The sequence below is a fragment of the Zootoca vivipara genome, chromosome 1 (assembly GCF_965207765.1).
Source record: "Zootoca vivipara chromosome 1, rZooViv2.hap1.1, whole genome shotgun sequence".
NCBI lineage: Eukaryota > Metazoa > Chordata > Lepidosauria > Squamata > Lacertidae > Zootoca > Zootoca vivipara.
In genome coordinates, this window is record NC_142582.1 from 103875692 (window position 1) to 104018299 (window position 142608).

Below are 142608 nucleotides of genomic sequence, written 5' to 3' on the forward strand. Positions count from 1 at the left end.
AAGGATGGGCATTAAAGGCAATTTTTTACAAGGGATAAAAGCCATTCATAAAAACCAGACAGCAAACTTAATAGTAAATGGAAATATATTAGAAAAGTTTGACATCGGCAAGGGGACAAGACAAGGCTGCCCACTCTCGCCACTATTGTTTATATTATCAATCGAATACTTGTTAAGCGAGATTAAAGGGGACGAGGGTGTAAAAGGTATCAAAATTAAACGGCACATAATAAAAACAAAGGCTTATGCGGATGATGTTATAATTATGTTGGAGGACCCAAAAGAGTCAATACTTAAATTAAAGCAGAATTTGGAAAATTATGGGAGGGCATCTGGATTCAAAGTTAATGCAAAAAAAAACAAAAATCATGATTAAAAATTTAAAAGGAAAAGAGATAAAGGATTTGGAAGAATTGGCAGAATGGCAAATAGTAAACAAAATAAAGTATTTAGGTATAGAAGTAACACCAAATAATATTAATCTTTTTGAAAATAATTACATCAAATTATGGAAAGAAATAAAGGAGGACTTAGATAGATGGGACAAATTATATCTGTCCCTTTCTGGAAAGATTGCAGCCATCAAAATGGTGATCCTCCCCAAAATTATCTTCCTTTTCCAGATGCTACCCATAATAGGAAAGAAGGAAATATTTGATGAGTGGAAAAGAATTTTGAGTAAATTCATTTGGGCAAATAAAAAACCCAGGATACAATTCAAATTATTGACAGAAGTAAGAGAAAGAGGAGGCTGGGGGGTCCCCGATTTAAAATTATACTACGCTGCAGCCGGATGGTGCTGGATAAAAGAATGGCTGACTCTAGAAAATCAAGAGCTGCTAGAACTAGAGGGATTCAGGCATACAAAAGGATGGCATGCCTACCTCTTGCTGGACAAAAGAGGTAATCAGAGAGAATTTAAAGATCATGTAATTAAGAAATCTCTGTATCAGATTTGGCTTGAATCTAAACAGTTATTGGAACCATATAGCCCCTGGTGGGCATCACCCACCGAAATGACAGCGATGAGTAGATATCCAATATATGATAAATGGCCTACATACCGAGACTTATTGGTAAGAGATAAGGACCAACTCAGCCTAAAATCATACGAAGAAATTAAAATACATTGTTCGAGTTGGCTACACTATGGCCAAGTACAGAGCATTTTTAAGATACATAAGGAAATCGGGTTCCCTAAAGAAAAGTCCAAATTACAAGAAATTATATTAGACAATGGGAAAAAAACACTTGGGAAAATTTACAGATTTTTATTGGATTGGGAGCTAAAAGATGAACTTACAAAAAATACTATGATGAAATGGGCATCAGATATTGGTAGACCAATTATGATAAATCAATGGGATAAATTATGGAAATTTGACGCCAAATTTACAGCTTGCACAACAATTAAAGAGAATATCTTTAAAATGTTCTATAGATGGCACATGACCCCAGATAAGATTGCGAAATATTACAAAACAGGGGAGGGGAAATGTTGGAAATGCCAGGACAAAATTGGGAGTTACTACCATTGTTGGTGGACATGCCCTAAAGTGGCAGAATTTTGGAATCAGATATACGAAAAGCTAAAAAAACTCTTAAAATGCACATTTAAAAAGACTCCCGAAACTTTTCTCTTAAGTATGATCCCACCGGACATACCAAAAGACAGAGAGAACATCCTGCTGTACGCTTGTGCAGCGGCAAGGATTTTGGTTGCATCAAAATGGAAAGGGGCCAGCTTACCGACGATTCAAGAATGGCAGGAGAAGTTAATGGAATATTTAAAAATGGCAAAATTAACGGCAGTAATTAGACACGTTCCGAGGCAAAGAATAATAGATGAATGGAAATATGTTCAAGATTATTTGGAGAAAGAGAGTATAGAGATTAATGTAGCGAAATGCTTAGATTAGAACTTAAAAGGAGAAAAGAAAATAAATTTAAAGAGAAAATGTGATATGGATTAGATTAGGAGGAACAGCAAGAAGAAGAGAAGAAACAAAGGAACGTGTGCTGTAAATAACAGGAAGTGTTTTTTATTTGTATTTCTTTTTTCTACTTTATTTGGGACAATTTTGCTTGTGTTTTTCTCTTTTTTCTGTTTTGTTTTACAAATTCATTCTGTATATATATAATTTGAATTTTCTTATTACCTTTTTTCCCCTCTGTTTTTCTTTGTTATGTATGTGTCTTCCTGTGTCATCGTGCCAGCATAGCTAACCAGTTGCATATCGGATCTCAATATATAGATTGACAAGTTGGCATGTGTTGGTTTTCTCCACCAGATAAATGAAAACCCAAACCTTATGCCACCAGCCCTGCAGAACTGATATTGCCTGCTATATCACCTTAGATTTAATCTTATCCGGCTCCATTAGTGAGGGAAAGATAGATTTTCGTCGTCGTCGTCAAGCAATATATGTAAATATATCCGTTTACAAGTGTGCTGCTTCATCCATCAGGGTTGCATGGGACAATCTGTTTTCAGTAGGTAAGCATAGCATGGCGGAAAGAGATAAAAATGACAAATGCTTCCAACTCGAGATATGCTAATTCTGAGCTATGTACTGCAAGTGCTTATGCCTACTATTATGTTAATGCTTCTCTCGAGAAAGTTCTGGCCACATTGTTAACATTTAACAAAACAGCACAAAGAAAGCACAAAATAAAACTACAGGAGTTTTGTGGCCTAAAAGACTTCCGTGAGACTCCAAAGCAATGAGGAAGGAACAAGCGCGTAGTTTGGGGTGCCCCTGTTTCCAGCTCTGTCACTGGAGGTGAAGGTGCCCTCTGTGGCTAGGAGTGCATACCCTCCAACATTTCTCCAATGAAAATAGGGACATCCTAAGGAAAAGTGGGACATTCCAAGCTCAAATCAGAAACCAGAACAGCTGTTCTAAATCTGGGACGTCCCTGGAAAATAGGGACACTTTGGGGGTCTAGGAGTGCCTTTCACCAACTTTGGTTGGTAAGATAACTACAACCGTTCCTAGTTCAGAATGATTTGACCACAGTTCTAACCTCACAATTGGATTATTACAATGTGCTGCATATGGGATGACCCTTGGGGTTGGTCTGGACGCTGGAGGCTACAGCTGTTGCAGCACACGACAGTTGTGTTGTTTGTGTGGAGAAACTACCTCCAGCATATAACACTCTGTTTTCAGGATTTGCACCAAGCTCAAGATGTTGGTATTAACTTATAATACCCTATACGGGTTACTTGAGAGAGCACTCAACCCCTTATACACCCTGTAGATTGCTGCAGTCTGCAGAAGAGTTTCTCCAGCAAATTCCAAGGATCTCAGAAGTCTACACCACAATAACTCAGAGCAGGGCTTTTAGTGTAGCTGCCCCTGTTTTGTGGAGCAGCTATCCTGTCAAGATATAGCAGGCATCTGCAATCTGCACTCTCCAGAAACAATTGAATAAATGTTAAAGCGTATACGTACTAATGAGGCAGAAATGGACAATGCCCATTGTGCTTGCATATTGTGACTTTTAAGAGGTAATTTATCAGACCACTTCTTACCCTTGCTTCCTTACCCAATCAGCCATATTGTATGGTTTTGAGGCACAAAATAATGTTAATTAGTCTTGTCTGCCTGTCCAATTCCTAACCACAATAATGACCTTTGAGGAAGTCAGATCATGAGTCCGTAAACCTCCTAAAATCACAAATAAGTAAATTAAGAACACTTCTGGAAAATCTTTATTATTCCGTGATTTGGAAATGCAATGATATTCAATCCCAGTCACACTTGAGTTAATGGGTCTACTCTCTGATTATGACTTATTTGGTTAGCACCCAGTGAAGGCCTGTTCAATGGCTTTCCTCATCTTTTTTAACAGTTGTTCAATGTGCTAACATGACAGGGTTCTGGTTCATAATGAAGGCCACATAATGAATTCCTACAACTTTTTCAGTTGGATGACTACTATAAAAGTGTGAGTCCCTCTCGACCAAGGAATAGAAATAATAATAATAATAATAATAATAATTTATTATTTATACCCCGCCCATCTGGCTGGGTTTCCCCAGCCACTCTGGGCGGCTTCCAACAGAAACATTAAAATACACTAATTTCTTAAACATTAAAAGCCTCCCTAAACAGGGCTGCCTTCAGGTACAGTGGTGCATCGCTTAATGAATGCCCTGCTTAACGAAATTTCCGCTTAACGAAAGGATTTTTCGAGCGGAGCTTGCCTCGCTAGACGAATGCGATTTTCGAAAAATTCATCTAGCGAATCGCGGTTTCCCATAGGAATGCATTGAAATTCAATTAATGTGTTCCGATGGGCAAAAAAAAAAAAATCCAAAAAAAATTCAATGCATTGCTATGAGATTCGCTAGACGAATTTTTCGCTATAAGAAAAGACCCGTGGAACGAATTAATTTCGTCTAGCGAGGCACCACTGTATCTTCTAAAAATCTGGTAGCTGTTTTCCTTTTTGACATCTGATGGGAGGGCGTTCCACAGGGCAGGCGCCACCACCGAGAAGGCCCTCTGCCTGGTTCCCTGCAACTTGGCTTCTCGCAATGAGGGAACCGCCAGAAGGCCCTCGGAGCTGGACCTCAGTGTCCGGGCAGAACGATGGGGGTGGAGACGCTCCTTTAGGTATACTGGACCGAGGCCGTTTAGGGCTTTAAAGGTCAGCACCAACACTTTGAACTGTGCTCAGAAACTTACTGGGAGCCAATGTAGGTCTTTCAAGACCGGTGGTATGTGGTCTCGGCGTCCGCTCCCAGTCACCACTCTAGCTGCCGCATTCTGGATTAGTTGTTGTTTCCGGGTCACCTTCAAAGGTAGCCCCACGTAGAGCGCATTGCAGTAGTCCAAGCAAGAGATGCTTGGACTACTGCAATGCACCACTCTGGCGAGACAATCCGCAGGCAGGTAGGGTCTCAGCCTGCGTACCAGATGGAGCTGATAAACAGCTGCCCTGGACACAGAATTGACCTGTGCCTCCATGGACAGCTGTGAGTCCAGAATGACTCCCAGGCTGCGCACCTGGTCCTTTAGGGGCACAGTTACCCCATTCAGGACCAGGGAGTCCTTCACACCTGCCCGCCTCCTGTCCCCCACAAACAGTACTTCTGTCTTGTCAGGATTCAACCTCAATCTGTTAGCCACCATCCATCCTCCAACCTCCTCCAGGCACTCACACAAGACCTTCACCGCCTTCACTGGTTCTGATTTGAAAGAGAGGTAGAGGTAGAGGTAGAAATGTTCCCTACATAAAGAATATGTAGCTGAAACAAATATTTTTCTTCAGTAGTGTATTTTTTCTAATCAGCAGATTTAGTTTCTGTAGGATAAAAACAAAACTGAATGTGTGTGATGCGTCTTCGCAGTAAGACAGTAGCAGCTGCTATTTTGGCACCAAAAGACTGATGGAATTTACTGGCTTACTTCAAACATGCTGGTGGTTGCTATGGTATCCAAGCATGTCTGACACAGTTGTTCAAAAGGTTTGTGCAATTTGTCTCACAGGACAGCAAATGATTTCTATGTGGTTGTGAGCCTTCGTGGTCCTTTTCCTTGGCGGGTGTTGTGAAAAGCCAAACCCCCAGAAGGATGAACCGCAGAAATCCAGTTTTGTTTTGTTTAAAAAAAAAAAAGAGCTTCTTGTTTCAACAATGAGCTCGCTCCCTCTCGGCTGTTTTCACAAATGTTTATTAGTTTCCTCACTTGTTCAGTGACATCCAGTCATTCAACCAGTGCTATCTTGCCGCTTCAGGAGATGCAAAAAGTGGCAGCCTCTCTCTTGACAGCAGGATCACAAGATGACATTACGCCAGCCCTTTAGAGTCTGCATTCGCTTCCCGTTTTCCCTCTAGGTACATTTCCATGCGCTACTTTTGACCTACAAAGGCTTGGAAGCAGCACTCCTAAGGGACCCCTTCATTCCTTTCGACACATTGACTTATCTTAGGTTGACCCAGAGCTGCCTTTTAATAATACATTTGCCTGTGCTGAGATAGGATGTCAAGAATATGTAAAGTGGTGCCCTCGAGAGCTCTCTGATGGCTCCCCTTCCCCTGGCCAGGCATCAGCATCTTTCAGATGTGTTCGAAACCCTGCAGATTTGGGCTAGTCTGCAAGTGGCAGGCGTATGGTAATAGAACGGAACTAACAATTGTTAACATGTCTCTATTTCTCTATTCAGATTCAGCTGGCTTTTCCTGTATATCTGACTATGTTTTAGGCACAGGAATTCATTCAGAGCACTTTTTCAAAATGCACATTCCTTGTTTTATTCATTGTTTTATGGTCGTGGCTTTTGCAATGTTACCCAGCCAATGTCTTTAATACTGGTTGGACAAAAAAAATAAGAAATAAATAATCAAATCCTGCTAGTTTGCATGTATCTGAATCATTGGAGAAGCATGTTCTTCCTTACTATTTTTTCATACCACCCCGATTTTTGAGCAATGCAAGATTCCAGGGGTTACAGACACAGAAATCAAGCACGTCTTTCCCTCACAGGCTTCAGCCTGCAGCCTCCTTCTAGCTTCTAGCTCACAAACACCTCCACTCTGGCTTTTGCCCTTCTAACTACCAGCTGATGGAGGGAGGGAGGCCCAACCAATTGATCTCTGGCACAGAGCCACCTCCTTTGTTACCTTAACAATCCATACATAGGATATTACCAAGAAGTTGGCTGGCTATTCCAACAATTGGATCCTTGCTGGATCCAGGAAATAGAAGGGACTCATGCCTAACCGTAGCAACATCATGCTTTATTTATATTTCTGGTACTGTCTTAACATATTTCTTGGAGTAAAACAATACAGCTATTGCCTTTTACATATGACTTCTGGCTCCACACCCAACTTCATTCATTTTCAGTCTCGGGAGTAGCTGAAGAGATGCCTTCCTCCTTCCCACTCGCATTTCCAAGCCATCCCTTTTGGAAGCTCCATAGCACAGCTGAGCCGAGCAGAAAGCTGAGCAGAACAGAGTTTGAAGTCAGTGCCTAGCAGCTGATTGGTGCTGATTAAAAACTCCCTGGGATCAACAAACTACTGAGTTTGCCATGAGGAACTCCACACAGCTGCCGCTGCAGAAAGAGAAGCTAGAAGTCAGGGTTGCTGGTTGCCATTAATTTAAAGTCACTTGGCTGGATTACAAAGGGAAAAAATGGGTCATCTGGAGTCATAGTGGTATTAGGTGATTGACAGGTGAGCAAGACCCACCCACCTCCCAAAATGACCAACCTAAGGTGGGGGAACCTAGGATTTTGCCTGCCGGCCAGATCCAATTCATCGCCCTGAAATAGATCGTTGTGTGCAAATAAATCCTAAAAAAAAATTGCATTTGTGTAGCACTTCTGAGTATTCAAAACACTATCTGCAACATCTCAATGCCACACTGATCCAAGAAGGGAGATGCATACAAACCATCTGATGCAGAACTCAGCACTCATGGTACCCACAGAGGAATATGCTGGAAACCACCAGCTACATGCAATAAAGGTAGAATATTCTGAGACAGCTGAAGAAAATTTGAAACAGGAGTAGCTGCCTGTGGTATATATATACTCCGGGAAACACATTTTCCACAACACAATGTGCAAAATCTCTCTGATCAGAATCGATAGTGGGAGGAAAAAAGTACACTACAGAAAGTGAACCCTTTCTCAAACTACTTGCATCAAATTGCGACCTTCCACTCTCACAGGGACTTTTGACATGACACCTAACAGAAGGGGGAGATGAAGAAAACTGGTTGCCCCTTCGACCTGCAACCCATGAAAATCTGCTCCAGGTGGTTGGCCAAAGGACTCCAGAACTATACAGTGGTACCTCTACTTACGAATTTAATGCGTTCCGAACGCACATTCGTAAGTCTAAAAAAAATGTAAGTCGAATCCCATAGGAATGCACACTAGGAACGAATAAATACTAGGATTTTGATTAATTGGGATGTGGATTAAAGTACAGAACTGTGCCAGACAGGGAATTAAGGAAATTCCTGGGCTGGCTTATGTAAACCAGCCTGGCTGGCTGGAGGAAGAGCAGACCCGTTAGCATTATAAAAATGTGTTGGTGGGCCATAGAAGGATCCTTTGGCCTGGGGAGTAAGATATCACAAAGGTTGTCCACTGTGTGTTTAAGGGGGCAGGAAAGGGGAGTTTCAAAGTATGGATTCCTGGGAAGAAGGAGGAAGTAAAACAGAGATCCATCTTGGAGAGGGACACGAAAGGGTCTCCTGCACTGCTGTAGACCATGCTGGTAAGATCTGGACTCCCTCCAGGCAAACTGAAGGTGTAAATAGGTGCATGAGCCCTATTTCATAAAGCATGACAGTCTCCGCCATGTCTTCTGTTCTCCAAAGCAAACAGCCACTGCTTTGCAGAGAGAGGGGCAGGCACTGGGCTATATATATATATATATAGCAATTTATTAAAATTTCCAAATAAACACATTAATCAAAACAAAACATTAAAAAACAAACACACACAAATTTTCTCTTTTTAACATCTATTCCCCTATCTCGAATTCCCAATGCTCTGCCAAGCTTTGACTTCCCTCCCTCCCTCCCCTCATTTGGTTTTCTTTTCAACTCTTATCTCGCAGTTCCTCTACTCCTTATTTAAAGTCATTTCGTATGATTTATTTCAGTCCTGCAAGTGTCTTTAAACTTCTACAATTCCTCTCCATATAGTCCACAAATTTACTCCAGTCTTTTTGGAACTTTGCCTCTCCCTGGTTTCGGATCCTGCTCGTCAGTCTTGCTAATTCCGCATAGTCCATCATTTTTGTCTGCCACTCTTCGGTCGTCGGTAACTCCTGCGTTTTCCATTTTTGGGCTAACAAAGTCCTAGCCGCAGTTGTCGCATACAAGAATAATACTTGATCTCCCTTTACAATCTCCTGTCCTATAAGTCCCAATAAAAAGGCCTCCGGTTTTTTGGGAAAGGTATATTTAAAGGCACTGGGCTTTTGTAACAATATGGAACTTGGTGTGGGTAACCACAATAAGAATCAGAATTGGATTCAATCCACTGCCACACTCCAGCCTTAGGGCAAGGTTATATATGCAATGGAATCAAGTAGTAAAGCTTTTCAGGGACTACCATTTCAAGCTGCAGGTGGAGCGTTTGAATGCATTCGCATTAAACATGTTCCCTTAATGTAGAAATCTAGCCGTTCAGGAAGAAAGGACCATACAACAAACTATTCTTCCCAGCATGCTATTTTTCTATGGTCAGAGGATGTCTTCTCACCCCCCATGGATGAACATTCATATTCCGCCAGCAACATAAAGTGGTATAGTCCAGAACAGTTTTATCTTCTGATTCTGATTATGAGCCTCATCATCCCTTTGGCAACAAAGCCAGGTTTTTTTGCATTCATCTCATTGAACTGAGTTCTTAATTTGTGCTTGGGAGGCAAGCTATTTAAACATACAAACAAGCCAAGCACTTGTGGAAATTGCAAGCGGCAGGGGGTTTGGAGAGATATCTTTCTGCAGTGAAAACTGCTTGTGTCATAGAATTACTCTGAACAACTGGATGCGAGGCACAGAGGGAATGTTTTGCTCAAATGCTTTTGCAAAGTGATAGTCATCCAAGAAGGCAGGGAGAACGCCACTTTCTCCATCGACATGAATGAGAAAGCACTGGGACACTTTCGCTCTCGTCACTGTATCCTGTCAAGACCCTAAGTGAAAGAGATTGCTTCTGTATAGGTAAATCTGGGTTATTAGACAGGAGCCTTGGAATCTGTGCTTTTTACACTTCAGACGTGCATGGGGATGTCTCCCCAGTAGCCTCTAGCAGCAAGTACTAGCACAATCCAATGACATTACTGTATTATATTTGCAGACAGCTCAATGTTTCCCTGTAGGCAACACGCAGCTGCAGCTGCACTTCACAGAGTGGGCCATTCCTGCACGTTATCAGATAGTAAGGCCTGGCCATGCACATCTTGATTCTTCTTTACTGCACTCTCAAAACCATTGCATCTCGCCGAGACAATAGCTGACCATGGAGCGGAGGAGGGGGACAGCTGTGATGATGTGCCGGCTTTGCCGGTTTGCCAGTGCCTTTGGGTGTCTTGCCTTCATATCAACTGCTGGCTGCAGGTCTTGAGATCCCTGAGTGAGGAGGCTTCCGTGGGGTCCCTTCTCTGAGGCACCACTGCGCATGTGTTCAACCTCTCGCTCTGGGCCCAGGTCACAGAACTCTCCAGAAGGAAGAAGAATAAGAATAAGAATAATTTATTATTGACCAAGGACATTTTCCAACATACCTGGAATTTGTTTCGGCTACATTGCAATGTAGACATACACACACTGTTCCACTCGCAATACAAATACAGTGGTACCTTGACTTACGAAGATGATCCGTTCCGTGGCCGTCTTCGTAAGTCGAGGTTTTCAGATGTCGAAGCGCTGCTACGGTGCATGCGCAAAGCGCGATTTCGTGCTTCTGCGCAGGCGCAGAACGTACACGCCATGAAAGGACTTCCGGGGGTTGTCGTCTTCGGAAGTCGAAACCTTCAGAAGTCGAAGTGTTCGGATGTCGAGGTATGACTGTAAGCAAAGAAACCCACCTATAATTGACCTCCCCTTCAGCTACACATCTACAAATTTAACAATTTAATGGCACAAGAGGGAAAACTGTTCCTGTGCCTGGCCGATTTTGTATATGCAGACCTGTAGCGACATCCAGATGGGAGTAAATCTAGCAGATGATGACCGGGATGTCAAGGATCTGCTGCAATTCTCTCTGCTCTCTTCTTAACTCTGGTAGCATAGAAGTAGAGGAGGGGTCTCCATTTCTCCTCCCTCTTATCATTCCTGGATGCTCAGAATGAACAGGCAGCAAGAGGAGTAGCTCCGAGATCAGGAGACCTCAGAGATGGGCAATGGGGCCCCTGCAGATGTGTGGCTTTCAACAAGTGCCCTGCAATGCCTGCTCCTGGCACCAACCCTGTTCATGCCAGGTGGTGTGGCACACTCTGCTCCAGCTGTCCCTTGCATACATTACATAAGTATGGGGAAACTGATGTATATTTGACTCCAACAAGTATTTGAATTTTAAATGTATACTTTTACGAGGGCAGCAAGATCAAAGAGAGATAATACTTCACTGTCTAGAACAGGCATCCCCCAAACTGCGGCCCTCCAGATGTTTCGGCCTACAACTCCCATGATCCCTAGCTAACAGGACCAGTGGTCAGGGAAGATGGGAATTGTAGTCCAAAACATCTGGAGGGCCGAAGTTTGGGGGTGCCTGGTCTAGAAGAACAATATCTCCATTTTTCTCTGACTAGAGAAGCAGTATGACTAGAGACTACAGCTCCAACCAGAGATTGCTTGTGGGTTACCTGGGACCGTAAGATTGCGGTCCTAAAAGTTAAAACCCTTGCTCTGTGTTTTCAGATTTTGATAACGCAATGCGTACAAGCCAGAAGTTTCATTTAGGCCTGTTGACTGTATAAATAATTACCAAAGAAAGTTAGAATTATATATATATAGCTAGCCCGCCCATGAGGCAAGATGATCTGGTCGCCTCAACTGATCTGCACTTCTCTGCCACTATTCACTGCCTCCTCCTCTTGCACCCAGATGCCTCCTTTGCAATTATTGTTCTCAATGACCACTTATAGAGCAGCAGATAACTGGGTTAAATTAATGGCGGGATTATATCTGTTACGAACTAAGAAAAACTTTCTCATAGGTTCAACATACAGAGGCTTTTTTTAAAAAAGGAAATAAATCATCATGGTAAGGTCTAGAATTTGTATAACTGGGAGAAGAAGAAGAAGAAGAAGAAGAAGAAGAAGAAGAAGAAGAAGAAGAAGAAGAAGAAGAAGAAGAAGAAGAAGAAGAAGAAGAAGAAGAAGAAGAAGAAGAAGAAGACAAACTCTATAACAGATTGTCGGTTATTTCTCTTAAGTTTCATACAGTCCAAATAATATTTATTGGATTTTCTTTTCTAACTCTAACAGTGAATCTTATACACTGCTTACTCAGAAGTAAGTCCCACTTTGTTCAATTTGCGTGTTCAGACCCAGAGACCTCCCCCCCCCACACATAAATTCACACATGACTCAAATTTTGGTTTGGTTTTTGGCAGAATTTAGGTCACAACCTTATCGATTACAGAAAGTGAGTGGTTGCATAGGTTCTGGTTCGACTACCTCCCTGCACCCTTGCAAGTAGCGCTGACCCAGGGCACAACCATAGGTCAGCCAAGGGTGAACACCTGGATAGGTGGAAAGCCGGGAACAAGCTATGTCCGCCATCCAGATATCCCCCTGGACTCAGGCACAGGCACAACCCCCTCACAGGGGTTGACCAAACCATTTGAGTCCCTGGATTCCTTTAACGGAATACCCTTCACATAGGGATGGTGAGACCGTTCTCCCAGCCCTATCACCTGAACCAGTGCCTATCTGCCACCTTACAAGTTGTGATGATTTGCTACGCGGCAGGTGAAACCCAAATGGCACCAGCCAATCAGCCAAGTGGGGAAAATTCCTGCCGTGCCCCTGTCCCAACGACAGATGACACATGACGGCATAGCAAGGTCAAGCGCAAGCCCTAAATATAGGGAGAGGTAGGCGAGTGTTCCGAATGCACACACCGAAAGAGGAAGCTGTGGGTCACGTGCATGGGTGTATATATAGGTCCCTCAATCCATTTGGACTGTGCCCCATTGGCCAGATTGAACCCAAAATCAAGGCACCTTCCAATCGGGTGTTGTGGCTGACCAATCTTACCCACCCACAACACAGGGTGTCGGTCTCCAGGTCTCACCGCAACAAGTGTCCTCTTTGAGGGAGGACCCGATATGTCTCTTTAGGATTTCAGCCTGAAAAATCTTAGTAACATCACTGGGAAATAATTGAAATAGTTTAAAAATATTTATACTGTCAAGTCTTTTCCTAGCTGGAGTCAAAGTCAGCCATTATTCCAAATGCATTTGCTCTGTCTGATTAAAATAGACACAGAAGCCACAGAACCAATCTCCTTCATTTCCGTGCCTTTGTAGCAGGCCGAGAAATATTTCATAGCGCTGAAATAGCTTCAAATTAAGAACGAATTCTCTAGTCGGTGCAGAATACTCAAATCCGAAATGAGTACAATAGAATGAATATTAACCTCAGTCTTTCAAAGGAATAACAAGCCTATTCAGATCCGAGCAAACTATTTAAGCCTTTTATTGAAGGATATTGAAAGAAACAAAAATGGGATGTTTCGCGCCCCACAGGAGTAGGGCATAATTACAAGGAAGTGTCAATTATTTCCCAGTAGTGCTACATATCATGACAAGAAAGTGAGCATTATTCAAGGCTGTCCCTGCCTTCCAGTGCTTTTCGTTAGCTATACTGTATCTGGTTCTCGGACTCCTCCTGGTAGCCATGAGATGAGGAGGAAATGCCCTTTTCACACATCTAAAAGTCACTCATCCTTGCTTGGTCTTGTTCATTCAGCTGCCCTTGAGCAGCAAAAGAAGGGGGTGGGAGTAGAGAGCCAATCAATCAGAATCTGTCGCACTTGATAAAATGTCTAATCTCTGACACCTTAAGCTCAGGGGGAATAAAACTGCATTGTCTGTCTGGTGTTATTAATCCATTCTTGAGAGTACTGTTGACTTCTAAGAAAAATATAAACAACCTGAATAGGTGAAAGGAAAGGTGCACATTCTATGATACAGTTTTCGAAAATATTCATAAAAACACAGTCGCCCTTAATATGCACAACGACCCTATTCATGTGTGCAGCCTGGTCACATGGAGCTTAAATGTGCGCAAATAACTGGACGCATCCTCGCCCTATCCCTACACACCAGATATGCCACCTACCATAAATGTTGGTAAAGGTAAAGGGACCCCTGACCATTAGGTCTAGTCGTGACAGACTCTGGGGTTGCGGCGCTCATCTCACGTTATTGGCCAAGGGAGCCGGCGTATAGCTTCCAGGTCATGTGGCCAGCATGACAAAGCCGCTTCTGGCGAACCAGAGCAGCACACGGAAACGCTGTTTACCTTCCCCCTATTTATCTACTTGCACTTTGAGGTGCTTTCGCACTGCTAGGTTGGCAGGAGCTGGGACCGAGCAACGGGAGCTCACCCCATCGCAGGGATTCGAACCGCCGACCTTCTGATCGGCAAGCCCTAGGCTCTGTGGTTTAACCCACAGCACCACCCACGTCCCTTATAAATGTCTGTAGGGAGCTTCTAATCATGTTCAGCTGACAATGCAGAGTTGCCAACCACAAGGAAGCATCTAACTGCAATTAACTGAACATGATCAGAAGCCCTCTTCAGATTATAGTGCCTGCATGTGGACAGTGAGGGGATGGGGGACTTACCCAGCATGCAGGGGAAATTGGGGGTATGCATTCCTAGCCCTCCATCCACACTTACCCCTTGCATGATCAGCTGAATTCCTGAGAGCTAATGTCAGACTGAGGACACTTCAAGGGCACCAGCTTCTCCAGAGGATTGAGGGAGCCTGATGCTTGAACATCACACAAGGCCACATGATATTGCAAGGAGCCCGGAGGAGGAGCCAAAAGCCCTCTTAAAAGTGAGGGGTCCCAACACCCTCAAAAAATGCAGGGAGGGGGACTGCCTCAGCCCCTAGCCTATGGTACGCTTACAGACTATCGTTTTTTGTGGTGATATATATTCAATCACATCCCAGCAAATCCAGGTTTCTCAATTAAAGCTGCTTGGGAAGTCTTAAGCAGCAAACCCACTTCCCCAAAAGATGGGACTTCTTGCTATAAGGAGAGTGATGGAGAAACATACTGGAAAATGTAAGATAACGCTCACTTTGACACAAGGCCATCTCAACAACCTGCTAATAAATCGGAATGAATGTTCATTAAATGTCATCTAATGCTTAACAAGGAGCACTAAGAAAAGGCTAGTGAAAGCCACTTGAACCATGATGTGTTTCACAACGTATCTTCTCTTAAAGTATGCCTTTTGAAACAAATTTTATCTTGAGATATACAGTTTTTAAAATGCATTCTGATACAGCTTTGTGCCAAAAACTGCACTGCAGCCTTCAGAGACTAAAACCATATATGTTTAAAAAGCGTGGCGATGGTTCATTCCCAGCAAAAGTTGCTTTTGTCACAAGTAAATTTTTGCTGGATCAGAGGCATATAACTCTTCAGAGCTGTCTGTTTAAAATAGCAATATTGACCTTCCTCGCAGTTCTTTATCAGTCAGAAAGCACCGTAAATTTCAGTTTGGGCTTTCCATCACCCCAGGCAGTGCTTATTTGGCAGGTTTAGGTCACTCCGGACTGTGAGAATTTCACTGAGAATGCTGCAGCCATGTAAAAGGACAAATATGCAATAAAGAGCAGGATTCAGAATTGAGAAAGAATGTTTTTGTAGGGCCAGGTAACTCTATTCTTAAAGTTTCCCTGGACTTTCCAAAATCTGGAATGAAAGAGTAAAATTGTACAACAGTCACAGTGCCAAACGTTTTAGCATTCCCATTAATTAACTGTTTCTTAGGTCCAGATTTCACATGATACAGGCATTCCACAATGGGTTCTCCTGGCTAAAAACGAAATAAAGGCAGTCATGTGGCATGAATTACCGGTAGATCGGAACAATGGCACTGGGGTGAGATATTGTGTAACCCTCCTCCCCACACTCCCCTCCTGAATCACTCATCCTTACTCAGAGAATACCCACTGAAATACCGGTAAATGGCCAGTGATTGGTGATGGCTGGTCTGCCAGCAGGTGGCTTATTTGCTTATTTATAATATATTTAATCCATCCTTTATTCCAAGGCGGTGTACAGAGGTGTGGATAAAATTAGCAGAGCAGAGCAATGCAGTCTTAAACCAACATATAAACAAAGCAAAATACAGCTAGTCAAAATAATTAAAAAGCTAGAAACAATATAACACACAATTCCACCCCCACTCCCCAAAAAATAATTCTACACTCTAAATTGAGTGGGCAAAGAAATGCCTCAGAAATGCATGTATTATTATTATTATTATTATTATTATTATTATTATTTATTATTTATACCCCGCCCATCTGGCTGGGTCTCCCCAGCCACTCTGGGCGGCTTCCAACAGAAAAATGAAATAAAATAATCTATTAAACATTAAAAGCCTCCCTAAACAGGGCTGCCTTCAGATGTCTTCTAAAAATCTGGTAGCTGTTTTTCTCTTTGACATCTGATGGGAGGGCATTCCAGAGGGTGGGCGCCACTACCGAGAAGGCCCTCTGCCTGGTTCCCTGCAACTTGGCTTCTCACAATGAGGGAACCGCCAGAAGGCCCTCAGAGCTGGACCTCAGTGTCCGGGGAGAACAATGGGGGTGGAGACGCTCCTTCAGGTATACTGGACCAAGGCCATTTAGGGCTTTAAAGGTCAGCACCAACACTTTGAACTGTGCTCGGAAACGTACTGGGAGCCAATGTAGGTCTTTCAGGACCGGTGTTATGTGGTCTCGGCGTCCGCTCCCAGTCACCACTCTAGCTGCCGCATTCTGGATTAGTTGTAGTTTCCGGGTCACCTTCAAAGGTAGCCCCACGTAGAGATCATTGCAGTAGTCCAAGCGGGAGCTAACTAGAGCATGCACCACTCTGGCTAGACAGTCTGCAGGCAGGCAGGGTCTCAGCCTGCGTACCAGATGGAGCTGATAAACAGCTGCCCTGGACACAGAATTGACCTGCGCCTCCATGGACAGCTGTGAGTCCAAAATGACTCCCAGGCTGCGCACCTGGTCCTTCAGGGGCACAGTTACCCCATTCAGGACCAGGGAGTCCTCCACACCTGCCCGCCTCCTGTCCCCCCACAAACAGTACTTCTGTCTTGTCAGGATTCAATCTCAATCTGTTATATAGACATGAGAGGTCGGACTCCCCAGGAAAGGCCTTCTAAATTTGGGGTGCCACCACAGAAAAGAAGGAGGCTCAGAATAAACACCGTCTCTCCCCCCTCCCCCTCCTCAAATCTGTTGCCATCTTATAATTGTTGACTTAATATTCAAACCCTTCCCTGTTCATATATACTGTGGCATTTTGAAGACACATCCAAGCAATTCAGATGTCATGTCTTGCCATTCATTATTCACCTAAAAACCAGCTCAGCATCAAACACTTAATTAGTTTTCAACCGGGACAAAAATTATTCTAGCAATTTTCCTTTTCTTCAGAAATGAGCACTAAGAATAAAACAGTTGCCTCACTTTGCCCTTGCTTAACATACTGTGACATTTCAATTACAGAGAATTTTTTTCACCACATTCTTGCTCCCTTCATTCTGTAATCAGTTCTTATCCTACAGCATTCAGGCACCCTGTAAAGCAGAGTAGATTATTGGAACAGAAGTGTCTGCAGCAAGTATAACTATTCCAATAAATAGCTTCCCGCTGTGGGTGTGATAACTGTCCTCCAGAGTCTCACGAAAGGAAAATGACAGCTGGTAAGCAGTTCATTAATCCTGAACATTGAACATTTCAGATGTTCCATCGAGGCATGGGCAGCACAGAAGCCTCAGACAGAATTCCGTTTTCATGTCAGCTTCCCTGCCTCAAGTAGCAAATTTCCACAGAAAATCCATTATGGATTTGCATGGCAGTTCATTCAATATTACGAATTGCTGAACTCAGCCAGAGGCTCTGGGGTGTTTACACACCTATTCACAGGTGAACTGGGCCATAGTCCTTATGATCTTAAGGCTGCAAAAGCAGTTCTAGCTCATGTGCCATTTGACCACGAGCACAATGAAGATGGGTTTTTTGTGTTAAAGTGTTAAAATGCTACAAGAATGTGGGTGGTTTGGTAGTCAAGTATGCACATTCTGTTCACAAGAGGTTTAAAAGGTTTAAAATGTACAGAAAATGCAGAAGCAAAAAATAATAATATTGAACTATCCTTATTACATAATATGGGTTAGTGCAAATGCGATTCATAAATTGGGTCTTGTTGAAAGTGCTGTGGACTTTGAATCTCTAGAATTAGGATTCAGAAGGGACAAAATTAGGGCAGAAAGAAGTAAGCTTGATTCGGACATAACAATAAGCTTGTGTTGTCTCAAGAGGCAAGTGTTTGAGCCTCACGTGCACCCACCTTTATTGGCTAAACACCAGGTAGCAGATGGCTATTCGGGCACAACACATATTTCCCATCCCCGCATTCTCCAATGTAGCCAATCAGTGAAAGATCTGATAGGTGCATGTGTACAAGCAGGGCCGGCTCTACGGCTAGGCTGGGTGGCGCAGGGCGCCACGGCAGCGGCCCGCCGGGGGGGGGGCGCCACGCAGCTGCTCCTGCCCGCCGCCCGCGCAGCCCGTGCAGCCCTAAGCGCTGCGCGCTAAGCCCCCCCCCCCGTCGCGCTGGAAAACGGGGCGGCGGGGGGCAGCGGAGGGATCCGTCGCACCACGGCGCCAGGGCGCCAAAGGTGCCTAAGACGGCCCTGTGTACAAGGTGTGATGCAATCTGGAGTGCTTCTCTCATTTCCTTCTGCACCATCCCACAAACCCCTCCTCATAGTTTGCTACAACCTCCCTTCCAGGATACCACTACACCACCTGAACCTTATCCTAACTCTTGTGTAAAAATATGACTGGGGCACAAACTGCAGAGAAAAGAATGGGAGGTTGAGGGGGATCAATATCTAGAATTAGGTACAGGTAGGTAGCCGTGTTGGTCTGCTGTAGTCGAAACAAAATTTAAAAATTCCTTCCAGTAGCACCTTAGAGACCAACTAAGTTTGTCGTTGGTATGAGCTTTTGTGTGCATGCACACTTCTTCAGATACACTGAAACAGAAGTCACCAGACCCTTATATACAGTGAAAGGGTGGGGAGGGGTATTACTCAGAAGGGTGGTGGGAATGGGTGATTGGCTGATAGGAGTGGTAAACCTGTGGAAACTGTTAACGACTGCAATTGGTCTTACAGGGTCTGGTGACTTCTGTTTCAGTGCATTGGCTCAGACCAATGACAAACTTAGTTGGTCTCTAAGGTGCTACTGGAAGGAATTTTTTATTTTGTTAGAATTAGGTAGCTGATGTCGATCATACTCAATATTTACTTGAGTCATGTCATTTTAAAATGAAACATTCTGTTTAAAATATTTCCCTATACAGACAGCAATACAGCATTAGTGGGAGTTTAGTCAGTTCAGAGCTTAAAAATATTTCAAAATCCTGTTACTATATATATAGATGACTTTTAAAGCTCCCGTGAAGTTAAAATATATGTTCTAGTACTTGTGATTTGTACTGGAAACTGGAAAGATAGTGCCCTCTGGTGAAATACTGACTTGAAATCCTTCATTTTTAAAAACAAGTTTTTAGTTGATCTGCGTATTTTAAGAATAAGTTTGATTTAGCATGGGCCAGTGAAAGCCTCTTTATTAACCTTCCTCTAACTCGTATATGGTCTCTCCAGTTTTAGAGGGAGGAGGTGTCATGAGCATTGTATTCTGCAACATATCATTGAAACAATAACAGTGGATTAGTAGTGGATTTATATTGGACTGTCCACAGAACATTCAATTTTATTAGTTGCTCTGCAATGCTTCCCCAGTGTTCTTGCATTATGTTGTCTGAAAGGGCACTCCTGCACTCTAGTGCAACAAAAGCAGGACAAAAAAAATGAAGTGGAACATTCATGATTTAGAAAGCTACAGGTTGCAGGACAAGCACTAACTGGAAATAAACAGTATGTCCATCTCAAAACTTCTGCTGGTCCAAACAGTATTGGAAGCGGAATTGCATATAACTGCCCCGGTGCTATCATGAGCACAAATCATGATGAGCACACAGTAAATAAAAAAGAAGAAGGGGGGGGAGGATTTCTGGAAAACCAATTTAAAAGGCCCAATTTATTACCAAAACCCAACATCAAATTACAATAACTTCAAAATTGCTTAATCAAACACTGATCTGTTTCCCCCATGCAATTGTAAAAATGCAAGAACTGTGCAAGTAAAACTCTGTGGTTTCAGGCTCGTTAGGTACCTGTTCTCAAGTAGAATGCAAAAATTAATTAACAGGAAAAGCGATTAAGTAAGGATGGGGAAGATAGAATATGACCTAGCAGAACCGCCAAACCCTGAGCTCCGCTATACTTGCGTCAACCATGACAGAAGTGGAAAGTGCAGGCGGTTGTTGGCTGTCTGACTGGGAAAGAAGCTTCAGGGTTGGCTTATTTTCCTCTCTCCCAGCCCCAGAGGGATGTGAGGAAATTTGTATTTTTATTTATTTAAAAGGTTCAAAACAAAAAGCACACAAAAAGCAGGGGATACTGCTAAGGAACCCAAACCCAGTGGCGGAGGAAGCCCCTTGGGCACCCATAGTGGCACCCGGGGCGGGGCATCGCCACGCAGCGCACCTGCATGCTAGCGGTGGCAAACCGCTCCAGCGCCACACAGGGATGGTGCCAGGAGCCTCCTCTCACAGCTGCAGCCACATGCAGAGGGTCCCGGCACCGCTCGGCTTGGGAGTCGCAGGGGGACACGCCGAGTGTCACCCCCCCTCCAGGGGGGTGCCCGGGGCTGCCCACCCCCATCATCCCCTCTTGCTACGCCAGTGCCCAAACCTCACATGATCTGCCTCCAATGTATCTCTTCTCCCCTCCTCTGAATGTGGAGAAGGGATAACTTCCATTGATGCAACCAGGAGGTCTCTGTGGGCAGACCACCTGATCTGCCTGCAAATCTCCTTCTCTGCCTTCTCTGGCAGGTGAGGGGAACCTTTGGCCTTCCTGTTGTTCTTTGACTACAACTCCCACCATCTCTTGCCATTGGCCATGCTTGCTGGGGCTGATGGGAGTTGTAGTTCAGTCATAGAGGGGAAGGTCCCATTGACCTATAGATCCTATGGTCCTTGGGATGCCCTCTGGATGATTTCATGTGATCAATAACTGCTTCCACATTTTAAATTCTTAGTAAAAAATTGCTATTTTCAAAGTTGCCCCCTCTCAGAATTGGAAGTTGTAATCATTAGAAGAGAAGAACAGTTTGGATTTGATATCCCGCTTTATCACTACCCGAAGGGGTCTCCAAGCGGCTAACATTCTCCTTTCCCTTCCTCCCCCACAACAAACACCCTGTGAGGTGAGTGGGGCTGAGAGACTTCAGAGAAGTGTGCCCTGCCCAAGGTCACCCAGCAGCTGCATGTGGAGGAGCGGAGACGCGAACCCGGTTCCCCAGATTACGTGTCTACCGCTCTTAACCACTACACCACACTGGCTCTTAGAGGAAAGAATAATTAAATTAGCCAAACTAAAAAATTATATCTAATAATACTTATTTTCTTGTGCTATGTGGAGTATGATTTTATTATTTTGGTGGGCGAACATTTCCTTTCATGCAATGCTGAAACTAAAGCCTCATCATACGTTTACAAGCTTCTATGAGCTTTGTATTTTGCCTGCAGCCATCTTTGTGGAAAGTGTGTTTTATATAAGATGTAAAACAGGGTGTAAATTTTTTATAATGTAGCTACATGGTTCAATCCACATCCAAGAAATATGATGTTCAGTTTATGGTTGGCTGTCTTTTTTTAATTTTGTAGCCAAGAATGCACAGAAAATATTAAACTACAGAGGACACCCAAAACCTGCCTTGACAGATCACCATTGTTTATTACAAGAAATTAGCACAGGCAACAGTCAAAATGTTTATTGTTGAAAAAATCAACTAGCACTCTGAAAGCTTTTTTTTTTATTGATATTAAAATAATTGCTAAACAGTACTCAATTTTTTAAAAAATTGGAAGGCATAGTCATCCACTGATGGAACTAGCATAGCTGCCAAGTTCTCCCTTTTTTAAAGGGAAATTCCCTTATTTCCCTTATGCTGAATAGGCTTCCTCGCGAGAAAAGGGAAAACTTGGTAGCTATGGGAACTAGACTTGGGGGATTTGCGAATCACCTGCACACTGTCAGTATTTTGAATATACTGGAAATTTAGACGTGCAAAGTTGGCATAAATTAAAGTGCAGTGTCGACCAGGTGAAACAAATTAACTTAAAAACAACAACTTCCTGGAGTTAGGAAAGTGACAAGGAAATGCACAGAAAAGTGTGGAATGAACAAATTATCATTGGGATGACAAGCAACCACTACATAAGCAAATTAGGATGAGTTCCGGACGAATATTCATTGTTTATAATTTCTCCCCAACAAATCAAAATTAAAGATCAATAAAGTCTTATTGCATATTATTATATATATATTCATACATACAAGAAAAGCAAAAGGCAAATAATCATTTCCAGGGACAAGGACAGAGACTGGAACTGCATTTTATTTCTTGCTATAGGCCACACAGTGAACTCTTGCTATTGGGTGGCCTTTATATATTCTAAACAAATAAATTTGTTGAGCAGCTTCAAGACTGTGCACATGTTAATGATTGCCATGTGAAGGCCACTTTATCTTTTTTTTCTAGAGATGTCTTCTGTGTGTTGACATTTTTACTACACACAATAAATGTTGGAATCCTGGAAGCCAAGACCCAAGTTTAGGACAGGTACTCTTTGGTGAGAGAACCCCAGCAGAGATTTAATATTACAAAACTTGCAGTAAAGAAACACATGGAAATATTGGCTGGAAAACCCTTAAAATGTGCCCTTCCAGTGAGTCCCAAAATGTCCCCTTTTAAAAGTTTTTTCCAAAGCTTTCCCACACAGCTAGCACAGATAGACCACACGTTTGCTAAGTCGTAAAGTGGTTTACTTACAAAACTCTTCCAAAGTCAATGTCATGTGCTTTTCCATACAGCAATCTGAAAAAAATGCACAGGTAGTCAAAAGTTTATAAATTATTAGTATAGAAAAACACTAGTTTTAAACTCCATTCTGGTCAGAAACAAGAGGCTGGTTAAAGCCATTTACTGGAGCAACCAGCTCAGAGATCCTTACATACTGAATTCCACATGTAGAATCATAGAATCATAGAATCGTAGAGTTGGAAGAGACCACAAGGGCCATCCAGTCCGAGCAGGAAACACTATCAAAGCATTCTTGACATATGCCTGTCAAGCCTCTGCTTAAAGACCTCCAAAGAAGGAGACTCCACCACACTCCTTGGTAGCAAATTCCACTGCCGAACAGCTCTTACTGTCAGGAAGTTCTTCCTAATGTTTAGGTGGAATCTTCTTTCTTGTAGCTTGAATCCATTGCTCCATGTCCGCTTCTCTGGAGCATCAGAAAACAAGCTTTCTGCCTCCTCTATATGACATCCTTTTATATATTTGAACATGGCTATCATATCACCCCTTAACCTTCTCTTCTCCAGGCTAAACATACCCAGCTAAACATACCCAGCTCCCTAAGCCGTTCCTCATAAGGCATCGTTTCCAGGCCTTTGACCTTTTTCACCTACAGGTCACCAGCCGGAAACAAACACACACACAAAGAGAGAGGAATAACAAAGGTTTAGGGATCCCATTCCTCTCAAGGTGAGGGGACGATACATACCGGTAGGTTAGGCCTGGGAGGACAGCTTACTCTATGGGTTTAACTCTTTCATACACCAATTAGACTCAAGCCTGCTGGTTATATGAGGTCGGTTACCCTACAATAAGCTGTAATGTCCAGCCCCCTGCTATATGCAGCAATGTACAGCGGTTTCTACCTGACAGATTGAATTTCAACACTTGGCAGCCTGGGTGCCTCTATGCCAGGCATGTCAAACCTGCGGCCCTCCAGATGTTTTGGCCTACAAATCCCATGATCCCTAGCTAGCAGGACCAGTGGTTGGAGAAGATGGGAATTGTAGTCCAAAACATCTGGAGGGCCGCAGGTTTGACATGCCTGCTCTATGCCAATCTTTGCCTGTTCATAGGAATCTAGTGGCAAAGCTGCTGTTGATTTCTAGGCAAACAAACACAATTTTTTTAAAAAAAGACTCTCCTGGCTTACAGCTCAGACATAAAGCAGAAGAGCAGGATGCATTTATGGTAGAGAAATTTTCAAATGTTGATCATTTAAATGCATTGTTATTAAGGCAAGAGGGAGGAGGGACAAGTCTGCCAAAAAAAGTTCTGTTCCTTCATTGATGGGAGTGATTAAACATGCAGAGTTGACCTTAAATAATTCATAACCATAATACTGAGCAGACTTGGCTCCAGGCAGTCTTCAACCTTTTCTGCAGGGTGTGGGGAGAAAAGATTTTGCTACTTCATGGTGAACTTTGTGCTTGGCAAATCATAACGGTGTAACAATGAATATTCATTGCAGCCCGGGTGCCCCCCCCCATTAAGAACACCACATTTGCCATCTAAAATTAAATTGTCCTTTTATGAGTTCACATCCCACTTAAAGTGATTTGCGACACACATACGGATATATTCTGCACATATCCGCCACAACAACTCTAATTAAACTGCTTAGCATAACAATGCAATCACCATTTTAAGGCCTGCTTAGACTCTTGGGTAAACAACTGCTGTAGAGATCAGGCAACAATCAGAGTATTTTACATGACTGCTTCGTAAGTCAGGTGAGATAGGAGGGCCTCGCTTCTGCAAATTACACTCTTTGAACTCATAGTACCTGGATTGCCTATGGCTGCCAATTCCCACCCCCACCCCATTTTTTCAAGCAGTCTTCATTAAAAAACACAGACTCTCACTTTGGCTGTGTCCATCCCACATTGGACAAGAAAAGGAGAGGCTGCTAGGATGTCACCGAAAAGGTGCCATTTGCAGGAGGTTTTGAAACAAAGGTCGCCAGGGTGATGGAGGGGATGCTAGAAGCAGAAGCAGGGGTGTAGCAAGGGGGAAGCAGAGGGGGCGGCCCACTCCTAGCTCCGTCTTTTGGGGGCAGCGCAAGTGGCGACGGCACCCCGCTACATAGCGCGCATGCGCAATGCGGCTACGTAGCGATGCATGGGCCGTATGTAGCGATGCATGCATCCTACATAGCAACACATACGTCATACATAGCGAGGCATGTGTTGTACGTAGCGACGCATACATCGTACGTAGCGACGCTGCGCATGCGCGCTACCTAGCAACGACCCTGCCCCTGGGTGCGCTATGCCAGTGAGAAGAAGGGGAGATGTTTTCTTCAAAGGCTGCTGGGAAGGAAGAGGAGGATGTAGGGAGAACTCCATCCAGCGCTGATTGGAGGAGGCTGCACTGAGAGACCAGGGGTCACGACCGGCTGCTACTTTGGACCTGAGCTTGCTGAAGCCATGAGGGGAACAACGAGAGAACCTCTTGGGGGTGTAATGTTCTGCACCCACTCCACTGAAGGCTTCCAGGTGTAAATATGTGTGAATAAGCCATGTTTATATGACACTGCAGACCGCTGTGCCTTGATTTTCTAATGGAAACAGCCCTGGGACCCCCTAGAATGCTACCGCTCAGCAGAGGTTGGGGTGGATTATAACAATATATTTAGAATTGCTCAGGAAGTGCATGTCTCACATGTTGCAAAATTTAGAGTTGAATGATGAGGAGGAAGAGGAGGATTTTACCCTCCACCACCTTCTTAATTGAATATAACCCACTGATTAAAAATCATCCAAACACCAGGATTTGTGTTGCTCAGGAAGGGGTGAGACTATAGCTAAAGAAGGTCGCCTGCAGCTAAAGACTGGGGGCTACATTTTTGTTGCGATTATTTGGCAGGTCAGGTGGTTGAAGACCTATAACTCCTACACATGTTAGAGCTCCAGATCTGGGGGAGCAGAAGGTGGCCTTCCATTTATTATTTGCCATATCCTCATATATGTTGTTGTTGTTTAGTCGTTTAGTTGTGTCCAACTCTTCGTGACCCCATGGACCATAGCATGCCAGGCACTCCTGTCTTGCACTGCCTCCCGCAGTTTGGTCAGACTCATGTTGGTAGCTTCGAGAACACCGTCCAACCATCTCGTCCTCTGTCGTCTGTAACGGATTGACACAGTTTTGAAATATTTATTCCTACCTGGCTGGAAAAGAGTTAATCCACCTCCAGCCTGACTGACATAACATTCTGATGGGGGCGGGACTGTTCCCAGTTTAAAAGGAGAGAGGAGCGGTTTGGTCAGTTAGGTGGTTGGCAGTGGACAGTTGGGAGTTAGGGAGTTGGTAGAGGGTAGAGTGTTAAAGAGGGATGCAGGAGCTGTATGAAGAAAACTGTGTTAAATAAAAAAGAAGATATGTGCTTTTAAGAACCAAAGAAACTCATGTTTATAAGTTAAATAATAAAGTTAAATGTGCTTAAACGTTCACTGACTCGGCAGTGTCTCAGTACCTTCAGAGGTGTGACAAAGAGGGGAGAACAAAGCTTTCCTGGGGAAGAGGAAACTGTTTGCTGTTTCTCCTGTCATACAAAGGGCTGGTTAGCGAAGCCGAAGGAGCCACATAGTTGCCTAAGGGAGAGGCACACTGTAGCAGTAGGGATCCCAGGGAGGGAGGCCCCACTGGCGGCAATAGGTTTCGAACGCAGAGCCTGAGGTACTCTGGAGACAAGTCCAATTTGGACTCTGGAGGTTTTTTTCTCCTGTTTGTGGAGAAGCACAGGGAGAGCCTCTGAGGTTAAAGCAGTGAGGTGGGGGATCCATCACATCGTCCCCTTCTCCTAGTGCCCTCAATCTTTCCCAGCATCAGGGTCTTTTCCAGGGAGTCTTCTCTTCTCATATATATAAGCCCTTTATTCAGGGATGGAGAACCTGTGCCCCCACCCCCATGTTGATAGATCCCAGCTCCCATCAGCCACAGATGGACAGACTGCATGGCCAATGGTCAGGGATAATGGCAATTGTAGTCCAGCAACCTCTGGCAGGCCACACGTGCCCCATCCCACACCTCATTATTCCTTTGTGCCAATATATTCAGTGGTGGGGGCTGTCTTCACACCAATTACTCAATGAAAAGGGCTGAGTCCTATTAGCAAAGTATGGGAAAGGTCACAAAGCAAAAAACTAAGATAAGATTCATTATTCTCTAAAACGGGCTGTTTTCAAAGAAATGCCAAACTAATGTTAATATTTGCTTTCGCTTAAGAGCAATGTACATTCTAGTTATCTAAAAAAAAATGAGATTCCTGATGAATGGGAGAATCACACAGATCTTCAAAGAAATTATTGATCTCAGAAGAGTGATATGGACATAACATTTGAAATCGAACGCTCCTGTCTATTTGCTTTCCTTTAAACAGGCTGTTGAGTGACACATCAACTTTCCACTTCACGGGAAGTTAATGGCACTTATTATATCTTTCACCCAGAGAAACCTATTATATTACAATAAGACTGGAGTTAAAAGGAAAGGTTACTGCAATTACTACAGTCAAATGCAAAGGTGTTATTAATAAATTAAGACATTCATTATTTTAAGATGCCTACTGGGTCGAATAGTCCAAAGAGCATTGTAACCTGATGGCTTAATTAAAAGCCTTACTTGCCTTTATAAACAGTTTTAGTTACACAAACGAATGGTTACTGGGCTGGTAACAAATTGGTGACATTAATTTTTGGAGGTACATTTGTCTCAGGGTTCATACAATCATTTTTCTTATTTGGAGATTTAATCTCTGTGTAAACTCTGACACATTTGTTTAGGCCCTCACAATGGGCCTAATGAAAAAGAGGTTCATTCTCGCTGTCATTGAATCTGTGACTGGAAAGTGTAATTGTAATGGAAGTTTATACACTGGGTCACTTTTTATTTACTTTTGCACATTTTTAGTCCAGTGTAATTAATTCCCGTTTGCACCTGCTTTGCTGAGCCTACACTTCTTGGTCAGAATCTCTGTTCCAACACAGTATTGCTGCAAATATCCCCAAGGTGCTTTGCCAGTTCTTCTTTCAATCATAGTCTGGGTTGGCATCAGAGGTCAGCATCAAGAAGCACTTATCAAGGCCCGCATCACAAACCATATAATAAGAAACGCATTATACAGAGTTTGGGATAAATACAGAAGATACCTAGAACCCAAAACGCCAAGGTAGGTATCCCCAATGGAAGCAAATTTACCAAAAAAATTAAATATGTGTGAAAAATGGATAACATACAATACAATATTAACAGAGGAAGAAGGCCAGCAAAAAATCAAAAGATATGATGAAATAAAAGAACATCTTAATACTTGGCTAGATTACCATCAACTGCATGAAACATTCAAAAGGGATAAACAGATAGGATTTGAAAGTGAGCCCTCTGAATTTGAAAATGAATTGTTAAATAGTAAGACTAAGATTATCTCAAAAATGTATAGACTCTTATTGGATTATGAAGTGATGGAAGAAAAAGTAACAGTCTCGATGACAAAGTGGGCACAGGATGTTGGACATCCCATTATGGTGGTAGATTGGGAAAACCTCTGGGAAATTAATATGAAATTGACAGCAAATTACAATATTATAGAAAATATGTTAAAAATGAACCACAGATGGTATCTCACACCTTCAAGGTTGTCCAAGATGTATAAGAACATTGCAAACGTGTGCTGGAGGTGTGGGAGAAATAATGGGGATTTATTCCACATGTGGTGGTCATGTGAAAAGAATCAGATGGTTCTGAGACAAGATATATGACGAGATAAAAAAAAATCCTGGGAATTACTTTCCAAAAAAGACCAGAAGCTTTCTTGTTGAGCATCACAGGTAGAGATATCCCAACGCAACAAAGAGAAGTCTTTCTGTATGCTCCAACTGCAGCCCAAATACTTGTGGCCAAAGGGTGGAAAGAAAAGGAGGCTTCGGAAATCATGGAATGGCAGAGTAAATTGCAGGATTTTGCTGAAATGTCACAATTAATGAATAGTCTTAGAGGCAATTCAAAAGAAATCTTTTTTTAAAAAAATGGAAAAGATATAAGAAATATGTTCAAAAATATAGCAAAAATGACAGCTTTTGAGTGATACTAAAAGGAAACAGAGTTGAAGTATAACTGTTAGGATCTAAAAGGAAATAAGAATGTATTAGAATAATAGTTTTAGAAGTTTGTACTAATGGAATTGACATTCAAGTATAAAGAATAAGTCTATACACGTGGAATTAACAGGAAGTATAAACTTTTTTTCTCCTTCCCCCCCTTCTTTTTCTTTTTTTCTCTCTCTTTTTTTCTTTTTCTTTTCTGTACCTCAATCTTTTTTATTTATTTAAGGGTAGTAAATAGCAGAAAAAAGAAAAGCAATGACGGTTTTCCGTATTGTGTTTGCCCTGCTGTGTATAATGTATGTAAGTTTATTATATATTTTGTATGGTACGGTTCGGGCTGTTTTGTATGATATATATATATATATATATATATTGCATATATGAAGAATAAGCAATAAAAAGGATATATATATATATATATAAAAACCAAGGCCCACATCGGAGTGGAGCAGGGGGTACAGCTGACCCCCAAAACCTTCTGCTGTCCCTGCCAATTAAGCTGCTTTCTCCATGTGTTCGGTTTAATTTGTATTACACAAAGCTCTCATTTTCTTTTTAGAGGGAATAAACTCAATGTCAAGAGAGAGAAACACAGGTTGCCATAACCCTGCTGAATATTTGACAAATGAATCATCATACTCAGGGTCCAGAATAGACCATTCAATTCACAACTAAAAGCCTGGTTTTGAGAGAGAACAGGCAGGGAGGAAGTAAAACATATCTCTTCAGCTTGTTCCCTCAAAGATGCACGACCCAACTGAGCTCAAGTATGTGGGTTAAAATTGATAGGGCTAGAATCTAGGCAAAAAAAAGCAAATGCCAGAAAAAGCATGTTTTTCCTAAGCTGATGTCAGGAGCAAAAGATGGGGGCAGGTCATCAATAAAACACCCAGTGTCCATGGTTTGGTTTCTTTGAATAAAGAGTGAACTTCATGAGCTCTTCATTCAAAGAAGCCAATACAGTGCAGGCCTAGTGATCACAGCAACTCTTCCCTGAATGAAGCAGTTGCGAGGACTGAAGGTCCCCATCTTCCCATTGCTTTCTAAGGCTTCTCCGCCGGTTCCTTTCCCAGCAATCTGAGGCTCCTTTGTCTTATTTCTCTTCGCTCTACCCTCTTCATTCATCTCTGTGTTCTGGGAGACCCGGGAGGAGGGGAGCTGATCACAGCTAGTGGGGAAGACTCCCTGGCTTCTTCAGCACCCTGCTTCATCTCTGCCTCTTGACACACACACCCCTTTGCTTCTACCACTGAGCTTGGACTCCCCTCTGCCACAGACACTTCCTGCTCACTAAACCCTGTTATTTCTTCAGCTCCTGACACCTCCTCTTCCCAGTCTGCTCTCTCTTCTCCCTCTGACCACTCATTGTTGTCCCACCACCAGTCCTCTGGCTCTGAGCATTCTTCCCCTGGGGGGTCCCCAGCTGGTGCCTCCCACCACCACTTGGCACCCAGCCAGTCCATGGCAGCTGACCTCATTCCAGGCCCATGCATTTCATTGTAAAATGCTACGTCCTGTATTGTGACAGTTTGTCTTGTATTTCAGGTCTCTTCTCTCTCTCTCTCTCTCTCTCTCTCTCTCTCTCTCTCTCTCTCTCGTGTAAACCTCTGGTATTAAACAGGGTCATGCCTGGGTTAAGGTCACCTCAAGATGCAGGTCAATCAAACTGGCCCTTCAGGCTGTCAATGGAGGTTCTATGGCCCATCTGCCTCCACATTTGGGCATCAGGACAGAATCTTCCACTCAGACCTCTTACTGGACTAGCCTGAGATATCACAGCTGCTCAAGGGGGGAGATGCACCATCTCACATAAACACCCTGGTAATAGACTAAGGATTCAACCCAATGCCTTTTCAGCTGAAAGTTGTGACAACTGCTATGAGGAAGGCAAAAATTTCAAACAGGCCCAGTTTGTTTGTAGGCAAATTCCTTCTTGGCCCCCGAATACAGCCACCAAGTGTGTTGTTTTTTTAATTATGTGTTGGCATAAGAAGCATTAGGACTAGGCTTCTGCTCTTCGAAAAGCAGCCTGGAAAACAAAATGTTCCAAACAGCAGAATATATAGGGCATGCTTTGCTTTTGTCAAAGAAAGTGGTGATAAATAATACAACAGAGTTAGATTCGCAGTCTGAGGATTCTCGTTAAATATGAAAGTGATAACTTGACGTACAGAAAGCACATAGAATGCAGCTTTCCTATCTGCTGTCCATCAAACATTTAGCTCGTTGGGAATCACCAAGAGAGTCAGAGTGCTCTCAGAGCAATGGTGTCAATTACTGTCAACAAGTCAAGAGGATGCGCCTCAGACTCACTCTCTTCCTCCCACAGGTGGAGAAGACCAGTGAAAGCTGTTTTGTGTGAACAGTAGCGACCTGTTTTTAGGAACATAAGAACATGGAAAGCTGCCATATTCAGGCTAGTCTCACAGGCAGATTTAGGACAGTGCGAGTGATATAGTTGCACTAGGTGTGCAGCCAAGAAGGGCACCTTCTCAAAGTCTGGTAAGCACTTGCCCGTCTTCAGGAAGGAGGTGTGAGGGCTCTGACAGAGTCCTAGACTCCTCCTCCCTACTTCCCAAAGCTGGGCAAGAACCTACCGGACTTTTGGAAGGAGATGGGAGGAGTCTGGGACCCTACCAGATCATTGAACCTCCTTCCTGAAGCCTGGTTTAAGCTGGCACCACAAGGGCTATCTATTATATTAGTAGAAATTGTTTTGCAGAAATGTATATATTAGGCAAAATGGCACAGGAAAATGTGTATATTTGGAGAAAAAAATTGCTCTGAAATGCTGATGAATCACAAAGTGATGTGGGAATGTGGAGAACTGAAGACTGAAAAACTGAGATAAATCTAAATCAAGCATCCCCAAACTGCAGCCCTCCAGATGTTTTGGCCTACAACTCCCATGATCCCTTGCTAAGAGGACCAGTGGTCAGGGATGATGGGAATTGTAGTCCAAAACATCTGGAGGGCTAAAGTTTGGGGATGCCTGATCTAAATTGACATCCCACCGTCAACACTTTCACTTGCCTTCTTTCATGCACAAAGGAGGAAGAAAGGGGGAAGGAACAAGCCTAAGGCTCACAGTGGCTCATCTATAACAGCCCACAATGTTAAAATATAAATTCCTTTGTGAACATAAAAAACAGCAGATGGCAAGTCTTTCATTTGCTAGATAATTTCCCATATATTCAGGTTACTTTTGCAACCCACCAGTAATACTTTCCACAAGTACTTTACAATATTTGTACACTGACTTTCGATGCAATCATGGATCTCATAGCAGCTCATAATAATATGGGCAAATGATGTTGCTTTCACAATAACAGGCCTAGAGTACCAGGCACTGTTGGTTGTACCAAACCACAGTGCTATGTGGCTCCTGGCTCTGCTACTCTGGAAGATAGCAATGGCAAAGGAGCAGCGGACTGAGGGAAGGTGTCCTTCAGAGCCCTCTTCCCAATCCACCAGGTGTTCCGGCTTCCATTATTGCTGTTCCCATAGCATTTCTCAGCCAAATCATTCTCATCCAATAAAAAGTATGTCACGACACACAGACTGCTCTTCGTTATATACTTGCTACATGAACTCTGGTCACATGACAGGTTTATTTGGGTGGAGGAAGTATTGTTTTTGTGTCATTTTTAATTTTAGAGAAATACCATTTGAAGGAGCATATCTTTAAGCTTTATAATTAGGTAGTTTTCTGACAGTGCCCTTTAAGAATGTGTGCCTTGATACAAGATTAATGAGGCATAATGCAGGAAAGGTTAATTAAAGATGTTACGTCAACTGTATCTCTCATTTTCAAGGACCAAGATGGTGATAACATTCTATATTAAGATGTAAGATTAATGGGAAGAGGTGCAGAAATCATATTTCCTTCCAATGACTTAGAACTTTTACCTTGGAGTCTTTTCAGGTGATGTGCAGGGAACACATGGTGGTAAATAATTCCAAATAACAACCATTCCCTAATGGATCGGGTAAGTTTAGCTAGCCTGTGGCAGTTCATTATTGTTCTTTTTACTTTGAAATGGACTGGTGGATTAGTTTCATCAGCAGTTCTGTTGAGAGAACATCACACAAAAAACCACATTCCCAGGTGTATGTGAAAGCAACAGAGAGAATGGGCACACATTGTTTTCCACAATAAATTGCAGGATGCAATCAGGAACAGGTTAGCTTAGACAGGGCAAATCAAATGCAGGATGCTCCAGCCTGTGATGGTACAAACAATGGCATGTTCATCAAAATGTGAATGGGAACCTGTATTTACTAGGCGAAAGCCTGCATGTTCCCTCTTACAAGTTAGTGCCAGCTTGATTTGATTTGATTTGATTGATTCATTGATTGACTGATTGAGGCATCTGTGAGGCTCTTGGTGAAAAGAGTATCTGAATTATCTGGTGTATCTGAAGAAGTGCGCATGCACACAAAAGCTTATACCCAGAACAAACTTATTTGGTCTCTAAGGTGCTACTGGACAATTTTTTAATTTTTTTTGTTTATTGGTGAAAAGGAATCAGTGCAGGTGCCATGAAACCATCCTGAAAATGGTAGCCTTGAAGATGACAGATATCCTCTCTTCAACCACCTCATAATACCAAAATGACATCTGACTGCAAATCTAGCAAAAGGTTTGGTTAAACTAATCAAAGGGATTGTTTTCAATGTATATCAAGTGTCCACAGCCACCCTTGTGGGTGTGGGATCTAAAATCAATCTAGATAGAAAGCAGCATGTTCAGGACAAACAGGAATGGTTCTGAACTGAGAAGCACTACTTCACCGTGCTGCAAACAGGTAAGTGTTTACCCAGCCTTAATCCACTGGTATTTAAATATGGTTAGTTCTGGCTGGTTCTTGCCCAATATTTCTGTGTCATGTTGCAGTTTATTTATGGTTTCATGATGTTTTCAACTTCTTCGGTACAGATTGTTCAATACGGAACTGGTTTCCCATCTTAATTTACACTGGCAATCACAAATGCAAAGGATTTGTAGTGTAGGGTCCTTAAAGAATGTCTATAGCTGAGTGCAGAAGTCTTGATTGGCTGGCTGAAATCTGCTGTTAACAAAAATAAGCCACCACAGAATCATTGACCTGTTCAAGATGTATGGCAAAACTCCTGCAGATAACAAGAGAATTAAATCTGGCCTTGAATACATTGTAAGAATCTTTCCCAAATCAGATTGGCTCTGACTGAGAAATCCCTTGGTTGTACAGCAACCTTAGAGGTGATGCTATTAATAATTGCGGGCTTAAGTGAGCAGGAAATTTCCTCCTCTGCATCCGAGTTTTGGTTTATATTTTAGCTCTTATAGTTTTTCTTATAGTTTCATTGTAAACTTTTTCAAGGCCTTTAAAAACTTCACGGTATGTAAACACATACAATACACACACACAGAACAGTTGCATAAATTATGTAGGGCCATTTTGTCACCAAGTTCTCAGTGGTTGTATACATTACAGTGGTAAAAAGGTAAAGGTAAAGGGACCCCTGACCATTAGGTCCAGTCGTGACCGACTCTGGGGTTGCGCGCTCATCTCGCATTATTGGCCGAGGGAGCCGGCGTATAGCTTCCAGGTCATGTGGCCAGCATGACAAAGCCGCTTCTGGCAAACCAGAGCAGCACATGGAAACGCCGTTTACCTTCCCGCTGTAGCGGTTCCTATTTATCTACTTGCATTTTGACATGCTTTCGAACTGCTAGGTTGGCAGGAGCTGGGACCAAGCAACGGGAGCTCACCCCGTCACAGGGATTCGAACCGCCGACCTTTTGATCAGCAAGCCCTAGGCTGAGTGGTTTAACCACAGCGCCACCTGGGTCCCCACATTACAGTGGTACCTCGGTTTAAGTACACACTTGGTTCCGGAAGTCTGTACTTAACCTGAAGCGTACTTAACCTGAAGCGAACTTTCCCATTGAAAGTAATGGTAAGTGGATTAATCCGTTCCAGACGGGTCCGCGGAGTACTTAAACTGAAGCGTACTTAACCTGAAGTGAACATTCTCATTGAAAGTAATGGAAAGTGGATTAATCCATTCCAGACAGGTCCGCGGAGTACTTAAACTGAAAGTACTCAAACCGAGGCATACTTAAACCGAAGGATGACTGTACTTCTTAGTATGAAGAGGAAGTCCAAGTGACAGTTCTGGATTTACAGAAGCTGCCAAGTTTCTGATTTGATCCCAGAATGGCCCACTTTTCCTTAGGATGTTCCTATTTTCATCAGAGAAATGTTGAAGGGTATGTTATTATTGCCCCAACTTCAAGCAGCTACCACCTCAGTCTGCATGATGCATACTTCAGTCATTAGTGACTGGCTGCATTGTTACAACTTAGAGTTAACTGCCTCAATTCTGTTTTGTCTGCTAGCAAAGACACTGACAACGCAGATGGAGTCGAGAGAGAGAGACAGACAGAAGTATTGATAAAGCACTATGTATAATTTGAGGAGAAAGGAACAGAGGGGTTTTACCTTTCTTATGTCAGGCCTTGTACATAACAGGGAGACATACAACCAAACATACAGAGGGGGAAAACTTCCTCAGAACTACACAGCCAATCGGGGCATGTGATACCTCAGCAAAGAGGTACAGTATACTGCTCAGTTGCTAAGCAGCATTTCTACCAGTTGGCTAGTTGACATTAACAGAATTAACCCTTGAGTTACAAACAATGATGCCTGCTGTTGAACTTCTAACACTATCTTGACTGAAAATAGGGGGATGTGGGGCAAGATAAGGATTCTGATTAACACACTCTGCTATAGAGGGTTAACAGATTGCTTGGCATCCATCGGCCAGGGGAGCAGGTATAGCTGGACTAAAAACCCCAGCACACCCCCTCTTCTGCCATACCACAGTTCAGGTGCCCATGTATCATTCACTGCCAATCTGTATGAGGAGGCAATGAGCTAACCCTGCAAAACCGTTCTTGAGCTCCTACACTTCGGGTTTGGCCCTCAGTTTTATTTTTTAATCACATGCCTGTATGCTGCTCGTTGAGGTATTTTCCAGAGCAGCAATTGTCATTGAACTGTGCAGTATGAAGAACAAGGTGCAACTGGATAGATGCTCAATGATTAATTTGAGATCAAATACATGCCTTCAGAAAATTGACTCAAGTTGAAAAATAAGGGGAAATGCTTCGTTCCATTTGCATTGTTGAGTGGTTCTTAGCCTGTCAGCTTGTGAAGGCAATGATACATACCGGTAGTCACATTTAAGCTACTTACACAGCAGATTCTCTCTCCAGCCCCCCAAGTTGCTAATGTAAATAAATTCATGCAACATTTTTCTTGGCATTACATTTGTAGGGGCAGAATTATGCCCTACCCACCCAGTTCCCAACATTAATCTCCTGTATTGAATAATAAGCAAATGTGCTTCTGTATTGTTTTGATAACTTTTAAAGTCTTTGACTGAGCCACTGTGAAAAGAAAATACTGCAGATAACACCATGTTTTGACTGTGACACGGGACTGGCTCCAGACATTTTGTTGCTGGTGAGGGAGGGCGAAAAGCTTGTTAACCTTTTCCCCTCTAGACTTCTCCGAAAGTTCCTCCTCTGGGAGTGAGAAAGATGTAGATACCCAGACAAAAGAAGACAAAAACACTCTCGGGAAGCAAAATTGATAAGCTCTTGTTACAGGTAGGTAGCCGTGTTGGTCTGAGTCGAAGCAAAATAAAAAAATTCCTTCAGTAGCACCTTAAAGACCAACTTAGTTGGTCTTTAAGGTGCTACTGAAGGAATTTTTTTATTTTGATAAGCTCTTGTTTAGACTGTTCTCATCAACCTCTTGTTATCTTCATGTGCAACTGATTATTGTGGAGACAGGACTAAAGTGAAGGAAGTAGGAGCACAACTGGTGCAGAGAAGATCAGAATCCAAACCAGAGCACAGGAGTAGTATAAAATACCATGAAAATCCTTGCCAGATATTCAGACATAAATTCTCACAGCGTAAGCTCAGTGTTCTAGGGCAGTGCTCCCCAACCTTTTTATCGCCGCGGACCAGTCAACGTTTGATAATTTTACCGCGGCCCGCTGAGGGGGGGACGTTGATTGTTTATATTTTATTTAGATTGTATTTAAATGTTCCTTAGGCGGCCCAGTACCAATTGATCCACGGACCGGTGCCTGGTTCAGGACCCCAATATCTTCTGGAACTCTCGTCTTGGGTCCTTAGATCTTCATTTGAGGCCCTTCCCCAGGTCCCTTATCTGAGGGAGGCTCAGAGGGTGATGACAAGGGAGAGAGCCTTGTGGATTCCCATCTGTGGAATCTCCCCAGAGAGGTCAGCCTGGCACCTTTGCTGTCAGTATTTCAGCACCTGGTAAAGACTTATCTTTTTCTCTGTACGCTTTTGATGGACTGAGCTATTTTTGTTCTGCTATTAGTGTGCTGCCAAAGCTTCATGTGGCTGTTACTGGGGAGAGGCGTTGTATGGATAAATAAATAGTAGAGTTGGAAGAGACCACAAGGGCTATCTAGTCCAACCCCAAACAATGCAGTAATATTTTGCCCAACGTGGGACTCGAACCCACGATCCTGAGATTAAGAGCTCTACCAACAGAGCTATCCCAGTGTAGCAGATAGATAGATGGATAGATGGGTGTTTTGTGTGAATTTTAATGGTATAATATTTTTATTTTTATGTTTGTGAATATGTCTCCTGAAGATCTTTTAAATAACAAGCAACTAATACGTTGAAGAGGAAGAGCATATTCTGAAGACAATATCCTCCAAAACCTGCCACTACGAACAATTTTAATTTATCAAATGAAAAAGAAAACTTATGTATGAAAGGTCATTTCCCCCTTATGACCCCCCCCCCAGCCTGGGAACCAAAGATGCATCTGAAGCCCTTTGTCCCCAGTTCATCATTTAAAGGTCCTGTGCTTCATCAGGAGCCAAAGATCTCCACTGGAGAATTAGAGTGAGAGAAGGATGACAGAGCTTCACAATACTGATTGCACAAACCTTGAACTCGGTGCTATTAATAGCTATTTTCCCATTTGTTGTAGAATGAATCAAGAGAAGTAGCAGGAAAAGCAGGTAACCATAGCCTGGATACCAATATGGAGGGCCGTCTTTACCAGGGGGTGCAAGGGGTGCAGGGCACTCGGGCGCCAAATTCTGGGGGCACCAGGCACCTGTTACTGAAGCCACCTAAGCTCTTAACTATCTACCTGTTATGAAATAATAAATAATTTTGATCAAGCTGGAAAAACAAAATGCATATATACCTAGGTATTACCAAAATGTATACCTACTGTTTCACTAAAGGACTTTCAACTTTGTGCGCTCATTTACCACAGACGGTGGCGCTTGTCAGACTCAACGACGGCGCATGTCATTCACAATGGCGCTGTGATGCAAAATTAACTCTTAGATCAAAATATTATGTTACGTATTGTATTAAGCTGCTATGTGGCAGCGGGGTCAGCGGCACCTTTGACACAACTGATGTTTCTCCTAAGCAGGTGCCTAAACAATACTTATAAGTTTAAATGTGGTGGTGTTGTATACTTAAGTATAAGTGTATTGTAAATAAATGAGCAAATAAAAAAGTTGGTTTCTTTTTCCTCCCTTCTTTCGTAATCGAGATAAGGCGTTAGTAAGCATGGTGTCTGACATAAGCATAATAAAAGTTAATTTGGGGGCTAAACTAAATTTGGGGGCACTGAACGGATCTTTGCACCCTGGCGGCGCATATGCTAAAGACAGTGCTGCCAATATGCCATGATTAACACTCCTAAAGAAAAGAGAGTGAAAAGACGAAAGCCCAGCTCTTCATTTACTAACTAGAAAAGAAGAAGAAGAAGAAGAAGAAGAAGAAGAAGAAGAAGAAGAAGAAGAAGAAGAAGAAGAAGAAGAAGAAGAAGAAGAAGAAGAGGAAGAAGAAGCTGGCAGAGGTTGGGCAGCAATTTCCTCTAATGGGCCAGCAAGATGGCATTTGTGTAAAAAGCAAGCTGCCTGACACTGATAAGCTGACATAAAGGCAGGCAGCTTCAACCCTGTAGATTTGTAGCTAGTTCAATTCTGTTATTAAGCGAGAATAAATTACTTGGTATTTATTCATACCTCAGGAAGCTGGAGGCGTTTTGTAAATATTCTACAGTTTACTCCAAAAAGGAGGAACCGACAATGTAATCCCTGGGGGTAAAAGGACTCTGGCTCTCCGTTCCATGACGAAAGAAGCAACTGCCTTAATAGACAAAGTCTAGAATAGAAAGGCATTCCATTTACAAAAACAAACCTGCTCATGTTTGTTACTAGTGCCTACTCAACATTTTGGCCTTATGGAGAAAGCCTTGCATTAGTGGATTTATAAATGTCTGTGATCATGCCATGCATCGTTAGGTATCTTACAGTCTCTTGAAGAATTGGGTCACCTAAGCAACAACGATTGGAATCCCAGCTTAGAAACACATCTAAAAACCACTGGCATTGGTGGGGTGGGGGTACAACACTAGCTTTGAAATAACTCAAAGTAATGTAGGGAATATCCTCACATAGACTAACTGTCTGGGGGAAAGAAATGTCCAAGCTGAAAAGCAGAAGACATGAGCAGCTGAAGACAACGCAGCCGCCATCTTTTCCCCATACAATTTCACATGGAAGAGGCTTCACAAAGAGGCACAGCCACTTTCTGAATGCATCTCAAAAGGGGTTCGTAAAAACAGCCATAGCCATGAAGCTCTTTTAAGCAGCTTAGCATGCTCAAAGAAAGAGGCAGCCGTCAGACCACTTTCTAAGTACTACTTCTCTTTTTTTGTAAAAGTGGGTGGATTTTTAAGGGTGTTTTTTCCACTTTAAAAACTCAGGGCAAAACACAGATTGCTTGGAGGGTAACAAAACTGATATGGGACTGAAATACATCCCTAGTAACCAAGCTTGGGTTACTGCAGATCCTCCAAGTGTCCCTATTTTCCAGGGACGTCCCTGATTTAAGGAAGTTTCTGATTTGATCCTGGAATGTCCCACTTTTCCTTAGGATGTCCCTATTTTCATTGGAGAAATGTTGGAGGGTATGGAGTGATCCGACTCCCAAGCCATCTGAAGGCAATCCTGTACAGTCATACCTCGACAACCGAACGCTTCGACTTCCGAAGGTTTCGAAGCGGCGCTTTGAGAACCGAAAACCTCGGCTTACGAAGACGGCCGCGGAACGGATCGTCTTTGTAAGTCGAGGTACCACTGTATAGGGAAGTTTTGTTGAATGTTGAATGTTTTATTATGCTTTTATATATGTTGGAAGCTGCCCAGAGTGGCTGGGGCAACCCAGTAAGATGTGTGCGGTATAAAGAGTAAAAGTATTATGGAATGAGGCGTCCCTATTTTTATCAGAGAAATGTTGGAGGGTATGTTACTATGATGTTGCAGTGAGATAGGAGTGGGATTGCCATGTGCTGCAAATGTCTTGGGCCAGCCCTGGGAGTGTGTGGGAGAAGGGGCAAAGTTACACATTTGGTGGCTTGGCCCAAGTCCCACAAAATGATAACTGGGCCCTTTTCAGGAAAGCTTCCCTGCTCTCTTGCAATATCAGCTTAGTGCTGAAGCTGTAGCATGGAAGAAATTCCCAACCCGCACTTACAGTAGTTTTAGCACCAGACCCAATTCAATCCACAGCCACTTCCTTAGTGGAAGCTTTCCAAAACTATCCAGTCTTTGAATACACTGAATTTCTACAACTGCTTACGGGCCAAAATTGAAATGAATAGAGGCACCTATGTGGCAAAGAGATGCTTTGTACCATATTACAGTGCAGTTCCGTTGCACGTACAAAATGTATCCCCAGGTGAGATATAACCTCCATGCTTTTTGCAAGGTTAAGTTGCTCCTAGGCTACTGACAAAAGAAACTTAACATAGTTTCTCATAAAGACAGCTTCAGCATATAAACTGTCCCATTTTTTAAATATACTGACTTCTTCAAGGATGTGACAGAAAAATACTAGACTGAATGCAGACTTAACTTGAATCAAGTTAACATGGTTGTGCTTATTTCTCATTGAGATCAATGGTACACCTGAGTTCATTGATTTCAGTGGACTTAATTGTACGGTACTTATCAGGCTAAGAGGGTATAAGCAGACTACTGGTTTTATCTTTTACTTTTTATATAAAAAAACAAATCTTGATTTAGGAATGTTTTGCACATGTTAACAAGGCACATTAAAAATTGAAAAAAAAATTAAAAAATTAAGCAATGAGAAAAAATACATGAAGATATTATTTGAAGGAACAGGATGCTAAGATAGTGTGACTAAGGAACCACTCCTCAGAGAAAGTAATGGGACTTTCTCCAATATGTGGTAAAATTAACAGGCTGAAAAGATCAAAGGATTTTATGATGTTGCAAAAATACGTTCAGTCACTGAACTAAAATTATGTGTCATATCATTGCGCTAGAGACTGTTTTACAGCATTACTAAACACAGAAGTCAAGTATTTTGTGACCCCTTGATTGTACTGCAACTTTTTGAATAACTGCCATCCTTAGCCTCAACACTTTTGGCTGTAATCCTATCCAAGCCCGTGGGTCTCCTCCAACCATTTCACTTATGCTTAAACAATATACCCGCTCTTGTTATATTAAAACTGAAGGTGGGGGGAAAAACCACCTTCATTTCTACTGCAATCCAAGTCCAAGATCCACTAGAATCAAAATTTGGATTCAGCAGGTCTTGGGCATTCACCTCCTAGAGCAACACCAGCATAAAAAATCCCTCGCCCCAGATGACCTGGAGGTATGCCAAAGTTAAGTCCCTATTCCAAACCATGGTCTGCTTGGTCATGGGACCTTAGGGCCCAATCCTCAGAACTTGGGCCCACTTTCACCTGCCATTTCAGTTGGCAGCAGACCCTCACAGTGGCTCCTGAAAAGTATTTGGAATAGGGTTAACTTGTGCCAGCTTCAGTTACACCAGCGTCCTGTAGTTAGGATTGCTCTGTAAAGCTTCAGTATGCAAGCACATAATTTTTTGCTGATTCGTTATATCAGATGTGCTACGTACTGAAAATATTAAGAGACCTATATGCAGCTTGACAATGATTCCCAAGAGCTCTGATGCTCACACGCTGCCCACCTGCGAGGGTTTCTTCATTCATTTCAACAGAGGAGGTTGCGCTGCACTTGCAAAAGATGAGGTTTTGCTGTCCCCTCTCTTATATGCAAATTAACTTCATTCAGAATTTTCATTTTCCACCCCAGAGCTCATTTGTGGCTCTACCTCAGTGCATGTTTCCTATTAGGTGGTTGCCAACTTACAACCACACCATGGTGGTGTATCTTCTTCCACTAAAATGGCTGGAGGTGTATTAAGTAGATGTGTCCTACTTTTTTTAATTTAAAAAAATCCCCATAAAATACAGTTTGCTCTGATGAGCCTTTGGATCTGAACAATAATCTCAGCTGCCAAAGAGATGGCCCAGCATGCCTCCCCATGACCCAGGTTGCACTAGTTTGCTTCGTATTGCTTCAATCACTTGAGATTTGAAAGAGGGCGAACAAGTGGAATTCTGAAGAAACCTCATGAATAACTTCACTGGTGTCATGTGTTCTGCATGAGTATGGCTCTGTGGGTTTCAGAATGATTGCTCTCGGTTCAACTTTTCACCAGTGTAAATAAGCTTCAAATCTGTTCCTAATTATCTTGCCTTGAGGCAGGCTCCTGCTGCAATACTTTCTCGGTGTTACTGTTCCAATGTTCCCATCTTCTCCAGCCTGTGATTTCTTATTCTAATTTGTAGCCCTGTTATCTGTACATATGATTATTAGATTATGAAACCCCAATTGCTCTGGTGCCACTGTGAATGATCTTCCTGGGAAATGAGATGCAAATTAAGGCTTAATATAATTAAGGCTGGTTTTGCCTTGATCAGATTTAACTTTTTTTTCTCCGTTGCCATAGGTTTGATTTGTTCCAGGCCATTGTTTTATTTCAACTTGCTGCTCTTCTTAAAGTACTATAATAGCGTGTTCCAATTTTAGTGCAATATGGAACTAGGAAAATGTTCGTAACTTCTTCCACCATCTCAAGTGCATACTTGTTGACCAAATAATAAGCACAGCATATCAAATAATATTTGTATCCCTCCCAAATAACCACTATGGAAACCCATATCTGCAATGAAGTTTTCACCCTTATCTGCAATGAAGTTTTCACTGCCTTCATAGTTGGGTCTCAAGGTTTCCAAATGAAGAAGAAGAGTTTGGATTTGATATCCCGCTTTATCACTACCCGAAGGAGTCTCAAAGCAGCTAACAATCTCCTTTTCCTTCCTCCCCCACAACAAACACTCTGTGAGGTGGGTGGGGCTGAGAGACTTCAGAGAATTGTGACTAGCCCAAGGTCACCCAGCAGCTGCATGTGGAGGAGCGGAGACACGAACCCGGTTACCCAGATTACGAGTCTACCACTCTTAACCACTACACCACACTGGCTCTTATAATGAACCTTATAATCCCACAAATGAATAGACAGGTAAAACTATGCCTCCCCTGCAAGAGTCTATACAATTAAGGACCATACACTCAGTTCAGGACAGCAAAGTCCAACTCATTCACAGCTTTCATGAGAATGGCATTGTTCCTACATGCAGGTAAGGCAATCTATATCCTGGGTGTGGGTCCTTTCCTGTGCCTAACACCTAGTTCCATGTAACCTTAAAATAGTGTTGGCACCCTAGGCTCTGGAAATGTTGTTTACCTAGGAAACAAGAAGGGAATTAACTTAGACTGTGCAGAAAATATAGGGTGGAATTCAGCATTTATAAGGCTGCCATACATCCAGATTTTCCCAGACGTTACAGGGATTTCAGAGGCGGAATTGATGTCCGGGGGGCATTTCCAAAAGGTGGTGCTTCGTCCTGGATTCCTTAACACCTCTGTTAAGCTCAGCAACTGGAGCTTTTAGGGTGGTCCTGGTTTTTACTCTTTGAAATATGGCAACCCTAGTGTTGCACTACGATGCATGTTGCTTCAGCTTGCCAGATGAAATAGTCCCCTCTCTCCTCCCCCTTGCACCCTGTTCTGTGGGTTCATCCAAGCCCCCAAACCCAAGCCAAATCCACCTGTACATATTCCTCAAGTAAATTTCAGGTCATTATTATTGTTATAAACTTTTTTTTATTTCCTAATAAATTAGCATTATCTGATACCACTGCTCTCAAGATTTGATTAACATTTCTGGAAATTCTGTGTCGAGTCAAATAAAGGTTATAATGCATCAGCTTCCTGTTCTAGAAAGTCCATCCACAGATGTTCGGATATGGGTTTATTTGTTATTTATTAAAATTTGATTTGTTAGGAAAATAAATATAAAGCCAGTTTTCTAAACAGCAAAAGGTTTAGGGAAGCTTTTAATGTTTAATAGATTATTGTATTTTAATCTGTTGGAAGCCGTCCAGAGTGACTGGGGAGGCCCAGCCAGATGGGCAGGGTATTATTATTATTATTATTATTATTATTATTATTATTATTAGCGAGGGTCCCCCAAAAACATTGACCATGACTTTAACTATGATAGGGGCTGCACTGTACAAACTGTATTTGTTTGTTTTTGATAGGTTTCTGTCCTCCTGACCCAATCGCAATAGATAGTATAAGGGGAACATATGAGGAAAACATTGGTTGAACTTTCCCACTCCCTATTTCTAGGCTTTTTAAAAAAAAAAGGTGGGGGGGTTATATCTAATAAATATTTAGAGCTGGTTCTTGGTTTCGTTCTCATACACTCCCTTGAGTGCATGCATGTGAGCCATTTATCCTTAATGAAATGTTATGCCCCTGAAAAATGTGTGTGAATAATCCACAAATATGCGTGTGATCCATAGGTCTTTCATTCCCTAGTCCCAATTGGCATCCTGCGGGGAGGAAAGAGTGTTGGTGTGTCTAAGCTTAAGGGATTGGCTGCCTGGTAACCGTTCTTTAAGCTCAGAAAACAAAAGCCCCATTTTGTTTTCAATTTTGTTAAACAATTGAGAATCAGAAGCCCTTGCCAATCTCACACAAATCTCCCAAAGATCTATTAGTAGATCCCACTGCCCATCCCCTAGTTTAGGGGTTCCCAAATTTGGGTCACGGAGCACTAGTGATTTGCAGGTTTTCTTCATGTGATCTGTATCAATGTCTGTAAAAATACAATTAAAATTCCTACAGCATCCAGCACAGCACATTACAACTGCTACAAGAGAAAGATTTTTTTTTTAAGCAGTCTGCCAAGACCCTGAGCAATTTTCACACGGGCAAAAGAGTTTAGGAACCATTTCAGTTTCCCAGGCAAAAATCCCGTCATGGAGATGAAAGCAGTTTGTATCCAGGGCCAGAGGCTAGGCAGATCAGAAAGCCTTTAATCTAAAGGGTGTCTTACACAAGCAAAGCACCTGTATGAAAGGCAGAAATAAAGCAGAAAATCCATATCTATGTTTGCTGATTCATTACAGCATTTGACACTCAGAACACATGCATTGATTATCTTTCGTGCAATGCAATCTTTTTAAAATGATGCTTTATGATTCCCTTCAATACCAGTGGATTGTAGAATTATTTCTGGGAAGTCTACTCAATGATGACAACTTTCTTTTTAAGAAAAAAACCAACGCCCTTTCATATGCAGCCACTCGAAGTGTCATTTTGACTTGCCAAGTACAAAAAGCAGGAAAGGACAAATACATTTTAACATTAAGATGCTAGATACAAAGCCTAGGAATAGATTACAGTATAATCAGAGCTGACTTTACCAACTCCAATAGAATTACACCGGTCATGGATACCATTTGGATCTGAAGGGAAATTGTAGCATAAGCTGCTACTGCCCTCTTGAGGTTTCCAAAAACCTGCTCAGAAAGAGAGTCACATGCTAAATGCACTTCCACGATTCCTTTCAGAGACTGTTTTGTGTTGTTTTGATAGAACACAGTCACTGATACTGCCATTTGAAGGGGAAGTGCAACACAGGAAGAGAGTTCCTAATCTGTCCCCCTTCTCCTGAAGATCAAGACTGTCATACTGTTTTTACTTCCACTAGAGAGAGATTGGGAGGCGGGTGGCTCTGTGGTCTAAACCACAGAGCCTAGGGCTTGCCGATCAGAAGGTCGGTGGTTCGAATCCCTGCGACGGGGTGAGCTCCTGTTGTTTGGTCCCAGCTCCCCACCAAGCAGTTCGAAAGCACGTCAAGTGCAAGTAGATAAATAGATACCACTCCGGCGGGAAGGTAAACGGCATTTCCGTGCGCTACTCTGGTTCACCAGAAGTGGATTAGTCGTGCTAGCCACATGACCCGGAAGCTGTCTGCAGACAAACGCCGGCTCCCTCAGCCTATAGAGCGAGATGAGCGCCACAACCCCAGAGTAGTCAGGGGTACCTTTACCTTTACCTAGAGAGAAATTAATGCCTGTATCTTTTTCCCTGGGGTTGTATAAGGGGAGAGGTAGCACCTCTGGTGGGGGACATTCGTGCTCCTTCACGGGTAGTTTAGCAGCTCTCCCCTGTGGCTCCTAGAAGCTGTCAATATGCGACAGTGGCCACATCCCAGGAACAGCTTTGACTAACCGGCTAAGCCAGGTAAAGGTCTCAAAGATCTCAAACCCTTGTTGCCTTAGCTTAGGGACTTGCCCTGCATGCCAAGACCGGCCCCAGTTGAGCCAATAGTGGGTGAAATGGCCAAGGCGGCAGTTTCTGCATGTGCTGTAGAGGTGAGGGGCAGATGGGGGCTTGTCAAGCTGGGAAGGTAGAATCATAGAATCATAGAGTTGGAAGAGACCACAAGGGCCATCCAGTCCAACCCCCTGCCAAGCAGGAAACACCATCAAAGCATTCCTGACATATGGCTGTCAAGTCTCTGCTTAAAGACCTCCAAAGGAGGAAACTCCACCATACTCCTTAGTAGCAAATTCCACTGTCGAACAGCTCTTACTGTCAGGAAGTTCTTCCTAATGTTTAGGTGGATCTTCTTTCTTTTAGCCCATCTAGGAAAAAGAAAACTCTGATCCTAAACCTCCGCTTCCTTGCAGGATTTATTCAGGAGAAGAAAAGGCAAAGGAGTAAACCCTACACAAATCTGGAGTGGGGTCCCTAAGATGGTAGGATGGCATGTTGTATGTCTCCTTCTGGCAACTCCTGCAGCCAAGCCAGTGTCAAAAGTATTGCTCTGCTTTCCTTTGGACTGCACCAGTGAGGCCAAGAGGGGGTATTGTCTAGTTAGCCAAAGACCTCCATACACAGTGCCCAGGCTTGAGCCCTGGGAAGGTCACTTTGGTGCTGCTAATGCAGCAGTTCGACTTCACGCCCCCCCCAAGAGGTGCACTCCATTGTCTCTTGGCACAGATGCCAACCAATTTCTCCCAGTTGGTTTTTATCTTCCCCAGTGAAAAGAAAAGCAGCTGCCAGATGATCGGTGAGGGACAAAGGAACCCAATGGAGCTGCGGGTCTTTCAGTAAAACAAATGCATTGTCTCTGCTTCCCATCTCTCTCTCTCTCCTGCAACCTCCCTTCAAATGAGTTTAGAATTCATCCAGCCCTAAACCTATGTCACTATGGGGCATTCATGTCAGGCAGTAAGACCAATCTGGGTGGATAGAATACACATAGGTACTGATCGGCCAACAGGAAGCAAAGTTCACATTCCCTCCTGGCTAGTATCACAGCTACCTAGAATATCTAAGTGTTACCTCCATAACAGCGATAAAGCTAAGGGGCTAGATCACATGAGGCTGAGAGATTTAAAATGGCCAGTGTTTAGATTTAGGCAGGGAATCTGTGGCTCAAAGGCAGTTCGTTAGGCAAATCCTTTGAGAAAAAGGCCAGTGTGTTGGTGACAAGAATACACATACTGTTCCCAGAGCCAATGATGCTACGGTACTAGGTAACTTTTTTTTCCTTGCACTTTAGTGCTGAGACCCATCTCAAGGGCTAGATGAAAACATTTGGGAGTATGTAGTTTGAGCTCAATTCAGGTCCTTTTGCTCAAACTTACGCTAGTCAGCAACAGCCTGCCAAGTGTGGTTGTGAGTTCTGCTAGGGGGAAGCAGTATAAGATTGTTTACATATAAGAATACATTTTTTATTTATTAAATGATTACGATCAAATTCAGCTATTGCATATAGACATAGGCTTACAAATGCAACCATCTGTTCTATACATAAAAACTTTATTATTAAAAAGCAAATATATTTGTTCTCAAGGAAACAAAGCTAAAACTGAGTATTACCAGATTTATTACAATTATGGTGTGTACTGTGTAATACTGCTTCAACAAGAATCATAACCTGCATAATTTATAACAAAACAAAAGCAGAACAAAAAAACAAGCACCACACAATGTCATAACATTATATGGCTATAATAAAATAAGCATACTTTACTTATGGAAATAGGCAGCAATATGTTTTTGTTTATGGTACTATACTATGCGTTTTTCCCTGTGTAGACACTGTGGACAGGTGCAGGACATCAATTTTTCTCCTCTGTTTTGAAAACACCCAGATTTGATAGTGTTTTAATTAAGTGTAGTAATTACAGGCTTTGCCAGAGATTATCCAAATGATTGTCAAATTGTAAACTTTGGATAACAATTGACAATTTTGTTTCAATTTTTGCTTGTTCAACTTCACTTAGAAAATATAGAAAAGATTTCCTAACAAAAAAACAAACAAAAATGAACACTTACTAATCCATCAACAAACAGCTGATTGCAGAAAATAAATAGTTTTCGATTTCAAGAAGTTGGATTTATAGCATTTTATAGTCACTTTCTTTGTTCTTTTCTAGCCAAGAAGAATAAACATGAATATGCCAGAAGGCAAATCATGAAAGCCCATTGCTGACAATAGACTTTTTTTTTACATCATTTAGTGTTTCTGCAGTGCAAGCCAGAATAATAATTTCGACCGTTCAAATATAAAAGATAGTACAAAGTTATAATCAATGGACTAAGACAAATGACAGTAGCGTGGAAACCAAAAAAGCTCCTTCCCCCTCCCGAATTATATCTGTTTGGTTTACTTTTCCAAACTGTAGTTTGTACTTAGGCCTTTGATATGCTCTTTTTCTGAAAACTACACTACTTTAAGATGTAGTTAGGCAGCTTGCAACACATCAGAGCATTTATTTTACAAGTACATCAAATGGAAAATAAAGCTGAAATGTTGATTCAGCTAATCAACATCTGTTGCACTCCACACTTAGGCAGCACTTGATACAGCAAGTTTCTTCAAATGATCCATGAAAACCTGCAAACTGACATCGTCTGTGAGAATGGGTGCTCCAGATTCCTATAAGAAAAGGGAAAGCGTTAGAAAATATGTCAAATCCATTAAGCAAAGCCAAAATGTTCCATGAGAACATGTACTATGAAAATCAGTAAGTCTATTCACTGTAATTAAGTAACTAATATACCTCCACATTTTCCTTTACTAGACAATTAACAGCTGTTCCAATAGGGGCAACAGCAGTCGCAGTCGCAAGGGGGAAAAAATGGGTTATCAATGGCTTCTCCTAACTGGCAACTGTCCCCTCAGCAAATATAGAGAAGACAGGCAGCAGAATGGAACAAAGAAATAAGAAAGAGCGCAGAAAAGCTTCCAAGCACAAGATGAGCAGAAAAAGCAAGAAGAGAGAGACAGGGTTTTATTTATTTTTTACGAATAGGGAAAAGTTGACAAGAGAAGCAAAGCGCAGTAAACACGCACACAGAGGAACCGCAGGAAAGAAATTGAAAATATTGAAAGGAAAAAAACATTTAACTGACAGGCACAGAGAATCGGGAGGAAGGAGCTGTTTCACCAAGGCAGGAGAGAAAAAACTGAGAGGATTCACTCCAATTCTGCTCTCCTGCCTTCCTCATAGCTTGTGACCATTACCCAACCCAGTTAACCCTTCCTTATCCCACTGAAAAACAACTTCTGAACCTGGCATTATTCATTTAGCTGGAACGTAGGAATCTGCCACACAGCACCTCAGATACAGTCATACCTTGGCTGACGAATGCCTTGGAACTCCTATGTTTCGGCTCCCAATCAATCAAAAACCAGAAGTGAGTGTTCCGTTTTTCGAACGATTTTCAGAAGCCGAACATCCAGTGCGGCTTCCACAGCTTTTGATTGGCTGCAGGATGCCACACCTTGGTTTTTGAATGGTTTGGAGAGTCCAACGGACTCCCAGAACACATTCTGTTCGAGAACCAAGGTACCACTGTAATTGGCCCACCTTCCTCAATATTGTCTGCACTGTATAGTCTACATTGTCTACAATGAGTAATAGTGATTCTCCAAGGTTTCAGAAGTATTTTCCTGTGACCTTTTGCATATTAAGCATGTGAACTACAGCCATAGTGCTAGATCCTCCATGAATCTGCTAACCTTTCTTTAAGGTCCAATGGTAATGAATTTCATACAATATAAGCTTTTAGCCTGTCTCCGCTATTCAGTTTCATCAACAAAACTAGCTTTAGTACATTTTTTACTGAGAACAATCTTCACCTCTACTTTCAATATTTTGTATCTTATCAGAACTCCCAGAAGGCGAGAAACACATTGTTTCTAGGTTGCGAGAAATGCTTATTTTGAAGGGCAACAAAAAAGCAACATAGCATTTCCTTAATCTGGATGGCAACTTTTAAAAATACTGTATTGTTTTTGACATTCAAGTTTTAATATTGGTAATCGCTCCCTATCTGATTAACTATCAAATTGCTTTATGAGAGTTAAAGCAGGAAACATTATTTCTATTATCTTAGCTTTTTGGTTAATCCACCTGAAACTTACCTGACCCCAGGCATACATATTATTGTGAGTCTGAGAGGGATTCACTTTAGAAAGCAGAAAACGAGCCTTTAAACAAAAAGAAAATAAAGTTATTCTAAATAATTTTTACAGTCCAACAAGAATAACCACCATGTGACCTGCCATTTGCAGGCTCCCCTGAGGTGCCTGTTATATAGTCTGCATTTAGAGAATCCTAGCTTTTATTTATTTTTAAAGCTTTTAGTTTTTGTATTAAATATTAAAAAGTGCTAAGTGAGCAGCAACAAGGTATAAATGCACACAGCCCTACCACATAAAGTTGGCCTGAGAAGACTGAATGAAGGTGAGCTATGTTCTGGGAGCCTATGCAAACAATAGTAAGGGGGTTGCTGCTTGTCTTGTCTAAATCCCACCAGAAAACGGGGGGGGGGGGAGACTGAGTCATGAACATCTAAACGCAGCTTATATCTTCAGCCCAGCACATGAGCCATCACATGCTCAGTATGCTAGAAGTTGAGTCATAATTCATACCTCTTTCAATTACATGAAACTTGAAAGTTTATTAATGCAAGTCCAATATTGATTTGGCCTGTCTTGCATTTAGCAAGATGATTCCATAAACCAGTGGTTTTCAACAAGTGTGCCATGGCACCCTGGGGTGCCCTGAATGATGGTCAGGGGTGCAGCGGGCAACACTGGCCTCTGTCCCTCTTTCCTTCCCTCTCTTCCTCTTGTGCCCTCTCATGTTTCTGCCTCCCAAAGGCTTGCACAGCTGTTTGTTGCAGCAGCTGTGGCTAAAAACTCCCCAGGCAAATGTTGCCTCTGGGGCTGGCCAGGGGGCGCTTCCCAGGCCCCTATGGGGCAGTGGGAGGAGGCACCTCTCTTTGGGGTGGGGAGGCAGCTCAGAGACCAGGGGTGGCAGCTGCAGCTTTCCAAAGGAGAGGCGAGAGGAGAGGAGGCTGAGGGAACACTCCACAAGGAAGGATGTTTGAAAAGGGGTGAGAGGCTGCCAGCTCTGCAGGCAAGGGGTGACATAACTGGGCTCCTGAGCCCCACAGGGGTGCTGCAGAAAGAATGTAGTTGGTCAAGGGAGCTGTGGACCCCAAAAGATTGAAAACCTCTGCCATAAACTGAAGCAACAATGCTTTACCTGACTGCCTCCATGCTCTGTATCTATGTATCGTGGCATTGGAAATCTGGAATGTAGAATTTCCTGTGCATCATCTGCTGGAGCCTGGAGCAAGTGACGGAAGTTTTCGTACTCTGGCATATCCTGGTAGCCTGACTTGCGCCACTGAGCGATGGTCTATAGAATATTAATTTAACACACATTGTTTTATTCATTCAAACAAGTTTTATATAATCAAAGTTTGAGTAGGAAGCAGTAAGAAATCTTGGGGAACTGGTCAGTCAATTAATGCTTTAGCAGTGATTTAATCACCAGAATTACACTATTGTAATTATATTTTTACCAAGAGCAAATAATAACTGTGATATTCCATTATGTTCTGAATAACAAATGCTCAATAGTTTCTCATTTTTCAAGCAGCAGCTCTGCCACAGCAATCATACATGATACCTAGTGCCATCATCCTCAGTGGAAGTATGCCATACAAGTTGTGTCTCGACTTATGAATTTAATCCATTCCGAAGGCACCTTCGTAGGTCGAAAAATTCGTAAGTCGAAAAGCGCCATTAGAAACGCGATTTCCCATAGGAATGCATTGGAAACGGAAAAATTCATAAGCAGAAGCAACCCCATCTAAAAATTCATAAGTCGAAAAAATGCTATCTAAAACCACTGCGGTTTCCGTTCAGATGTCGAGAAATTTATAAGCATGCGGCCATTTGCCCCATTCGTAAGTCGAAAAATTCGGTTGTCGAGTCATTTGATGTACCACTGTAGTAAGTAGTCATAGAATTGCCTACTTAGTATTATTTGTTAACTGAAATACTTCACAAGAATGTATGTATGTTTACTGGCAATAGCAACTTCCATTACTACAGCAGGTAGCGAAAGTATTAGCTTTCAAGGGCTCAACTTATAAGGATTTTTGTCCATAAGCACTTTCATAGAAAATTCAAGTACCATGATGGCCTTGAGAAGCTACCAATATGGACACATGACAGAGCTCTACCCCAAAAGGCTCTGTGATGGCCTCTGCAATGTTACAGTAAGGTTTCTGAGCCCTCCTCTTCCCAGAAGCAACTCCACATGACAAGCAGCTCCTAAAACTGGACAAAGCATAAGAAATGGCCTCCAATATAGAGCCATTGCCATGTGTGGGTTACAGCCACTAGTCTTAATAAGTACAGTGGTACCTCTACTTACGAATTTAATGCGTTCCGAACACACATTTGTAAGTCAAAAACAATTGTAAGTCGGATCCCATAGGAATGCATTGGGAGAAAAAATTCATAAGCAGAAGCAACCCTATCTAAAAATTCGTAAGTAGAAAAAATCCTATCTAAACCGCATCCAAGATGGCGGACGGAGCTCCATTCGTAAGTAGAAACATTCGTAAGTAGAGTTATTCGTAAGTAGAGGTACCACTGTATGCCCAAATAGTAGGATATGGAAGCCAAAGTGACTTGATCTTACCTCTCCATGATAAATAAGGATCTGGAAAAAGGTGTCCATGAGAAGAATGCGATCAGGCAGAATACTGCTGCTATCTAAAAGAACAGGCTAATATAAAAGGAGAAAAGTGTCTTAACTATATATACAAAACAGATAAATCCATTTCTTAAAATTCAGCTTTCTCCGTTACATTTAGCAAGCCACATAACATGAGGAAACAATTGCTCCCAAAAAATTTCCAGTACAAAACTGCTTTACATTTAATTTAAAGCTTTAATTTATTTTCCCAACAATACACTAATGAGTCTTTTTCATTTTTGAGTTTTCTTTTTACAGCTATTCATACACACTACACCAACACACCTCTGGGGGTCCATTGAAAGAATAGGCATATAGAATTGGCTGGACCATTATAAGGGACTGAGTCAGATCTTGGCGCATGAAATGATGGCGATAGTAGGAACTTTCATCAGGACTGTTGTTGAAGACTTGCAAAAAAGGAGATCTTCTTAAATGAAACATGAACTGCAAAATAAAACAAACCAGAAATTACCCCACTGTTTCTTGTCCACAAACCCAGCTGTGTCAAGAGTAGCAACGTTTCTTTCCAAAAAGATTTGATACTGGTTTATGTCGCTGTGTTTAGTGACATCATCTAGCTTGTCTGGGACATAAAGAATGACAACCTACACATTGGTAGGGTAACAATGCTGATAGCAAGGGAAAGATCAGGTGTTACCTCTGTGGCCAACAAAACGATAGAAAATCACAGGAAAAAAATGTACTTCAATTTTGTCTGTTCATTGGACTGTAGTCTAATGCCTTTGTGAAATGAGGTTTTAGGGCTGCAAGTCCTGTGAAAATTGTTGACATTGCATGTAATTTACAACTTATGATTACTGCACTCTTATACTTGTATGTATGCTAGTGGTATAATATGCCGTTTATGTTTAAAAACTGCACACACTGTTCTTGTAGGTGTTGTATACTTTTTCATTGTGGACCAAAATTCCCCTTGGTGATCTTTTTACAGTTATGATGTTCTACTGAAAAAGGAAAATTCTCAATGAAGGCATAATTTTTAAACATGAAAAATTGTGCTATACTTAACATCACGCTTAGATGTTTATATTTATAGCATGGTTTATATTTATATAAATGCTCTCAAGTGTTTAAATTAATGGCAGTCTTGTGGCCAACTAGAATGATACAGTATTTTTTTAAAGTAGTGATTTAAAAGTCTAAGAAATTCACAACAGCAAAAGGCTTAGAATGAGAAATACTATTCAGTTTTATGTTGTACTGCTTCACAAATCCCAAAATGCTTGAATGAAGCATAACTTTTTTTTAAAAAAAACTGCAAACTATCTAATCAAGGACACTTAGACATCTTACAATAAAGTGAATATAAGCATCATAGTGGATATAGAATGTTCTCTATTTCAATTCATTCATACTCACCTGTGGGTAAAGGGAAAAGGTTTCTGAAAATCTGAAGGAACTTGGATCATCCTTGTGATATTCTCCGAATTTCTGACACTGGATAAATTTTTAAAAGTCTTGTAAGTTTTCCGTGTGACACTTCAAATACTATCATGACATTTTCAGAAATAAATACTTCTACTTTCACTACATTACAAAACAACCTAACTTCACAGAAGTAGCATCGGGAGGCTTCTAAAATTCTGTTCAAGAGTGTCAAGCACATAGTTACATATAACCAAAATGCTTCATTCAATACCAAATGTTTAAGACCCACAGATTTTGTGGAAACATTCACATCAACTTTAACAGTTGGGAAAAACCTTAATGTTTGTATATTATTTTTCGGCTCTCAAAAGAGGGAGGAATACAACTGAGGCTTCCAGACAATTAAGTTTTACTTGAGCAGTATATCTATTGAGAAAAAAAACATGACTTTAAAAATTGTGGAGTGAAGCTTTGAAATGCAAGAGTTAGAGAGGTAACTACAACAAGCAAAACCTTTGGCTTATTTATGTTGGCACTACCCTGTTTCCCCTATTTTAAGACGTAGTCATAAAATAAGCCATAGCAGGATTCTTAAGCATTCAAGGACTATAAGCCATACCCCGAAAATAAGACATAGTGATAGGTGCAGCAGAAATGCCAGCTGCGGCAGGAGAGGGGAAAAATAAGGACCCCCCCCCTGAAAATAAGCCATAGTTTTTTTGTGTGTTTTTTTTAGGAAAAATAAATATAAGACGGTGTCTTATTTCCAGAGAAACACGGTATATAGTACAAAGTAGATCCACTGTGAAAAGCCTTCTTTATCATCCTTCTAATATCTTTCAACAAGTTCCTTTGCAACTTTATACATTGTATATAAGCAAGCCAAATTTACATCTAGCACTAGAAGCACATGGCTTAAAACTATTCAAAATATACATTTCTCAAAATGTAACTATGTATCAGATTGCAGTCTTAGGAACGAACTAGATGTGGCATCATTCACACAATCATCAGTTGCACAAATGTTTGTTTGTTTTTTAAAGTAAATAATAGGAGCGGTAGCCCATTCTGGATCAGGACCTCCATATCTGCTATTTGCACTGGGGGCAGAGAAGGCAGATACAAGTCCCAGGTCCAGTCCTAATCTCTCCCTAAATACAATCTCAGATGGGAGGAGGAATTTTAAATTTTAAAACATTTGTAATGCTTTACCAGTCTAATGAGCTGTCTGTCCAACCACCTAAGAACATCGGGTCCTTCCTCTGTCTCAGCCCTGTACACTGCCAGCCTGGCCATAAGAATGGCAGCCGCCTCCTGGTCAAAAGAAGCAGCGATGTTTTGAATCTGTGTCTGAGCATCAGCCCAACTGCAAAAGAATAGCATTTGTTTACCACACATGTCATCAGAGAGAAGCAAAAACATATCAGTTTAATAACGAACAGCTCCAATCCATGTTGCTCCTCCAAATCAAAACAAAGCTCCCCTACGCAATTAAGAGAAAATAAAATATGCAGGAAGCTCACTATGCAGCAAATACAACAATTCTGTTAGAGCCAATTTAGACATTATGCCAGAAGCAGGCCTTGCAGAATCATCAGCAATTCATGATCCCCTGAAGGAAAGGCATCATATAGCTCTCTGCACACCATGCTCTGAATCATAATCACACACAACCCACCTCCATGGTTGCTAATGTGGTCATGCATTTGTGGAGGTGTAGGAAACTGCAATGATTAGGTATCCAATTCAATTGGCACTGGCTGCCAATCTGCAATCAGGTTAAGTTCAAGGTGCTGGTTCTGCCATATAAAGCCCTATATAACTTGGAATCCAGCTACCTAAAATAACATCTCACCCTTCATATACTCAATCAATCACTGTGCATTCTGCAGTGAGGGCTTCCTGCAGATACTATCTCATCAGGAGATACATCTCCATATAGAAATGGGGCCTCTAGTGTTGGGGCGCCTACTCTTTGGAATTCCCTCCCATTAAATAATAGTTTGCCTTTTCAGCACCTACTGAAAAGCTTCCCTTTCCAAAAAGCATTTCAAGTGGAGAGTTCTTTCCCAGGCCTCAGCTGTACTGGATTTAAGATGTTTTCATTGTTTCTTGTTTATGTGTCTGCTGCCCTGGGCTCCTTCGGAATAAATAAATATTGGCAGATTAACAAGAATCAGGTGCTCTGCTGTGCATGAATCAAAGTGCTTTCCACTGGTGTAAAGTCAGCATTACATACAATGTCAGACCTTACATACATAAGGTCTACCTTCTAAGCAAAATACGGTTTGTTAAACAGTGTGCATGCCACACAAATTTCTAGAATATAACACATGAGAAGTTAAGGCTTACTTTCTGGCAACAGTGGTCACTCTAATTCGTCTCTGTCCACTCGAATGCTGGTACTGAGTCACAAACTGGATTGCACCTCGCCCACCCTGAGGAATTGGAGCATTGTGCTGTTTCGAAGGGTAAATGGTGAAGAGATTAAATCAGAGGACAGAATCACAGGAACATTGTGCAGCATGATCACCACATTAAGAATCTCATCACTGCCACTGTCAATTCTATAATTAGAGGTTATCTGACAGAAGCTACTTTAATAACTGCAATATGCTGTACAAATATGAAAAAATTAAGTCAGTAAGCTTACTGCTTATCTTTAGCTACAATTTAATTCAACACTGGAGCAGCTTCCAAAACAGAGTGCTTTAAGTAGAGAAAATACTATAGGAGATCTACAAATCTGAAGGCAGGACAGGAGCACAGGAGATGAGACACGATAATATGTATATGTATATAGCTACTTAGAGCAGCCAAGTGCTTCACAACCTCAGTATTTCTTACAAACAGCCCTATAAGGTAGACAAGTATTACTACCCTCATATTGCAGATGTGGGCTAAAGGCAGGCAAACTACTAATGACGCACACAGAGTTCATTACACAGGTGAGAACTAAACCAGGGAGTTCCTGGTTTGTTGCTTAATGCCTTATGATACTACAAGCTACAGTAAGTCTCATAAAATGCTCCTAATTAAAATGAGGGAAACTATAATTTGCTTTCCCCCCTCCCCGAGTGGTGAAACACACAACACATAATTCTTGAAAGAAACTACAGTGGTACCTCTGGTTAAGAACTTAATTCGTTCTGGAGGTCCATTCTTAACCTGAAACTGTTCTTAACCTGAGAGCACGATTTCTGTTCTCATCCTGAAGCAAAGTTCTTAACCCAAGGTAGGCCTACTATTTCTGGGTTAGCGGAGTCTGTAACCTGAAGTGTTTGTAACCTGAAGCGTCTGTAAACCGAGGTACCACTGTACTTTTGTAGACCACATCAGCTACTTCCTCACAAGCTCCAATTAAAATGGGGAGGAGGAAGTGGGAATTATGCTTTGTCAACCACCTGCCTCAGAAAAATTATTTAAATATGCACATGTGCTCTTAAAAAATTATCTTACCTGATTAACCACCTCAAAATACAATCCTAGGGTTGTGGTAGGATTAAGTCCACAAATCTTCCACTGACATGTACCTCCTGTTCCTATCTCCTGCAAAAATATTACAAATAATTTTCAGCAAAAGTTACATTTGCTATACACAGCAAATTGTAGGATTTGGGAAAACGTAATGCTGTTTTCAGTAATTCCTATCCCAGTTACTTAGATATAGCAAAATTATATCTTTGTTATAAATGCTTCACTTCTCCCCTCTACTAACATAACAGTTAACATTTTGTTAACATTTTACTGTAACATGAATTTCCACAGACTAGAGTATACTTTGGCTGCATTAAGTAAATAATGCCACCTTATGCTAGTGGAGTAAGCCAAACGACACAATGAGCCACTATACTGGCACTAAGCAAGATATTACTGGTACACATCCAAAGAGCAACAGGATTAGTAGGACAAATGGTGAAGTTTATAATGCTGATATATATAGTGAGCACTGTTGAACCCGGGAGGCACCACAAGAGGTACAATACATAAATAAATAAGCCTATATGTAAGGTGCTTATCGCTACCTAGAGCTTTATACTCCTCAACAATATATTCACTACTTTGGAAATTGAGTGGCTAGTGAAATAAACACACACACACACACACACACACACACACACACACACACACACACACGGTAGGATTCAGTGGAAGCCCTGCACAAGGACTTATCCTTGTACAACAGGGCTTTTCCTTCACATCGCTCTGTGCAAACATGAAATTGTCTCTAGGGGAATCGGGAGAACCCCTAGAACGGCACATAGGGGTGAGGAGGGGGATTGTTCCTTCAGGCAAGCCAAAATGCTTTCCCTGTCAGAACAATCACCTTAGTGTGACATTGAATTACTCACACACAGAGTGGTATAGTGTAATTGCAATATGATACCCACTAATGCTTAGTCACATCAGAAAAAGCTGGATCTACTGCATTTTTATGTAACAGGTGTAAGGGTTGGATTCAAACGGTATCAACTGTTCTAAACCATCTGACAGTCACACAATTCACTGCTCACCTGGCCTGAAGGGAAAAAAGTCAAAACTATTGTAAAATCGTGCCTTTGAAAATGGCAACATGCTAATAAGATTTTACACAAGATTTTACTACATAATTTCTATAGCATTTTGTGTGTGAAAAGTGAGAAAGGCACAGATTGTATAAGTGATTTACAGGTTAGTCAACTTACATTTTCTGATACGCAAGGCCCTTTAGAATTGAGAGATACACAAGGTCCAATAGCTCCAGATACCTTTATTTCTCTTGAAGTCTACACAGATTTAAGAGCAAAATAAAAGAAGAACAAATGATTATTCCTGCAGAATGTAGGATAATCTTTTATCTTGGCAGTCTGAGCTTACAAATCTCCTTTACTAGTAAACAGCAGTGCTAACAAAGGTCTGAACAGTCATTCTATTCAGAATGGAGCAGAAACTAGACAGCTTTTCTTTTAGTAAAAATGGTTTCTATGAGACTGCACTGTGGGTAAGTATGTAGAGAACTGCAGCCTTACACAACTCACTGGATCAACTAAAAGTACTCCTTGCGCTAAAAGGACTTATGAGACTTCATTCCTCTAGTTTGTAGAAGCCTATACACTTTAACTTTACATCTCCTTTACAAGTCAGATCTAGAACAAGCATTGGTGGCAGAGATGAGGAATCATATCTCAGAACAGGCACCTGACCCAGAGTACCCTCAAAGTTCCTTAGAGTCCCACAGTTCCATACAGGTGAACATATGGAGTTGTTTTATAAAAATGTCATCCAGCTCAGTATTGTCTACTCTGACTTGCTGTCTACTTGCTGTCTACCAGCAAGAAGAAATGTTATAGGAATTGCACCTTTATGCAACAGAGAAATATTTCTGTTGACGATTCAGTATGTATTGTGAGTGGAATCTAAATATCATATCAACAGATTACAAGATGTTAGAGTAAGCTGTTGTCTGCAAAGGTACAGGAAAGATACCTAGTTGCTTATCTTGTAAGTCAAGGGTAGGAATTCATAACAGTTTTGCCAAGCATTGAATGCTGGATCACAGCCACACTAAATTCCAGTGCTTATTTTCACTGTAAAATAAAATACTACGACCCCAACGCTAAAGGTTTAAACTAAAATGCTGACTGAACAATTGCTACTGTACTAGCAATAATAATACCTTAGTGCAATAGTTTAATTAGTTGTAAACAAATGCGATGGAATAACAACACAAGACGTTTAAAAATATTTATAGTAAAATTCCAAATCTTACTTTGATTTCTAAGGTACCTCCAAATCCCATCTTGAATTGCCCCTGTGCATCTTTGGTAAACACACGCTGAAAGGTTTGTTTGAACAGGGATGTATTGAAAGAGTCTCCCATTACCATGTAACCCCTACATGCGAAAAAATGAATAATCAAGTCAAACAATATATGAAAAATGTGAAAGAGCAGTTATAATGGAATCTGGAACTGCCCTAAGTCATCACACTCTAGGCTGCTACCACAAGTTCACCTGTGAAGATTTATGCTCCACTCCTGCCGTCCCATATTTCCTTGTGATATTGCAGATCTATATGCCATGTTTAGAAGTGCCCATCACAAGGCACTCATGGAAGCACTGCAGTACAGTATTAGTTTATATGCCTCGGCTTCCCCTCCCTGCCCACAGCTCATCCCTGAAGAGGCATAAAGTAGTAATAAAAAATGGAAAGCAGCACTGAGGGCCCAGTGGCCATCCCTAAACAATTTATTTCACAAACAGACCATTTTAAACATATTGATGTAGCTCCTGAGAAGCACTGGCAGAATTTGAATAGGTCTGCTCCAAGTAAGACTTAATTGGATATCACCCATTGATTTTGCGGGGTGTGCCTTTCATGCTTGCAGCACACCATAGTGTAGTAGATTATGGATGTTAGGGAAGGAGAAGAAAGAAAACATTGGTGCTTGACAAAGGACAAGAGGTTAGATTTGATTTGATGATACTTTCCAGCACTATCATCCTACAATAGTGCTTCTGTGGCAGCAGCATTTAACTTTCTCAGTAGAGAGAAAACTCTGCTCCCCAGAATAGTATTATGCACAGTATTAATAGCTGTGTGGTGCAAAATATTTAAACAGGAGAAATGAATATATTGCAATTAAGAGGACCAGTCAAAGAGTATTGCTTTCTGACGTGAAAACTCATTTTAATCTATATTTTCATGATTGAAAAAGATTAATTGTAGTGACAACTTTGCTCACACAGACACAATCATGCAAACATATGCAAGTCCACTTGACTTCCAATATATAGCTTTTCTCTTAACTACACAAGAACACTGTTTCTGCATATAGCCTCTTTTACATTGCTGTAAAACATAACACATACCCAGTGTAGTTAGGACAGCACTTCATCTCCAGAAGACCAGTCTGATCTAATGCACATGCGTAGATGTCAATAACGTGACCGGTTGTAGCAGCGTGATTTGCCAAAGCTTCAAAATGCTAGAGACACAAATGTAAACATAACTTTTACTAAACAATGCAGGTCAAACTTTCCACATTTTACATTAAAGCTTCAAATATTATTCAGAAGATGGAGTGTATTTGCCAAATTATATTCTTTTCAGATGCTATACAAGACTAGATAAGTATTTAAAACAGAAATATGTTTTAATTCATAATTGTTCTGATTTTGTATAAACCAAAATAGCTACCTTTATTTTGGCCGGGGGGGGGGGGGAATTCCGGACCACAGATGCAGCTTGAACAAGATGAAGCGTAACTGCATCAAGGAGCAGCCCCAAGCCCTGTATCTGATACTTTAGGGGGAATGTTGTGACCTCATCGAGAATGTAACACTTTTTCCTAGTTCAACTTCCTATCCATCACCAATCTTATCTGGATTAAACTTTATTCCATTGGCATGATGGCTGTCACTACACTGTGGTTTTGAAGGGAAGGAAGACATATAATCACACTGCAGTTTCAAGAGATGCTACATGAAGTATTGGAGGGGTGGAGAATTTCATGCTATTATCCCCACAATCCTATATGTTCCATTATGCTTATGTCACCCTTTGTCAAGGCAAGCCCACAAAATATCCCTCCAAGGTACCAGTTTGTTTTTGAGGGGTATAACTCAGGCTCTAAAAGTTGGGGTTTGTTTAGTTTTAGAAAATATGCAATCACTGAATAAATTATGTGCAGATCTCACATTACTTTACTTACATTCCAAATAATTTAATTACAGAATTAATTCTTACCTTAGTACCCTTTTTTACATATTTGGCATTGTCTTTTTCAATGTCATGCCAAGACCTTATAGGCACCTTAAGTTCATCTCCTACAACCATCCCAGGTCCCTGTGTAGCCGGTCCGCCAATAAACATCATTATTCGGGCACCAGTGTTAGGAAAGGTACACTGTGGGATAATAAATGTTTTTAAGTCAGAAAGCAAAAAGATGTGTTTCAAAGACATATTGTGATGATATTCGGAACTGCTGATTGAGGTTAATGTTATAAGGTCAATGTTGAGACCTATCTAACCAAGTTATTTAGTATTTGCACTATAGTACCTCACTTTTCTGCAACGGCAAAAAAAAACAGCTGAACAGGAAAAGCTTCAGGAAAGTCTGTTTGCAATTGGAGGAAACAACCTTCAGCATTTTCCCAATTTCAAATCTAATTCACATTGCTTTAACTCATTCAGGTAACCCAGATAAGGGCAGTGAACTTTCAGATGTGCATAAATGAGAACTTGTTACCTCTAGCAGTCCTACAGCTATGGAAAGTGCCACTCCAGAAGACCGCAAAGGTCTTTTCCCTTGGGGAACAGGCCAAGGATCACGTTGCAGTTCATCCAAAAGATCAGTGAGATTCATGTCAATTTTCTGGACCGGCTGTAAGAACCTGGAGACAAGAAAAACATTAAGTTAAAGAGAGGTTTCCCTTGATTGCACAAGCTTTCAAATGATTCTAGACCATTTCTATATTTGCAAAGTATTGACCTACAATCATAGTGTTATAAATACAAATTTAATTTTGTTATAAATTTAATGTTACATGAGTGGTATCCAACTAAGTAATACTTGGAGTAGACCTACCAAAATCAACTGACTTAAGTTAGTTCATGCTTGATGTCTCCCCGTGTTTTTATATTATGTTGGAAGCTACTTATTATTATTATTATTATTATTATTATTATTATTATTCATGACTAACTTACAGGTTAAGCCCGTTGATTTCAGTGCTTCTATCCAAAGTATGACTTAAGTTGGCAACTGATTTACTTTCATTGTGAGTCACCCAGAAAGCTTGTTATTGGGTGGCTAAGTAAATGAATTAATGAATAGGATTTGGCACAAACTAAGGTTTGCATCTTGAGTACACTTGTTTGCAAGAGAGAAAGTGGGGAACAGGGATTGACCTCAGTATCTTACATTTTAACATTTTTTATTCATCTATTTATTATTATGCTTATAACTCACTTTTCCTCCAAGGACTCTTATACTGCAAAATTACAAAGCAGGGCTTACTGTAAAACAATTTAGTACATTATTATTCGTAATAAAAACAAATACCTGTTTGATGGTGGTGGCTGCTGAGCTTGAGGGCCACGACCCACTTGTGCAACATTCATTTTTGTAAGTCCTAACATTTCCTGTGAGTATATTTAACATAATAAAGTTTGAATATAGTTACATATTCAGCATATAAACAGCAATAACATTTTGAAGAAAATTAAGAAATATTTCTTATTTATTTATACCGTGTCTTTTTAATTAAAAAAATCTTACTTTTTTAAAAAAGTTTAGAAACATCTTTATAATATTGATTTTCTCATTTTACACACTGAAAATGTTTACTTAATTCCTTAACTGTTCAGTAAGGCAGATTTTTTTTACTTCCATCTTCAAAGACAGAGCAGCTCCAAAACTGGAAATACCATTTTTAATATTAATTTTATATTTACCTGAAGCTGTTTTGCAGTCAGATCCTTTGTGCCTCTGAAGACATAACTTTTGTAAATCCCCTCACAGCCAAGCTCATGAACTTGCACCATTCTCCCAAAAGTAATAAGTCCAACCAAAGCAGTTGGAGGTAGAAGACTTAATGACATTTGCATGGATTCCTTCAAAGCTTGCAAGTCTTCATCTTCCATACACGTGTCAACAACATAAAGAAATATCAAAGGCATCTGAGGTCCACGCTTTAAGAAAAAGTGAACAATATTGCAGCATTAACATTACTTCAAAAAGTCAGGAACAGCCTTGTTGTAACTATCCCAAAACTATATCTGATCAAATGCTTTTTTGTGAATACTCATGCAAAACTGGCTTCAACATGGTTGTATCCATTTTACAGTCCTAAATAAAAACACATGAATCTCTCTAACACTATGCAAAGTGGCATGCACTAACTTGGGCAGACATATGTGCATCCTGTGTTATTTAAATCTGTATTGCTATATTGCACTCAGTTCAGTTCAGCACTCAGTTCAGTTGAAACAAACGTGTAAGCTGAAGAACTGGCTCAATGGTGGCTGAAACATATTTAGGATGTCTCCCTTAACTACCCATGCTCCTCCTACTTAGGTTACATAGGCTTTAGGCTACACCACCTGAGAGAAAGCCAAATATTCGGGAAAGCATGACTACAGCTGACTCTTATGTCAAATCTACACGCATATAAAAAACACTGTGAAAATGCTTTTTAAAAAAACATTTTTAAAAAATGTTTAAAAACATTTTGAAAAATACATTGAATTTTGCATAGCTCACTGTCTCCATCTAGTATCACATTTGCATATTACACTTTACAACACATTAAAAATGTTTTATTTGCCTCTGTATATCTGAGTCCTTGTCCAAACTCCACATATTGGAGACCATCACAATGGCTACTTTCCTGACCCAAGAATCCCAAATATTTTAATCATGGTATTTACCTGTACTACATATTCAATGCTAGAAAACTGAGGTAAGAGTTCTGCAGGCTGGTTCATCTCAGAGATGCCTGCATATGTAGGAGGAAACTGTAGGAGAAAAGGAATCCCATCAAATGAAAAATTCAAACACAAAACACTTTGAAGCATAAATTTATATACCAGTCAGCCTTTCCTAACCTGGTGCCCTCCAAGTGCTTTAGAGAATAACTCTCAACATCCCTGACATATGGCCACAATATGTGGGGCTGTTAAGAGTTGAAGCCCAAAATATCTGCAGAGCAACAAGCTGGAAAGGGTTTATCTATACTAGTCTTTTCCACCCCACCCCCACCCTTTCCATGTTAATATTACTACCACTCATATCTCAATCTTAAAATGCATTCACTTGAAAGTTCTCTTACCTGATTTCTCTGGTAACAAAAATTGCAAGCCCATAGTTTTGCTCGGTAATCCACTTGGCTACAAAAATAAATTTTAAAGTGTTTTAATAGACAAATTATGAATGCAAGTCAGATACTTTGCGGTTTCATGCTTAAACATGAGCACAGGTAATACAGCATAGTATCTAACACTGTCACTTAGCAAGAATGTGAAGGGAAGCAAATTTTGGCCATTCCCCTCCTCCAAGCAGCTCCCAACACACACCTTAAATCTGTTCCTGATGTAGCAGGGGCTGGAGAGGCAGAGGAAGGATAGCTGAAAACTGCATCTTTCCCCATTCTTCCGACAGAAGCTTTATTGTCAGGTGACTGAGACTGTTGGTCAATGGTCAACCCACAAACTTTAGTCTCATCATTTATTCTGATCAAAGCTAGTTATCAAAACTCTGACCCTTTGGAATATTTTTGCTTTGTCTTAACTCCTTCCTGATACCGTAAGTTGTGTTTGGTACTGCTTTTTATTTGATTACTGTTAAATTTATCATTTTAGTGTGTTACAATTATTGTAAATTACTTTACACTAGCTGGGAAAAGTATAAATATTCAGGGAAATAAAATTAGAGTTGTGTCTTGCCATACACCATAACAAAAGGCAGAACAATTACATTAAAGAATCTGGTTGGCCGTGTGACTACAAGTTAGTTAAGCAGTGAGTGGCTGATAATATTGCAGAAGCAAAGTGGCATCAGTGTTACCTTTATTTTGGTATTTATTGTTTTTGGCATGTCACCAAATGTAGAAATTTCAGGGATACCTTTTCTGTTAACGGTATGCAGCACAGCACATTAAAAAAAAATTGCAGATCTGTACATGGCAAGACCACATATGAAGCATCACATAGAAGCTCTGTGTGCACATGAGGCAGTATGATTTCAATTAATTTATCCACGAGAAAACAGCTTCAGTACAGAATCATACATTATAAGTACGGTATGTCTTTAAAGTCTTGTTAAAATCAACAGGACTTGCTTTAAAAAAGATCTTGTGGGAATAAGGTATTACGACCCTTGAAAAAAATACTACAAAATAAGAACTGGTTTTATTATACTTTTTGGCCATTTCCCCCCCTAACTGCAGTCATGGATAACTTTATGGAGCAAGAAAAATTATGTAGATAAGCCATGGTCACAGATACTGTCAACTTTAGAAATGCACTTTGGAAAGTATCCAAATCATACTCCAAACAAACTCATTGAAATCAATGAAGTTACTTAAGTCAATTGATTTCAGTAGGTCTACTCCAAGCATGACTGAAGCTGGATATCACCCATAATGAGCTGCACTTCAGATATCTTTTATGTGCTGTGCATAATTTTGTATTGATTTGTGAGGGTGTTTTTTTTAATGCCCAAAATACTATTTGTAACATTTTTTATAGTGAAGGACAGAAAATAAATTTGTCTTTCAAACTTCCGAACATATACGACAGATAAAATACTTTTTAAACAATAATAAAGTACTAATATCCATGCAAAGTTTAAATTTCTTTATCTGAAATTACCATAATGGATTTAGAACAGCTCGGCAGGTAGTTCTGCTGCACAGGACTGGCTCATACTGAATGGGAGGCAAGTCAGACCGCTCTTTCAATGGTGTAAACAGAGCGGCCACAGGAACCACCATCCTTGTAGCCTCAAGACGACTGGAAGGCCATACATTCCAGCTGAATCGAACGCCATCCCTGTCTTCATTCTGCTGAATGAACTCGAGGAAGGTTGTCATCACTGCGTTCTTATTTCTGAAACAGAAGCACACATTAATTGATACAAGCATCTGAATGGGCATTACAGAGCACCTCCAAGTTACCTGCATTACTAGCCATCTTGAAACACATAAGAGTAAAGTACATTTTTCACGGAACTACATGCAAGGGGGGGGGGACTAGGAGACTGTTGCATTTGGATAGTGGACAGTCTACAGTATTGCCAGTGCACTTATAAAAAAAAAAGAGATAACATATATACATCTCTCAAGAAGCTGTAACATTGCAGCAATATAAAGTGTCAGCTCAGAAGTACACTGACCTGCAAAGTAACTTTGATTTGAGAAATGTTATCCAAGAGACTATCACAATGATTACCACACTCCCATTCATTTCAAAACAGTGTGCACAGGGGAAGGGTTCATTCACCTCTTAAGTTCTTTAACTAGCAAGTTCAGACTGGTACTCTGCAATACACACCACCATATGTGGTTGCTACAGATTGCTGTATTATTCAAAGCTTGGTAAACACATCAGATATGGCAGCAGCTCAGCAGTGCAGTCACCATGGCACACCACTCACATTGGACAAATTGAGCTGCAAAGAAAGTATCCAGTATAATACAACAGTTCTGTATTATCACACCAACAAACCTTTTTTCGTTTTAAATATGACCAACCAGACTTGCACACTAGAAGAGCAATACAGAGCCGGGGGGGGGGGGGGAGCAAGACAAAATAGTGAACCTATTCTAGAGCTACCAAGCTCAGCAACAGCCACGTCTTCAGTAAAATGTATCCTGGGTCTGTGGCAGCCCCTAAATTGTGAAACTCCCTCCCCCACAGAGGTGTGCCTAGCATCTTCACTGTTCAGCTTGCCCTGTATGCTGGAGATACAACTCCTAACTATGGCCTTTGACAATTAAGGTGTTTTGTTTTGCGGGACCCACCTCTTTTATTGAATTTATATTTTTCTATTCCACTTTTAATTGTTTTACTTTTTGAGTGGAAAAAATATTATATGGTTGTAACCTGCCCTGGGATCTTATAGTGAAGGGTGAGTAAGAAATCTTATAAACAGCCTGATTTATATTTGTTATTTTAATACCAAACTCCTGTCAACAGTTTGTAACAGCTGGAATGGTAGGAACACAAACTAGCAGCTGTCACTATGAAAAGACTTAAGCAGTAGAACCACCAAACTGAAAATATCTTCCTTACTAAAGGAGAGCATACATAGCATTGCAGCTCAATTATTCCATGTGGCTTTGTATATGTAAAGCCAAGGTTTTCTTTGTTAGAATTCGAAAGCTGAATGCCAAAATACTTTCTATTGTACATGTATGGTTTCATTGTAGGTGTGTAATTTTATTGTAAGCTGCTGTGCAGGTTCTACAGATCAAGCAATAAATAAATAAAAGCACCACATGCAAGTATCAATGTTGCAAGTGGACTATTGAGGGAGTGACATAGATGGGAAGATAATACAACAAAAACCTACCCTGGGCACATCTATATTGCACAATGCATTTTTATCATACTGGTTGCGCTGGCATGCAACAGTACACAATGGGCTCCCCTCTCCTCTTCCAGTGCAGCCACAAGAGTGGAAACCTTCGTCTCCATTTTCAACTAACTGCAGTAACTCATTATGTCTTGACCTGGACAAACCATGATTAGTGTTAACTCTGTTTACTGAAAGAAGTTTGAACCATGGTCAATAATGATTGATCTCAGGATCCTACTCCAGAATGAATTCCAAAATCAAAAAATGATATTACCCACAAAATTTGTTTAGTCGTTTAATCGTGTCCGACTCTTCGTGACCCCATGGACCATAGCACGCCAGGCAGTCCTGTCTTCCACTGCCTCCCGCAGTTTGGTCAAACTCATGTTCGTAGCTTCGAGAACACTGTCCAACCATCTCATCCTCTGTCGTCCCCTTCTCCTAGTGCCCTCAATCTTTCCCAGCATCAGGGTCTTTTCCAGGGAGTCTTCTCTTCTCATGAGGTGGCCAAAGTATTGGAGCTTCAGCTTCAGGATCTGTCCTTCCAGTGAGCACTCAGGGCTGATTTCCTTCAGAATGGATAGGTTTGATCTTCTTGCAGTCCATGGGACTCTCAAGAGTCTCCTCCAGCGCCATAATTCAAAAGCATCAATTCTTCAATTCAAAAGCATCAACCCACAAAATACCTTCCACTTATTGCAGCAGCTGTAGCTTCAGTACACTGGGGGGGGGAACCTCAAGCTTCAATTTATGTGTTTCTAATAGCTTGCATTATCCAGCTGTACTGAACAAGTCTGCATCAATAAACTTTTGAAACTTGCAGGTTTCAACAGCAGGTTGCCAAGCAGTACAAAGTGATGCTGAAAGTTTTGGGGGGGAGGGGGCAAGGAGAGAGCAGAATCTCTGCTGAAGTTACAGAGCTTACCAGTGCAGCCCCTGCAATTATACGCAGCCAGCTCCCTGAAACTCTGCTTTTAATGAATAGCTCTTATTTTACTGCTGTCATTGACAGAATTACCCCGGCCGAAGCCCATGCAAAAAAGCACAACGCTGTGTTATCAAAAGGTGCATGGAGAGAAGTTGAATAACTTAGCAAAATGTTGAAAATTCAGAGAGCAATAAATCAAGCAAGAGGTGGGGAGAGGTGGTGTTCAGGTCTTCCCTTGTCTGCCTCAAACCCACCGCAGACCCAATTCCCAATGTACATAAACAAAAATCCCAAGGGGAAACGCCTCTTTCAGGGGCGGGGGGTTTGAATATGAGAAACAGTGAGAAGGAAAACAATTGAACATTCTCTGTGCCCCTCCCCACCACTTCTCTACTCTTCACACTTTCCTCCAAACAAGAATTTATTTAATGGGGGGAAAAGTGTCAGGACTCTGATTTTGAGTATTTTCATACAATGTGTACTTGGCTCTTTGCCACCAAAATTTGCAATCAGTATCATAATGAAGGAACTAAAGCAATACCTGCCCTACCTACAGATTTACAGTTGAACTCTGCACTTCCAAAGACATGCATATACCGTAGCCAGCTATAAGAATATACAGGCATTTGTTTGGGTACTTCACTGAGCTCCATGTAAACGTGCTTGTGTCAAGCACAAGCAAACTAAATAACTGTGAGCAGAATGACTCTTCCCTTCTCCACTCCATGTTGCTCTCAATAACAGATTTAGGGGGGACTCTCAGGACAGATTTAGGAGGTGGGAGGGGGAGTCCCATTGCGTAAGCTGAAGTCATTCCCTTCACACAATTATTTAACTGAATACCATCCACTAACTATCCGTGAGATAAGGACCTTGGGATGAAATGCTTCCACTTTTTTAAAGCCACTGCACCTTGTTTTATTACATGCTTACACATACTACAAAGACCAAGGTACACACAACGTGTTGATTAAAACAGACGTCTTCAGACTTTTCAGATCTGAAACTCACCTTTAACCCCTGTTTATAATACAAGACACAAACTTAACGCGTTTATTATACTGGTGTTAAGTATCTTCCCCTCTCCCTTATTTTATTTTCTTAAAGTATGGGGGGAGGGAATGATAGCAATGTCAGCAGTACAACCCCTTTTATATTGTTTGTGGGTTCTAATCCACCAGTTAAAGACCAATGGATGAAAATATGCCTACCTCTCAATACATCATAGCTGATGTTACAAAGCTTATGCATACAGTTTGGCTCATAAAACCTGATCTGGGAAAAGGAATTTATCCCATCTTCTTCCTTTATTTTTGCCTTCCAAACACGAATTACAGCCTAAAACACTTGGCACAACACAACCTATTTCCTTGTAAAGTTGTACCAATTTTAGTGGAATTTACTTCCAAGTAAGTTTGCCCAGAACTGTGATGCTCATCATAAAAGTACTCCAAACCTTACACAAACATATAGTATATACAGCATATCTAAAAACAAGTTATAATCCAGCATAAGACCCCTAAGCAAGTTTAAACAGAAGTAGATCCCAGTGAGTTAAATGGGACTCACTCCTTAGTAAATGAGCTTACCAGTAATATCGTAGCCCTAAGTATGCTTACGCACCAACATGATTTTAAATACCTACCTCTTCGTTCAACTGAGATTATTAGCTCCCTAAAATATAACTTGTAAAATTAATTTCCTGAACTTCAACAAAATCTCCATACCTAACATTCAGAAAAACTTTTTGGTGTGTACAGAGACAGTTTGCTGGTTATGACTGACATACCCCTATATGGTTTGGATCCAGGCTAGCTGAATAATTGTATCTCCCTTTATGGGCCTTGACATCTTCTTTATCTTGGCTCTACCACCTTCACAAGTACCGGTACCTTTGTTGAGGACATGAGAGAAGGTCTTGTCAGTGGCTGCTCCCACCTTGTGGAAGGCTTCACCAACCTTCCTCTTCCTTTCACCAACCTTCCTCTTTCTTTCACCAGCAGGAAAGCACTTTTTTTGTTCCAGCAGGCCCTTGGCCATCAACTAGCTGTTCTGGAAGGGTCTCCCGAGAGTGGATGTGGTACAATTCTTTGTGCTTTAAAATGGTTTTAAGCATTTTCAGTGCCGCTTATATAGGGCTACTTGCTTGGCTGATTTTAATATTTATTTCTAATTTGTGTTTTTAATTTGTGTTGTAAGCTGCCTTGGGATCTTCACTGGGAGAAAGGTGGAATATAGAATAAATAAATACCCCACATTTATAAAACTTTTAAATTAAAGTTTCTAAATAAACCAATAGAAGCTGTCAGAAGGCTGAAATGAGCTGCACTGAATGTATGTTTAATATCATGCTGCATGTCTGTTTATGGCAGATGATATGACCTGTGAAGTGAATCACTTTCAAAAGAGAATGTACAGTGCTACATATATTCAGCCCTCCCTTGGAAGATAATCTCCAATGCTATTGCAACATATATATTAAATCCAGGAAAACATATGATTACAAATAAAGCTCTTGGGAGAGAGAGCTTGTTTTTCTGAAAACCCTGGAGGATTATCAATGGAGGCTTCTTGTATTATAGAAAGAAACTGTGTGACTTTTTCTAAGATCTGTTCTTGCTACTACTAATAATTTGTTTGCATTATTTGTGCCAAATACTGCCAGTTTTGCAGTGTGGGAACACAGTGTACACATTGCTCAGACAACAGAATCCTCTGGCACCTTAAGCATTAACCAATGTTTTGTGGCATTAACGTTGGTGGGCCAGAGGCAATTGGTCAGCCACATGAAGAGGAACTCCATTCATTCCTGATATTCTAAACGAAGAAAAACCATTGAGCGAAGAACCAAAGCAACAATGTATTAGCAAATGTTTACCTATTTCATCAGTTTGATGGGGGGTTTTTTGTCTTTAAAACTGTACATTACAGTTGGATTTAAGGACCGAAATACACTGCTATGTAGCACAATTCCTGCTCCCTCTTTATGATCCCTACTTTCCCCTTCATCTTTACATCTCTGTGTACATCACCCTGCTTCATTTCTTACGCACCCCCTCTTTTATTTCCCATCTATCCAGATGATTAAGAGCAGCACTATCTCTTTCCTAACCGCACAGGAAAGGGGCTACTTTTACAGGGTTTCTAAGTTGGGCATAAGGTCCTAGTTCAGGCCGCTGACTCCTCTCCTCAGCAAAGTACAGCTGTGAAATCCCAATACAGGAATCCCTTATAGGTAACCTAACGCTGCCCAAACACACACACTTCACCCACAGTACAGCCCCTCACCTATAGAAGAGGGCGAGGGAGGATGAGGGACGCTCGTCCTGGACTGGGGGCGAACGGAAGAGAGAAATGAGGGGGGCAGTTATATATTAAAAATATGTATTTTATAGTCACAATTACGGAGGAGAAGGGAGCGGTGATCACGGGAGAACCCACCCTGAATTCTAGGTTTGGGGGGGCGGGGAAGGTATGGGAGAAAACAAGCATTCTGTCGCTGAACCCTCGCTACGACTTACCTCAGCCTACAAGTCAACAGGAGAGGCTTTGGGGGGTCTTTTGGGGGGGGGTCCCCCGACAGGCACCAAAGCGCCCGGGAGTCAGAAGGAGCGTCTCTCCCGCTGCGTGCGCTCCCAACGCCGAGTCGGTAAGCGGCTCTCCGGCGGGACTTGCTCTTGTGCCACTTCGGCCTCCCCTCCTCCTCCTCCTCGGAAAGTGGCGCAGCCCTTCCCTCCTTCGCCCAGCCCCTCGCTTCAACCCACCTGCGTCGCGCTCAGCCAGTGGAGCAGCCGCCTCCGCCGCTCGCTTCAGCCTCTCCTCGCACGGGAACCCAGCAGCCTGAGCGGTGCCGACGCAACCAACATGGCTGATGGGGGAAGCCGGTGCCACGTCAAAAGGGGCAAGGAGCGCGCATTGCGAGGCACAGCCCGGAGAGAGGCGGGGTCTCGGGTCCCGCCTCCACCGCAAGGCGGCGAATGAGAGCGCGGCGGAGAAAGATGAAGCCCCGCCTACGGCTCAGGCGGCGGCGGCGGCGGCTGGGGAAGCGAGACGAAGCTGGTTTTGGCGAGGCGCTTTGGTCCGAGCCTTGTCATCACCAAGCCGCAAGCGTCTTCTTTATTTCAACGTTTGCTGAAAACTTTTCTGCGCCGCCAGGATCACACAGACTGTGAATAAAAACCTTCCTCTTCTCCCACCCCACCCCCAGTAGTTTGCTGGCGATCTGAAAATGTGTGGTTTTTTGTACAGTATATATATTTTTTGCGAATTGCAAAAAATAAAATAAAATAAATTCTGTTGATTTTTCTGTTGATGAAACGGTGGCATACAAAGTGTTCCGTAAATAAAAAGCGAATACGGCGCTTAAAATCTTCCTGATGCTGCTAGGTTAAAGGAGCACCTGTAGAGAGAGTGTTTCACAATAAACACGTTTTACTATATTGGAAAGGTTCCTTCTTTTCCCAGTGCAGGAAAGAACTGGACAGGCCTGTTACTGGTTCGAAGAAGAAGAAGAAGAAGAAGAAGAAGAAGAAGAAGAAGAAGAAGAAGAAGAAGAAGAAGAAGAAGAAGAAGAAGAAGAAGAAGAAGAAGAAGAAGAAGAAGAAGAAGAAGAAGAAGAAGAAGAAGAAGAAGAAGTCAGCCCTATGCCTGACTTGTACCGGGGTCTTGAACATAGTGCTGCCTCCTCCTTTCCTGACAGCTGTTCCGTATATACGGTACTGATATGTTCAACAGGTGCAGCATTTCTTGTCATAAAGCTGCCATGACTGGGAAAGCAGTGTCTGGATCTGATTTCTCTCCCAGAACATACTGTATCCCATTTTAGGTGACCTTGGCCTCTTTCAGAAAAGGAGACAGCAACATTTTATGAATGTAGCCACTTTCCCATGGAAAACACAAATTACATGGTGGGGTAATTCCTGCCTTTTCAGTGCAATGGATGAGCCTCACCCTGCAAAAGCCACCTTCATGGTTATCATGGTATCTCCCCTGCTAGGTAACGTCATATACAGAACCATTTTTATTGGAGTCAAATAAATAATTTGTTGAAAACAGTAGCTTGTCAGAGGCAGCCTAAATAAACAGAAGACTTTGGTAACGTTTGTCCCTGAGGAAGACATTTTGCTGAAACATCTTGGGCAGTGTATTTCTTTTTAGCTCTTGTCAAACACAATATCATCACATAAATGGTAAAGCACTACGCTAGTTATAATAAATGGTTTATAATCCTGGTTACTATAATTGATTGTTCCATGCAGAGTCACTGAGTTTTTAAAGAGGAGCGTGCTGAATCCATGGCAAGTGGAGGCCACTGCTACTGCAAGTAGCTGGCCAACCTCTGGCAAAATAACACATCTCATTGCAGCACACTGAACCGAGAGACTGAAATTTTAACTGGTGTAACTTTTTCCATCACTACATCTCCATATCATGGGGTGCTCAAAGATATTCAATGGCTGTGTACTACAAGTGGGGCTGTTACTATAATCAAATGTGTGTGGGGTAAATCCAGTCTCATATAACCAACATGCTTAACTCTAATCCATTAAGGGGTTAAGACCACAGAGTAAGCTGTCCTGCCAGGCTTAGTTAGGTCACATCCTCTCACCTTGGGAGGAAGGGTTACGAAACTCTTTGTTCTCTCTCATTCTTTTTCCATAATGTGAACTTGACCAGTAAGGATGTCTGGGCTAGTTACTTGAAGCACAGATCGCTTAGCTTTAACAAGCCATCTTTGTGTTCCTATACAAATAATTTAGAAACTCTTACCATTGTTGAAACTAAGTCGTACTGCCTGATTTTTTATTGCTGCTGTATGGGAAAGCAAATGAAACTGACCTTTGAAAAGTTTACAAGTAAACAATTTTTAATTTACCAAATGTGTGGTCTCTAGCCTAATGGAAGAGCAGAACTTTGGAAGAAACTTAGAATGGGGTATTTTAGAAGTCTAACAGCCTAAATTTACATGCTTTACTTAACTGCATGTTTTGTGATTTAAAATCTCTGCTGGGGTTCTTTCACCCAAGAATGCTTGCCCCAAACCTGGATCTAGGCATCCGGGATATTCTCCTTTAATTCTTTAACAAAATTACAAACAACAACAATATGCTCACATGCAGTTGGAATTTAGACTCTCAATTTGAATCTGTTATGGGGGCACTTTATATGGTAATTGTATTATATTGTATATTTGGAAATTTGGAAAGCCAGCTCTCCATAATTTTCAGGCCCTCTAACTTATTCTGATGGGTGGGGTCCTGAACTTGCACCCAGAAGTCATAATCTGGACACCACTGATACTATAGTGCCAGTATTAAGGGACTAGCACCATATACTGTACAAACCCAACCTAACTCCCTCTGAAGTTTTACTTTTTCACTTAGCAGGCCCCCCAACCATGGGCATACCCAGGATTTTTGGGGGGAGAAGGACTTTATTAGGAGAGGCCAGGACTTTTGTTAGGGGGGCAGAACTGATGTGATTCAGTTAATTAAGTATTGTTTTCCATGATCTGGGGGGAGGGAGCTGCCCCAATTGCCTCCCCTTGGCTATGCCCATGCCCACAACCATTGTCTAACATGTTTATTTTTTTCAGAACCATATAAAGACCCAAGAAGAAGTATTATTAGAAGTATTCCAGTGCCCAGAGGTAAGAGGCAAACATTCTCAGTACATTTAAAACCCTGAATGTGTCACAAATCGAAGTTTACCACAACTCTAATAATGAGCCACCACTCATGACTGTTTAAAATGTGTTTCTGAATTCAAAAGTTCTGTTGTTTAGGTGTAAAAAAAATGTCTTTTAAGGACAGACTTTTTCGGGTTGGATTCCACATATATTTTGAAAGGACATTTGTGATAATGTATTCGGTCGGGGTTAGAATATAAAGGAGGAAAAATCCACTTTGGTTGTGGAGCCAAGCCCTGGCAAACAAGGGCCCGAGTGCTTAGCAGCGCGGGGGGGGGGGCGATGAAGGGAACTAGCAACCGTCTAACTCTAAAACAACTTTTCCTCTGGCGGTGCGCTAAACTAAGGCGGCCGCTGGAACTTTGAGGCAGTAGTAGCCCCTGGATGGAACGCGGATTGGAAGGGAAGAGCTCGAGGAGGCGGAGCCAGAGCGCCCTCGCATGCAAATAAGGCTCCGCCGCGGAGCATTGTGGGTAAGCACGAAACGGGTTTCGGGAGGCACTGGGAAAGGTCGGGGTTCCGTCAGAGAGGACCAGTGGATGATGCACGACTGCGGGCGAGAGAAGGGAAGCGGGGACGGGGCCCTCGGGCGGCGCTGTCAGTGCTCGTTGTACTTTGAAGGGGTGCGGGAGGACGGCGGCCCGGGTCCAGTCGGAGCAGAAAGCATACTTACCTGGCAGGGGAGACACCTTGATCATGAAGGAGGTTTTCCCAGGGTGAGGCTCATCCATTGCACTGCGGGTGTGCTGACCCCTGCGATTTCCCCAAATGCGGGAAACTCGACTGCATAATTTGTGGTAGTGGGGGACTGCGTTCGCGCTTTCCCCTGACAACTCAAGTGCAAAAAACAGAATTAATAGAGCTGAATTATTACTTGTTAGACCAGCTTTAATTCTATGTAGTTTTCCATCTTGGGCTTTGTTGCAATTCATATTGAAAGCAAATAGCTCAGAAAAACTGTTCGCACTTTTTGGTCAGTGAAGTTGCGTGCCGATGCAAAGAATCACGAGCGCCGAAGGGCTCTTGTGCTCAAGGCCTGCTTGTTGAGATTCTCAAGAGGGACGTCTGTTCGCGAGCCTTGCACCAAGTACGTGTTGGGGCTCATCCGCGTTTTCTCTAACATGAACACATTGCATTTCCACAAGAAACTCTGCGAAGTTGCCCTGACTTTATTAGCTTTCCCGGAGACAATGGCTTTGCAGTAGAGCCCATCCTACGGCGTTCATGGAAAGCACAAGATTTAGGGTGGAAATCCTGTATATTTTGAATATAGTTCAGGTAATAGCTGAAGGCGGTTTCTTTTGCATCTTGCTTTAATTTCTACGGTAGTTATTCTCATGGCGTTCTCATTGCCCACCGCACCCCTGGTTTCTTTTTAATGACAAGGGGCCAAGGCATTCGGTCAGGTTCGTGAGGAATGAGGATCGTTTTCGCGGCAACTTTCTGCCTCCGTTTTGCTCAGCAGCTTTTCCTTGGGAAACTGGCCTACTATATAAATTAGGTTAACAAAGTTTGTCCCGAACTGGACCCCGTAGCTGAAGGGTGGGGAATGAGAGGAGCACAGCAATAGAGGCGGACCAATTGGGCGGACAAAGGTGAGTAATAACGCCTTAGGAATCGCTGGAATCTATTTCATCAACGTCTGGGGGTGGATAACCAGCCCTAGCCTGTCTCTTAGGCTGTGGAACCAAAGCGTATCTGGTCCTTGCCCTTATAATAACAGGCAAGGCGCCGAGGGCTCGACGGTACAAGGACTAGTCTACAACTGAGGCGGCCGCTGGAACAGAGGCCTTTAGCCAGAGCGGGGCTGTCAGGGAAGAGCGCGAGGAGGCGGAGGCGGAGCGACTCTCGCATGCAGATAAGGCTCCGCCGCGGAGCATTATGGGGGAGCACGAAACGGGCTTCGTGGGCCTTCGGAGAGGTCGGGATTCTGTCAGGCTGGGCCAGTGGATGATGCCCGACTGCGGGCGAGAGAAGGGAAGCAGGGACGGGGCCCTCAGGCGGCGCTGTCAGTGCTCGCTGTGCATTGAAGGGGTGCGGGAGGACGGCGGCCCGGGTCCGGTCGGAAAGGAAAGCATACTTACCTGGCAGGGGAGACACCTTGATCATGAAGGAGGTTTTCCCAGGGTGAGGCTCATCCATTGCACTGCGGGTGTGCTGACCCCTGCGATTTCCCCAAATGCGGGAAACTCGACTGCATAATTTGTGGTAGTGGGGGACTGCGTTCGCGCTTTCCCCTGACAACTCGTGTACAAAAAACAGAAATGAAAGTTATGTATCTTTTTACACCTTTTGCTCTACGTGACTGATGTCTGTGTATTGCAGGGCTTGTAGCTTCCTTGTGTACATTTTCTTATGCTGTTTGGATTGTTTCTCCGACTGAAAGAGACAGTCCTATATCATCCAAAAGTTTCTAATATAGAGGAGGTGTATTTAAAATAGTTCACTGTGCAATCCAATATAGAATATACAAAACACAAGATATACAAGAAGGTAGCACTCTACTGCATAATTTGTGATACTGGGGATTGTGTTCATGCTTTCCACTATCGTGTTAAAAACAAACAAAACAGAAGGATGCACTGTCTGGAACTGAGGAGCTTCTGCCTGATTTCTCCACTCCTTAGGAGCCTGCTGTGAAAAAGGGGGTGAAGGAGGAATCAGTCTCTGTGGGGGTGCCAGAAAAACGGGTGCAGCAGGAGGAATTGCAGGCATGTGATAACACACAGGAAAAACTCAGGGTATGTGCGCACACTGCAGAAGAGCAGCAGGTTCCTGCTGATTTTCTTACTCCACTACAAAGTGCTGCAGACAAGAGCACACTGGGGGTCACACAGCAATACCTAGCAGGTTAAAAGAGTGGAGCAAGCCCTTGTAAATGCTGTTTCTCTAAATCAGGAGCCTTTTTGGCTCCACACAACAGATCCTTATCAGGATCTGCCTTCTGGCACCCAATGTGACATGGGAGCACCACAGCCTACCTACCTCACTTAGCCTGACAGTTAGTTCCTTGCACCTGCTTGAATCCTAACAATGCCTCATGGCAAACTACTTTTGAAAGCATCATTTTCAAACTGGGGGGCACTAGGCTAGCAAAAGCCCTTTGCCCTGGAATATGTAGTGGCTTCGATGCCTGTCTAGATCTGAAGTACTGTATTGTTCTCTGTTCCTTAATGAAATGTCGAGTGTTTTGTTTTGTTTTTTCAATCCAAGATTTCAGCAATCAGTATTCTCCATGGATGCCCTTTTTCTAACCATTTCCTTCCTCACAGATCCTGAGCCTTATGTATTCCTGTCACTTCAACACTTATACTTTGAGCCTTCTTCTCCCACTAAATTGCCTCTCTGTTTTTTTCTAGCTTACATTCCTCCTTGTGCGAAACAACATACTATAGATCTAGAACTCTCTTCCAAGCCACATTCTGCAGGAAGAGTTACAGAAACAGGAAAGAGTGGCAGGAGACCTGTCAGGGAATTTCTTTCTCTACCTTCCTTGCCTACAAAGAATAATTTCAAATCTTTCAAAGACTGTGTGGCACTAGCAATGTGGAAAGTGAACTTAACAGGATGCTCCGACCCCACTAACCAACGGACGGACACGTTAAAGATGTGGAGCAGCAATGGCAGTGCGGTAAACACAGGCCCCAAAGGGGTGATCAACGACTGGAGGAGATTCAAGCAGCTGGAGACAGAGCAGAGGGAGGAACAGTGCCGGGAGATGAAGCGCCTCATCCAGAAGCTCTCAATGACATGCAGATCCCACCTGGACGATGAGGAGGACAAACGGAAGCAGCAGGAGCTCCAGAAAAAGCTGAATGACAAACTAACACTGCAGGAGTTCAGTGCGCTGTGTGAGGGCCCAGATGACGAGGAGTTCCTGCAGCAGTACCGCAAGCAGCGCATGGAGGAGATGCGGCTGCAGCTGCGCAGCGGGCAGCACTTCAAGCAGGTTGTCGAGATCCACAGTGGGGAGGCCTTCCTGGACACCATTGACAAAGGACCCAGGAATTCCCTGGTGATGGTCCACATCTACGAGGATGATGTCCCAGGGGCCGACTCCCTCCACGGATGCATGGTCTGCCTGGCCATGGAGTACCCCATGGTCAAGTTTTGCCGGGTGCGGAGCTCCCTGATCGGCACCAGCTCCCGCTTCACCACCAGCGCCCTGCCGGCACTCCTGGTCTACAAGGGTGGGGAACTGGTGGGCAACTTTGTCCGTGTCACTGACCAACTGGGTGAGGACTTCTTTGCCGGGGACCTGGAGGGCTTCCTGCAGGAGTGCGGCCTGCTCCCTGAGAAGGACCAGGTGCTCCTCACCTCTGTCCTCAATGCCGCCTCCTCCTGCCTCAGTGAGGACAGTGACCTGGAGATCAACTGAGGGCGGCCTAGGGGGAGCAGAGGGGCGCCTGTGAATGGGCGAGTAGAAAAGCCCACCCTTTACTAGCCCCTAGAAGGCAGATACCCAGTAGCCACCCCCCACCCACATTCCCAAATGGAGGAGCCACCTCAAGCCTCCTGCTGAAACCTGTCCAGCAGCTTGTGGCCCCTCTGCTCTGTGAAAAAATGAATGAAAAAGAAACAGTAAAGCAAGTATTTAACAGACATCATAAAAATTGAATGTCAAACTTGCTGTATTTTAATAAATATCAAATCAAGTACTATCAGCAATCTAAATTCTGGTTTGTTTTTTTAAACACGTTAGTGGAAAGCATGAACACAACCCCAATATCACAAATTACGCAGTCGAGTTCTATCTTCTTGTATATCTCCTGTTTTGTATACTGTGGTGTAAACCACTGAGCCTTGGGCTTACCGATCGGAAGGTCAGTGGTTTGAATCCCTGCGACGGGGTGAGCTCCCATTGTTTGGTCCCAGCTCCTGCCAACCTAGCAGTTCGAAAGCACGTCAAAGAGCAAATAGATAAATAGGTACCTCCCCGGTGGGAAGGTAAACAGCGTTTCCGTGCGCTGCTCTGGTTTCGCCAGAAGCAGCTTAGTCATGCTGGCCACATGACCCGGAAAAACTGTCTGTGGACAAACATCGGTTCCCTCTGCCAGTAAAGCGAGATGAGCGCCACAACCCCAGAGTCATTCGCGACTGGACTTAATTGTCAAGGGGTCCTTTACATTTACCTTTATATTGGATTGCACAGTTAACGATTTTAAATACACCTCCCCTATATTACACTAGAAACTTTTGGACGAGATAGGACTGTCTCTTTCAGTCTGAAAAACAAACGAAAGAGCGAAAGAAAATGTACAGTCATACCTCAGGTTAAGTACGCTTCAGTTTGAGTACTTTCTTTCTTTTCTTTTTTTTTCAAATAATTTTTATTCATTTTCCAAAAAACAACATTACAAAAGCAAAAACACACACATCAAAAACAAAATAATAATAGTAAAAACAAAAACAAAACAAACATAAAAAAGAAAAACATCATTTGTTACATTTTACTTAACATTGTTGACTTCCTCGATTCCCCTCTCACTGGGTCAATTTTAGAATTCCATTTAGGCAGTTTCCATCAAAAACAAAATAATAATAGTAAAAACAAAAACAAAACAAACATAAAAAAGAAAAACATCATTTGTTACATTTTACTTAACATTGTTGACTTCCTCGATTCCCCTCTCACTGGGTCAATTTTAGAATTCCATTTAGGCAGTTTCCATCTTATATCCTAATTCTATCTGATACCTTTAATCATTATCTTTCAATTATTCTATTCTAAAAATATCAACTATATTCCACCAATATTTAATCAATTAATCTCAATCAAAAAAAATTATTTCCCGTCCTTCAATCTTCTATTTTTCCCTTTAGCCTAAATTTTATTACCAAAGATTTCCCCTAAATTCCAATAGAGATTCTTATATCATTATAGCATTTAACATTTAAAATTGATACGACCCCCCCCACTTCCCCTGGACTCAGGGTCTCCCAGATGTTTCAACGAGTTCCATAAATCGTTCCAGTTTTGGACGATTCAAATCCAAATAAAATTTGCATTCATTAATACCCCTCATCCCACTCCCACTCTATCCCATCCTGACCACCATTCTTCCTTAATCCTCCCCTGCTGTCTCCCCAATTCTTCAAAAATTGTAGCACAAAACCATCCAGTTATATTTCCACTTTCCAGCTCTGTCTCAATTTTCTTTCCCTCTAAATTCTGGCCCCAGAGTGCATCCTGCCCTCCCTCTCTCACCGGGAGGACATTATTCCACACTGGTTCTTCTGTGAGGTCTTGAATCAAACAGGTGTCCTGTTCCCCCTCAGTTTGAGTACTTTCAGTTTAAATACTCCACGGACCAAGAAGTGTTTACTTCTGGGTTCCGTCGCGTGCACATGTGCAGAAGCACTCTATCTTTGCACACACAAGTTATCACTGCTCGGATTAAGTACTTTATGGGGTGCGAATGGCACCCCAGAACCAATTAAGTACTTGACCCGAGGTACCACTGTAGGGGTGTGGGTGTGTTTTTGGAGTAGGGTGGCGGTGCCCACAATGGGAGCAATGTGTGCTGGGGAAAAGCTAGAGGAATGAGGAGGGAGGGGATCCCAGGGGATGTGAGGCGAGGGGGGGGAGCTGCCCCTTTCCTCAGTTAGATTCCCCCTTCGATCTTTTTCTTTTCTTTTTGCTCCCACGGCTGTGATCGGATGGAGGCTGTTTTGGGATCTTCCCTCCGCATGTGTGCTGCTGAGGGGCTGGGCTGGGAGGAAAAGCCTCTCCGCGCTGGGAAGGGGCAGCAATCCATGTGAGCGCAGGGAGGGTTTGCCCTACCTCGGGGTGGGGCGCCCTCACCGAGAGGATGTCAGGAGGGATGTCTGCCTGCCTTCCTGCCTGGCGGTGGTAGCGATAGCAGGAGCACGGGGGGGGGGGCTGTGGAGAGGAGTGATCAGGAGGAGGCAACCCAACTCTGGGCTAGGAATCCATGGTAGGGCAGCGACATGTTAGGGATCCCGCCCTGCCCTTTCCTGCCCTGCCTGCCAGTAGGGGCCAAAATGCACAGCACCCCCACTAGCGAGCCTACTGTCTTATTTTATAGTACAGTACATTGATTATTTGCCAATCAGAAGGACAGCGGCTCTGACCACATGACCTGGAAGCTGTACACCGGCTCCCTCGGCCAATAATGCGAGATGAGCGCCTCAACCCAGGGACATATTGCTTCATTTTAATGATCAATGGTCTAGTTAGATAGTAGATCCATGTTCCAGTGGGAAAGAAGCTGCGAGCCCTGCAAATAAACAGGAACCAGCTACATAGAGCAAGTGTTTTAGACACATAACTTCTCAAACTTTAATTTCTGTTTTTTTGCACATGAGTTGTCAGGGGAAAGCGCGAACGCAGTCCCCCACTACCACAAATTATGCAGTCGAGTTTCCCGCATTTGGGGAAATCGCAGGGGTCAGCACACCCGCAGTGCAATGGATGAGCCTCACCCTGGGAAAACCTCCTTCATGATCAAGGTGTCTCCCCTGCCAGGTAAGTATGCTTTCTGCTCAGGCCGGACCCGGGCCGTCGTCGTCCCACACCCCTTTAATGCACAGCAAGCAGACCAAGCCCCGCCCGAGGGCCCCGTCCCTGCTTCCCTTCTCTCGCTCGCAGTCGGGCATCATCCACCGGCCCAGCCTGACAGAATCCCGACCTCTCCGAAGGCCCACGAAGCCCGTTTCGTGCTCCCCCATAATGCTATGCGGCGAAGCCTTATCTGCATGCGGGAGTGGATCCGCCTCCGCCTCCGCCTCCGCCTCCGCCTCCGCCTCCGCCTCCGCCTCCGCCTCCTTGAGCTCTTCCCTGCCAAGCCCCGCTCTGGCCAAAGACCTCTTTCCAGCGGCCGTCTCGGTTGTACAGTAGTCCTTGTACTGTTGAGCCCTTGGCGCCTTGCCTGTTATTATAAGGGCAAGGACCAGACACTCTTTGGCTCCACAGCCCAAGAGACAGGCCGGGGCAGTTTTCCACCCCCCCGACGTTGAAGAAATAGATTTCAGCGATTCCTAAGGCGTCTGCTCAATTGGTCCGCCTCTATTGCTGTGCTCTCATTCCCCACTCTTCAGCTACGGAGTCCAGTTCGGGACAAACTTTGTTAACCTAACTTGTACAGTAGCGGAAGAGTTGCCGCGAAAACGATCCTCACGAACCTGACCGAATGCCTTGGGCCCTTGGCATTAAAAAGAAACCTGGGGTGCGGTGGGCAATGAAAATGCCATGAGAATAACTACCGTAGAGTGGAAATTAAAGCAAGATGCAAAAGAAACCCCCTTCAGCTATTACCTGAACAATATTCAAAATATACAGGATTTCCACTGAAATCTTGTGCTTTCCATGAACGCCGTACGATGGCGCTACTGCAAAGCCATTCTCTCCGGCCAACCTAATAAAGTCAGGGCAACTTTGCAGAGTTTCTTGTGGAAATGCAATGTGTTCATGTTAGAGAAAACGCGGATGAGACCCAACACGTACTTGGTGCAATGCTCGCGAACAGACGTCCCTCTTGTGAATCTCGACAAGCAGGCCGTGAGCACAAGAGCCCTTCCGCGCTCGTGATTCCTAGCAACTAGCACTCATTGGCACGCACCTTCACTGACCAAAGTGCGAACAGTTTTCTGAGCTATTTGCTTTCAATAAAAATTGCATCAAAGCTCATGGTGGAAAACTATATAAAATTAAGGCTGGTCTAACAAGTTATGACTTGGATACATTAATTCTGTTTTTTGCACATTAATTGTCAGGGGAAAGCGCGAAGCCACTACATATTCCAGGGCAAAGGGCTTTTGCTAGCCTAAAGGTAAAGGTAAAGGGACCCCTGACCATTAGGTCCAGTCGTGACCGACTCTGGGGCTGCGCGCTCATCTCGCATTATTGGCCGAGGGAGCCGGCGTATAGCTTCCAGGTCATGTGGCCAGCATGACAAAGCCGCTTCTGGCAAACCAGAGCAGCACATGGAAACGCCGTTTACCTTCCCGCTGTAGCGGTTCCTATTTATCTACTTGCATTTTGACGTGCTTTCGAACTGCTAGGTTGGCAGGAGCTGGGACCAAGCAACGGGAGCTCACCCCGTCACAGGGATTCGAACCGCCGACCTTCTGATCAGCAAGTCCCAGGCTCAGTGGTTTAACCACAGCGCCACCTGGGTCCCTGTTTGCTAGCCTAGTGCCCCCCAGTTTGAAAATGATGCTTTCAAAAGTAGTTTGCCATGAGGCATTGTTAGGATTCAAGCAGGTGCAAGGAGGTGCAAGGAACTAACTGTCAGGCTAAGTGAGGCAGGTAGGCTGTGGTGCTCCCATGTCACATAGGGTGCCAGAAGGCAGATCCTGATAAGGATCTGTTGTGTGGAGCCAAAAAGGCTCCTGATTTAGAGAAACAGCATTTACAAGGGCTTGCTCCACTCTTTTAACCTGCTAGGTATTGCTGTGTGACCCCCAGTGTGCTCTTGTCTGCAGCACTTTGTAGTGGAGTAAGAAAATCAGCAGGAACCTGCTGCTCTTCTGCAGTGTGCGCACATACCCTGAGTTTTTCCTGTGTATTATCACATGCCTGCAATTCCTCCTGCTGCACCCGTTTTTCTGGCACCCCCACAGAGACTGATTCCTCCTTCACCCCCTTTTTCACAGCAGGCTCCTAAGGAGTGGAGAAATCAGGCAGAAGCTCCTCAGTTCCAGACAGTGCATCCTTCTGTTTTGTTTGTTTTTAACACGATAGTGGAAAGCATGAACACAATCCCCAGTATCACAAATTATGCAGTCGAGTGCTACCTTCTTGTATATCTTGTGTTTTGTATATTCTATATTGGATTGCACAGAGAGCTAAGAAACTTTTGGATGATATAGGGCTGTGTCTTTCAGTTTGAGAAACAATCCAAACAGCATAAGAAAATGTACACAACGAAGCTACCGGTACGAGCCCTGCAAATACACTGGCATCAGTCACATAGAGCAAAAAGTGTAAAAAGACACATAACTTCCCAAGCTTTAATTTCTGTTTTTTGCACATGAATTGTCAGGGGAAAGCGCGAACGCAGTCCCCCACTACCACAAATTATGCAGTCGAGTTTCCCGCATTTGGGGAAATCGCAGGGGTCAGCACACCCGCAGTGCAATGGATGAGCCTCACCCTGGGAAAACCTCCTTCATGATCAAGGTGTCTCCCCTGCCAGGTAAGTATGCTTTCTGCTCCGACCGGACCCGGGCCGCCGTCCTCCCGCACCCCTTTAATGCACAGCGAGCAGACCAAGCCCCGCCCGAGGGCCCCGTCCCTACTTCCCTTCGCTCGCTCGCAGTCGGGCATCATCCACCAGCCTAGCCTGACAGAATCCCGACCTCTCGGAAGGCCCGCGAAGCCCGTTTCGTGCTCCCCCATAATGTTCCGCGGCGGAGCCTTATCTGCATGCGAGTGTAGATCAGGCTCCGCCTCCTTGCGCTCTTCCCTGCCAGCCGCGCTCTGGCTAAAGGCCTCTGTTCCAGCGGCCGCCTCAGTTGTAGACTAGTACTGTCGAGCCCTCGGCGCCTTGCCTGCCATTATTATAAGGGCAAGGACCAGATACGCTTTGGTTCCACAGCCTAAGAGACAGGCCGGGGCTGGTTATCCACCCCCAGACGTTGAAGAAATAGATTTCAGCGATTCCTAAGGCGTCTGCTCAATTGGTCCGCCTCTATTGCTGTGCTCTCATTCCCCACTCTTCAGCTACGAGTCCAGTTCGGGACAAGCTTTGTTAACCTAACTTATATAGTAGGCCACTTTCCCAAGGAAACGCTAATAAGCAAAACGGAGGCAGAAGGTTGCCACGAAAACGATCCTCACGAACCTGACCGAATACCTTGGCATTAAAAAGAAACCTGGGGTACGGTGGGCAATGAGAACGCCATGAGAATAACTAGAGTGGAAATTAAAGCAAAATGCAAAAGGAACCCCCTTCAGTTATTACCTGAACAATACTTTATACAGGATTTCCACTGAAATCTTGTTGTTTCCATGAACGCCGTAGGATGGCGCTACTGCAAAGCCATTGTCTCCGGGAAACCTAATAAAGTCAGGGCAACTTCGCAGAGTTTCTTGTGGAAATGCAATCTGTTCATGTTAGTTTTCTTATGTTTTAAGAAAACGCGGATGAGACCCAACACGTACTTGGTGCAACACTGTTCTCACGGGGACCAAGCCGAAAGACGTGAATCTCACAAGCAAGCAAGTCGTGAGCACAGGAGCCCTTCGGCGCTCGTGATTCCTAGCAACTAGCACTCATCGGCACGCACCTTCACTGACCCAAATGCGACCTGTTTTCTGGGCTGTTTGCTTTCAATAAGAATTGCAACAAAGCTCAAGATGGAAAACTACATAAAATTAAGGCTGGTCTAACAAGTAATGATTTATCTGCATTAATTCTGTTTTTTGCACATGACTTGTGAGGGGAAAGCGCGAACGCAGTCCCCCACTACCACAAATTATGCAGTCGAGTTTCCCGCATTTGGGGAAATCGCAGGGGTCAGCACACCCGCAGTGCAATGGATGAGCCTCACCCTGGGAAAACCTCCTTCATGATCAAGGTGTCTCCCCTGCCAGGTAAGTATGCTTTCTCTTCCGCCCGGACCCGGGCCGCCGTCCTCCCGCACCCCTTTAATGCACAGCGAGCACTGACAGCGCCGCCCGAGGGCCCCGTCCCCGCTTCTCTTCTCTCGCCCGCAGTCGTGCACCATCCACTGGCCCAGCCTGACAGAATCCCGACCTCTCCGAAGGCCCGCGAAGCCCGTTTCGTGCTTACCCACAATGCGCCGCGGCGAGGCCTCATTTGCATGCGAGGGCGCTCTGGCTCCGCCTCCTCGCGCTCTTCCCTGTCAAGCCGCGGTGTCAACTAAGAAAGCGAGGGGGCGTGTAACTCTCTCTCTATCTCTGGGTTCGAGTGGCCGTCTTTGTTTTCGCTGCCGAGTCCGACGGAGTTCTGCTTCCCCACACCACCCTCTCTACGATACCGTTCTCCGTATCCTTTGGTTGATCTGCACATGGAATTGTCAGGGGAGAGGAGATGACCAGACACTCATTGGCACCATAGCCAAAGAGGCAAGGATGGATTTTTAAAAAATATCTTAACTTGGGGAAATCTTTACTAGTCACATCTAGTCACATTTCAGCCTAATTTTTTCCTGCCTGTTTATCCTTGCTCCTTCCACCTGCCCTCGCCCCCCACCCAAGCTACTGGGTTCCGCTCAGGAGGACGAACATATTTAACACAAGTTTAGTTAACAGAGTACAACAGGGAAGGCATTTAGTACGACAGTATTTTCACAAGGAGACCCAAAAGAACCATATAGTGGACGCAAAAACGATCCGTCCGAACCTAACCGATTACCTTAGTATTAAAAAGTTACCTGTAGCCGAAAATAGTGAGAACCCCCTAAGAATCAATAATCTGAATTAATGCAAAATGCAAAAAAAACCCAAAGAAAACTAGCAACCAAAATACATAAGCTATTATACCGTATGAACAATACAGTACTACGGTACTCAACTGATATTTCTTGAACTTTCAAAAAATACACCATAAGATGGCGCTACGGTAAAGCTATTGTCTCCTAAAAAGCACAGTACAAAACGATCTTCTATCTACACAGAACCTTGTAGAAAACAGTTTGTCATTAGAACATAAGAAAAGGCTTGCTGCATCAGGCTAAAGGACCACCTGTCCAACACTCTTTTATATTGGGAGCCAACCAGACAACTATTTGGAGAAGCCCACAAGAGAGACATGAGCACAACAGCACTTCCCCCACCCTATTCCCAAGCATCTCATGTGTATACTGGAATAGTACAGAGTGTTCTTTTAATGATTCATGGCATGTTTTTCTACACCTTGCTTCATTTTTCATCTATTTTCTAAACTTTACAAAAGTGCAATTTGGTTGAGGTTGTGTAAACACAGTAGAGACTGCGATGCAGGTACCTTGAGAATATGCTTCCAGGAGGCTAAATAAATTAGGTCCAATAGAAGGGTGTTTGTTTGTTATTTACTGTTTGTGTATCTTCATATATATTGGTTTCATCAAAGGTGCTGAAGAAAGTGGAACCCTTTAGAAACTGAAATGAGATTTTCAAACCGCAGCTTATACACCACTATAATGCATGAGTAGGGTTGCCATCTGTCCTGTATATCATAGAATCGTCCCATATTTCAATGTAAAATGCTACATCCTGCTATTGATACAGTTTGTCCTGTATTTCTGGTCTTCTCTTTCTCTGCCAAGTTAGGGAACCTCTCCAAATGCATGTGTTTGAAAGAGTAGTGAAAGGTCAGGTATTTGAGCTCTGGGTAGCAAAGAACAGACAGATTTACAATACCATGTGTATGTGTGTGTGCTTTTGTGTGAAAATTTCCAGAAGGGACATCCTGTAAGGCTGCAATAGATTGTAATGGATTGCTTTGAAGTCACTTCAGCACCAGATAAAAATAAATAAAACGCCCACCCACCGCCCTGTATTTAGCCAGAACAAAGGTGGCAACCCTACGTGAGTCAGCCTAGTGCAGTGGTTTTCAGACGGTGCCATGGCACCCTGGGATGCCTTGAATGATGGCCAGGGGTGCCACAGGCAACACTGGCTTATGTCCCTCTTTCCTTCCCTCCCTCCTCTGATGCCATCTCACATCTCTGTCTCTAAAAGGCTTGCACAGCTGTTTGTTGCAGCAGCCCGTGCTACAAGCTCTGCAAGCAAATGGTGCCTCTGGGGCTGGTCAGGGGGTGCTGGTTTGTCAGAGCTGAGGCGGCCTCAAAGTAAGCAAGCAAGTGGGTCAGGGAGCCCAGCCAGCTACTCCGCCAGCCCTTGCTGTTGGGAATGGACAGACAAGTCCCAGGACCCAGTGGGGCAACGTGAGGAGGAACCTCTCTTTGGGGCAGCGGGGGCAGCTCAGAGACCACGGGCGGCAGCAGCAGCTGCCCGGGGGACTCCTAAGGAGAGGAGGCTGAGGGAACACTCCACAAGGATGTTTAAAAACGGGTGAGAGGCTGCCAGCTCTGCAGGCAAGGGGTGACATAACTGAGCTCCTGAGCCCCACAGGGGTGCTGCAGAAAGAATGTAGTTGGTCAAGGGAGCCATGTACCCCAAAAGGTTGAAAACCTCTGGCCTAGTGTGGGTCTAGGACTGGGACACCAGGGTTCAAATCCCCACTTGGCCATGAAGCTCATTGGATGACATTGGGCCATTCATTGCTTCTCAGCCTAACCTACCTCACAGGGTCACTGTGGGGATTAATGAGGAGGGGGCAGAACCATGTATACCACCTTGAGCTCCTTAAGAGGAAAAGGCGGGATAGACTGCAAATGCAAGAAATAAAGGAATCCTCCCAAGTGAGGCTGCCTCTCACCTTTTTAACACCCCCAGGCAGTGTTCAAAACTCCCATTGTTCTAGGCGCATTTTGCAATAGGGAATTTCATTAGCGTGAGCAGTTTCTGAGCCTTGGGCGCAGTACTGCGCTCAGATTCAAAATTGCAGAGTGGAAGGACTTTTTTCTGCCTCCCCACTTCAGCTACTCTCCGAACACTGGAGAAGAGACCCTCTTAAGAAGATGAGGGGGGTGGGCAGGGTAAGGACTGACCATGTGAAAAATGAACATCATATTTTAGCTGCATGAAATATACTCGGAGTCAAGAGTGAATTTCATGCTCTTTATTCAGCTCATAGTCATCAAGGAGGAGAAGAGAAGACGAATGGCTCTTTTCCCAAAACCATCTGCTTATATACATTATTTACACAATGGGCCTTGCGTGATTGGCTACTTCAGGGCTACACCTGTGGGCCAATTATATTGTGGATTGACTTTTGCCTGCAGCCTGATTGGCTGCTCCTACAGGCCAATCAGGTAGCAGATTCACTTCTGCCAGCCGCCTGATTGGCTGCTCCAGCAGGCCAATCAGGTTGCGGATTCACTTCCACCTGGAGTTGGATTGGGTAGCTCCCGCTGATTCTGAATCCTATTGTTCTAGGATTCAGCTCAGTACATAACACCCCTCCCCTCTAAGTTCCAGTCCTGCCCGGGAAGTTGCATTCGTAGTCCCCAAGGTCTGCTGGCCGCCTCCGTGTGCGTTGTGGCCTGGGGTGTTCCTTGGTCAGGGGTTCTGGTTCTGGCTCGTGTTCCGAGGCTGCTGGCTGTGCCGGGGCTGTCTGGTCTGGCGCCACTGAACCACTAGGTTGTAGCTCTGGTTCCGGTGTCCTTCCAGCCTCGGGGCGCCCCTCTGTGCCTACTGCTTCTGCTTCCTCTGCCCACCCCTCTCGCTCTACAGGCCTCACTGCCCTGCTGTCCCCTTGGGACCCCTCTGTCCCGCTCTCCTCCCGGGTTCCTCCTGGGAATCGTCGCCGTATCTGGTCGCAGTGGCGGCGCCAACATTGCCCCCCTTCCGTTAGTACCTCGTACGACACGGGACCGGTCACCTTGGTGACTGTGGCGGGTACCCATGCTGGGCCTGCCCCAAAATTCTTTGCATACACTGGGTCCTGGGCCACAAATGTCCGGGGGTTCCTGCCCTTCCCCACCACTACCTCATCCTGAGCTCTGTCGGGGTGAAGTCGGTCCAGTCTAGTTGCAAGGCGCCGGCCCATTAGTAATTCAGCTGGGCTCCGGCCCGTCGTTGTGCTTGGGGTGCTGTGCTGTGCTAGAAGAAATGCAGCAAGGCGGTATTCCCAGTCCCCTTGTGTCATGCGGCGGAGGCTGTCCTTGGTGGTCCGCACCATGCGCTCCGCTTGGCCATTGGTGGCAGGGTGGAATGGTGCTGAGCGGATGTGGCGGATGGCGTTCTGCGCTGTGAAGGTCTGGAACTCCTCTGACGTGAATGCGGTTCCATTGTCCGAGACAAGGGTGTCAGGGAGCCCGTGGGTCGCAAACAGCTTACGTAGTACCCGGATGGCTGCCGCCGTAGAAGTGGATGGTACCAGTGCGACCTCCAGCCATTTGGTGTAGGAATCCACCACTATGAAGAATGTTTTTCCCTGGAAGGGGCCAGCGAAGTCCACGTGCAAGCGTGACCATGGATGTCGGGCGGACTCCCAGGGCTGGACTGGGGCCCTTGGGGGATCCGGGCGGGATTCTTGGCAGGTCTGGCAGTGTTGGACCCAGGCCTCTATCTCTCTGTCAATCCCCGGCCACCACACATAACTCCTGGCAAGGGCCTTCATCCTCACTACCCCTGGGTGTGTCTCGTGTAGGGCTGTGAGGACCCTTTTGCGGAGGGGCTGGGGAACAACAACCCTGCTTCCCCATAACAGGCACCCCTTGTGGGCCGACAGTTCATGTTTGCGGTTTGTGTAGCCAGCGAATTCTGGCCCGGGGCTGCTGCTGGGCCATCCTCGCCACACCCAGTCCAGGACCCGGGAGATGACCCTATCTTTTGTGGAATGGTGCGCAACTTCTTGTGCCTGAATGGGTCGGTCGGGAAGCAGCTCCAGGGTCATAACCTCTTGCGCAGGCGCTGGGTCGGGGCCTGTTTCTGGTAGTGGTAGCCTGCTGAGGGCGTCTGCGTGGCCCATCGCCTTCCCAGGGCGGTGGATTAGTGCATACTGGTAGCCGGCAAGGAAAATTGACCACCTGAGGACACGTGGAGACAACACTTGGGGGGTCTGCTTCTCAGGGGCAAACAGGCCAAGCAACGGCTTGTGGTCAGTCACTATGGTAAAGGGCCGCCCGTACAAGAAATCATGGAATTTTTTTACGCCCTTCACGATTGCCAGACCCTCCTTGTCAATCTGTGAGTAGTTTCGTTCGGCTGCAGCAAGCGTCTGGGAGAAGTATGCCACCGGCACCTCTCTTCCATCCGGGAGTTGGTGTCCCAGGACAGCGCCGATGCCATAGGGAGAGGCGTCGCATGCCAGCACCACTGGCAGCCTCTCGTCGAAGTGTGCCAAGACCGAGTTTGAGACGAGCAAGTCCTTGACTGCCTGGAATGCGGCCCTTTGTCGCTGGCCCCACACCCAAGGGGCCCTTTTATCTAGGAGTCTGTGTAGGGGCTCCGCTACCGCTGCCTTATGGGGAAGGAAGGCATGGTAAAAGTTCAATAGTCCCAAGAATGACTGAAGTTCGGGCTTGCTCTTGGGCGCTGGGGCCTCACAAATGGCCCGTACCTTGTCACCGGTTGGATGGACCCCTTCTGCGTCCACCTTAAATCCCAGAAAGTCCACCTGCGGCACTCCCAGTAAACACTTTTCCCGCTTCACCTTGAGGCCCGCCGTCTGGAAACGGTGCAGGACGGAGCGGAGGCGGTCCTCAAATTCCTCTGGTGTGGGCCCGGCGATCAGTACATCATCGAAGAAGGGGGTGACACCAGGAATCCCTTTAAGGAGAGAGTCCATTAGATTCTGGAATATGCCTGGTGCCACGCTAACGCCAAATTGCAGCCGCTTTACTCTGAATGCCCCTCTGTGCGTCACAATCGTCTGAGCCTCTGCTGTGGCTTCGTCCACAGGCAACTGTTGATACGCTTGGGCCAAGTCCAGTTTGCCAAAGATTTTTGACCCAGCCAGGGTGGCGAGGACATGGCTGACCACTGGCACTGGGTATGCATGGGCCGTGAGAGCCTTGTTTATGGTGCATTTGTAGTCTGCACAGATGCGGACCGAACCGTTAGGCTTGACGGGTGTGACAATTGGAGTTTCCCAGGGGGCGTTGGGCACCGGCTCCAGCACTCCTTGCTCCACGAGCCGGTCCAATTCCTCGTCTATGCGGGGTTTCAGGGCGAACGGGACCCGGCGGGCCTTGTGCCTGATGGGTCGTACAGCGGGGTCTAGCTGTAGGGCAATGGGGGGTCCTGTATATCGTCCCAATGCCCCATCGAAAACCCCTGGAAACTCTTTGCATATGGCGTCCACGTCCACTTGTAAGCTAGTGCGGTTCACCCCGGTAACGGCTAGCCCCAGAGGTCCAAACCATGCCAGTCCCAGTAAGCTAACGTAGGGGCCCTTAACTACCAGCAAGTCCAATTGTTGCTTTCGCCCTCGATATTGCACCCTGAAGGTCCCCACCCCCATAGTAGGGACCTTACGTTTCTGGAAGTCCCGGAGGGTGAATGGGGCCGGCCTTAGTTTGGGACCCCCATTAGGGCACAGTTCCCTTAATGTTCGGGCCGAGATTATGGATAGAGTTGAACCCGTGTCCAGCTCCATGCGGCATGGGGCTCCCTCTATCTGTACCTCTATATAAATTTTCTCTGTGCTGGGATGGGGCAACTGGAATACCTGGTAGTCCGTGATCTCCGTCGAGTTGCCTTGGTGCATGGTGCCGTGTGACCTGGGGCTCCTGGGTCGGTCATCTGATGCTTGTCGACGGGTGAGTCGAGCCCGACACACCCGGGCGATGTGTCCCAATTTTCTGCACTGCCTGCACTCTGCGTTACGGAAACGACAGGTCCTCCTCTCGTGGTTCTCCCCGCAGCTTGCACAGTTCCCTCCTTCTCGTCGAGGCTGCTGTGGTGTGTGTGCTGCTTGAGTGCGCTGCTGTACTCGGTGTACTTCCTCCCTGTCAGATTCGGATTCGTCGGTGAGGTCTTCGTGGTAGACCCTCGGTTGGGATGGCGGGGCCGGTCGTGCCTCTTGCGTTGACCTCTCGGCGGCTTCGGTTGCCAGGGCTTCCTCCAGAGCAATCTGGAACGTGAGGTCTTTTTTGGCGTAGAGGCGTCGTTGCAACATCTCGTCCCTCAGGCCACCGACGAGGCGGTCACGAAGCATGTTCTCCAATTCTGAGAAGTTGCATAACCGGGCGGCTTGGCGGAGGGAGGTCACAAACCCAGTTATGGTTTCCCCCGGGGCTTGCCGTTTTGCGTAGAAGGCATTTCGGCAAGCTACCACCGAGGGCTGTGGTGAGAAGTGCTCCTTCAGCCGTTCCATTATTGTTTTGTAAGAGACGGTAGCGACATCTCTAGGTGCAAGGAGAGCCCGGGCGATTTCAAACGTCTCCTCTCCACAGACGCTGAAGAATGTCGCCCTCTTCATGGCATCGTTGGTGACTTCTTTCGCTTGCAGGAGGAAGTTGAAACGGGCGGCGTACCCTTCCCAGTCTCCTGATGCTGGTTTGAATGGCGAGAAGCTGCTGTCGGTTGCCATTCTGGGTTCCTTGGGTCCTGGAGCTGAAGCCTGGATGCACGGTGCGATGCAGCGGTGCAGCAGGTGGCGGTGCTGCGGTGCAGTGCGTGGTGGCGGTCAGCTCAGCAGGATCCCACCTTCGTCGCCAGTGAAATATACTCGGAGTCAAGAGTGAATTTCATGCTCTTTATTCAGCTCATAGTCATCAAGGAGGAGAAGAGAAGACGAATGGCTCTTTTCCCAAAACCATCTGCTTATATACATTATTTACACAATGGGCCTTGCGTGATTGGCTACTTCAGGGCTACACCTGTGGGCCAATTATATTGTGGATTGACTTTTGCCTGCAGCCTGATTGGCTGCTCCTACAGGCCAATCAGGTAGCAGATTCACTTCTGCCAGCCGCCTGATTGGCTGCTCCAGCAGGCCAATCAGGTTGCGGATTCACTTCCACCTGGAGTTGGATTGGGTAGCTCCCGCTGATTCTGAATCCTATTGTTCTAGGATTCAGCTCAGTACATAACACTGCAGTACATTCATTTTCAGCTTTGTATTCTTGTTATAAAAAAGCACGCCTAGACATTTCGTTGTTGCGCCCATAACTTAGGTTTAAGGTGCCATTGAGCTCCGTTTTCATATCTCAGTTTCTAACATTGCCCCCAGGGAGCCTGTAAGCCTCTCTGAACACAGAGATCTGAGTCCTCACAAGGCGCAGCCGGCCTCTTAAGAGCCTCCTGTGGGAAAGGGGTGGGCGGGGCTAACTCCAGGAGCAGGTGCGTCTCCTCCTTCCCGGCATCCACTCCGAACGGAGGGGCGGGAGGAAGAACTCTTATGGCGGTGACTGACAGGTGATGTCATCAGGAGGCGACGAGTCGCGAAGTTTGGCTCTGTGCGGTGGGGGCAGCTGGGGGTTGCGCGCGGGTTGCCTTGACGCCGGCCAGGGGCCGCTCCTCGCCTGCCGGGCCGCCGCGGATGGTAAGCCGAGCACCGGCTGGAGGGGTGCGGGGAAGGCGGGTGTCGAAGCGGCCCCGAGCCGTCCATAATTGGCGAGGAGGGCTTCGGGCCTGCCTGCGCCGCCTGCTTCGGGTGCTGCAGCCTTGAAGCAACGCCGGGCGCGGACTCCCGGAGCCGCTTCCCTCGGTCAGAGCGGCAGCCCCGAAGCACGTGTTTCCCAGGGGTAAACGCCGCTAAGTCCAGTGGGACTTACTGCCGAGTAAGCATGGCAAGGGTCGCCCTTCGAGATCTTGGTTAATCCGGAACCCGTCGTGCGAGCCCCCTCGGGATGGAGTTAAACCCCGTTGAACTCAGTGTGATTCAAGTCACAGCAAACGCGATACGTGTGTGAGCACGAGGTTTTGTTCAGGTTTATTCGAAAGCAAGTCCCCCTGGATTGGATTGAGGGGAGGCCGTGTGCCCTGAATGGCAGCCTTTAGCATAGGCGTTCAATGCAAGGCGGCTGCCTGATGTAGCCGTCTGTTTAAAGCCCATAATGCAGAAGCTGTTGGTGCTGGACTGGTGACGAGGGCAATTTTTCGCTTAGGTCATCAGAGGGACTTGTATATCGAATATGGGGAACTTCTGGACCCTGGAAGTAGTACCGGTAGGACTACGACTGGTCTTGTTCCTGGCTGTTGCCTTTGCTGGCTGCTGCTACTGGAACATGAAGCTGGAGGATATCTGGTTTCCCCTCCTTGCCCTACGGGAAGAAGCATTTGATTAGAGGATTCTGTTATCAGTTAGTTGTTCATCATAGAGACGATCCCTTGAAGCAGGTGTGCCGAAGAAGCTTGGTGATTTGCGACAGAGTGGCTCAGGTTATACTAGTGTGTGTTCACACCTGGTTGTGTTTGGATTTGGTTCAACTTGTTATTTTGAGGGTGGAATTCTGAAATGGTTTTAGTGAGAATGGTTGAATCAAACTAGGCTGCAATGAATACCATGCTGGAACAGATGGAATGTTGTGTTTAGTCTGTCCAGCTTGATGATAGAAGAAAGTGTAAAGAAGTGAGGTGGGGGGAGATTGAAGTAGCAGAATGGGCAGATTTTACTTCTCCCTGAATGTCTGGATATTGATGACCCACACTCTACATTAGCCCTCTGGAGTTTTGAATATCATCCTTGGCTATTGTAGAATTCCGTTCAAATATGATAAAACAATTTGTGCATTCAGTACACAGAAGCAAATATAAAATTGCATGTTATTTTATACAAACATGGGCTTCCGCAAGGAGGTCCTCAGCCTTGTTCAGCCTGCCACAAAACATCTCTGGAGTGTCAGGGGGACCCGACCCCCCAGTATTGAGGATGGTCACCCAGATCTCTGATGAGACATTGCAGGGGATGTGGAAAGCTGCGCATGGTCCCTCTTCAGTTACTCAGCCCAGGTTTCATTTAGTTACAGAGATAAATGGGGCATTGTGGAAGGGCATCAAGCCTTGGTGAGCTGGGAGGGATTGAAGGTGGTAAAGTTTTCAGCTTTTACCAGCAATCGCCAAGATATACCAAGGCTCTGTTTGCCTGGAAGTAAGCCTCATGAATTAGGACTTACTTTTGCATAGACAGGATTGTGTTATGAGACTGGAGTTCTGTAATCACTTAGTCAGGAATAAATTACATGGGCTTCGATCGGAGCCATTTTTGGATTGGGTTATAGGTGGAACTTTTAACAGACAGTAATGGTTTAGCTCTGTGCCCTAGCTATATTATAATATAATGACAAATATGGCGGCAAATGCCTTATCTTTAAGGATACAAAATTCCATAATTATGAGCACTTCAGATCTGTGCTTTCCTTTTTTAAAAAAGAGACAAATAGAGGATTTTGGGGAAAAAATGTTTCAGGTTGGATCCAAAGAAGTGTGAGGACACCCCCACTTGCACAATGGGACTTCCATAGATATTGCTCCCTGCAATCCCAAAAAGCTCATAAGGGTTTAAGGACCTTCTGAAATGGCAAGAAGTGGGGCTCAGGGTACTCACAGAATTTGGCGGCAACTTCCCTTGTATCAAGAAAAGAAGCATTCTGCACATGTTGGGTCCAAGTTATAGTACTATTTGAAACTGTTCTCTAGAATTTTGGAGTTCTTTAAAATACTAGAAAATATGTTTTATTCACATGTCCTAATTGCTTTTCTTTAAAGGTTCAGAATTTACTTGGACAGAGACTTCAATGTAGATCTGTTTTATGGAAAGTTGGATAGTATGTCACAGCATTTGACAACAGGAAATGTCACAAGCATGCCCAGTGTATTAAATAAACTTCCTTTAGGAGGTGTTAGCTTCTACTGAGTTCTGTTTTTTCTGTCTTTTGTATTCTACCTAGAAATGGACATCCTGAGGGCTCCATGGAGCGACATTGGCAGTGCATTAATGTTAAAATAAATAAAATATAGCTGCTGGCCATCTTGCTGCCAATCAGCATCATGCAGATTCTGTGTTGTGCATCTGAGTGAGTTCAAAGGAACTGCTGTTACATTTGAGAAGGCTTGGGTAAGTTGTTTTTTGACGGAAGGCTGCTCATTTTGTGACTGATTGAGGACGTTGTGTATTACCTTGAGCTTGAGGACAGTAACATGCCATTTTTCCATGCTGGGGCTAGGGAGGATAGGAAATATGGTTTCAATGAAAGAATGAATAAAGACTTTTGGAATTACCTTTGATGCAGATATTTCAGAAGTTGAGGCTCTCTCAATGTTAACAATTCCCCATTCTAGACTTAGTGATGAACTTCATGGTCAGTGAGGTGCACAGCGTGAGCAGGAATTCACATTTTGTTTTCTTTTTCAACAGAAGGCAATTCTGCAATAAAGAGTGTCTGGAACTGACAAAGGATTACATCTTGATAAAAGCAAAATGGATAAAAAAGCATTTGAGATGGTGCTTGATGAAATTAGAAAGGTAATTAGCGATTAAACCAATATAACTGAACAGCAGCGCAACTGTAAAAAAATGTAAAAACATTAGACTAGGGAACAAACTTAATATTGTGCAGATGTGTCTTCTATATTCTGTTGCAGGAGTTCTGTGTCTTTAACGTATAACATTTAAATAGCATATAATGTGCCTTCATATAAAACCAGAAATTCCCAGGATTTTAACAAGAACCCATTGGTCATTTTGTGGTTTCACACATCCCACCACTGCTTTGGTTTCCCTTACATTTTGATACTCAACAAAGCCCTACTCTGAGTAGAACCCTTGAAATTAATGAACCTAAGACAGTCATGTCCATTAACCTCAGTAGGCCGACTCTGAGCAAGGTCAGTGTTGTTTCTAAAGATACTTTAGTGAAACGAAAGCCTCATTTTTGATAGGACTTATTTCATACTAAGTATGTGTAGCATTGCAGAATTTATAGCAGGGATGAAGACCTTTTCCATTTTCTTATGGACAAAACCTCCAGGCACCACGTGCTTCTGGTGGGCAGAGCCACAGCCAAAACCTGGTGGGGTTGGGGGCAAAAGTGTGCAGAGCAACTGACTGATTCTTACTTTGTGCACTAGGTTACATTAAAGCCATGCAAACACACACACACACACACACACACACACACACACACACACACCATAATCTAGGGAAGCCAAAGGCAGCATCCAAGGAAGGTACAGAGAAGGCCTGGGCCTGTAGTGCGCCACCCTTGCTATATGCTCTGATTTCTGATAGTTTTATGCCTTCGTTATTATAGTTTTGCAAACTAACCTACTGTTTTTTGTGTTTCATAGGCTGTGTTGATGGAATACAAATTAAAAGCTATTGAATATGTACACGGGTACTTTTCTAGCGAACAGGTAATGCTGAAGAACAATTAAGTTGTGCAAAGCTCTGGAAAGTATGACAAGGCAACTGTCACTACAACAGGGGCTCTTCAGGTGTTGTTAGATTGTAACTCCCTTCATCTTTGGTAGTTGGCCATGCTGGCTGGAACTCTTGGGAGTTGGGAGTCCAACAATATCTGAAGGGCCACAGCTTCTTGATCTCTGTGCTGCAGCATGAACAATCCTGCGAAAGGTGCCTTGTTTTTCCTCTCGGCTTGGGAGAGTGAGATAAGTGTAAATGTTGAGTCCCCCCCCCCTCTAATTTAGGGCCCTATCCTGTGAAGCAAGAAAATAGTATATTTATGAAGCCTGATTCTGTGCTCTGCTGGGTATGGGTGAAGTTTATGCTCCAGTAGTGGGACCGGATCCTTACACCAGGGGTTCTCAGACTCTGTACTCACAATGCCCACTTGAGACAGCTGGAAATTACTGAAGTCCACCAGTCACAAAATGGTGGTGCAGGGCAAAGCCAGTCACAAGATGGAGTCAGTTTCTAAGCAGCTGTCAGTTACTGACATGGGTGGTTTCTGCAGGTATCTAATCCACCTATGGAAATGCCTAAATTCTTTACCACAGTTTTCTTTTCGTCAAGGAGCTTAGAAGATCAACTTTCTTCAAGTCATAATACTGTGAAGTTTTAGGTAGAATCTGCCGATTCAGAGGCCCTAAATGGAGAAGTCTTTTTCTTTCATATTTTTTCCCTTGTCCCCCGCAATGCCTCTTAAAATACCTTTCCTCATTTTCTGTAATTTCTTCTCCGTTTACGTTTGTACCGTATTCCCTCCCAACTGACAATTTCTTTCATTATTCCTAAATGTTCCTGTTAGATTCACTGCTTCCTGCTATTACAGCTTTCTTCTCTTCTCCCCTTTCTTTCTATTTTCAGTTTATTATTAATAAGAATCAATAAATATCTCACTTTCTGATTTCCTTCCACAACTCCTCTAGCCCTTTTCCCTCAGAGGATGGAGACCTTCCTTTCCTCCTCCTCCTGCCCCCCCCCCGGCACTGTCCAAAATGTTTTTCTCCCAGCCACCTAGCAGCATGCAAGGAGTCACTGATGCTGGCACTGGTCCAACCAAAAGGCTGTGGGATGGCATGGGGACAGGATAGGCAGACCAGTGAGGAGGCATTGGGCAGGCTGTAGCATCTGAGGTCCACTGTTTGAGAAGTACTGCCTTACAACAAGGCAGATGCTGCCATGAATGTAGCTGCATCTGCATTCAAATTTTGATTACAAAAAAATAGCTTATTAAACTGAGGTTTATGATTTGGATAACTTTGAAATTCTGTATCTAAAAATGTTTAATTGTGTGGTACTATTTTAGATTTTAATTTCGTCAAACTAGTTCACATCTATTTTTTAAAAATAAAATGTTTTCTTGGTTTACAAAGATATGTGCAATGTCTCTCATAACATTTTTACAAACCAGTTTCATTTGTTGAGACATTGGGAAGAAAAAGTGGAAAGAGGTAGATTGGGGTGGGGTGGGGTCGGGTGACGATGTTTCTATTTTGCTTAATATGTGTGGGGGTTTAGTTCACATCTATTAAAGAATCAACGAAAATCATTCTACAAAAGTTTCTGAGAAAACCTTTTTACTTCTAGCTACAAGTGATGTACAAATGTGTGCATTTGTTCAGCAACAGATTTTGCATGAGTGATGAACTGTCGGATTTCTTTCGTTGCAGATTGTTGAATTACTGAGGTACTTTTCTTGGGCTGAACCACAGTTAAAAGCAATGAAGGCATTACAACATGTACGTTTTTTCATTGAAGCAATGCATTTTGTTGAATTGCATTTCTCTGGTCTTATAGCCATAGTAGCATTTACTTGGTTTCCAGCAGCAGATTTGGATCGGACTGCTCATTTGTTTTATCACCACAGTCCTTAAAGATGATTTCAAATCCTGATTGTGCATGATTCTGACATGCTCACTTTGGGGGGGGGGCGTTTAGCCTCCCTGTTCAGCCAATGCTGTGTATTCCATCCTATTCTCCCTTCTTTGTAAAGACTAGCTCAGTCAGTATTGAATGTTTCAAGTACTGTGGCTTGTATCCACAGGATTTTTCCCTTCCACGCCTCTCCCCTGTGTCTGCCAACTTCTTCTCTGGATTTGAGAGGAGTGAGGGAGTTGCAGGCAAGTGTAAAAATTTGGCAGAGAATGGGATATGGGTGGGGAGGAAGGGGAAGTCCTGTTGCCAAAGCGATGCAACCTTTGTTGTGATCTCATGTACAATCTTCTGGTAGTTTGTGTGTGCTGTGGATCTACAGCTGGAAATAACATTATACTTGTAAACAGTCTGTTCTGCTACAGTATAGTGGTTAGACTTTCAGGTTCTCTACTGCCCTTTCATGCTATCATTATGAACAAAAGCCTTCTTCAACAAGCTGTTGAAGCGTTAGTCTGTACCCAGGTAGCCAACATTTAGTCTATCTGGAGGCTGCAGTTCCTGTCATCCCTGATCATTCCTTATGCAGGCTGGGACTGATGGGAGTTGCAGTGCAATATCAGGATGGGCACCATATCGGTTACCTTTGATTAGTCTGTGCACTCTGATCCATTTGCTGGTTGCCAAAAACTCAAAGATCTTTTTTTTCTTCATACAATTTATATACCACTTGATTGTTGTTGGTTTTTTTTATAAAAAAAACACCCTTAATGCGGTCATGTGAGCCTGCAACCAATGTACGTGAATAGGGATTGCTGAAACTTTCTTTTCTTTTCTTTCTAGAAAATGGTAGCTGTTTCTGCAGCAAAAGTGGTTAACATCCTGAACTGCTTCACTTTTAGCAAAGACAAGCTTATTGCACTAGAACTGTTGGCTTCGTAAGTATTGGCTGTTGATTAGCATTCCATGCAGACTCTTAGCGTTAGTACTAGCATATGTCCTCTAGGTGTTTTGGTTTGATGGAGGCTTGAATGGTTAAGATCCTTGTCCTCATGGGCTGTGACTGGGGGGTATTTTCTTGCACTGATAGCTTGTTTGTGTGTGTATATTTGTACAGTACTGGTCTATCTCCTTCCTGTTCAAATTAGCTTTGTTGTTATGATTATGCTGCTGAGGAATATTAAGTAGCACAACAAGCTCTGATAAATACTATTGACGGTATGCATGAGAGCCACTAACAGTTTCTAAACACATTGCTTCATTTTATAGCAATATTATTGATGCTCAGAATTACCGCCTTATTGAAGATCTCTTCAGAACTAGCATGTCTGAGAAGAAGAGATGCAGGAGAATTCTTGAACAGGTATTTCCGCATGGCTGCATTCATGAAAACTTTGAAGCGCATAGGGACAAAAGTGCATAGTTTTGGAGGTTTTCAGGACTTTGCATGATATTGTATGTATCTCCTCAATACAAAGAGATTGAGTCTCTGGAGAAATTGAGACTTCTCTGCAAGTTTTGCATTCTCCCTTGAATGTATAATTTGCCCTTGTATTGTCAGTTTGCTCTGCTGCTACTGTGGGGCTGTGGTTCTTTGTTTTAGATCTGTCTGTGGATTTTAAAAGATGCACTACCTCAGTTGCACAAACAAGTATGAGGTAGCTCTATGAGGCATTTCATTGACTGGTCCCATGATGTGTAGGAATTTTACCTTTGGGCCAAGTTTATGACTTACCCAGTCACAAACACAGCCTATTATAATCTGGAACGCAATACATTGCTGTAATAATAGGAAAGTCAAATAATAAATGCTCATGTGTGAGATCATTCAAAGCAAACAGCTGCAAAAAGCTTAAGGTTTCTCCAGAGCATCTCAGAACATCTCTTCAAAATCCCTATTATGAAACTGCTGCACCACGTGACCTTTCCCCCAGGGAGAAGGCCCATGCTTAGTGCAGGCTTTCCACCTAAGGATTATGCTAATCCCAGTCCCTGGTGCAAAAAGATGTTCCACTGGGTTATGTCCACTGGGCCATCATCACCCAGCTCTGCTCTAAGGGAATTATCACTAAGGGAATTATCAGGCCTTAGAGAAGGAATGGAGAGGCAGTGGCTTGCGAGAACAAGCCGTCTGGGCTGTACTGAAATGTTCATGATGCCCTTGGAATATGATAGCTTGACCTTTACATCCAATCTTATGTATTCATAAAACATGCTATTTTGCCACCACTCAAAATAGTTGTGTCGGAATCTAATGCTGCCCTTTGTTTTATTTATATTGCAGGCTTCCAAAGCAGGGTGTAAAGCACCTCACGCTATGATATCTTCCTGTGGCATGATTCCAGGAAACCCTTACCCAAAAGGAAAGCCCAGCCGCATAAATGGAATTTTCCCGGTATGATCTTACTGAATATACTGTCATTTTCAGTTTGGGGATTAGTGGTGGAATATAAAAGTAGCGCTGCTGCAATAAATTGCCTACAAAAATGAAAGAATAACAGCAAGGCTGTTTTCATCAGTATTGGACAAATAATAAAAAGAACATTTTGTTAAAAAGAGAATGTAATTCCTAATTTGTTTCTCTTTAGTTAAAACAACAACAACAAACAGGCCTCATTATAGAGAAACATATACTACTTGGAATGACTAAATTCTACTTGGAATAACTGGTTTTGAAGAAGAAAATATCCAGTTCCTGTTAAAAGCATAAAACCCAAAAATCACTCCAATAGTAGTTCTCTTGAGAAGAATTGCACATATATTCTCCCACCATGCAAAGGGGGAGCCGTGCCATGCCCTCAGCGTTGGGCATGACCAGTAGCACCTCCCACTTGCGCCTGCTTACTTAAAGGGCAAGTGGCTATGGGAAAGGGGCTGTTGCACATTTAGTTGTGTGCATCATGGCATCCTTGCAGCCTGGACCCCTGCATGATCAGAGTACTCCAGGTTGCATCAATTTATTGTAAAGTTTTGTGGAACCCCTGTGGGATGCTTGTGGAACCACAGGACCCTGGTTGAAACCACTGCCTTAGAACGTGTGGTCTGAAACTTCACTCTGAAAGCATGTTTACTCAGAAACCGTTCTACTGTATTCAATGGGTTTACTTCTAATTGAATGTATCGGATTGTAGCCTTAGTTGCTTAGATATCACAGAAAATCTTAATTTATTCTGGTGAAGCTGCCTTTCATGGTCCAGTGGGGACTTTTTCCTGATAGTGGGTGATAGATAGGATATACTTAGAGTAGCTCTAACTGTAGCTCTAATCTCTTACAAATGCCCCTGTGCTTTCTGTAACCCACATTTGCTTTCCACACAGTAGAGAGCTTGGTCTTTAATAGTGGGTCCTCCTTTTTTCCAGGGGTCACCTGTCAAAAAGGAGAATGAAGACTACACTAATGAAGGCAAGGGAATAGCAGCTCGTATCCTTGGACCATCCAAACCAGTAGGTCTACAAAATTACATTTTTATAAGCTTCATTATTTGGGTTGCTCCTGTTGTTGAAAACAGAACAGAGTTACTTGGGAGAGAAATAACAGCAGGGTAAAAATGGGGCAAGAACAAAAAGGGACCGTAATAAATATACAGTAGTTTAAAAGAATGACTTCTGCCTGCTTACAATGTAAAGTTTGGTGGTTTGTTTTTTTAAGAAAGGAGAAAAGGAGGTGGTAAAGATAAGTTTCCAAATACTCTTTGAATGCAATGAAGGAGAAGAATCAGTGATAGTCCATTGTATCCACAGCTGAACGAATGTCACGGAGCTAGCATAAGCTGACTACTTCTTCCCTGGCCACCCCCCGAAAATGCTCCGTTGGAGGTTAGGGGACCATCATGAATTATGTGGTGGAAGAAGAGGAGATTCCAGAAAAAAACGAGCAGAGACCTCTTGGATTACTGGTCCATCTAGTTCAGTTCTGTCTGCAGTGACTGGTACTGGCCCTCAAGAGTTTCAGACAGGAATCTTTCCCAGTCCTACCTGAAGACTGCAAAAAGAGTTGAATCTTAGACCTTTTGCATCCAAAGCATGTGATCTCTTTCCTACAGTTGGCAAGATCAGAAATTCCTGAGTTCAGTTGATTTGTTCATAGCAGAAGGGTAGTGACTCAAGAAGTCTTAAATGTATCTGAGAGAAGGTTTTCCACCATAGAGATGAAAGGCAGATAAGCCATATGAATTTGCTGGTTATTGGGGCATGTTAAAGGCAAACTACAGTGTAGGCAGTAGGCTTCCAATGCAGAAGTCGAAACCAAGTAAGAAAGCCTGTGAAAATGGTCAGCTGGAATTTTGAGAACTGAGCAAAATGCACTTCCCTTCGAAATATTTTAATAGTGAAAAAAGCAATATATAATTTCTGCTACAAAATGAGGGGGGAATTTATCGTTGCCTTTGCAGTAGATTAATGTGTAAATGTTCAGTTTTGACAAACTCTTGTCCCTCTTGTTTAGGCCCCAGCAACATACAATCCACACAAGCCTGTTCCTTATCCTATCCCTCCTTGTCGGCCACATGCAACCATTGCACCAAGTAAGCCCATCATTCCTGTTTGTTTTCTGTGATCATTTCCCCTTTACACTGTGGAAGAATGTTCACAATCTCGATACGCAATACTCTCAGTTATTTTCTTAAATATATGCTTCAGATTTAACTGTTTACACTATTTGCATGATGAAGTAAAATTCAATGACTTTCGTAGCTCTCCTCTAAATTTTGTCCAGCTTGTTAATGTCCTTCAGTTGTGATGTTTGCAGCTCAAAACAATTCTCCATAGATATTTCTATACCTGCTGAGTCTTGGAGCTGATTATCCAACTCGTTTCTGCTTCCTAATCACCCTAAAACAATCCCTTATGCATACGTTATTGACTCTTAATGAGTAATTAAACTGAAAGAATTGTTCCTGCTTTGTTTTTTGAAAAATCAGGAGCAGTGAAAGAAAAATGAGATTACTGAAATATTGGGGTGCAGTTGCTTGAGGGGTTTGGACACTTTGGTGGGAGAGCAGAAATCCACTTTGCTGCTAGTGCTTGACACCTTATACCTGCCTTTTCATAGTTTCTAATCTCAAATGTGGGGAATTTCAGCTGAATACTTAATGACACTTTAATCTGTTAAAGGAATACTGAAAGTGCAGGATTTTTTTTTTGCAGGGGGTGGGGAGTTGATGTAACCTTTTAAATTAACTAAACGATAATGGAATATGTGGTACAGTATGCGAAAACTAATAAAAATTAATTAAAAATAAATTAATTAACTAAACGCTAAATTAGTTTAGCGTTGAAAGCTCAGGATTCTGTGACTGCTTGAGAATTCAGTGTAAGGTGATGCAGTTTCAACCGTTCAAACAACTAGCTATATTTATTTCTTCATTTAAAACAACTGCCTTCTTTCACAAAGCGAATTCAAGGTTTACATAAGAGTATATCATACCGGAAGTAAAAAAAAATAGAGTATCAACTTAAAATATTATCAGATATATCCGCTATGGAGGTAAACATTCCTAAAATAACATAACAGGGTTAAGAAAGCAATGAACAAGCCTTTCAGAACAGCCGTGTCTCTGCCAGGCATTTACAACAACAAAGTGTTGGGATCTGATGAACCTCTTTTGAGAGGATGCTTCCTGAAGTGTGTGCCTCTGCCTGCTCCAGGTAGCTGCCCACCATATCTCATTGGCAGTGATATCTGGAGCAAACATAGGAAAGAACTTATGGAAGAAGGCAGCCCTTTAGGAATTGAGTAACTGATATGCTGTTTGAAGATGATCCGTGAAACTTCATTACCTCATCTTTGTTTGCCTTCCGTTTTCTTTTACTTAGGTGCTTACAACAATGCTGGTCTTGTTCCACTGGCCAATGTCATAGCTCCAGGCTTGCCAGCTCCACCACCATATGCTTCTAGTCATGTAGGAACAGGTAAAGCAAGAACCCTACGAAAGCCCTGTGTGTCTTGGTTACACACCAGCGTCACCAATCGGTGGGAGAGTTTGTGCCGATGTCTTGGGCCGCAAGCCTGCTCTTGACAACTAGCAAGTCACTGTCAGGCTCCCTCCCTCCCAGTAATAGTTTCTGCAGGGTGGGAAGCGTGAAGAGATTTGCTTCAGAATGGGCTTGGGCAGGGGTAGCCACCATAATCCCATCCAAGTGTTGTTGGACTACAGCTCCCATCATCCATGACCATTGGTCACGCTGGCTGGGGCTGATGGGAGTTGTAGTCGGCTTGTCACAGGAGTGAGAGGAGTGGCCTGGGGTGGAGGGGAAGGCCTCCCATCTCTCAAGGCATGATGATCGTTACAATGAAAACAATGAAAGGGAGCTGTTTTTTTTTAACAACTTGGTAGTCTCAACAGAATTCTGTTTTCACCTCATTAATTATGTTCTTTATGTAGAAAATGGAGAACTTTCCAATCCGACAAAATCTTCCCAAAGCCAAGGTAAGCTGTCCACTTGCAGAGACAAGCTGTAGCTCTAGAAACTTAAATGTTTGTGAGGATGATAAACATTATTAATTCTGCTGAGTGCTGCTTTTAAAATAAATAAATAAATAAATCCATTTGTGTTTGAATAGCAGCAACTGTTAAGGTAAGCAACTTACTATGCTCCTGAGTGTTTGGTTTTTTTTAACCAGTTGCTTAGAATTTCTTTTTCTGATGCTATATCTAAACCAGCACTAAATTCATAAGTATATGTCATGCTGAGGTACAGAAAAAAATAAGTACCTTTCTTAGCCCAAATTGTTAAATACATAGAACTCTGGCATGTGAAAAAAATCACTGCTATTGTCTATACTTGCTCAATTTTGATTCAATAATATTTAATTAAAACCTATCATCTGGTTTTGAGCACTGTTGAATAATTACAACGGAAGCACTTCAGATCCTATGTTTCTATGTATAATTTGGTGGTCCCTGTGAGTGAACTTAGATTCATTGATAATAGTGAATTCTAAATACATAATGGAATAGACAATAAACATGGACCCTAAAGCGGTATTGTGTTAACATTTTGCAATATTTGAGGGTGGGGGAGGAGGTGATTTTTACAGTTCAACCCATAAGTTAAAAGTATTTATCACAAGGGGACAAAAAAAACATGCTGCTACTAGTACCCAGTTGAATTTCTTATATTTAATTTAGGTAGGAGCTTCAAGTTTCTTCCCTTCCCAGGAAATGCTAATAGCCTCATTTCAACTTAATCACTTTTGGTTTAACAGGAAATAAACATTGGGGGGTGGGGTGGGGAAAAGTTTGCATAAAACATTTACCTTCCAGACAGTAATATAAGCTACTTCCTCTTTGATTTGTTACTCCCAAAGCCCTTTACTGTGGTTGAAGCTCGTGTATTTCATGAGCTTGGGGCACAGTGCTGCTTTGCATGTTATCTCAAAACTCAGTGGTAACCATTCAACATACGATGTGGTACAAAAAAAGACTCTGGAACACCAGGTTGGTGAGGGCAGAACCTGCTCCCTACAACCTGAACAGCAGCCTGTACTATAGCATTTCACTTACTGCCAGAGAAGCAAATGGCTGCTATTGTCATCTTTGGCAGAGAAATAGCAAGGTACACAACTGAGATCAGGCCAAATCTACTGAAGTCTCCATTTTTACACAATGAGTGAGCACATTGAGTCTCCATGCCTGGAGTGGAGAGTCTGTAGTGGCTTCCATGCATAACTAGTTCTGCTCCCTGTGCTCCCACCCTCATGAATGTCAGCAGTTTTGATGCTACCAAAGCAAACTTCAACTAATGTACAACGTTTTTGACATAGCCTTGCAGGAAAATTGGAAAGCATTGGTGACAGCAATAGCTGCAATTGCTTAGTAAGATTGCTATAAAGAAAGAGAAGTTGCTTGCTTTTTCTCCCTGTTTAGCAGAACTAGTCAAAGGTATGTTTCATCACCTAGTTGCTTATCAACTACTGCAGCACTTTTACCCAGAACTAATGGCCAGCTCCCTATCTTCATCCCCACTATGCTTTTTCATGTAATATTGTTTTTCCTTTCCTATTACAACCCCCAAATTTCTCAAGTGTCGTGAGTGCAGCATGACGACTTAGGACTTTTGAGTGCCTTCTGCAAGCGATTCTACTTTCAATAGTATTATGTGGAATTTAGTAACTGAAATTAGGTTTGTGCATCTATTTAAAATACTTATAATTTGCTCGTCATCTAAATGATCCCAGAGCACTTCACAGCACACATTTTGCTCTTAATAAAACACAAAACTTGCTTGAAAAAGTGTGTTCAGATTAAATTCGCTGCCATGCATCCTCAAAAATTGCTATCCTGACAAATTCTGCTTAACCATAGAAAGTGGAGAGGACACCTATTCCCAGGGAGAGAAGGAGATTCAATGAAGCACAAGTGTCCCTAAGGCTGCCTCCTAATTTATTAACAATAGTTAATAAGGAGTGGTATTATGTCTGCCCCAGCCTTGTCTTGAAAAGCTAGGATTTTGAAGTAAGGGAATGCATATTGTATGCCTACAGCAGGTCTTGGGAACCTTTGACCCTCCAGATGCTACCAGACTACAACTCGCATCATCCGTAAGCATTGGCCAATGGCCATGCTGTGTGGGGTTGATGTACAATAACTGGAGGCCGAAAGGTTCACCAGCCCTGGCCTAAAGGAAATCAATAAGTTGTATATGAATGTATTCATTTGCATTCCTCCTTTTAGTCCTGATATGTAAGGCTAGCTAGACACTGGAAGGTACAGCAACAGGAAATACAGACAAATGAGGGACCACTGACAAGATATTGCTGGGTGACAGTACCTGGGATAGCAGGAAAAAGATGGGCCAATATATATTATGGCATGATCACTTCCTAAACATAAGAACTCCTTGCAGACTCTGCCTGTATTTCTGAAAATATTTTTAGAAAAAAGATGGCTAAACATAATTTTAAAACTAAGGTAGTCTGAAATCCAGCTATTTCTGGTACTAAGAATAAAATGTGTTGTGAATAATTTTGCTCTTCTAATGAAGCTAGTTCAAAAGGTCAGGGCTTACTGCTCAGTACTATTCCTGCTTGCTAGTGTCTGGCAACATATGTGGTAATCTATCCAATATTTATTATATGCATAGGAGAAAAATGAACTTCATATTTGGTAAAACAAATGAATGATGGGCATTAATTTTTTAAACAGCCATGTAGTTAAACTGACAGCAGCAATCATGGAATATGAAATTGAAACTGGTATTTATATTTGCTTGTCTTACAGTTATTCTTTAACAATGCAAAGAACAATAAATGAGCTAGTGTTTTGTGTCTCATTTTGCATACCATTTTACTTCTTGCAAGTTATGGTGGTAGCATCTTTTATTTTGCTGTTGTGTAAACTGTGTTACAATGCTTTCATGTTGAATACAAACATTTCTGCTAGTTTCCAAGAATTCTTACTGGTTTTGTTTCTTTCCAGCTTTTGCTACACAAACGAATCATCTCTTTACACCTCATGGTTCTAACCCTGCTGCTACTCCAGCCCCAACCCCATCATCTGTTAAGGCAATAAGCCACTCGTCGGCACTTGCATCGCCAATCATCCCAGGGATAAGCATGTCCACCCCTGTCCTTCCTGCCTTCTCTGGGCAGGTTATCTCTTCGGTCCACCCATCACAGCCATCGACTCCAACCCCTACTGTCATCAAATCCCATTCGCTGCCTGGTGTTCCTGCCACATCTGCTCATTGTGCCACCTCTGCTCCCCTCCCTTCAACTTTTTCTGGGCTGGCTTCCGTGCTCTCTGCCACAGCAGCTCCGCAAGGGCTCTCCACGTCATGTGCCACTCCTGTACCAAGCGAAGCTTTTGCATCTGCTTCTACACCATTTGCCAGCCTGCCCTTTTCCGCCGCATCTGTCACTGCCTCAGCTAATAACCCTAATTCATTGTCATCTGCTTTTGCTGGCCTTCCTTTGTCCTTGACACCCACCCCTCAAGGGATAGCTAGTCCTCTTCCATCCACCATTGCTGGTTCTCCTGCCACTAGCCTGCCTTGCCCACTTAACTTGCCTAACCCACTCCTGTCAGTCTTGAAGGGATTCCTGTCTGTAAACGATAGCTCAATAATTAATTCGGCTGAGCTTGCCTCTCTATCTGGTCTTGCCAGCCAGAATTCTGAAGCCCCCTCTTCGTCCGGTAACAAATGTTACACTCCAACTGCTACCTCTGCCCTCCAGCACCCTTCCACTTCAGGGCTGCCCATTTTCCCAGGGCTTCCATCTCAGCCTGGGGTTAACAATAGCGCAACTCCCCCAACGCAGTCCCCATTAACTGCAGGGCCGTCGTCCATTATGCCCATCAGTTGTGTTTCCTCAGCTGCTCACGCACATTGCCCAAGCCCTGCTAATCCCGAACAGCAGGCCTCATCCACACCAGCCGCCACACCAATTCCTGCACTGGTCAAAACTGAGCCCACCAGCCCTACAATTTCAGGTTTCAAAGGCCCTTCCCATTCTTCCGGACCTTCTCATAGCACTTCAGGCTTGTCAGCACTTGGCCATGCATATACCTCCACTAGTTCTTTGCCAGGCAGTTCCCTGAATCCAGCACTCTCTAGCCTCTCCTCCTTGAGCTCCTCTCTCAACAGCTCTCCTTCCATTGCCCCACATGGCTCATCTGCTCCAATAGCCCCAGTATATAATGCACTTCCTCCATTCACTTCACTGGCCAGCAGTTTTGCTTTTGCCGGCAACCCAGCACTTACCCCAACGGGGTCTCTCTTGCCCATTCCACCTACGACTACGTCAGGCATTCCTGCCCCCCATGTGAGCTCTGCGACCAGTGCCCTCCCGACGCTCATCGCTTCAGCGGCTGCTCCAGCTCCACCATTCCCCCTTAACTTGTGCAGCGCCGTCCCTTCGCTGTTTTCTGTTCCTCAAGTACCTCTAGGCTCATGCAGCTCATCCTTCCCTCCTTTCCCTGTCTCTAACACTCCCTCTGTCACTCCTGCTCTCCCTTCTTTCCCTGGGCTCCAGGCATCTTCTACAGTAGCAGCAGTTGCACCACTGCCGGCAGCTGCCACAGCCCCATCTCCGGCTCCAGTGCTGCCAGGGTTTGCCTCGGCCTTTAGCTCAAACTTCAACTCTGCACTTGTTGCACAGGCCGGGTACGTTGTTGCTCCAAGAGGTCAGGGGGTCTCTTTGGCAAATTGTTGATTATCTTTAATGGTGGTTGTGAAGTTCTAAACGTAAGGATAATGAAGTATGGATAACTTGTTTTGAATACCCCTTTTCTTAGCTCTCTGTGTTGCAGGCTGAATTTTTCAACACGGGCAGAGACCTGTTTATAAGTTTGTAATTTCCTTTAAACCTACCCTACTAACTTGATAAGTACTGAATGTCTTCCTGCTAGAGGATATATGGCTCTTAAATTTGTACTAGGCTCCCTGAGCGAATTCCTAAAGTAAGAACCAACATATATCGCACTGGGCTGTATTTTACACATATCTGTTGTCTGAGGTAATCAAACTCCAAATACCAGACATTGGCAAAACAATTTCCACATGCAAAACCCCTCTTGGCAAAATGATAACTTGTCTATTCAGTGCTTGAGCACACAAACTAAATTTGTGCATACGGTATTTATATTGTAAGAGTAATATGCCACATAGTGCTAAGGTGAACATTCAGTTTGAGCAAGGCTTTCTCCTCGCACAATCAGATGTTCTTCCCTACCTCTTATCCCCCTAAATTGGTTCTGAGGGTTCCCTCAACCCCCCAGAGCAGATTTGGGGAAATCATGGGATGTGCAGGGGAAAGAGAGGAGGGAACATCCTGTTTTGCTAGCTAGTGCCAATCCTTGCACTAATGCAACTATTTAGTTGTATATGACCTTATGATCATAGCATAGAATCTAATCACTTTAAAACACTTTGGAATTTTGTATATTTAATTGTTGCTGCGGTGTCTGGAGTTTAACATGTTCTACCTCTGATTATTTTAGCCTGACTTCTGGGCTTCAGGCCCCTGGAAATACAGTTTTCCCTGGACTCCTCTCTCTTCCTGGCATCCCTGGACTTGCCCAGAGTGCTACACAGTCTTCCCTGCAGGAACTTCAGCACAGTGCAGCTGCACAGTCTGCATTACTGCAGGTACAGAACATAAAAGGAAGATGTAGGCACTTTCTGAATTGGTAACAAAGGACAAGGAAACTGCAAGAACTCCATGCTAAAGGTTCCAATGCCTGCAATGATAATCCATTAAGGAAATGTCTGCAAACGTATATGCATGCTTTATTGTGGTTAGACTAGAACTTGGTACTAGATTATAGGAACTAGGGAAGGAAAATCTGGGCTCATTTTATATTAGTAGAGTGGAGTCAGAGGGGCTTATTGCAAGAATCTTAGTCCCCAGACTCAAATATGCCATCCAGATGTCTTTTAAGCCTTTTGTAGTTAACTAACCACTTCTAACAGGTTTCTTCCATAACCATGAGGATAAAGCGTGCTATTAAAATGAAAGTGCCCCCCCTCCGGATTTTATGACAACTGATAATTACAGGTCCTGTAATGCTTGCAATTTATGCCTCAGTATGCATCACCCGCGATGGGCTGAGCTTCCGAAGCTCGGTCCCAGCTCCTGCCAACCTAGCAGTTCGAAAGCACGAAGTGCAAGTAGATAAATAGGTATGGCTAGAGCGGGAAGGTAAATGGCGTTTCCGTGTGCTGCTCTGGTTCGCCAGAAGCGGCTTTGTCATGCTTGGCCACATGACCTGGAAGCTGTACACCGGCTCCCTCGGCCAATAACACGAGATGAGCACCGCAACCCCAGAGTCGGTCACGACTGGTCAGGGGTACCTTTACCTTTATGCATCACACAAAACATTCATTTACTTTCTAAGTGTTTATATCCTGCTTCATCCCTTGCGCAGGACAGCTAATAGCAAAACTGCCAATCCAACTCAATTAAAATTCTAAATGAGTGAAATTTATGTTTTCAGGGTTGGGAGAGTCTGAAAATGCAAAATAAGTTTATTCAAAGATGTAGATCATTTTGTTTGCCAATAAATTAGTTTAAGGCAATCTTCCGTAATCATCCTTATTTAGAAATTATAAATTTTGCGTAAACTAAATAGGTTAAGAACCAAGTGTGCAAATATAGACAAACTAACAGGAGCAAGGGCCCTGCTTGTGGTCTTCTTTTAAATATACTGTTTTGTTTTGTTTTTCTTTAAAGGCACACACTGCGTCTGCTCTGGAGAACTATGCATCCCAACCAGATGGTTTTACTACATATCCCCCAGCACCAGGAACACCTGGAGCCCCCTTTTCCTTACAGGCAAGTCTTCCCCAGAGTGGATGGCAATAAAGAGCATATTTTTCACCTGCAGAGAAACCGCTCCTTGAAGAAAGCAGTGATGGCTTGGCAAAGTCCCTGATGATGCTTCCATTGAAGGCTTTGGGGGGTGGGCAAGGAAGGGATACATGAACTTCCGTGTGTAGCACTCAAGAGGAAGAGAAGAGGATTCAACGTAGCTGTTATTTCCAGGCTACAAAAAACTGGACTATTTTTTAAAAAAACTTTTTATCAGTAATACAAAGCACTGACAATTTTCTATTCCCTTGTAAGTAGATGAGGTTGAGAGCGTTTGGACCCTCATAGGATCTTTTAAAAATGCAGATATTATTGATCCTTCTTTTAAACTAATAATTTGCTGTGGTATTCGTGTCACACGTTCTCAGGATTTATTCTCTGCAATGCATGTTGTATGTGTATTTGATAAAATGGAAATGTAGATCAGGCTCCCTCTTCGCACATGCTCAGACACCCCACTCTCTTCAAGTATTAGGTCTTGTGTGTCTGCGAAGCACTATTCATTGTCACCCTCTGATCTCATGCCTATTTTATTATTTTTATTGCCTTTCCCATCCAGGTCCACTCAGATATTTGTCACTGGAGGTAGTAATATTTATCAACATGAGCTTATTCTTTACACCTGCATGCATCCTACCATCTATCAGTATTTTTTCACTTTTCTAGGATGCCAGGAACACTGCTATATATAGGTATATTGGGTTTAAAAAAACCACAAAACTTTATGCAAGACCAGATTTGAGAGTACAATTCTTTTAGGTCATGTAAGAGATCATGGTTTGCATTCTGTAATTAACTTGTATTTTGTGTCCCATTCATGGTAATGACTCCAATACATCAATTATGTATCAAATTTTGCCTAAAATGTCGAAGACCTGCTGATTTGTGAACCAGGTTTCCTTTTTCCTTTTTTTTTTTTGGCTGGGGTGGGGTGGGGTGGGGAGTAAGAAGAGAACTAGCTTATAATGCTGTACTGTGGATAATGAATTCTGTGGTTAAATTCTGAAAATGTAAATCTATGAAATATATACACAAAATAAGAATTGTACAAATGACTGAAACCGGGTTTTGCTTCCCCCAATTACACTCCAGGTTACAGATGCCAATAAAAGACAAAAAGTTTAAAGAGTTTCCATCTCTAGCTAGGAATTATGCAACACAAAATAGGCTCTTGCTATATTAATGAAGTGCTCTATACTGTTTAGCGTCTATAGCAATGAGTAGAAAAAGCCACAATATTATATCTTTTGATCATGTTCTAGGACTACAGTAGAGATGATACTTGATTTTGTGTTTTTAATGTGAACTCTAGGTAAGAATATCTTGCTGTGCATAGCTTAACATCCCTTTTTTCTAAAGATGGGAGTCTACTGGAAGGTAGAGGCTTTCCACAAATGAACAGGCATGAAGAACACTAATGTGTGTGTATATATATCTGTATTTTTATAAACTTTTTTTAAAAAATAAAATGTGTAGCAATGGTATACAAGTTTCTAAAGTAGACTTGAATAAAAAAAAACTTTACAAAACTTATGTCTTACATAAACAAATCCATGTGAGGTGATTTAATTTAACACAAATGGTGTGTACTGTATATAGCTTTTGAGACAGCAGGGCCCCTGTAAAACACAGAAATTCATTGTAGAGTATTGAAAAGAGAGGAGCTTGAAGAGGTGAGCTTCTGAATACTTTGTGGAGGTAAGTGCCTGGACTGGACTGGATTGAATGGAGTGAAATTTTATGGGCTGTGTGGAGCAGCCACTGCTGAGATTTTAACAATCTCCAACAGCTGAAATATTTCAGGGTACAAAATATTCCACATTTTGAAGGAGAGAGATAGAAATATCCCAAGCTTTTCTTTTAATTGTAGCATATGTAACAAGCCTCAGCTTCAGGATCTGTTGCCTAAAATGATCAGATCCTGAAGCTGAGGCTCCAATACTTTGGCCACCTCATGAGAAGAGAAGACTCCCTGGAAAAGACCCTGATGTTGGGAAAGATGGAGGGCACAAGGAGAAGGGGACAACAGAGGACAAGTTGGTTGGACAGTGTTCTCAAAGCTACCAACATGAGTGACCAAACTGTGGGAGGCAGTGCAAGACAGGAGTGCCTGACGTGCTCTGGTCCATGGGGGTCAGACTAAACAACAACATGTAACAAGCCATTTTCTGGGTGATGTGGAACTACCCTTACACTCATGATCTCCATTTTAAGAGATGTAAGAAGGTTCGTTCTTTAGATCATGGTTACTAGAAGAGTACATTGGACTACATTGTAGAGAGAAATAATGCTGCTTTTAAACAGCAGAGAAAATTAGAATTGAGGACTACAAAACAACTCTAGGTGAGTAATGCATTTCTAGAATACCCAGGAATCTTGAATTTAGAATGCACAATTTCCCTGGTTACTTAGCCTTCCCAATACAACATATGGGCAACATTTTGTTGCCCATATGGACAAATGAACAGATTATAAGCCATATAGCCATCCTCTGTAACTCTACCCCCAGTTCCTCTCTTTGCCTCTCCAAAGAATTGAGGGTTTCTTCCATTAATTCAAAGTCTAATTCAAAGTCTATTTGTGGAATCACTGGGACCTTAGAGGGAAGGGCGGGTAATACATTGTACAGTGGTACCTTGGTTTACGAACTTAATCCGTTCCAGAAGTCCGTTCTTAAACCAAAGCGTTCTTTAACCAAGGTGTGCTTTCCATAGCAGCAGGGGACTCAATTTACAAATGGAACACACTCAACAGGAAGCAAAACATGTTCTTATTCCAAGGCAAAGTTCACAAACCAAAACACCTACTTCCGGGTTTGCAGCGTTCTTAATCCAAGTTGTTCATAAACTAAGCTGTTCTTAAACCAAGGTACCACTGTAATAATAATAAGCTTGTATTAATCGTGGGCTTATTTTGCAGGTTTTATTAGCAGTATCTCCCAAATAAACGAATAAAATCTCAGATCCATGGTCAATGTCCCATAGTATTTAAATTCCACACTTGGACATGAAAAATAGTGACTGCAAGCTATCACTGCTGCCTTCTGCTTGACATCTGTTGCCTTGAATACAAGATTTCTGTAGAGAATTTTAAGCATAAATTGTATACACTTGGTTCTATCAAGTGCGTCCTTTGTTTGAATAAAGGAAAAGCTCTTTTAAAAAAAATTATTTATTTTTTGGGGGCTCAGGGCAGACCATAAGACCTGCATCAGCAAGTTAGTATTCATAGGAGGCTGGGGAAGAGTGACCATCATTGCCCTCCCCAACATTTCTCTTCTCTTGCTGTCAGCCTCCTCTGGAGTAAAGGATAGGGGAGCCAGGTTGTAGATGTCACCTAACCTGGCTTCCCTCTGAACTGTATTTAAGCCAGGCTCCTTGGCGTGCTGGGAGACCAGAAACTTTATTGTCGGTTAACTCTTGCTTTATATTTAAGTACTTAAACCTAGGGATTTATTTTTTAAAAAAGTTGAATTTATTCTGTGTTCGCCAATTTGCTTTTTAAAATTCACTGATGGTGTTTTCGAATGTTTGCTGCACGGCCCAGCTCATTGTGGAAAGCGGCATATAAGTAAACGCGGTCACCCAATCCCTGCGCAGGCGCCTTTGCTGGCTGAACTCTCGAAACGGCGGTTTGCGCGCGCGCGGCCTAGATCTGCTTCTCGGTCGTCGCGAGCGTCGCTGTTTGCCGCGCATGCGCTTTGCGGGCTCTGGTGAAAGAAGTCTCCCGGCTGAGAGATGGAGTCGGCGGCGGAGGAGTTGATGCCGCGGCTCCTACCTGTGCAGGACTGCGACCTCTCGGAGGACTTCGACCCCACTGTGCCCCCCAGAACACCCCAGGAATATTTAAAGCGGGTCCAGTAAGTGGGCGCCTCCTTGGTAGGTCGGGGTGGGGAGCGGGGCTGTTCCGGGGAGCAGAGGGAGCGGGCTGGGATCGCCTGCCTGCCAGCCCCTTCGGGGGACCAGAGATTCCCATAATGTTTTTCACTGCCAAGTGGACCCTCATGCACACCTGGGCATGGCGGCTGCTGCTTGCAGCGTGCTTGGAGTTTGCATAGAGCTCCTCAGGGCAAGCGCTTCTTTTGATGGCCAGATGTGTGTGCAGTTCTATCGGGATCGGGTCATTTACTTCCCAGAAGCTGTAGGCTGTAGGCCACTATTTATTTATTTTTAGCACATGTCTTTTTCCTCCCCCCCCCCATCCTACCTTATGAAACAAAACAATTTTGTCGTCTTAAATTTTGAAGTACGGGAACACATCGCGACAGCCGCCATAGCCACGTGCACAAACAGAGTCCAAAAATTCAGGCAGATTCTTTGTTTTGATACACGCACACACCAAAGAGTATCAGTACATACTGCTATACCCAGTTGGTTAGGATCAGCTGACAGGGGCAGACTATGGAGGTGACAACGGGCGATGTTCACATGTTGGAATTTGGGGAGATCTGTGCTCACTTTTCTGATCAGCTGCGTGACGTGACTGCAGTGTTGTTACCTGGGAGTAAGCTCTGTGGAATGCTTTACTTCTGACTGCATAGATTTAACTTGTAAAAGACATTGAGTGTTAACAAAAAAATGTTCAGCCAACTAAAACACAACACTTATATTTTAAATAGGAATGCTGTTTTCAGCTGTAGTTTGTGAAGCACATACGGATAATGTTTCTGCTGGCCTTCTATGTTATGTTCTGGATTAATAGTTTTGTATTGCAGCCTGTTCAAAAAAAGCCTAAAAATAGAACATTCTCATTGAAAATAAATAAAACAGCTCAAAGAGGCAAAATTATATAAAAGAGGAGCAGAAGGCACTCCAAATTTTAGACCCCATTTTTGTTTTGTAGGATTGAAGCTGCAAAATGCCCTGATGTTGTTGTGGCCCAGATAGACCCCAAGAAATTGAAAAAGAAGCAGACTGCGAATATTTCAGTAAGTTTTGAAGAGTTGTATCCATAAACTTTTTGAGATAAAATAATAAAGTTGGAAGCACTTGAGTTTGATTGTTCTCTTGTTTTAAGAATGTGCCACTCCATTGCAATTTCAGGGTTTGTTTTGCATAAGTAAACACCATCCACGTAAACTGCCAAGGCTTTTGAGGGTTTTCCAGTCACAAAATTGAACACCTTGCACCAGCCATGTGGCTGGTGTTCTTGCAGAACAGGACTTGAAATTGCAACAACATGGTCCTGCCTTAAAATGTAACTATGCTAAATTCTTAACAAAGCCATATTCACTCTTTCCTTCGTTAGCTTTCAGGATGTCAACCTGCCCCTGAAGGGTATTCTCCAACTCTGAAATGGCAACAGCAACAAGTGGCACACTTTTCAGCCATTCGCCAGGTTAGTAGTGATTATATACACCAAGCTAATGAGCCAATATGGTGTTTTTCCTGTTATATTCCTGAATCTTCTTGTCAGCCTGAGAGAACTCCCAAACATTTGCATTCTGAAGATTTGGCCTCCAAATATTAAACATACTCTCAGATCAACTAACTGTCAAGAGTTTTTTTAAAATAGAAAGGATCACATTGTGTTTATTTGTATAATCAGGGCCGTCTTAAGCATGACTGGCGCCGTGGTGCGATGATCGCTCCGGCGGCCCCCCCCCCCGTTTCTCACTGCAGCGGGTGGGCACAGCGCTGTTGTAGCAGGCGCAGCCGCGCAACGTCCCATGGGCTTGCCTTAGAGCCGGCCCTGTGTATAATGATATATTCCCTATCAAAAACAACAACAAAATTCAGCCTGCCACTCATCTCACTCTTTTTCCTTTTGAAATAAGATTTAATTCTGTTGAGGTCTTTTTAGCTGATGAATGCTGAAGTCATTAGATTTTAATTATAAATCTTCCAGAGTGTGAACAAGCACAGGAATCATTGGAAGTCGCAACATTTGGACAGTAATGTAGCAATCGTAAGTTGAATATAACATATTAACTATGTTGTCAAACTGTTTGTTCCTTAATACTCCAATTCAGCCCCTTATGAATGCCTTTCTCTTTATTTTGTTATTGGGTCACATTATGATTCCAAGTGTTGTTGTTGTGGTAACTGTGTTACAAACTAAAAATACAGGATGGACTTTTCTGAGGGCAGAATTTTATCTAACCTAATGGGGAAAAAACACCTCACAACATATGTCAAGGCATGTGTCAAGAATGCTTTGATGGTGTTTCCTGCTTGGCAGGGGGTTGGACTGGATGGCCCTTGTGGTCTCTTCCAACTCTATGATTCTAACATTTTTGTTTCATTAAATAAGAAAAGTAATTTGCCTTTTTGCATTCTTCAGCCCGGAGTCGAGGACGAAGAAGGCTGGAAAAGGTTTTGTCTAGGTGAAAAGTCCTATTTAGACACAGCTGTTGAAGTATCCAGAGATGAAGATCAAGGAATTGATTATGTACAAGTGCGTATTAACTTTGGACAAAAGTGTTGAATATCTACTGTACATCCTTTTTCAGAGTTCCTAGGCATGTTTTTATGTGCATATGACACTCCCATTTAATAAAGATGCTTTTTTAAAAAAAAAACATTGGGTGATAACCCACTTTGACTGTCCACCACAACCTTCCACTGATACAATGTGACTTCTCCTTCCTCTCCTCCTTTGTACAGCCTTGCCCTGCACCTACAAAATCTGCTCTGGGGTTTTGGGAACCCTCTGGAACAGATTTGGAGAAGAGGCACAAATGAAGGGACTGTCCTGTTTGTTATCACCCATTGGCAGCAAAGTGCCAATGTGCTAAACTAATTCTGTTTTCCATCAAATACATCTGTATCCCACAAAAATCCTACATATTCTGATGGAGCTTTTTTCTCTTCTAGATTGGCTTTCCTCCATTGCTGAGTATTGTTAGCAGAATGAATCAGGTAATTCTATTTCTTTCACTCTACAAATATGGCTGATAGTGAATTCTTTAGATTTGTACTGTCCACTTGCTCATAGACATCCTACCATCATACATATTACTTGTGGAAAGTTGTATCCAGCTCTGAACTACAGTTTGCTAGTGTATGGGAATGGTCGTGCAGGGATCGACCACACCCCTTACATTCCAGCTCCAGTAATGAGGCAGACAGCAGCAAAGGGGGAGGAGAAAGGGAAGAGCTCATAGGCATGGAGGAACAGGGCTCTGACAACGTCCAGGAGCCATCCCTCCAGCCCTTGTTGTCAGGAAGGGAGGGGCGCCCTTTTAAGTTCTTGCCGGAACTGAGGAAGTCCTCCTCACGCAGACGTAAGGGGAGGAGATTTCACGTCCCGAAGCTGTTATGTTGGCAACATTTCCGGCGAGGGGCATTGGGAGAATCTGAAGGAAGCAGCTAGACATGTGTTCTTGAAGCTCTCTTTGCACTGTACATAGAATGCACAATAAAAGCCTTATAAAGACATGGAGGCTTTGAGCATCTTTACTCTGGAGTAGCCTACAACACCTCTGACAGCTAGTTATGATCTAACAAAGATTTGTATGAAAGATTGTAGGAATATTTGTCACAGACAGCAACCTGATTTTCATATTGGATATGCCAGTGAAAAATAAATGCTTATGATAAGACTGTTCAGCAGGGATGGGGAATTGGATCCACACCAAAGGGCTAGATCCAGAAGTGGCTAGCCTTCTGCAGGACACTTTGATAGGTGATGGGGCCACTCACTCACCTGTCAAGTCACTTGATGTCATATGATATCAGGTGGTCAAAAGTTTAAGCCGTGGCTGCAAATGAAGACACTTTCTTTGCAGACCAAACTTGAGTTCTACCCTTTTTTAATTTGGCACCTTTTTCAGAGCCGGTGTGGTGTAGTAGTTAAGAGCAGTGGACTCATAATCTGGTGAATCGGGTTCGCTCCCCCGCTCCCCCACATGCAGCTGCTGGGTGACCTTGGGCTAGTCATACTTCTCTGAAGTCTCTCAGCCTCACTCACTTCACAGAGTGTTTGTTGTGGGGGAGGAAGGGAAAGGAGATTGTTAGCTGCTTTGAGACTCCTTAGGGTAGTGATAAAGCGAGATATCAAATCCAAACTCCTCTTCCTCACTCCCTCTGCAGGGTGGTGGGAGAAAGCACCCTATTTCAAATTCAAAAAGGACTTACTTTGGCTGCAGAAGAATGCCAACCTCCGACGCCTGGTGGACCTAATGAGCCCTGTGGGTTAGACACAGGGTTTTCCAAACTTTGGTTTCCAGCTGTTGTTGTTGTTTTTTTTGTTTTTTTTGGACTACTGTTTCCATCATCCTCGACCACTGGTCCTGCTAGCTAGGGATGATGGGAGTTGTAGTCCAAAAACAGCTGGAGACCCAAGTTTGGGAAACCCTGGGCTAGAGGTTCCCCACCACTGCTGTACAGCAACTATTTCATAGCAGCAGAAGTTACGAACATGTGTTGTCACTACAGGGTGGCTTTGCATGTGTATTCAAAACAGGTTAATTGTGATCCATTTAGCCATTTGCTTCCTTGATTATCCTTAGCATTTGTGCATGTCAGTTAAGAACCTGCATCCTTCCATGCTAGCTGGGGTGTATGGGAGCTGGAATCCACGCACAACTTGGAGGGCCACAGATTCCCTGCATGTGGTATAAAATATCTAATATACTTGTTACATGTTTTCTAATAATGCAAGGGCTATATAGAAACATTAGTGGCAGAAAACCCTTCTTCATAACTGCTTCTCTTGTTCTTAAAAGGCAACGGTAACCAGCGTCTTGGAGTACCTGACAAACTGGCTTGCAGAGAAGAAATTTACTCCAGAACTGGTAACTTGCACTCTTTGTTTTTTTTTTTTTAGTTTTGGAAGTCAGGTAAGGCAATCTTAGAAGTTAGACTAAAGAAACATAGTACAGTCATACCTTGGAAGTCGAACAGAATCCGTTCCGGAAGTCTGTTCGACTTCCAAAATGCAGCTTCTGATTGGCTGCAGGAAGCTCCTGCAGCTAATCGGAAGCCCCATTGGACATTCAGCTTCCAAAAATAGTTCGCAAACCGGAACAGTCACTTCCGGGTTTGCAGCGTTCCGGAGCCAAAACGTTTCAGAACTTAGCTGTTTGAAAACCAAGGTATGACTGTAGATGTATCTCTTTCTTAGTCACTTTGTGGATCTCTTTTAACTTAAACTTTTTAATACTTTATTGACATTTGGGAGAACCATGGGAGGAATTCAGCATCACACGGCTAAGGTAATCTTTCAATCAGGGAAAACATTTCGATTTGCCAGGTGAGACAATCCTCTCTTCTTCCTGTGTGCTTTTCAGGGGTTCTCACCACCACTATCCTACCCAATTTCAGGGGGCACAGAGGAAGGAGATAGGGCAGAAACCCTGTTATGCAAGCAGAAGTCCTTGCACAGGCCTTCAACTGACAGAACACATTCAGTGTATTCCTCCCTTAGTCTCTATTATGGCCATAAAGACATGTCATTCCTAAAGAGGTATATATTTTGGTATCTCTCTTTTCAGCGTTCCAAGGTGTCATATCTTTTAAGAAGGTATATACTCCTTTTACAACGATACTCTAACTGCCCTCCTCCAAAATCTAAATAGGTATTGTAGTCTCTAAAAATTGACCAGAAATCAATTATAGCACTGATTAGGAAAAAACATTTATTCTTACAATTCAGAACCTTGTAAATAAGGCAGTGTCAAGTTTGGTTGGATAAGAGATGCCTGAAAGCTAAATTTGGCTTGAGAGAACCAGATGTATCTATTTTATGGTGACTGAGTTGCTATGGATCTTTCACAGTGGTAATCCTTAGATCAAGGTGTATTTTGATAAAATGAGCAATAACTATTTTACTTAAGTGTTAAATTCTGGTTGCAACTTTTGTTGAATTTCTCTAGGGCAGATGGCTTTATGCACTATTGGCCTGTCTTGAAAAACCATTGTTGCCAGAGGCTCACTCCCTCATTCGGCAGTTGGCCAGACGATGCTCTGAAGTGAGAGTCTTAGAAGTAAGCTGAATCAACAAATTATTGTGGCAGAAAAGTAATAGTGGAATATATAATCTATGCTAATTGTTCATAGTTTCCTTTTCCTGTAACCATCTGGGTTGTAGGATTTTTTTTTCATTTTGTTTCTTTATATATTCTAAAAATGACAATTCAAAGTGTGGCAGAAAAGAGAATTTGGGGTATTAGGTGGTACAGTGATTGTCCAAAATGCTGACAGTTCTTAATTAATTTAGTGAATGCCTGAATTTAGTGAATCACCTGTTTTCAGAAGCATAACAGCAAATGCTGATAACATAAGAAATTACTGTCACATTCAGTGGAGTGTGTTTTGAGTCACAAATCTGTTCGGGGTTGTTGACATTTGCTGTAACATACTACATTAACTTCATTTTTCTTCTGTTGCAGGAAAACAAGAATGATGAAAAAGTGTCTGCGCTGAACTTGTTAATTTGTTTAGTTGGCAGGTATGATGGCATAGTCACAGCTGCAAGCCACTAAAGGAGAAATTGTAATTCTGTAGAAGGCTATTTAAGGATTGTAAGCTTGAGTCACTCAAAGCTGTTATCCTCAATGGTCTGACAGAAGCTTTGGATTTTTAAGTCCTGTAGTTTTGTGGCCTTCTAGGCTGTTTCAGATTCTTTATGAAGATTTAGGGGGCAAAGTTCAGCCATCACTATTCCTATAATCCAGTGATGAGGCTTCTGGAAGGCTATAATATGCCCTGACCACAAGAACCATACACTATTTTTCATAAAGGCTATAATTTGTCTGCTCCTGGTTTCCCCCTCCCTCTCCTGTCACTTCTCAGAATTGCTTGAGGATGCCTCCTTATTCATCAGGGATCAATAGGTTCCGATTCCTTATCAAAAGTGTATTGCAAAGTAGGGGCAGAGGGAATGAATATCACAACATAATTAAATAGGATTCCTTCAAGTTGTTTTAGCTTGAAGCAGTTTATTCACTACCAGGGCAAAACCTGTTTGGGACCTTTTTGTTATACCGGTAAGTCAGGGCTAAGGAACCTTGTTGAGACTCACATTCCCTTGGAGGTAATCTTTTGGGGGGCTGCATGCCAGCAGGGGCTACAAATGCACAGGATTATTAACCTTAAGAGAAGCTGAGCCACATACCACCCTGGCCTCTGTTCTTGAAGCAACTGAAATTGGTATAGTTTTTGCATTCATTTAGTACATCAGTGTTCAGTTGAAGGAGTTTGAGATACCCAAGTATTGCTTTTCTTTGACATTTTAAGTTTTTGTGTAGACTTTCCTTAGCGACTTGTATAACCTTTATGGATTCTTTTCCCCAATAGGTATTTTGACCAGCATGATCTGGCTGATGAAGCATCCTGACATGTCTTGAAAGCATAAACGCATTGGATGTCATTGTTTCTAAGGCACTATGCAAGCCAATGTTATCAGCTAGTGAAGAACAGCAGAGATATCCCATCTTCCAGTGTGATCTCCCTGAATGGGGGGGGGGGGATTCTGTAGAAAATGAATAGTTGGAATGTCTTTTTAGCAAGTGTGGCTGGAAAACTCAGCATGGAAAAGGTCACCCAACACAGTGCCTAAACACTTTCTGAAGGACCCATTTGCTTGCCAAACTCCTCCTTATTCAAGCTACACCACGGAGCAAGACTGATTCTGTCATTGAAAACCCTGCAGGACTGAATCTGGCTAGTGTAGTGTAAATTTTTTATAATACTATGTTTTTATAAATAAAGTTATTCAAAAGAGTTTTAATTTGTGAGTGTATTGGTATTGGCCCTTTGCAATGCTTCAGGCCATCTTAAAATAGCCAAATTTAGTTCATAAAATGGACGTAGCCGCTTTAGTAGATGCTAGTAAGTTAGCTGGCATTGATCATTCTCAAACACATACTGAAAGCCTCTCCAACACACACTGCTTCCCACAAGCAGAATCCCCCTTCTATACTAGGAATAGTAAAATAAAAATAACATTCTATGCAGAGATTTAGCTTAGATATATTCTACTTGTATTTTCTTTTTTCAAACTTGATCTGTGCCAGTCTGTATTTGGTGGAAAGTTCATTAGGAATTTGCCTTCCTCTTCATACCTAGCTGTTATTCATAGCTTCTTATTCTTGAAAGCAATTACTGCAACTCATTCAGAAGTGCTCCAAGACCTTTCCTCATGCAGCTAACACATAGATCAGCAGTAACCAACGTGGTGCTCTCCAGGTCCTGCCGTGGTGACACATACTTCACTTAGCACAAGACTGAAGTACTGTAATGTGCTCCACCTGGGCATGCCTTTGAAAGCATCTGGAAATTCAGCTTGTGCAAAATGTTGCAGGGAGAGTGCCGAGCAGGGCTGGGCCTTGAGAACATCCAGGCTGAATTCCAAGTGCTGGTCACCACCTTTAAAGCCATAAGAGGAGTATGGAACTATTTCAATATAATCTATTCCCACCTGGAAAACTGGAGGGCCGAAGTTTGGGGATGCCTGATCTAGTTCAATCCCATTACATACAACAATATTTCTTTAGTATCTCAAAAGCTGTGAAGGGGGAAGCCGGTTAAATGAGGGATGCAACCTGACTAAGGTATTTCAGTCATTTAATCATGAGTTCGCCCATTAAGCTATGAATTTAAAATTGTTGATGGGGAAAACATGTTTTGATCATGCAAAGGGTTGGTTTCAGAGTTTCAGACTTAAGGTAGTCATGAGTCTTGATGGGACTTCTTGGGCATGGCTAACGTATCCCAATGAGTCTAATGGGACTAAACCATGACTAATTTTGTCTGGATACAATTTATGCTTTTAGTTTAGGCCTGTTTTAACACATTGTTATCTTAAAAGGCAGTCCCTCCTATAAAAATATAAAAATGCCTTTCCAAAGATTGGCCTGATCATCTGCAGTTTTTAGAAGTATTTGCATTAAAAACAAATATAAAAGTCTGTCATCTAATTAATCATTCTAATTATTCAATTAAACAACATAGCCCCAGTTCAGATAATAGCTGGTTGCCCTATTATATATCCACAGATCTTGTCAAACCCACTTCTAGATCAATGTTTGGAACAAATTTTACATTGCTAAATCAAAGTACTGCAAAACTAACCAGATATTAGAGCTTGAAATTTAATCAAGGTTTCCATTTCATCTTTACAAACTTGTAAGCTTCATCTTCCTTGAAACACACAGTAACTTAAGTGACTACACACACACAAAAAGCAAGATATACAGCAGACACTGGCTATTGGTCATACTTGAAAATTTGTGTTTTAAACTATATGGCATTTTACACAATATAGGACAGCTTCAATAAACTACGGATATAAATAAAATATACATTTTATTTGTCATTTTACAAGGCAGGAAGCTGGTTCTGTACATGTGTTATATCTTCTGTATCATCACCTGAAATTTGCCTGTAAAGAAAGAAAGTTATCATAACATATAAGAAACAACTGTTCATGTAGTTAAAAGCAGTATGGTTACTGGTACATGTACTTTATTATATCCTCCAATAACAGTAAGTCAAGGATGTGGAACCTCTGGTCCACAAGCCAAATTAAGCATTTGGGTGGGGGGGGGAGTTCCAATTGTGTGCTCCCAATTGTTCTTTGACAAGCGAGGCTTCCTGTCAGCACCAATGCAGCCAATCCCAAAACAGAGCTAGCTGTAAGTGCAGACCAGCTGAGCAGTACAGCAACACTGTCCAGGAAATACTTCCTTCACCCCTATTTTGCAGGCAAAGCAAAATGCTCCATCTGATGTCATGGTGACATCAGGTGACTGACAGGTGGGTAACCATCTGCCAACCTGTCGAAGGTTAACCATAGGTTTGCGGCGAAGATCGAGATTCACCCCACTGGCTGGATCCAGTTCCCTACCCTGATTGTTAGCTAGATTTAATATTTTAAAAAAACAATTACCGTTTAACAGTGCAATCAGGTTTCTACTCAGATGTGTCCTATTGAGTTCTGTAAGCCTTACTCCCACTTAAGTAGGTACAGAACTGAAATCCATGTTTCACCCTGGGCCTCCGGCTGAGTAGCTAGTTACAAGTTACCACCACCATTTATTTCAGACATGTTTGAAGACACAACGCCAAAATCCTATGCATGTTTCCTCAGAAGTAAATCCCACTGTGTTCAATGGGGTTTCCTTCCCTATAAGTGGATTTAGAATTACAGTCTTACAGAGAAATCCTACAGAACTGCCACCTCCTAAAGTCTTGCTGGGCTCATGCTGGCCAGGGTGGCTTTTTGCCTTTCCTCCATTTTGCTTCTTCAAAAAAAAACAGTGTGAGGTAAAATAACTCCACCATAGAGCCATATAATTTATATAATATTTCTCCCTTGTTGGAAGAATGAGATGGCTTGGGATCCAATGGATCGAAGGCCTCTCCTGGCATGCCTCTCTTCAGCCACTGGCTTGACTTGACACACAGAGGAAAAAACCAAGCAATTTAGTGTGACATCTGTGTGTTAGGGCTTGGAAATGCCCATGAATCTAGAGCAGGCATCCTCAAACTGCGGCCCTCCAGATGTTTTGGCCTACAACTCCCATCATCCCTAGCTAAGAGGACCAGTGGTCAGGGATGATGGGAATTGTAGTCCAAAACATCTGGGGGGGGAAGTTTGGGGATGCCTGATCTAGAGCAAAGTCTGTATCCAGTTAGGCATGCAGGTTTCTGGCTAGAAATTCGTAAAACAGCTAATCCACCACCCAACACATTTCACCCTACTTAAGCCCCCTATACATTTTTGCAACCTATACCCAAGGCTGGCTTTATCATTAGGCAGGGGGCAACAGTGAGGTGTTGGAAGATAGGGTTTGTGATTGCCCTGTGTCCTACCCTCCCTATTCAATACTAGGCTACTGCTCACAGGTGCAGCGGGGGGGGGGGGGCAGCACCAGCAGCGTTCCTGGAATGAATTGGGAGCAGTGGGACTGCAAAATATCATTGGCCAAGCTTGGCTACAACAAGCTATTTTAAGAGCAACCATCTCATATTTGCTAAAAATCGGTCATTTGTCTCACCGACTTTATATTAAGTGGAAGAGACAATTTGCACCCATACTTCGCCAAGAAGAAGAGTACTTACATGCAGGCATTGTTGAAACCTCAGCTGTCACGATGCTCTTTATTCCCAAGTTTGATAAAGCGCCTCTAATTAATCCACAAGTAAATGCCAAGTACTGTGGGGGGAAAGACCCATACGTTAAGTCAAACAAAACATCATTCTGACAATTTATATAATTATTGGATTACATTGTTGAAAGTTCTTTAAACTTGTGCCGAGGAATTTAAAATTCAACACTGTTTTCAAAGAGGAGGCCTCTTTATGCAATGCAATCATCTATTCTGGAAGTTACCAGAACATGGATTAACTGTGGCCAGGCTCTTCGTCCAGGAAGGGGTGCAACTGGTGCGCCAATTGTAGCTGGTGGAAAGGGAAAAATGTCATGGAGGCACCTGAAGGCAACCCTGTATCAGGATTTTTTTGGTGTCTAATGTTTTACTGAATTATGGTGCTGGAGGAGACTCTTGAGAGTCCCATGGACTGCAAGAAGATCAAACCTATCCATTCTGAAGGAAATCAGCCCTGAGTGCTCACTGGAAGGACAGATCCTGAAGCTGAGGCTCCAATACTTTGGCCACCTCATGAGAAGAGAAGAATCCCTGGAAAAGACCCTGATGCTGGGAAAGATTGAGGGCACAAGGAGAAGGGGATGACAGAGGATGAGATGGTTGGACAGTGTTCTCAAAGCTACAAACATGAGTTTGACCAAACTGCGGGAGGCAGTGGAAGACAGGAGTGCCTGGCGTGCTATGGTCCATGGGGTCACGAAGAGTTGGACACGACTAAACGACTAAACAAAATGTTTTACTATTTTTTTTATGTGCTGTAAGCCGCCCAGAGTGGCTGGGGGAACCCAGCCAGATGGGCAGGGTATAAATAACAAAAAAAATATTTATTATTTTGGCCACTTGGCTCTCCCTCCAGTGAAAAAAACCAGGATCAGCCCTCAATTTCATTCTTTAAGGAGTGTAACCCTGTTTAGAGCAGCTTGAAGACATTTCCATGCAGGAAGTGGGGAAAGAGGGGACATAGTAAAAAAAAACTAAACAAAAAACTCTTGAGACTACTTCTTTAATACTAGCATGCACACATGTGGATCTGACAGCTAGAATGCAATCAACTGATAGAATACTGCTATAAAAGAGTTTGCTTCCCCTCCAACATTTATCTGTCAAACTTGCAAAAATCCATATTGACACGGAATAAATAGATGACAGTATAAAGTACAACTGTGAACATCAAGTGCATGGAGAAGATAACACCATTGCAAGACCACTCCTGCTGCTCTCCCCTGCCCCATGCATATAAGGAATATATTGCAACTCCATGAAGAAACCTGGTTTTGAAGGTGCTCTTATGAACTACGTATCTGAAGAAGTGCGCATGCACACGAAAGCTCACAATATATTATGCCCATCTACCTTGATATTAGTTGGTCTCTAAGGTGCTGCTGGAAGGAATTTTTTTATTTTGTTTCGACTACGTCAGACCAACACGGCTACCTACCTGTAACTACAACTACGTAAGATATAGTTAAATATACAAGCCTTAGGAGCGTGCTCCAAATACTGTTTTCCAGCAGACATCTGAGTCAGGAGACGGAACTTGTTGTCCTGTAGTACATAGATGCCCTGCAAAAAATGAATAAGAGTTATATTTATATCCTGCCTTTTCCTTGACTATTCATGCAACATTTATTGTTGTAACCCCGCTAGGTAATATACATGGAAAAAGCTAGTTACAGAGTACATGCAACCACATGCAGTATACTTTATTTTCCTACCAAATGCAGTCCAGTCAATTAAACTGCAATCATCCCAACCAGTCACTTTGAAAGAAAGGCTGGGTTAATGGCACACATCTTTCTCCCCAGGAAGTTAACATCTGTGCAAATATGGTTACTAGCTGTATTGTTTTATTATGTATGCATGTTATTCATTCATCCTTTCAAATCCTGCCTTTCAAGATATTTTTTTCCAATACAGTGTACAATATTAACAACAAGAAAAACAGCAAAAACAAAATTGAAGGAACACCATAGAATAAATCTATTATTTAGCTACACATGCTACCCTTGTGGAATTCTCTTTACAACACAAGGTGGCTGGCATGTGATGCTAACAAAATTATTCTGAAATAAGAACCTAATTAGAATCAGAAAAATATGTGGTGCAGTCCTTGCTTACTTTAAACTGCAAGTGGAAAAATACTATTTGAATATTATCATATATGAAAATACCAGGCAGAAAGAAAACTAGAGTGTCAATAAGGGTCAAAAGGGTTTACTGCTTTCTACATATGAAGACCTTATTTATTCATACAGCCCCATCTGTAGTACAATCCAAACAAATGCTTCATTGCACAATTGTGCTGACAGAGCTGAGCTATACCAGATCCCAATTGTTTTAATTCCACACAGAATCCAAATTTATATTAACGTACTTTGTATAACTACTGTATGTATAATTTCTTCTCTGCCCACTTGGCACTGATATGCAACATGACTGACAACTCTACAAGTTCAGTTTCTTACAATACCTGATGGTTGGTCCTGAGGTTATCAATTTGCTTTTTGAATACAGTAGTCCAAAAATCTTTGCAGATAAACTTCATTATATCCAGTTCATCTTTGAATCTGGCAGTATCTTTTGTAAACCTAAGAGAAAGCAATTAAAAGTAGTGGCATTAGCTTCATGCATGTGAAGCGGTGAAGGGGCATAAATCATTAGCAGAATAAAAGGTGCCAGTTTCAATCCCTGGCACCTGCAGTTTAAAGAACAGATTAAGTAAAAAATGATCGGAATGACCCTGAGGCCCCAAAGAGTAACTGCCAGTCTGAGTACACAATATTGGACTAGAAGGACAAGTTATCTGACCTGATATAAGGCAGATTTCCAGTTTCTAATTATGCCAATGATTTATTCAATTTATGAGCTAGCTTGCCACAAAAATTTCGAAGTGACTTCCAAAAATTAAAAACCCCAAACCTAATGTAAGTTAAAAACAGAAACAATATAGACGAAAAGGTGGTCAATCTATAAAACAAATTCCTCCATCCCACCATGACTTGAAACTACAACTTTATAATTATTACAAATCTTGGCACAAGAAAGGTCTTGCACAGAAAAAACACTTCCACTTAGTACAAGGCAGCGCCACTGAATTCCCTTGATTTTCCATCATGTTGCAGCCACTAAAGTTTTGTGGGGCATCTTTAAAAGCAACATCCCTTAGGGAATTTCTGCGTCTTATGATATATACTGAATTTACACATGATATAACGACATCAGGAAACCTGCTGGAATATTTGCAACTCTGAAGGAAAATAATGGGTCAAGAGAGAGGCTAAACATGCCACTCACCTTTCTATTAATCCCTGTCCTACTCGAAAACCCATGTTTTCCAGTTTTGTGATGCACCGTCCATTTTCCTGTAAGGTATAATAAAGGCAATCTTGTGTGTGTACAAAGAACACCCCACAAACTGCAATAACTTGTGCAAATCTATTTCAAAGTCATACTTTAAGTTTTCTTCTTCCACATTTTTCTCTTGCCTGTAATCAAAAGGCTATTGGTTGTGACACTCAACATAGAATAGTGAATTTGCGGCAACAGGCAGAAACAGGTTTGTTCTTCTCTTTTCAACTCCTGATAAACAGTTTGGCAGTCCTGAGATCTGCCCACTCCTGTTTTAACATTATAGAAGAAAAGTCTTTCCAAAGCACTGGAATATCAAAGATCATATATTAAAGAGTGACATTAACGTCAACCCCTGGGGACAGAAATGGAATTACAGGCAACCCCGTATTTATGTGCATTCAATATGTGCGCAACTGTCGCACATGCACATCATGCTGAACCTGGAAGTGACCCGAAAACATCACAAAATGTCACATAAAGGGGTAGGCTGTTTGCAGGCTTCTTCAATGGTGTTTCAAATACAGTGGTACCTCTACTTATGAATGACTCGACTTATGAATGTTTCTACTTACGAATGGAGCTCCGTCCGCCATCTTGGATGCTGTTTAGATAGGATTTTTTCTACTTACAAATTTTTAGATAGGGTTGCTTCGACTTACGATTTTTTTCGACTTCACTGATGCATGCAATGCCTCAGAACCAATGGCGGAGCTTTATGCTCCGGCACTGGGGGCGGAGAGCAGGCTGGGGTGGGGCTGGCGTGCGTCCCAGGGGCATGGTGCACCACCCAAAGGGGCGTGAGGCGTGTTCTGGGGACAGGGTCCACTGCCTGTGGGGGTGGGGCACCTAGCACGGGCGGGCAGCTGTGATGGCACCCCACCGGGATTGCGCTCCCACCCCCCCTGCTCAGAACATAACCCCTGTGTAAATGCGGTGTGTGTGTGTGTGTGTGTGTGCCTGTAATCAAAAACCCAACCCCCAAATTTTGATTATTATTGGTAGTGTGCCACTAGCAGGGAAGAGTGTCAATATATTTATTATAGCATGAAAACTTTTAGAAAACAATGAATTGTTTGGTAGAACAAATACACAAGGCTATGTGACTGTAAGAATATGCACCAAATGCAAACGGAGGATCCTAATTGAACAAAACCAAAAGCTAATTTGTTTAGTTAGTGTTATGTATTGGTTTAATATGTGTACATGAGTTTCACTGCTAGTTTTGTAACTACCTTTCCCGCTCCAGGGTGATTCAAAAAGGTGTGGTGACAGTTGCTATTGGTTAACTTATTAGCGCAATTTGAATCCTTACTCCGATTGGGTCCCGCCAAAATCTGAATGTATCCTTTCCCCAACTCCTGTTCCTGAGAGTATAAAAGGAGCTCACCCTTTCCCTCCAGTCAGTCAAGTTCCTACTGCAATAAAGGAGATTGTTCTTGTTAGACTTGACTCCTAGCATATCCTTGCTAGCATGCTGAATCACTATTCTGAGCTGAAATCGTATAGGCACTGCACCCACGACAAAGCAGTTAGGTTGCAATCAGAAGGCCCCAGTGAAACCAGTAGGCCTGGTTTCTGGGTTTTTTAGATATTGTTTATATATATATATATATATATATATATATATATATATATACACACAGCAAAAAATGTAACACAGAAGCTTCCCTGTTTCCCTCTTCTTTCCCTTCTGGAACAGATGATAATACCCTTGTTTGTGAACTCAGATACCAATCACTGCAATACATTAGAAACTCTTATAAAAGGGTCCACACATTCTTTCCAATTCTTTGCTGTGAACAGTGTCAGAAACTCAAGTAAGCACAAAAATTGAATGTTTAGTTGCCATTTTGGGGTAATGATGGACTGACTGTGATTGATTATCTGGCTAGTTCAGATCACTACCTTGAGCTAGGTTAAGAACTTTGAGAACTTAAATAAGAAAAGTTGCTTAATCCAGGGACCTTCCAGATACACTGTATATTGGCCTATTCCAACCTCTTTTTCTTAATTCCATTCCTAACGTAGGGATATTGCTCAGAACTGAGGGCAGAGGGGTGAAGATAAGCTACGACAAACTGTAACATTATTCACTGCTCCTGCTCAGGCGGCACAGTAAAAGCATTTTGGTTCCTGAAATTCATTCCAATTGTGCAGATAAAATATAACCGATAGAATTCTACAGGATGTGTTGTTATAGTACGTGAAAACAGGCAGGATCCAAGGATCCCCAGGCATACACCTCCAGATGGTGGAGCTTCACTTGGTTGCAAGTGCTCTTGACAGCCAGGTGCAAAATGTGCCTGGCTAATTTCGAAAACTGGCTATGAGTAGTCGTGCAGCCCCCAACAGAAAAGGAGCAAGTTCCTTGTATTGCAGTAGGACCGATTTCTGACTGATGTCTGAAGCAACAGAGGCTGGAAGAAACCCCTTGTCAGTCAGTCATTTATTGGAGGTCTTTAAGCAGAGGCTTGACAGGCATATGTCAAGAATGCTTTGATGGTGTTTCCTGCTTGGCAGGGGGTTGGACTGGGTGGCCCTTGTGGTCTCTTCCTGATTCTATGATTTCCCGCTCTTCACTCGTAAGGTCTCAGGACAGGTTACAGCATTAAAACACAATATGAAAAACAATTTTAAACAACTTACTGTACAACCATAAAAATAACCTGGGTCCTACAACCATACACTTTTGAGACACTCTTTGTAATTTTATAATCTGAAGTACTTGAAGTGGAATAAAAAAGTTAGGGTTTCATCCCACTTCAAGCACTGCTGAATTCTGACTCCAGGTGTGCTTAATAAACACACTAATTTAATTGCAAAGAGTCTGTCCTAACTGAATTATGGATAATGTTGTGTCGTCCTAATCCTGCCCATTTTAAAACACCCATGCTGTTTCTAAATTTAAGGACACATTACACTAAAGATGACAGGAATTTGGGTGGTCTTAAATTTCTTAAACAATTTAAAAAGTTACTGTACATGCAAAAACAAAGCATGCTGTTGCGGGGGGGGGGGGTGGAAACCCATTGTATTATTTAGTGCATGGGTAGGAAAACTAAGGCCCGGGGGCCGGATCTAGCCCAATCGCCTTCTAAATCAGTGTGTTTTTACATGAGTAGAATGTGTCCTTTTATTTACAATGCATCTCTGGGTTATTTGTGGGGCATAGGAATTAGTTCATTATTTCCCCCCCCCCCAAAAAATATAGCCCGGCCCCCCACAAGGTCTGAGGGACAGCGGACCAGCCCCCTGCTGAAAATGTTTGCTGGCCCCTGTATTAGGGGGTCAGAGGCAATGTAATAAACATTTTTAATTTATTTTGGATCATCCCTAGTTTACTTAGTACATGCTGTATGTGATGCTATCACATTTCTCTCGGGGAGTCTGTTCATGTTCATCACGGGATTCGCCCATAACCAGCCCCAAACCTGGATACTGAACACGGACTAATCGGATCAGACGCCAGAAACCCTTGGCCAGGCCCTCAAACAACCACAGGGATACCCAGCGAGAGCGAGCAGCGCTTTAAGGGGAAGGGATGTCGAAACCAGAGACTCCATTATGAGGCATTCCGGATTTAGGGAAGCTTCGTTTAAAAAAAGGAATATAGAAATGGGACCCTCCTCGGGCCACAGCGCCGGCTGCGCCGTGCCACGGGCTCCGCCTCTCTCCTCTCCCTTCCCTCCGACGGGGAAGCGCAGGGATCCCTCCCCGGAGCCGCGAGAGCAACACTCACCCCATCGCCCTGCTCGGCGGCGCGGTACAGCCCGGTCACCATCTCGTTGTGCAGCAGCAGGAAGAGCGCCTCGTCCGCCATCTCCGACTTGTTCATGCCGGGCAGCTCCCGGCCAGAAGGGAACGAGGACCAGGCCCACCCGCCGGGCTCAAGCCGAGCGGAGTCCCTCCTTACACTCAGAGGCGGAGCTGCCCAGGCAACAACCGGCAGCTGCTTCTGGGGCGGAGCTCCGTGAAGTCCCCGCCTCGCTTGCGCGGAGCTCCTGGAGCAAGGGCGCGCGCTCCGGGATCGACCTGGGGCTTGGTGGTTGGCAGGCGCGATCGCGGGCATTGGGATGCTGCTCTCTCTGTGTCCGTTTGGAAGCAAAGGTCCGGCGGGGCTCACGGCTACGTTTAAGATGTCATGGAATTCTACTCAGTATTGATCCAGATTCCAACGTACAGTTAGCAGAGTAAAAACTTACAACACGTTGCAGGATCCCCCCAAAATAGACCAGAGGCAATTGTAGTTCATTCAGCAGAGCTTTACTGCTACTGAAGGCAAATGAACATAATGATCACAAATCCCAGACGTTCAGGATGGGCAATGGCCATAAGAAAACCAGTTGCAGCAGGCTTAACTTAAAAATCCTGGGGGTGTTCTGTTAAGAGGCCAGAAGAGGAGTTTCTCTCTTTTTTTCCTGGTCATAACTATAAAAACAAAGATGAAGCACACTATTCTGTGATATGATCTGGAATTGTTGTGATGTGATACTCTATGAGTCTGTGATGTTCAGAATTTTAGACAGATTTTCACAGTAAGAGACTTCCCTTTAACAAATTTCAGAATCAGAGAAGCCACGAGTCCGCGGAAATTGAGTTTAGTCCCGCCCCCTGCACTTCAAGGCACTTCATGACCCAGGAGCGCGCGAAAATGAGCAGGTGTAAGCCGACCCACCTCCTATCACTGGTTGGTTACTCGAGGGACAAGTGTACCACTTGGTTGGTTGCTCAGATGCCACCCTGCTCTGGCATTCCGTGATTGGCAGGAGAAACAAAGCACCGCAATCTTCGAGTGGTTCTCCCAACGTCGCTCTAGCACTATGGATTCCCGATTGGCTAAGAAGGAAGCTGATGACTGGAGCACTCAAATGCCACTCAACTTGTTAGGGCGGTGGTTCGCTAGGGACGAAGCGCGGCTGTTGGCGAGGAACGTTGTCGATCCAACTCTCGCGCGCCTATTGGCGGGTTTGCTCGGAGGAGCCGCGCTACGTGAGGGGCTGGGCCGTCGCGCCCCGCCCCTTTCCCGCCGAGCCGTGCTTTCGGCCGGGCCCTGACTGGCTAGGCCGCGCCTGTGGTTGGCTGCGATGGCGGTGGCGGTGCGGGCTCTGCAGGAGCAGCTCGAGAAGGCCAAGGAGAGCCTCAAGCACGTCGACGAGAACATCCGCAAGCTCACGGGGCGGGACCCCAACGATGTGCGGTGAGGCTGGAGGAAGAGCAGGGCGGCCGGCGGGGGAGTTTCGGCTCAGAGGGGGCCGCCGCACTCGGCCCCTGAGAGGCTTCGCTGCGGTTGCCACCTTCGTGCCCTTTCCCTTCCCTCTCCGGGAACGCGCCCTGGGACTTCAGGAGCCCGAGTGGTGCATCCGTTAGCCCCGTCCCTCTCTAAATCGGGGGTAAACTGGTCTGGGAAGGGACGGAGCGACAGCGCAGAGGGAGGCCTACGAGCAGAATCCGTTAGTGGCGTCCACGTGAGTTGCGAGGCGCGGCTGCGCCCTGCGAACCCGACTTCCCCTCGTGTTTTCAATGGGGCTCACTAGTTCCCAGTAAGGGCGCTTAGGGACGCAGCCTGCGCCGGCCAAAGTTAACCCGGGTTAAGAGTGCGCTCATGCCCCAGCCTAAATCTGCAAACGTTTCCCTGGCACAAAAGGTAGGCAAAACCCACTGCCGCCCCCCTGCATTTTTCCTCCTCTGCTACTTCCCACCACGTGGAAGGTCAAGGTATTTTTTATAAAATAGGCCATCAGGATCCTGCACACGGTAGAAGCAGTCACTTCCTGTCCCCAATCACGAAAGCTGACTAATAAATTTTTGGGGGGTACATTTGCACCAGGTTTCCAGTGGGGTTCCTTTGAGGGATGTTTTCTGTACCTCTTTGCACCTTCCTGATGATTATTCCTTTGGCTTCTTTTTCAGGCCCGCTCAAGGGAGATTATTGACCATCACAGGCCCTGGTGGAGGTAGGGGGCGTGGAAGTATATTACTTAGGTGAGTATCTGTGGATGATTAATGGAAACCAATTCTGTACCTTTCTGAGGGCAGCTTCTATGCTGCACAGAATGTTATGCTTGTATTTGAAGGCTAGAAATTAAAAGAAGGTTAAATGTTGATTTAATATGTTGATTTAAGGTAGCTAGAGTCTGAACTCAACTGCCATATTATTACAGTGATGGGGAAGAGAGGGGTTCTGCTCATGGTCCAAAGCATATTCACAGGCAAGCAAATAACTGTTGGGGTACTTGACCCTAAGGTTGCATGCAACTTCTCTTCTAACCTTAAAAAAACTTCAGTAATTTCAAGTTGGACCTGTACAGTTGCTGTAATGCTAGTTTATGGCAGTGCTGTGGGGCCCGCAAGATTGCTGTCTTCAAAGATTTCAGTAGAAGGCATGTATAACTTGCCACTGGGCTCATATACCATTGTTATTACCAAAGGGTGGGCAGCCAACCATGCTATTCTAAGGGTTACAGATCCTCTGCTGTTGTAGCCTAAGACTAGCATGGTATGGTACTTGAAGGCTATTGCAACAGAACTCTGCCTGGTTTTTATTAGATGGTGTTTTAGGCTCGGCTTGCACAGCAGTCTTTGCAATCCTACAGATGTTTGGCCTACTTAGTACTTCTTGATCTTTAGTTTTGTTACTGGAATGTTTTAAATTGCTACATACTGTTTCTATAAAATGCTCTTAAAAGGAGGGAATAAGCTTTTTAGTTAGTGGCATTGTGTAACTCTGGGATTGTGTAACTCGGCGATTAGTTACTTTTGTGGGTGGGTTATTTTTTAAAACAGTCACATCCTCCACCCTTGGAGGGGCTTTTCTGAATTGGAAGGGATACTTAGTTTGTTCTGTGCATGAGAGTTGGATATATACATGGGCAGAGAGAGAGGGGAAGATATTTATGTGAGGTGGGGGAATAGAGGGTAGATATGTGTTTGAGAGGGAGAGATGTACTTGCGGCAGTATACATGTGAAGTACATGAGTGTGTGAGAGAGCTGCATGTGTGTGCTGAGAGGCTTTCACTCGCATCTCGCCCAAATACAGTCATACCTTGAAAGTTGAACAGAATCCATTCCGGAAGTCTGTTCAACTTCCAAAACGTTCGGAAACCGAAGCCGCACTGGATTTTTGGCTTTCAATAATCATTCGGAAACGGAAACACTCACTTCCAGGTTTTGATCGTTTGGCAGCTGATTTATCTGGGAGCTAAGGCATTTGAGATCCAAGGTACAACTGTACTGAACTTCCCCTGACAATGGAAACAGAAAAGCGCACTCTAGCTATTTTGAGGCATAGGCAGGTTGGTATAGGGAGATGTGCTCCTTCAAGTATTTGGGCCCCAAACCATTTAAGGGCTTAATAGAGGAGTACTAGCATTTGGAATTGGGCTTGGCAGCAAATAGGCTGCCAGAATTTATGTGATATGATTCCATCAGGATAAAGCAACAGCCTTGTTAGTGGGTAGCCAGGGGGCCTGTGTGTCTGGGTCTTTGATGCAGGATCCTGGACATCTTTCCCCTTTAAACTTAACTTTTTTTTACAGGGCAACTGGTAACACTTCAATGTACAGCACTGGTGAGACCCTAGACACCTGCCATTCAAATTTGCCAATGAGCACTTGTTCTATTTTTAAATAGTATATAAATATGTACATAAACAGCAGCTCTAGACTGTGGATGAGGTGGAGGGCCCAATCCACATATAGTATACTGGCCCAGGAAATCCCTGTTGCCACCCCATAGCTCTGACTTCTCCCTGACAGCCAGTTTGTTCTTCCCCTTCAAATTACAGCTGAAATTGGCACCTATACATAAAAATAAGCATATGCAAATATTTCTTGTGGCCCTGTCCTGAGTCTTTTCAGTACCCAACAATGCTCCTTGGCTGAACTGTATTCTGCACTAATGAACGTTTTCAAGGGCAGCTCCTTGTACAACACATTACAGTATTACATTTGAAAGCTAAGAAGACTGTGCATCATGGTGGCAAGGCTGCCTATTCAGGAATGTTCTTACCTGGTGATTAGGTCAATCCTGGGAAGGGCAGTTTGTGACACTGGGGCTACCTTGGCCTCTAGTGACAACTCTGGGTGCAAGTGTGTCCCCAAGCTACAAACCTGCTTCTTCATGGAAGGTGCACCCCCATCTGAAACAAGCCATGCACCTAATTTATCAGCATAATAACCACTTTCTCACAACTCTTTATTGTCAGCTTTCAATCTGTTAGCCCATTACTGAGCCCAAGCACTGGTTGAGCACCTGAACGGCCTCACCTAATTCAGATATAGAAAGAAATAGAGCTGATTTTCTTATACTGATGGCATCTTACTTCCACCCTCTGATCTCACCTAGTGGCTTCATATATATTTTAGAGAGCATGGCATGACTTCTGTAAAACTTGTTGCACACAAAGCAAGACATTGAACTTTAGTTTTATGGGGTCTTGGCATTATAAACTTGCTTGGAGCATGCTGATCTGATACACTGATCATCTCTTGTTTCAGGCGTGGATTCTCGGATAGCGGAGGAGGACCCCCAGCCAAACAGAGGGATCTAGAAGGGGCGACCAATAGGTGAGCAGAGAATGAAATAGGGCTGAATTCAAGAACAGGATTGAATGAAGTTAGAGACAAGAACAGCATGCCTTCTTAGCTGACTCGGTATATTTCCTTAGTGCATTTCTGCATGGTTTTTATATAGCACTCAAGGCTGTGTATAATTTAAAATGATTGCTTGCAATTTCAGACATACAAAAGGAACTGGGAGGGAAGAAAGGAAAATCCATTCATGTATCAGTTCTTCTTTA

The 142608-nt window shown here is 43.3% G+C and overlaps 6 protein-coding genes and 5 non-coding genes across 14 annotated transcripts in view; 6 read left to right on the forward strand and 5 right to left on the reverse strand.

The window, feature by feature from the left end:
• Positions 1-47993: 47993 nt before the first annotated feature.
• SEC23A (SEC23 homolog A, COPII component) lies at positions 47994-73538 on the reverse strand. Of its 3 annotated transcripts, none has more exons than XM_088672019.1 (20): positions 73409-73538; positions 67009-67245; positions 65469-65526; positions 65068-65154; positions 64093-64329; positions 63701-63780; positions 62885-63029; positions 62383-62541; positions 61506-61621; positions 60404-60527; positions 59340-59420; positions 58114-58203; positions 57007-57113; positions 55867-56020; positions 54646-54723; positions 53548-53709; positions 53206-53292; positions 51754-51909; positions 50625-50690; positions 47994-49133 (listed from the first exon to the last, which is right to left on the reverse strand). In XM_088672019.1, the coding sequence occupies exons 2-20, from the start codon at positions 67227-67229 to the stop codon at positions 49044-49046; spliced, it is 2298 nt and encodes a 765-aa protein (XP_088528145.1). In that variant the 5' UTR covers positions 67230-67245; positions 73409-73538; the 3' UTR covers positions 47994-49043. The 3 variants fall into 3 exon arrangements, with proteins under 3 accessions (XP_088528145.1, XP_060128832.2, XP_088528151.1); XM_060272849.2 differs by having other exon boundaries at positions 73166-73538; XM_088672025.1 differs by lacking the exon at positions 73409-73538 and adding an exon at positions 67639-67807.
• A 3263-nt stretch (positions 73539-76801) lies between these two features.
• Positions 76802-81000, forward strand: LOC118082079 (phosducin-like protein). Of its 2 annotated transcripts, none has more exons than XM_060272816.2 (2): positions 76802-77927; positions 79692-81000. In XM_060272816.2, exon 2 carries the CDS (start codon positions 79877-79879, stop codon positions 80708-80710), a length of 834 nt encoding a protein of 277 aa, XP_060128799.2. In that variant the 5' UTR covers positions 76802-77927; positions 79692-79876; the 3' UTR covers positions 80711-81000. The 2 variants fall into 2 exon arrangements, with proteins under 2 accessions (XP_060128799.2, XP_088528158.1); XM_088672032.1 differs by lacking the exon at positions 76802-77927 and adding an exon at positions 78121-78253.
• LOC118075561 (U1 spliceosomal RNA) lies at positions 76998-77161 on the forward strand. Its single transcript, XR_004691405.1, has one exon. It is a non-coding gene; the product is annotated as a U1 spliceosomal RNA (small nuclear RNA).
• Positions 78409-78572, forward strand: LOC148687695 (U1 spliceosomal RNA). Its single transcript, XR_015946856.1, has one exon. It is a non-coding gene; the product is annotated as a U1 spliceosomal RNA (small nuclear RNA).
• A 2665-nt stretch (positions 81001-83665) lies between the features above and the next one.
• Positions 83666-83829, reverse strand: LOC118075563 (U1 spliceosomal RNA). The gene has a single exon (XR_004691406.2). It is a non-coding gene; the product is annotated as a U1 spliceosomal RNA (small nuclear RNA).
• Positions 83830-86336: 2507 nt separating this feature from the next.
• LOC118075557 (U1 spliceosomal RNA) lies at positions 86337-86500 on the reverse strand. The gene has a single exon (XR_004691404.1). It is a non-coding gene; the product is annotated as a U1 spliceosomal RNA (small nuclear RNA).
• A 1236-nt stretch (positions 86501-87736) lies between these two features.
• LOC118075546 (U1 spliceosomal RNA) lies at positions 87737-87900 on the reverse strand. Its single transcript, XR_004691400.1, has one exon. It is a non-coding gene; the product is annotated as a U1 spliceosomal RNA (small nuclear RNA).
• Positions 87901-96230: 8330 nt separating this feature from the next.
• PROSER1 (proline and serine rich 1) lies at positions 96231-116933 on the forward strand. Its single transcript, XM_035108892.3, has 15 exons — positions 96231-96359; positions 98707-98873; positions 99174-99281; positions 100106-100171; positions 101891-101959; positions 102936-103030; positions 103362-103455; positions 104377-104487; positions 105453-105536; positions 106537-106615; positions 107907-108002; positions 108476-108520; positions 111512-113198; positions 114035-114182; positions 115267-116933. The coding sequence occupies exons 3-15, from the start codon at positions 99237-99239 to the stop codon at positions 115396-115398; spliced, it is 2751 nt and encodes a 916-aa protein (XP_034964783.2). The 5' UTR covers positions 96231-96359; positions 98707-98873; positions 99174-99236; the 3' UTR covers positions 115399-116933.
• A 2173-nt stretch (positions 116934-119106) lies between these two features.
• On the forward strand, positions 119107-127071 carry GEMIN2 (gem nuclear organelle associated protein 2). The gene is made up of 10 exons (XM_035108862.3): positions 119107-119263; positions 120247-120331; positions 120652-120741; positions 121252-121311; positions 121687-121800; positions 122220-122264; positions 124073-124141; positions 125222-125332; positions 125738-125796; positions 126645-127071. Exons 1-10 carry the CDS (start codon positions 119142-119144, stop codon positions 126682-126684), a joined length of 795 nt encoding a protein of 264 aa, XP_034964753.2. The 5' UTR covers positions 119107-119141; the 3' UTR covers positions 126685-127071.
• Positions 127072-128426: 1355 nt separating this feature from the next.
• On the reverse strand, positions 128427-137727 carry TRAPPC6B (trafficking protein particle complex subunit 6B). The gene is made up of 6 exons (XM_035108851.3): positions 137550-137727; positions 133754-133821; positions 132930-133047; positions 131939-132022; positions 130413-130506; positions 128427-128730 (listed from the first exon to the last, which is right to left on the reverse strand). The coding sequence occupies exons 1-6, from the start codon at positions 137643-137645 to the stop codon at positions 128699-128701; spliced, it is 492 nt and encodes a 163-aa protein (XP_034964742.1). The 5' UTR covers positions 137646-137727; the 3' UTR covers positions 128427-128698.
• Positions 137728-138845: 1118 nt separating this feature from the next.
• The window catches only part of PNN (pinin, desmosome associated protein), a 10466-nt gene continuing 6703 nt past the window's right edge, over positions 138846-142608 (forward strand). Inside the window, exons 1-3 of the mRNA XM_035108839.3 lie at positions 138846-139007; positions 139721-139792; positions 142307-142375. Of these exons, the coding sequence (XP_034964730.2) occupies positions 138895-139007; positions 139721-139792; positions 142307-142375 (254 nt within the window). The 5' untranslated portion in view covers positions 138846-138894. The remainder of the gene's footprint in view (positions 139008-139720; positions 139793-142306; positions 142376-142608) is intronic.

Bases quoted from the DNA above. Each gene is read 5' to 3' on its own strand.
- SEC23A (XM_088672019.1), bottom strand. From the start codon at position 67,229: ATGACAACCTTCCTCGAGTTCATTCAGCAGAATGAAGACAGGGATGGC. The intron at 63,030-63,700 runs GTATTTGTTTTT...TCTTGTCTCCAG, and splicing joins CAGCCACCACCATCAAACAG to GTTCTTACAGCCGGTCCAGA. The intron at 51,910-53,205 runs GTAAGATCAAGT...AATATTCTATAG, and splicing joins TCCTTATTTATCATGGAGAG to ACCATCGCTCAGTGGCGCAA.
- LOC118082079 (XM_088672032.1), top strand. From the start codon at position 78,214: ATGGGGGAGCACGAAACGGGCTTCGTGGGCCTTCGGAGAG. The intron at 78,254-79,691 runs GTCGGGATTCTG...GTTTTTTTCTAG, and splicing joins CTTCGTGGGCCTTCGGAGAG to CTTACATTCCTCCTTGTGCG.
- PROSER1 (XM_035108892.3), top strand. From the start codon at position 99,237: ATGGATAAAAAAGCATTTGAGATGGTGCTTGATGAAATTAGAAAG. The intron at 106,616-107,906 runs GTAAGCCCATCA...TCTTTTACTTAG, and splicing joins ACATGCAACCATTGCACCAA to GTGCTTACAACAATGCTGGT. The intron at 114,183-115,266 runs GTACAGAACATA...TTTTCTTTAAAG, and splicing joins CACAGTCTGCATTACTGCAG to GCACACACTGCGTCTGCTCT.
- GEMIN2 (XM_035108862.3), top strand. From the start codon at position 119,142: ATGGAGTCGGCGGCGGAGGAGTTGATGCCGCGGCTCCTACCTGTGCAG. The intron at 120,332-120,651 runs GTAAGTTTTGAA...TTCCTTCGTTAG, and splicing joins AGCAGACTGCGAATATTTCA to CTTTCAGGATGTCAACCTGC. The intron at 120,742-121,251 runs GTTAGTAGTGAT...TAAATCTTCCAG, and splicing joins ACTTTTCAGCCATTCGCCAG to AGTGTGAACAAGCACAGGAA.
- TRAPPC6B (XM_035108851.3), bottom strand. From the start codon at position 137,645: ATGAACAAGTCGGAGATGGCGGACGAGGCGCTCTTCCTGCTGCTGCAC. The intron at 133,048-133,753 runs GTGAGTGGCATG...GCTTTCTCTTAG, and splicing joins GGACAGGGATTAATAGAAAG to GTTTACAAAAGATACTGCCA. The intron at 132,023-132,929 runs GTATTGTAAGAA...CATTTTTTGCAG, and splicing joins ACCTCAGGACCAACCATCAG to GGCATCTATGTACTACAGGA.